The 144,179-nt window shown below is 39.9% G+C and overlaps 1 protein-coding gene and 1 non-coding gene across 12 annotated transcripts; both read right to left on the bottom strand.

The window, feature by feature from the left end:
* Positions 1-66,642: 66,642 nt before the first annotated feature.
* LOC132215077 (U1 spliceosomal RNA) lies at positions 66,643-66,806 on the bottom strand. The gene has a single exon (XR_009448432.1). It is a non-coding gene; the product is annotated as a U1 spliceosomal RNA (small nuclear RNA).
* Positions 66,807-71,028: 4,222 nt separating this feature from the next.
* KIF20B (kinesin family member 20B) lies at positions 71,029-133,186 on the bottom strand. 11 transcript variants are annotated; one of them, XM_059662797.1, is made up of 35 exons: positions 133,067-133,186; positions 131,483-131,532; positions 130,941-131,116; positions 124,720-124,806; positions 124,508-124,624; positions 123,649-123,787; positions 122,902-123,086; positions 120,570-120,606; positions 118,625-118,852; positions 117,118-117,229; positions 116,206-116,277; positions 115,455-115,601; positions 114,431-114,593; positions 113,592-113,879; positions 111,116-111,255; positions 110,690-110,828; positions 109,320-109,548; positions 107,731-107,783; positions 105,901-106,014; positions 102,064-102,214; positions 96,106-97,324; positions 95,626-95,764; positions 94,764-94,883; positions 92,761-92,821; positions 88,708-88,833; positions 87,958-88,085; positions 85,391-85,546; positions 84,156-84,335; positions 81,851-81,961; positions 79,644-79,841; positions 78,968-79,036; positions 76,640-76,738; positions 75,736-75,886; positions 72,723-72,865; positions 71,029-71,257 (listed from the first exon to the last, which is right to left on the bottom strand). In XM_059662797.1, the coding sequence occupies exons 3-35, from the start codon at positions 131,085-131,087 to the stop codon at positions 71,180-71,182; spliced, it is 5,526 nt and encodes a 1,841-aa protein (XP_059518780.1). In that variant the 5' UTR covers positions 131,088-131,116; positions 131,483-131,532; positions 133,067-133,186; the 3' UTR covers positions 71,029-71,179. The 11 variants fall into 11 exon arrangements, with proteins under 11 accessions (XP_059518780.1, XP_059518790.1, XP_059518784.1 ...); XM_059662807.1 differs by having other exon boundaries at positions 109,320-109,428; XM_059662801.1 differs by having other exon boundaries at positions 130,941-131,088.
* Positions 133,187-144,179: the final 10,993 nt, after the last annotated feature.

Below are 144,179 nucleotides of genomic sequence, written 5' to 3'. Positions count from 1 at the left end.
GGAGTCAGCACCTACAATTTAGAGCAGAGAAGGGGGAACGGAGGCATAAATCTGAGCGCAAAATGAGCAGCCTCTCTTGGAAAAAATCAGAGTTTGCACCACTGGCCTTGGGACTGTGCCAGCACCTGTGGACGTGAGCTCAGCAGTCACTGTGCTCCTCAGCCTGGGTGCATACTCCTCAGTCCTGCAGTTTGCAGCTGCCCCTCTTCTCCCATCACATTACCTTCCTGGACTACACAGCCACATGTCATGGAGACGGGAATCACAGAATCCTGGGGCAGGAGGAGACTGCATAGACCATCTAGTCCAACCTTATCATATCACAGAGGAGAAGAGTGAAGTCTAGAGGCAGCGGATTTACCTAATTTGCTACCTGGCAGAGCCAAGCTGCTTTGTCAGTTTGGTGTTCTTTCCTCTACACACACCTCTCTGTAGCAGAAGAGATTCTAAATTCTCCCTCTAATCACAGAGACAGTGCCCTGCGGAATGACTGTAGTGTAAGATGCAAAACAACCATCCAGACTTTTGAAGAACAAAACGGTTAGTTTAAATCAGGTGGAAAACCCATTTACAAAATGGGTTTAATAAAAAACAAAATCTCCGAACCTCATTTAAAGGGATTTTGCCTCTCTGCTTTTTTACTACATCTGAACAACATGTTCTCTTTCCTCTTAAATGACTTTAGAATGAGCACCTAATAATGAAGGCTATTACCATGAAGCTTTTTATGAATTAAAATGGCTGTTTCCTTGTCTCCGCCAGCTACACTGGTTCTCTCAGTATCTTATTCCATTAGGCGCTCTGGCTTTTATCAAACACATAAGAAAATGGGGTGCAGGAGTCTTTTTCTGGTCTCCATATTTAGTTGAGTCTTTTTCTATCGTTCACATATTTCACCACCTATAATTTGGAAAAGAAAATGGTTTGGACTAGCTCAGTAAGTTGAATTTTAATAACAAGAGCTCTGAAACTTTAGGTTTACCAAAGATGGGTGAACTGGCTTTAATTGACTCCTATTTGCTTAAGTAAGTTGAAGAGTTAACAGTTACCACAATTCTTCATCCACTGCTCTCAGCAGGGTTTCAAGCCTCTTCACTACATGGTCCCACTCATGCCTTTAAGTACAACTATTTGCCAGAGGAAATTTCTGGAAACTCAGCACCAGTGGCAATTCTGCTATGGCCCACTTTTGTAGGGGCCAGGTCACCTCACAGCTTCCTCTCTTTTCATTTTAACTGCAGATCTTTTATGTAGAAAAATCATGCTAGTAAGTATGATAATCACCACAAGTTTTATTAGTTTTGATTTGTCCTCTGTTTCAACAATAAAATATTAACAATCACTGGGGTTCATTAATTCTCCAAAGCGGGGTTTCTAAAATTTTTAACAACAAAATATTAACATGTCAGCAGAAATATAGCCCAGCTGTGCCCTAACTGGTTTGGTTCAGTGGATGGAGCATTGGCCTGTGGACTGAAGGGTCCCAGGTTCAGTTCCGGACAAGGGCACATGACCCGGTTGCAGACTAGATCCCCAGTAGGTGGCGTGCAGGAGGCAGCCAATCAATGATTCTCTCTCATCATTGATGTTTCTATCTCTCTTTCCCTCTCTCTTTCTCTCTGAAATCAATAAAAATATATATTTAAAAAAAGAAATATATATTTAAAAATATATATATTTTAAAAAAGAAAGAAAGAAATACAGCCCAGCTGTTGTGGCTCAGGTCACCTAGTGGATTGAGCATCGTTCCATGGACCAAGAGGTCTTGGATTCAATTCCCAGTCAGGGTACATGCCTGGGTTGCAGGCTCCATCCCCAGTAGGGGGCGTGCAGGAGGCAGCAATCCATTGTGGGTAAGAGCCTTTATTGTGATTTTCATGGAAGGAATGGGTGAGGCAAGGGAAGCAGACTTGGGATTGGCTACTTTGAATATTTTCAGCAGCTCTGGGTATAAGGACTGTCTCTGCATGTTTCGTACTTGGCCCTGGTATGATTAGGGCAGGTGGATAGTGACCCAAAGTGTAAGGCCTCAATAAAAGAGGCAGTTGCGAGATATAGGCTCTAGATTGGTTGCTTTGCATGTGTTTTCAGGCTAGTCACTTACTCTCTCTAGGAACTGGCCAGCCCTGGAAGGGACAGTCTCTCCAGGTCAGCAAGATCCCAAACGTCAAAGAAACAGAATAAAAAGACATGCGTAACGCAAGCAGTCTCAGCTCTTCTCCTCAGAATGTGATTCCATGCTCTCTCATTAGACAAGTGCTTGGCTGACCTCCCTGACTTGACTTGCACAATCCTTATTGGAATGCTGTTTCCTTTCCCCACTACCTTAATCCTACTGGCCCTCCCATTTTATTCTTTCATGAGATAGTCCATGGCCACTCTTGTCCTCACTGACCTCTCCACATCTGAATTCCTACACCCTTAAGTATACATTAAGAATGGCTATAGGTAAGGTAGTAACTTTGACTAGACTGTTTCTGAGAAAATAGAAGGAGGAAGAGGGGAACAGCAGATTGCTGACCAAACCTCTGGAGTGGAACCATTATTCAGCCCCTTCTTTTTCTGAAAGGCACCCCAATTTTGTTTGGAGGCAGCATTTGCCTCGTACTTGAGGATTAGTCCTGGTTGGCCATATCAACAATGGCAATCCTCTTCCTCATTTGCTCATCTTCCTTGCAATTAGACATGGACGAGTGCCACAATTCTGCTCTAGGAGACATATGTGGAAGTGGACTGATAAAGGATCATAGATATTCTGATCCTTCCTCTTTTTCCCTGATGGCTAGACCTATTGCAACCATTTTGCAACCATGACTCAACAAACAGGAGAATGAAAACCAGCTTGCTAAACATGACAGCACAGAAAGATAGAAATCTCTGGTCCCTGATGACATAGGTGAGAGGGTGAGCCTACTCTAGTAGCCACTTACCCCTGAAATATCAAATTGGTGGTGGGGGAAACTTCATAAACTCTATTGTTTTAAGCAACTAGTAACATTTCTGACTTCTATAACCTCATTTTCCCAGGAAAACACTAGAAACTTTGTGAATTTATTTTGCGTTCACTCTAATGTAAATTTTTAAAAAAGAAAACATCTTATTGTCCATCTTCTTAAACAAAACATACGGGATTGGGATTGTCATTAGTTTAACAAAGTTGTTAAAGTGTTTAATTTACTTTTGTGACAAAAAAAAAAATCTTGTAGCTGCAGCCAAACTGATTATCTGTAACATGACCTGTTATTTGGGTGACATTGTATTTTATTTTCCAATTACATTTTGTTTAATAAGTAAGATATCCATTTACAGAACTGCTGCTTAAAAAATGGCTTTATTAATAAAGATCTAGATCCCTTAATTTGTTCACACATAACCCATTATAGTGTATAAACTGGATGGGATGGGGTAAAAACGATGTCGTTTTTAATGTCAGAACAAAACAAATCAATAGATTACAGAAACAAATGTAATCTGTGGCCGTAATCTTAAACTCCAGATAACCTTGCTTTACCCACCTCAAACAAGTGAATCAAGAGTGATTAGAAGATGCCATGGCCAGTGTGGCTCAGTTGGTTGAGCGATGGTCCATGCACTAAGAGGTTGCTAGTTCAATTCCCAGTCAGGGTACATGCCAGGGTTGTAGGCTCAATCCCCAGTTGGGGGGTGGGAGTGTGCAGGAGGCAGGCAACCAATGTTTCTATTTCTCTCTCCCTCTCCTAAAATCAATAACAACACTTTTAAATTTTTTATTGTTGAAAGTATTGCAGATCCCCTCTTTTCCCCATTGACCCCTTCTAGCCTGCCCCAGACCTTCACCACACTATTGTCTGTGTCCATGGGTTATGCATATATGCATATAAATTCTTTGGTTAATCTCTTCCCACCCAAACATCCCTTCCTTCCCTCAATAAAAACATTTTTTAAAAAGATTGACTAAAAGCCCTAGCCGGTTTTGCTCAGTGGATAGAGCATCAGCCTGCGGACTGAATGGTCCCAGGTTCGATTCTTGTCAAGGGCACATGCCCAGGTTTCAGGCTTGATCCTCAGTGGGGGGTGTGCAGGAGGCAGCCGATCAATGATTCTCTCTTATCACTGATGTTTCTGTCTCTCTCTCCCTCTCCCTTCCTCTCTAAAATCAATAAAAAAATATATTTTAAAAAAATAAAAGATTAACTAGAAGATAATAAAGTCATTGTGTAATTCAAAGACTGAGTCAGTGCTACACAAAGTTAATGCCTCAAAATATATAATCCTGGCTACTCAGGGTACTAGTTTAAACTATTTGAAGTTTCAGTAAACAAGTTGAGTCCAAGCTAACTTCCCCATCTAAATATCCATACTTTATATTCCACTATATATAAATTCAGTTATCCAAAATAGACTAATGAACTCCAAAGGAATAATAAGCACTCTAAATGAACCAATCACAATAAAATTAACTAGTCAATACAAATATCCAGCTCCGTCTTTTTTTTTTTTTACATTGTAGTGACCAGTCACTAGACTAAAGTATCTCCCTTATAAAGTGTCTCCCATGCAGAATGACCTGGCAGGGGCTGTATAGACAGGCTACATAATGTACTGAGCAGAGCACTAACTTCAAAGATGGACCAGGGTGTATTCCATCTTTTGCCACTATTCACTGTGCATCCTTAAGCAAGTCATGCAACATGACTGAGCTTCAGTTTCCTCCAGTGTTGAATGCGGATAGCACCTACCTTTCAAGATTGCTATGAGGACTACTTTGTAAATAGAGTGGTGGTCCACTCAACTTATCAGTAAAGCACATTAAGAAAGAAGACGGGGGAAAACGGATCATGGCAGATGACAGTGGATTATTTGTGGTGCCTGCATTTGTAGCTGCCATGCTGGGTGAATTATCCTAATTGACACAGAGCAACATAGACGCTGGGCCTTAGTCTGAAGTGACTGATCTGGTGTATGTGTCTTCCGCTGTCCCCAGGGGTAAAGAGATCAAAACCAGTTTGTTTTTTGTGGGGGAGGACAGCACCCTACATTCACTGTCTTGCTCCAAAGCAAGTCGCCTCCTGCTTTCTGTCACAGTGGAGCCTTGATCATCTTTACTTTCTATAGAACATCATGCTGGCCCACTATAAAGGTGACATCCTGTTAATTGGCTTGGTGGCAGCTAAGTAATAGTCAAAAGAACTCTAACACTGAAGTCAGAACCATTGTCAAATGCTGTCCCCCACTACTACAGAGCTTTGAGACCTTAGGCAACGTTTTAATCTTATTAAGTTTCACCTTTTTTTTCTCTCAAACAGGGAGAATAGGATATATATTTTTTTTTAATTTATTATTATTTTTTTTAATTGCTTAAAGTATTACAAAGGGTATTACATATGTATCCATTTTATCCCCCCGCCCTAGACAGTCCCCTAGCCTCCCCTATCACCCAGTGTCTTATGTCCATTGGTTATGCTTATATGCATGCATACAAGTCCTTTAGTTGATCTCTTACCCCCCTACCTCCTGCCCCCCAACCCTCCCCTGCCTTCCCGCTGCAGTTTGACAATCTGTTTGAGGCAGCTCTGCCTCTGTATCTATTATTGTTCAAAAGTTTATAATGGTCTCTATTGTCCATGAATGAGTGAGATCATGTGGTATTTTTCCTTTATTGACTAGCTTATTTCACTTAGCATAATGCTCTCCAGTTCCATCCATGACGTTGCAAATGGTAAGAGTTCCTTCCTTTTTACAGCAGCATAGTATTCCATCGTGTAGATGTACCACAGTTTTCTAATCCATTCATCTACTGATGGGCACTTAGGCTGTTTCCAGATCTTAGCTATGGTGAATTGTGCTGCTATGAACATAGGGGTGCATAAGAGAATAGGATATATTTTAAAGAACTATTAAGATCATGAAATGAGATAATATATATGAATATACTTAGTTTAATACCTAGAACATAGTAGATACAAAAAATAAATAAATGAAAGCTATTTATACTGCATTAAAGAAATGAAAGCTACTTATACTGACATAAAAAATAGATAGGTCTTAGTCCATCTATTCTGTGTGTGTGTGTGTGTGTGTGTGTGTGTGTGTTTCCCTCCTACAATTTTTGTGTTTTCAATTAATATTTTCCTTGTAGGTTTTACTAAGTTAAAACCAGAATTTTAAGAAAAAAGCTCAAAACGATGACAAATGTGGCTCCCAATTGCAACCTTCAGGCATTGTTGAATAATAATCTCTAATCATTTTTATTGAAATTGAAATGTCTTTGAAAATCCAATCAAGTTACATCCACATAAGACAAACCAATTTTTTAAATAGCTTTTGAATGTCAGAAAGATTTCTCTGCCTAGGGCATCAGTTACATAAAATTAACAGACCCTCCTCTGACATGTTAAAGTCAAATAATTTTCAACCGTAAATGATTCCTTCACATAAAAAAAAGAAAGAAAGAAAGAATTTCTTCATGCACATGCAAAGCTTGCAGAATATCACAGGACATTCATTTTTTAGTTAAAAAATAAACTTTCACATTTAAAAACGAAAGATATGATCCTGTTGTCCAGAGCCAATACTTGCACATCACACTATTTCTGCAGAGAGAGACTCTAATCACCATTGTAAAGACCAGTGAGAGCAGGTTATTTACTCCCAGGCCCCAGCCTAAGTGGGCGGCAAGGCATGACACGAAATATACATAACTTATGTCAAATTAGCATATCTATATAAGGAACTATTCTAGGATTTCTTAAATCATTTTTATTTCCAGAAAAACAGGGGGGAGACAGAATAAAGTCAATATTTTAATAAAATTTTAAAGGCTTAAAGGGAAATTACACTGGGGTAGTTCTGGGGGCAGGAAATGGTAGTATTAAATTAAAGTTAATTATTTGCTTTTAACAGCTGGGCAGACTTCAGAAATGATTTCAGGGCATGGGGATATTTGAAAAGAACAATGTAAAGTTGAAAAATAATATTAAGTATGTTTAAGTGGAGCTTGACTTAAGAACCAGAAGGTCACAGTTCGATACCTGGCCAGGGCACATGCAAGGAGCAGAATCAATCCCTAGTAGGGGGCATGCGGGAGATGCTAGTTCAATCCCCATTTCATAGAAAAGGAGCCTAGAGGGTAAAAACATGCTCAAAGCCACCTGGCTGATAAAGGTAGGGCCAGGCTTCCACCCAGGTGTCTTTAATTCCAGTACCAGATCTCTGAATCACTAAGTCCCATGTCCCCTTCTAAATTCTCATCATCGTGATTTGATCACTGATTGTCTCAACTCCCCGATTTTCTTATGCTATGTAGACTCAGCCCAAATATGGTTAGGTTGGTGGTTTTTGTTTTGTTTTGTTTTCAATTTAACAGCTGCAAAACCTTAAACTGACTTCAGTTTGAAAATATCATTCTTTATTTCTTTAAGCAAGAAGAATTTGGTACATAATGCATTCACTCAGTTAGTAAATTCAGAGAGCAGCATGTGATAAAAGTTCCGAAATGCTCTGTAATTCTTGCCAAAACATCCTGGGTTCAGAGCTAGATTTACAGAAAAATTAAGTTTTTATGAGCATTATTTGTAGGAAAACATTGCCCTCAGCAGGTAATAAAATGTTATCAGTGTTCCTGATTTCTAATCATAATTTTCTTAAAAGGACTGAATCCATCAGAAGCTGAGCTGCTATGCTTGGCACAATACCAAATCAAAGCAGCTTTGGTTCAGAAGGGAGCTAGATGTAATTATTTCTAAGCTTTTTCTGATATCTACCAAGAAAGGGAACTACTCTGTGAGTAATGGCCAAAGTAGAGCTGTCTAGAGCCACCACTGAGCTAATTGGACATCACCTCCAGAAAACTTCTATATAAAATGGCACCCCGGATGGTACAGTCAAGAAGGCTTTGTTAAGACCTATATTTTTGCCAGGAATCTAGTGTGTTATGTGTTTTACTTAGACTCTTTTGTTGCAAGTAGCAGAAACCTACTCAAGCTAACCAGAAAAAAAAAAAAGGAGGGGGGATCTCTAAGAAGGATACAAGAGAATCTCATGGAATCCAACAGCAAAAAATATAGCTGGGTCTGAAGAAGCAACAGGAGGAACATTAGGACTCTCTTTCTACCTCTGATATATGCTCATCTCTGCACTGCCTTCCTTCCTCTCTCTGCCCACCATCTTTCTTTGCTTCCTAATCTCTATGGTAGGAAATATGTCCATACTACAGCTCCCAAGTTTACATGTGAAAGACCCAGCTACATGAATAGTCACAATCTTAAATTCCCAGTAGAAAAAGCCAACTATTTCTATATTAAGTTTCTATCCTTTGTCCAATCAACCAAGACCAGGAGACCTAGTGTTACCTAAGTAAAGTTTGTGTGCCTGACACCTCAAAAGGCCAAAACTTTAAATATCAGAGTTTGGAGTGAGAAAAGGTTTATTGATGGAGAAGGTGCCAACTGAGAAGATAGGAGACCTAGTGATGCCTCAAATCCATCTTGCTCACTAGACTGGGCTAAGGGATTTTTAAGAGGCCGGGGAAAACGGGTATGCGGAAGTGCTGGTAGGGCAAGTTTTAACTGGAGAACCTTGGAACCTGATCATTTATGGTGAAGGAGTGTTAACAGAGGATCTCCCTGGACAATGAACCCTTGGCTTCTGAAAGGAATCCACTGTTCAAGTTCTGGATATGTCTTGGTCCTTTGGTTGCTGAAGGGTTGGGGAAGGGGACAAGAGACTTTGATTCTGGGTGCAGCTAGAGTTCAAAGGTTCCTCGTCTGCATGTGCTTTGGTCGCCTAAGACCATCGGAAAACACATAGAGCATGCTCTCTGAACATCCCAGCATGCCATTTCCACAGGGGGCGCTCTCTCTTCCAAGGCATGATGCAGGGTCCTGGGGGCCCCCTAGCGGAGTCTTGGTTTTCCTTGACCTCAGCTTTGCAAGCAGGTTACTTCTAAAAATATCTTCTGATTGACAGAAACATTTTGCTGAAAAGTAAGACAATTAAGGTACACCCAGGAAACCAATTTAAGGCTGATTCTGCCAAATTAACCTTTCTGAGCAAATTGACAGGTCACTTCAGGAAAATCACCAATTAATTCTCAAAGATGGAATTGGCTGTCTCTCTCACTGAATTTCTTTTTTTTTGTTTCAATATCATATTGGCTCACTGTCAATAAGAGTGGAACAATTCTTTTCCATCTTAATTAGATTCAGCTTACGTTCCAGTGGTTAACATTCCTACTTTTTAAATATTTTAAGAGTTTAAATGGTTTATGTCATTTTGCTTGGGATTTTTGTTTTCTCTAGAACTGAAGGAGAAATGAATTGGTTTGATGAAGTAGATTAAGTATTTCTGGAATTTGCTCAGGTTTTCACATAGTACTTGGCAATTAATTTTGATGACCAAATAATGTAATTGTGAATATAAATATGTAAGTATATCTGCCTACACATATATGCAATAAACATTTCCCAAGAATTAAGTATATGGATATCCATTTATGCATTCACTCAAGGAACATTTCATTGACAATCAAATTTGTACCCAATGGCCCTGTGCTATTAATAAAAATAAAAATATGAACAACAGAAGCTTTATCCTCAAGTAGCTCACTGCCTAGAGCAGAAAGGACAGTCAAACAGATGCAGTAGGTAAGAAACAGAAGAACAATCTAAGTCACACTATGATGAAGCCTTTATTTTAGAGAGTAGGGAGATGAGGACACCCTTCATTCTAGATTGAAATGCTGGCTCATGTCAGACAATACTGGGGTTTTTCCAGAATGTGAAAAAATAATAATAATTTAGATAATATTTATAGTTAGTCCCATTTCAGTTTTTCCTTCCTCTCACTTGTAGCTTTGGCTATAAAATTATACCTCTGTTCCCATTTGGTCATGACTAGCAATAACAATAATGGCTAACACATACTACTGCCTGACAGGCACTGTATTATGTTCCTGACATATGGTTGTACATTACATCCTAATAGCTACTACTCGGTAGTGTCATTATCCTCATGTCATATAAAAGGAAACAAGAAAACAGAAAGACTAAATAATTCGCACTCAGAATTTGGCCCTAGGTAGTCTACGCCGAGCCAAACCTCTCCATTTCATCACTTCCAGAATCTGATGCACTACATCATCTGTCTGGCTGATAGCTAGTTTATGGTGTCCCCCTCCACTCCTCATACACCCAAAGGTTATTTTCATTCTAAAGAAGGCTTACACCATGGTGTTGGAGTGTCAGGCATTGTGGAATGATAAAAAAAAAATTAATAGCTTAAGAGAGAGGACCAGATCCTGACAATACCAAGTTATCATCTGATTTGTACGTTTAAGAAACAAAGAGCTGAACAAATTTAGTTTTAGATCAATATGGCTCACGTAACGATCAACAAGGAGATGCCAATGTCTGCTCCTGACTCGCTGGGTCCTCTCTTGAGAGCTGAGAGGTAGGCTCCAAACACTCCAGCTTAAGTCCAATAATCTCAGCAATTACTGTGCACACAGGAGTGGCATTAGTTGTGCTGGCTCATGCAAGATGAAAGATCTGAGGTAAGAAATGCATTTTTAAGGCACTTTATACTTTCAAGTAGGAATTTTTTATTTTTGTTAGTGGTTGTTTGGGGTATTGTTTTTTTTAATCTTCATTGCAATTCATCTCGGGTTAGAAGGGTATGTATTATAAGACCCATTGTAAAGATGAAGAAACTCAGACCAGCAGAGCCATACCCCATGTCATCTATCAAATAGCAGAGCCAGACTCTCAGTAGAAAGATCTCTCCCTGTAACTTGCTCTTCTTCACATGAACTGTTTTTTATCCTCCAAAGCCCAACTCGAATGCCACCTCCTCTGAGAAGACACTTCCAGGAAGAATGAGTCATCTCCTCCTTTGTGCTCCCAAGTCTCTCTGGTAACCTGGTGTGGTGGTTCTGGCTGGAAGGACCTCAAGTGCTTAGTGTAGGACAGGGGCCAGCAAACTACAGCATGCAGGCCAAATTCATCCTGCTGTTTTGGTACAACTATTAAGCTAAGAATAGTTCTTATATTTTTAAAGGGTTATAAACGAAGAATATGCAACAGAGTCTGTGCATGCCTTCAAAATCAAAAGTAGTTCTTATCTTGTCCTTTACAAAAAATGTTTGTTGAGCCCTGGATAGCAAGAGCACTATCATGGATCACTATAAGAAGTCATCAGGTTGCCCTGACCGGTTTGGCTCAGTGGATAGAGCGTCGGTCTGCAGACTGAAGGGTCCCAAGTTCAATTCTGGTCAAGGGCATGTACCTTGGTTGCAGGCACATCCCCAGTAGGGGGTGTGCAAGAGGCAGCTGATTGATGTTTCTCTCTCATCAATGTTTCTAACTCTCTATCCCTCTCCCTTCCTCTCTGTAAAAAAATCAATAAAATATATTTGTTTAAAATAGAAGTCATCAGGCCCCATCCTGCCTCTCTGGCCATCTTCTTACTAAACTGGATTCTCCAGGCAGACTGTGCCATATATTAACAGATTTTTTCACAACTCCATATGCTTCGGTCATGGTGAGCCCCTTTCTGCTGAGTGTGTGTGTACTGTTTGTGTGTGTGTGTGTGTTTGGCCTCACTTTATTAATTATCTTATTGTTGATATGACTCATTTTGTTTTGCTTTTATTATTCAGCCATGCAAAGAAATGCACTGATTTAAGTATATAGTTCGATAAAACCTTAAAAAGAAAAAAAAGTACATCCAATCAAGATACAGAACTTTTCCAACACCCCAGAAAGGTCCCTCTGTACCTTCCCAGTCAATCTCATTCTCTACTCCAAGCCAAGAGATAACCAACATTCTGAGTTTCTATCTTAATACATTAGCTTTGCCTGCTTTAGAGCTTCACATAAATGGAACCATACAGTACTTACTCTTTAGTGACTGGCTTTTCCACTCAGCACAGCAAATTCCAGTCCCCCAAGAGCACCAAACTCTGCTCCCTCCACTGAGACCACCTATCTGGGTGTGGATTCCCTTCCTGATGCAGAAGTTTGGAAAGTGCCTCCAGGCAAAAAGCTGAGGTGAATGGGACTTACTTCATGCATTTTTCTATTCTCAAATCTATCCCTGTAGTTGTAAACAGTTGATTCGTGTTATTTTTACAATATTATAGATTTTTATGACAAGAAGATAAATTTTATACCTGTTATTCTGTCATAACTAGAACAGGAAGTTTGGTGTCTTCTGACCTTTTGAGATTCAGCTCCCAATTTTTCCTGTCCCTAGTGCTCTGGTAGAACTCTTGTTTCCACACTCTAGATAGTACGTAATGCTTGGTAACTTCATTTATATACATTGCTGCTTCTACCTCTTAGGCTGTGAGCCCCCTGTGAGGAGGGCATTGACTAGAATGGTATGAAATAGAATAGGCATTCAATAAATGGGCTGTAATGATTTCTAAAATAAATTGAATAAAAGCTTTCACTTAAACTGTAGTATCTTTATTTACATAATTAACATATGTCCAACTTATATGACAAATCTTTGAACCAGCAAAGAAAAATGATGGAAAGAAATTGAAGACTGGAACATCAAGGTTTACACAAAGGTACACAGATAAGGGCCTCAGTCTGAGGGGTCATGCCCTGGTAACAGCAAACGCCCTCAAGCAAAAATGAGCTGAAGGAACCTAGGTTGTGTTCCCGGACTCTGGTACTGAATGGTTGAAGGCAGAGGACATTTGCTTTTAATTAAGGTAGAGGGAGTGCATTCAAAATTGCTCTGACCCAACTCCCAAAAACTTTTTCACACAGCTTATAAGAGATTAAAAACTAAAACAGCAAGTAAAGTGGTCACATAGGGTTCAGAGCTAAAGACTCATAAGATGAATTTTGCACAACTTCTAATATTAGCCTAGCACTGAGTATTTGCTAAGAAGGTTATTGTTGAATAACTAAGTGAGTCACTGAACAAATGAGGTGAGCACTGCTGCTCAAGCTGTTTGGGTGCTACTTCAGAGTCCACAAAGTATCACCTGTCAGTCCCCATCAAGGTATCACCAAGTGACCTGCCTTGGAACAATGGGAAACAACCTTTACTAAACTACTCTGTTCAATTCAGACTGAACAAATCTAGTGAACTCAAAGAGGAACCGTAAGAGAGCAATAAGAGGGTGGCTGTTAAGCAGATCATTTCAGCTGGAAGGACAGAAGGTGACTATAAGTTTTGAAGCAATGAAAGAGCATCATACGAGCAATGGTAGTTACCCATAAGCCTCTTCCACTGAAGACAGAGAAAGAGGCTGCTGACAGCTTGAAGATGCAGTTTTGCATTAAATCTAAGGGAGAAATCGGAGGAGTTATGGTTGAACTAACGAGAATACCCAGACATGTATTGATATAAGGAAGTCTGTGTTTTTATGACACATGTAATGAGAGAGATTCATTATTTTTTCAGTCAGAGAGTTGTTATTTTTTTCAAAATGTTTTTAATGTTACCGTGCTACTACCTAGAAACTTATTTTGTTGTTGTTGTTAATCCTCACCCAACGATATTTTTTCCATTGATTTATTTATTTATTTTTTTTTAGAGAAAGTGGAAGAGAGGGATAGAGACAGAGAGAGAGAGAAACATCAATGTGAGAGAGACACACTGATTAGTTGCCTCCTGCACTCGCCTGACCAGGGCTGGGGATGAAGCCTGCTACCGAGGTACGTTCTCTTGACCGGATTCGAACCCATATGACCTTTCAGTCCATGGGCCGATGCTCTAATCACTAAGCAAAATCAGCCTAGGCTAGAAACTTCTTTTTAATGTAAGGCCGTATTTGGGCATAAGACTTCCAAGGCCAAGATTGCCATATAATGAAGTTGGATTTTTTTTATTGTACCATCACCTGAGTTCCCTTGGGAGAGACTCACCTTATTCTGACTTCTATTTTATTATGAATAACAATACTCTGGAGATTTAAATGAGTTTCTACCATGAAATTTATGATCATCAGGCTAGTGAGCCTGTAGCTGTGTCTATATATTTGTTATGCTCTGAGAGGGATATCGTTATCTACCTTTGCACAAAAACATATTCGACTGAAAAGTGCCTCTAAAATAGTTGCTAAGATACAGATTTGGCTAGGGCAATGAAAGCAAGAATAAGTAATTTCTTGGCGAGGAAAACATCAAATTTCAATAAATTAAGTCCAGGAAAACGAAAAAATTTTCAGATGACGTTAGCCCTGGGCAGGCCAAACATTGCAAAGATTAGCTGAGTCTCTGACATTTTATCCAGATGTTCTAAAACCCAAAAATGTTGGCCAAGAGAAAATTTTAAAGCAGCCAAAAATGTAAGAAGTCTTGGAGACAAAATGCCTGCCAGGGTTTATTTATTATCAGGTGTAGAGAGTGCTGTGCGGATCTAGGTAAAGAAGCAACCACATTCCACAAGGCATGAGTGGTTAGAAGACTGTGCTGCAGGGGCAGCTCTGAGACGCTAATTGAAAAATGCTAGGATGATTTGGGAGCACTGACAACACTGGACATCTCCAAAGACTTACCTTGTGATGCAAGAACAATGCAAGCTTTAGTTGGGGACCAGAGAGGATTCCATTTGGCTGAACCTCATGGTACTTTTCATTGTTGGGAGCTACAGATAAATGGGAAGCAGATATGGGAAGCCCTGAATCACCTATCCGAGGCATATAAGAGAAACTGCCTTCACAGAGTGGTTGGTAAGTCTTAATCATATGTCACCCTGGGCAGAGAGCTTTCATCTTCAGTACCGGTTCCCATGAATTGATAGAGAAGGATCGGAATGGTATGCTGAGAAGGATGCTGAGGCCATGTCTCTGCACAGTGTGAAAACTACTGTTACCCATTAATGATGTCTCCCATGGTCACTAGAAGGTGTACTGGTGTAGAGTCCCCGGCATTTAGCTATGTCACCTCTATGGGCACTCTAGTGTTTCAAGATTGTAGATTCTAAAATTCTATGCATTCTGAAAAGCATGTGTTTTTGTGGAACATGTATTGCTCTGTTCTTAAGATTAGTTTCTATTTTTATGTTATGGAGAGTATAATAGCCACCCGGCTGATTTGGTCGTAAGTACTTTAACTCCTTGAAATTCCGTTAAAGAAATAAGAATGTAAAAGAGAAAAAAATTGGAAAAGGCCAACTTTTGTCGAATAAAATGTCTGAAAAAGAACTTTGGTTTTCCTTTTCTCTGAGCTTAATATATGTAGGCATTGCATTATCTTCAGCAAATTATCTAGGAAGAGAAAAAGGAATTGTTGCCCAGTGGCCACTCCATTTATTCTTCTTGTCACTGAAAGAGACCTGCTTCACACAGGCACCAGGACTCGCCCTTTTCTTATCAGAAGCTACTGGCCCAATTGGGGGAAAGGGGGGACATATGCAATACTTTCAACAATAAATAATTATTTAAAAGAAGAAGAAAAAAGAAGCTACTGGCCATTCAAATTCAAAATACCAAAACATAGGTTTTGTCCTCATGTTTCCTGTGGCAGTATTAAGTTCTTTCAGAATTGAAATGAGATTTTTTAAGTGTCTAGCTACCTAAAGTAAAAATAATAAAAGTATATCGAGGCATGCCAATGAAAAACCTCAGCTTCTCCCCTCCCCACACTCACTTTCTGCTTCAGAAAACAGAACAATGGCCAATACAAAATATTCATGGCAAAACCCAGTGGGTGTCATACACAAAAAGAATCTTATGTGAGTCCAGTTACCTGGATGCAGGAATCATGAATGCTCACCTTCCTTGGGGCTCATCTAAGCAGTGTGGGAGGAGATTTAACTGTCGGCTTAGAATGCTGCTTCCTCAGAATGGGAGAAGCCTGATGGAGGTGTGTGTGTGAGGGGGGGGAGGAGGGGAGAAGGGCTCCAATACTTACTTAGTGTGTGTGTCTTCCCATTGACTCAAAATCTTGTGTTCACTAAAAACATGTACTAAACCTGTACAATGTGCTTGACACTGTGCTGCAAAAATGAAACATGAGGTATGCTGAGCTCAGGGAGTCCTCAGTGCAATGGAGGAAATGGGAAAATGCCACTAAAATGGCCCAATGCTATGTGACAATGGTTGCCACTGTGCCCGGCACTTCTGCATGGTCCTGGCAAGCAGGGAAGGTCAGCTGTGGAAGGTATTTCGGAAGTGAATGCTCAGCCCCTTAACCAGTGATGGCAAACCTATGACACATGTGTCAGAGGTGACACGCGAACTCATTTTTTTGGTTGATTTTTCTTTGTTAAAAGACATTTAAATATATAAAATAAATATCAAAAATATAAGTCTTTGTTTTACTATGGTTGCAAATATCAAAAAATTTCTATATGTGACACAGCACCAGAGTTAAGTTAGGGTTTTTCAAAATGCTGACATGCCGTGCTCAAAGGTTCGCCATCACTGCCCTAAACTCAAAATTAGATTGGGAGGGCTCTTTAACAGTCACAGAAACAGCCTCAACATCCAGATTCAGTGACCAGCATTCCATCTACACGATTGAACATTGCAGTCTTTAAACATTTTAAGTTTACACACATATGTATATATGCTATGTGTATATATACATATATGTGTATATTTTATGTATATATACATATTTGTATGTTTAATGGACATGGGAAATGTTTAAAAATATCAAGTAAGAAATTACAACAGGTTAAAAAGCATACATATAATAACAATATTATTATATGGGTCATTTTCAGCCTATTGATAGTGATGCTATTGGCTGGAAATTCCTGGGAGCACGGACCTAGGCCTGTAATACTGATGGCAAGCCCTACAGACATTTCCTCTTGTGGTTCTTATTTTTATTGCAAGACACCCTCAATAATAACCATCAGGGAACCTTAAAAAAAAAATGAAGGCCTATTACTCACAATTCCTGGAGGGTACATGGCCCCGTGGCCACACAGTGAAGGAGAGAGAGAGAGAGAGAGAGAGAGAGAGAGACCCTTTGGGGTCATAAAAAAGAAGCAAGGAGACAAATGGTGAGTTATCGAGGTCAAGCGGCGATCTCTAATAAAAGGGGGAGCCCAGCCGGTATGGCTCAGTGGTTGAATGTGGATCCATGAACCAAGAGGTCATGGCACATGCCTGGTTTGGGGGCTCAATCTCAGGTAGGAGTTGTGCAGGAGACAACCGATGGATGATTCTCTCTCATCATTGATGTTTTTATATGTCTCTCCCTCTCCCTTTCTCTCTCTGAAATCAATTTTAAAAAATAATAATTAAAATTAAAAAATAAGGGGGAACTTCATGGTGGGGGTGGCCTGGCTCTATCTTTCTTTCTTTCTTTCTTTCTTTCTTTCTTTCTTTCTTTCTTTCTTTCTTTCTTTCTTTCTTTCTTTTTATTGCTTAAAGTATTACAAAAAGTATTACATATGTCTCCTTCCCCCCCCCCCCCCCCGCCCATGACAATCCCCTGGCCTCCCCTACCCCCCAGTGTCTTATGTCCATTGGTTATGCTTATATGCATGCATACAAGTCCTTTGGTTGATCTCTTACCCACCCCCCTCCTGCCCTCCCACCCTCCCCGGGCTTCCTGCTGTAGTTTGACAGTCTGTTCGAGGCAGCTCTGCCTCTGTATCTATTATTGTTCATAAGTTTATAATGGTCTTTATTTTTTTTTAAATATATTTTATTGATTTTTTACAGAGAGGAAGGGAGAGAGAGATAGAGAGTTAGAAACATTGATGAGAGAGAAACATCGATCAGCTGCCTCCTGCACATCTCCCACTGGGGATATGCCCGCAACCCAGGTACATGCCCTTGACCGGAATCGAACCCGGGACCCTTCAGTCCGCAAGCCAACGCTCCATCCACTGAGCCAAACCGGCTTCGGCTATAATGGTCTTTATTATCCAGAAATGAGTGACATCATGTGGTATTTTTCCTTCATTGACTGGCTTATTTCACTTAGCATAATGCTCTCCAGGTCCACCCATGCTGTTGCAAATGGTAAGAGTTCCTTCTTTTTTATAGCAGCATAGTATTCCATCGTGTAGATGTACCACAGTTTTCTAATCCATTCATCTACTGATGGGCACTTAGGCTGTTTCCAGATCTTAGCTATGGTGAATTGTGCTGTTATGAACATAGGGGTGCATATATCCTTTCTGATTGGTGTTTCTGGTTTCCTGGAATATATTCCTAGAAGTGGGATCACAGGGTCAAATGGGAGTTCCATTTTCAGTTTTTTGAGGAAACTCCATACTGTTTTCCATAGTGGCTGCACCAGTCTGCATTCCCACCAGCAGTGCACAAGTGTTCCTTTTTCTCCACATCCTCTCCAGCACTTGTCGTTTGTTGATTTGTTGATGATAGCCAGTCTGACAGGTGTGAGATGGTACCTCATTGTTGTTTTGATTTGCATCTCTCGGATGATTAGTGACTTTGAGCATGTTTTCATATGTCTCTTGGCTTTCTGAATGTCCTCTTTTGAAAGGTGTCTATTTAGGTCCTTTGCCCATTTTTTGATTGGATTGTTTATCTTCCTTTTGTTAAGTTGTATGAGTTCCCTATAAATTTTGGAGATTAGGCCCTTATCAGATATGACATTGGCAAATATGTTTTCCCACACAGTGGGTTTTCTTGTTGTTTTGTTGATGGTTTCTTTTGCTGTGCAGAAGCTTTTTATTTTGATGTAGTCCCATTTGTTTATTTTCTCTTTAGTTTCCAATGCCCTAGGAGCTGTATCGGTGAAGAAATTGCTTCGGCACATGTCTGAGATTTTGTTGCCTTTGGATTTTTCTAGTATTTGTATGGTTTCCCGTCGTATATTTAAGTCCTTTATCCATTTTGAGTTTATTTTTGTGTATGGTGTAAGTTGGTGGTCTAGTTTCATTTTCTTGCATGTATCTGTCCAATTTTCCCAACACCATTTATTGAAGAGACTATCTTGACTCCATTGTATGTTCTTGCCTCCTTTGTCAAATATTAATTGAGCGTATTGGTTGGGGTTGATTTCTGGGCTCTCTATTATATTCCATTGATCTATATGTCTGTTCTTGTGCCAGTACCAGGCAGTTTTGAGAACAATGGCTTTGTAATACAACTTGATATCTGGAATTGAGATCCCACCTACTTTGTTCTTTCTCAGGATCGCTGCAGCTATTCGGGGTCGTTTTTTATTCCAGATGAATTTTTGGAGAGTACGTTCTAGGTCTGTGAAATATGCCATTGGTATTTTAATGGGAAGTGCGTTGAATTTATAGATTGCTTTGGGCAGTATGGACATTTTAATGATGTTGATTCTACCAATCCAAGAACATGGTATGTTTTTCCATCTCTTTATGTCTTCCTCTATCTCTTTTTTCAACGTCCTGTAGTTTTCTGAGAAGAGGTCTTTTACCTCTTTAGTTAAGTTTATTCCTAGGTAGCTTAATTTTTTTGGTGCGATGGTAAATGGGATTGCTTTTTTAGTCTCTCTTTCTGCACATTCACTATTGGTGTATAGAAATGCCATAGATTTCTTTTTCTTTTTTTTTCCTTCTAGGAATGTTTAGTTTTAATTAAAACTTTATTGTTCAGATTATTACATTTGTTCCTCTTTTTCCCCCCTATAACTCCCCTCCTCCCAGTTCCCGCCCCACCCTCCGCCCTCACTCCCCACCCACTGTCCTCATCCATAGGTGCACGATTTTTGTCCAGTCTCTTCCCACATCTCCCACACCCCTTTCCCCCCCAAGAATAGTCAGTCCATTCCCTTTCTATGTCCCTGATTCTATTATAATCAACAGTTCATTCTGTTCATCAGATTATTTATTCACTTGATTCTTAGATTCACTTGTTGATAGATGCATATTTGTTGTTCATAATTTGTATCTTTACCTTTTTCTTCCTCTTCCTCTTCCTCTTCTTAAAGGATACCTTTCAGCATTTCATATAATCCTGGTTTGGTGGTGATGAACTCCTTTAGCTTTTCCTTATCTGTGAAGCTCTTTATCTGACCTTCAGTTCTGAATGATAGCTTTGCTGGATAAAGTAATCTTGGTTGTAGGTTCTTGGTATTCATCACTTTGAATATTTCTTGCCATTCCCTTCTGGCCTGCAAAGTTTCTGTTGAGAAATCAGCTAATAGTCGTATGGGTATTCCCTTGTAGGTAACTGAGTTTCTTTCTCTTGCTGCTTTTAAGATTCTCTCTTTGTCTTTTGCTCTTGGCATTTTAATTATGATGTGTCTTGGTGTGGTCCTCTTTGGATTCCTTTTGTTTGGGGTTCTCTGTGCTTCCTGGAGTTGTAAGTCTATTTCTTTCACCAGGTGGGGGAAGTTTTCTGTCATTATTCCTTCAAAGAGGTTTTCAATATCTTGCTCTCTCTCATCTTCTGGCACCCCTATAATTCTGATGTTGGTACGCTTGAAGCTGTCCCAGAGGCTCCTTACACTATCTTCGTATTTTCAGATTCTTTTTTCATTTTGCTTTTCCAGTTGGGTGTTTTTTGCTTCTTCGCATTTCAAATCTTTGCCTTGATTCTTGTGCTCCTCTGGTCTGCTGTTGGGAGTCTGTATAGTATTCGTTATTTCAGTCCGTGTATGCTTAATTTCTAGTTGGTTCTTTATCATAACATCGAGGGTCTCATTAGATTTCTTGAGGATCTCACTACATTTATCGGCGGCTTCTAGACAGTTCTTAAGAGACCTTAAAAGTGTGGTTCTGAACTCAATATCTTCCATTGACAGTTTTGTCCTGTTTCTTTGTCTCCGCATTTTTTATGCTTTCTTGGTCATAGATTTCTTGGCATTAATTTTGTATCCTGCTACATTGCCGAATTCTTTTATTAAGTCTAATAGTTTATTGATGGAGTCTTTAGGGTTTTTTAAGTATAATATCATGTCATCTGCAAATAAGGACAGTTTTACTTCTTCTTTTCCAATTTGGATGCCTTTTATTTCTTCTCCTTGTCTAATTGCAATGGCTAATACTTCCAGTACTATGTCGAACAGGAGTGGTGAGAGTGGGCATCCCTGTCTTGTTCCTGTTCTTAGGGGAAATGGTGTTAGTTTTTGTCCGTTGAGTATGATGTTGGCTGTGGGCCTGTCATATATGGCTTTTATAATGTTGAGGTATGATCCTTCTACTCCCACCTTGCTGAGAGTTTTTATCAAAAATCGGTGTTGAATTTTGTGAAACGCTTTTTCTGCATCAATTGATATGACTATGTGGTTTTTTTCTTTCAATTTGTTTATGTGATGTATCACGTTTATTGATTTGAGGATATTGTACCATCCTTGCATCCCTGGGATAAATCCTACTTGGTCGTGGTGTATGATCATTCTGATGTACTGCTGGATCCGATTTGCTAAGATTTTGTTAAGGATTTTGGCATCTATGTTCATGAGGGTTATTGGCCTGTAATTCTCTTTCATTGTGTTGTCTTTACCTGGTTTTGGTATTAGGGTGATGCTGGCTTCATAGAATGAGCTTGGAAGTGTTCCTTCCTCTTGGATTTTTTGTAGTAGTCTGAGGAGGATAGGTTTTAATTCTTCCTTGAATGTTTGGTAAAACTCCCCTGTGAAGCTGTCTGGTCCTGGGCTTTTGTTTGCTGGAAGCTTTTTGATGACTGCTTCAATTTCTTCCATAGTTATTGGCCTATTGAGATTTTTAGATTCTTCCTGATCAAGTTTTGGAATGTTGTATTTTTCTAGGAATATGTCCATTTCCTCCAGGTTGTCTAGTTTGTTGGAGTAGAGTTGTCCATAGTATTTATTAACAATCATTTGTATTTCTATAGGATCTGTTGTTATTTCACCTCTATCATTTCTGATTTTGTTTATTTGGGTCCTCTCTCTTTGCTTCTTGGTGAGTCTGGCTAGAGGTTTGTCAATCTTGTTTATCCTTTCAAAGAACCAGCTCTTGGTTTCATTGATTTTCTGTATTGTTTTTTTGGTCTCTATGTCATTTATTTCTGCCCTAATCTTTATTATCTCCTTCCTTCTGCTCACTCTGGGCTTTTCTTGTTGCTCTCTTTCTAATTCTTTGAGCTGTAGATTTCGATGATTTACTACCATTTTTTCTTGTTTGTTGAGATAGGCCTGTAGAGCTATAAACTTCCCTCTCAGGACTGCTTTCAATGTGTCCCAAAGGTTTTGGATTGTTGTGTTTTCATTGTCATTAGTTTCCAGGATGTTTTTAATTTCTTCTTTGATCTCATTGGTAACCCAATCAATATTTAATAACGTGCTATTCAGCTTCCAAGTGTTTGAGTATTTTGAGTTGTTTTTGTTGTAGTTTATTTCTAATATTATGGCCTTGTGGTCTGAGAAGATGCTTGGTATGATTTCAATCTTCTTGAATTTGGGGAGACTTTGTTTGTGACCCAATATGTGGTCTATTTTTGAAGATGTCCCATGAGCACTTGAGATGAACGTATATTTTGTGGCTTTGGGGTGAAGTGTTCTGAAGATATCAATTAAGTCCATCTGATCTAGTGAGTCATTTAGGATTGCTGTTTCTTTGCTGAGTTTTTGTCTAGCGGATTTATCCGGTGATGTCAGTGGTGTATTAAAGTCCCCTACTATGTCTGTATTGTTGTCGATCTCTCCCCTGATATCTTCCAGGAGTTTTCTTATGTATGTGGGTGCTCCTGCATTGGGTGCATATATGTTTATCAGGGTTATATCCTCTTGTTGTATTGATCCCTTTAGTATTATGAAGTGGCCTTTCTTATCTCTTGTTAAGGCCTTCACTTTGAGGTCTATTTTGTCTGATATAAGTATTGCTACCCCAGCTTTTTTTTCATTTCCATTTGCCTGAAAGATATTTTTTCATCCTTTCACTTTCAGTCTGTGTGAGTCCCTTCTAATGAGGTGGGTTTCTTGTAGACAGCAGATGTATGGGTCATGTTTTTTTATCCATTCAGCCATCGATGTCTTTTGATTGGACCATTTAGTCCATTTACGTTTAAAGTTATTATTGAAAGGTACTTATTTATAGCCATTTCTATTTTTATTTTTATTTTTTGTGGCTGTTTTCTTTCTGGGCTTTTTAGTTCTTCTTTTTACACCAGTTCCTTTAGCATTTCTTGCATTGCTGGCTTGGTGGTGATAAACTCCCTTAGTCTTTTTTTGTCTGTGAAGCTTCTTATTTCCCCTTCAATTTTGAATGATAGCCTTGCTGGATAGAGTATTCTTGGATTCAGTCCTTTGCTTTGCATCACTTTGTAAATTTCTGTCCATTCTTTTCTGGCCTGATGTGTTTCTGTTGAGAAATCATTTGATAATCTGATGGGGGAACCTTTGTAGGTAACTCTCTGTTTCTCTCTTGCAGCCTTTAAGATTCTGTCTTTGTCTTGTACATTTGCCATCATTATTATGACATGTCTTGGTGTGGGTCTTTTGGGGTTCATCTTGCCTGGGACTCTCTGTACTTGTGTAACTTTTTTCTACCCCATATCAGGGAAGTTTTCTGACATTATTTCTTAAAATAGATTTTCTAATCCTTGTTCCTCTTCTTGTCCTTCTTGCAGCCCTATTATGCATATGTTACTTCGTTTCATGTTGTCCCGAAGCTCCCTTACGCTCTCCTCCTGCTTTTTAATTCTTTTCTCCAGTTGCTGTTCAGATTGAGCTTGTTTCTCTGCCTTATCTTCTAATTCACTAATTCGGTCCTCTGCTTCTTCTAGTCTGCTGTTGAAACTTTCCATGGTGTTTTTGATTGTAGCTATATCACTTTTCATTTCTTCCTGATTCTTGCATAGGTTGTTGATTTTCTCATCCATCCGGTGAATGAACTGTACAACCGTTATTCTGAATTCTTTTTCTGTCATGTTGCATGCTTCAACTTCATTAATGTCCTTTCTTGGTGACTCCTCATTGTCTTTTCTCTGGGTGTTGTTTCGTCTCTTCATTCTGATTATCTCCCGATGGTTCAAATGTCGAGTTGCGTGGTCCTGGGCCATGTGCAGTGGGAGCCTCCCACCACCCTAGCGTCACTGAAGAGCTCTGACACTAAGATGTGTGGTTGTTGTGGGTTGGTGGGAACCAGGCTTGCTCAGAGTCAGCGTTGTCAGCGCTCAATGTGACCTCGTACGCACCCTTAGAATCAGGGACCCTGCCTGCACCGTGCTGAAACAGAGACCTCCCTGAAGCATGTTGAAAACCAGAGCCCCCTAGCGTGCGCCAGGAGTCAGAGTTCCCCAGAATCCAGTATCAGAGTCTCTGTTGCTTCGCGCGACCTTGCCTTGAGAATCAGGGTCCCTGTGTGCCCTTCCACCAGGAATTGGAGTCACTGGCTCTTAGTATGAATGCACAGGAAATCAGGATCTCAGGCGCAGGTGAAAAGAAACACAGTCAAGTCACTGGTGCTTGGTGCTGCCTCCTGCCCAGAGAATCGGGGTCCCTGGGCCTGTGATATGTGGGACAAATTCCCAGTGTTCGCGCGATTGCTCCCAGCCCAGGGCTCAGAAGCCGGCAGTGTGCCTAGGCTCAGTTCCTGGGGTTCGCGTGTTTACTTCCAGCCCAGGGCTCAGAAGCTGGCAGTGCACGTAGGATCAGTTCCAAGGTGCTCGTGCACTTCCAGGCTAAAGTTCCTGGAGCACTGAGGCCCCGGCAAGGGGTGGGTCTATCAGTTAGTTACTCTGGCGCTGCTGCAAGCCTGCGGGAAGCGGGGATGGGCTCTGTTACTCACGGATCTGCCGCAGGGATTTCTGAACTTTTGGTGTCCGCAGGTCTGTAGCTGTGGTCACAGGTCTCTGTCCCCGGTGGCTGCAGGGTCCTGGTATGCGTCTGAGATCAGACTGGGTGTTGCTGAGGTCAGGATCGTAGTCTCAAGCAGCTCTGTTTCCCAAGATGGCGTGGTCGCCGCGCCTGTGCTGGCCGCCGGCTCTTTATCTTTATCTTGTGTGTAGCTAGCAATGTGTTTACTACAGATGGATGTCTTGGAATTAGATGTCTCTACACCAAAAGCTTAATGTCAGACACATTATAATCAAAACCGTAATTGTCAGGTGTTTACACTACACATTTCATTCCAGTGATGAATTTCCAGCTCAACACTGATAACCTTGCTGTGTGTTTCCCTTCCCCCAATTTGTACATATAGCTGACTCACCCCTACACTCCACCACAGCCTGTGGAGGTCCAAAGGCCTGGCCCACATTTCTGCAGCTTTCTGTGGGCTTCAGTGCTCCAGGCCCTTGAGCTCCTGCTTCCCAGCTGCCATGCTTATGCTGTTTGTTTTGACCTAGACATGAAAGTAACACCTCCTCAAGCTTCCCCAAAATAACAAATGCCTCTTCATATCATCCATGTCGCCCCCATCTCTTACTTCCTTTTGTAAGGGGACACCCAGCCCAGACACTCCATCTCTCTCCTTTTCACACCAAGGGACAAGATGTTCTCCCACACTGAGCCCACGAAATGTATCCATTTACTTGTCACACAAAAAAGAGAGAAAGAAAAAAGACCTTCACCCCAAAGAGGAGTTCTGATGCCAGCTGTTACTTTTGTTAAAAAAAAAAAAAAAAATCCAGCTCATTACACAGTAAAATGGTCACAGAGGAAATCTAGAGTTAGCATTCAGGGACTGTGGGCAATTCTTCTTTCTTTGTGGTATTCTGTGTTTGCCAAATTTTCTGTATATTCCTTTTCAAGCAAGAAACGCAATGAAAATGGTGCTGTTTAAAGCACTCCTTTCTGAGAGCCAGTGTGAGGCCGGTTGGGGAAGATGGTGGGGCCCCCTCAGCCTGGCTCCCAGGAAGCTGGTGAGTGGACGGAGCATGCCCCCCAGTAAAGTGGCCTGCTGGCACCCTCTGCTCTCTGAAAGCTGCCCTTGCAAAGGTCACCTTGCCACTCTTTCAAAAGCAGCGAAGGACCTTTTCTCAGCCTTCCCTTCTCTTGTCAGGAAAGAGGAGAGCTGTGGCATTGTGGACGTACAAGACGCTGCCAGGAGGGGCCCTGGCGGCCAGAAGCGTGCAGAGCCCACTCCGAGCAGTCTGCTCTAGTCTAGGGCACTCCTGAACCTGAGCTGAGATGGGTACAACTACAGTGTTTGGCTGCCAATTATCGTCACAGTGGCTTCATCGCTTGAACAGAGCTGTTTGCTATTTGGGGCTACAAATCAAAAGGTCTTGTTTCAGTGCATGTGTTTCCTACGTTTTAAATTAATTTGCGGCATTAATCCTTCTCGGGACTCACTAGCGCTGTTTGTTAGAGAAAGTGGCACGGCCTCAGGCCTCCCACCTCTGGCTCAGCAGCCTAGGGCAGTCTCAGATTAATTGGGGAGAGAACTATACTCCAGTGGGGCTGGGAGAAATACTTCTGGTGAGTCCTGCTTTGGGAGATCTCCTACCCAGCCCCCCCACGCAGCCAACGCCACCCTCCCTGAGGCTTCTCTGTGTGCCCTTGGCCTTCATGGGTTCTTCTCCCTTCATCAGAATCTTATAAGACAGCTCTTTGCAATTGTACAGTTTGCATCAAACCTCTGCTCCAATTGGGAGGGGGTGGCATTTACCCACCGTTCCCAAAACTCCCCCTGAACTTCCTTGGCTCTCCCTAGGCCCCGCCCTCCCCTTGCAACCAGCCCCTGAAAACCCTCCTGCTCTCTCTCTGATCTATAAAACTCAAGTCACATTTCTTTAATAAAAGTTGCCTCCCATTGTTCCAAGGCCTGTCACTTGGCGATGTCCTGATGACACTTTCAAGGCCATCTCATGGCTCATCTGCAGGATGGCACCTTCTCTCAGCTTCCCCACCCCAGTGGCCTCTCCTCCCTAAATCCTCCCCCAAGGGATTGCTGTCCATCCTCAGGAGTCTGGCAGTTGTTGCTATTGGAACCACAATAGCACAATTTTTGAGAAATTTTTATGTGCTAATAGTCATGCTAATTGTAGAGGCTCTTGTCATCATCACAACAACCTAGGAGCAGTTACAGGCAGATGAAGGGCCCACACCCTTGTCCCCCACCTCAGAGGACCTGTGCTTTTCTAGGTCCCTCACCAGGGTCTGGTCCCTCGCCATGGCTGGGCTTGGCAGTCCCTTTACATACAGCTATGGTCAACCAGGTGCCAAGGAGCTCAAAAACCCACACCTATGGGGTCATCTCTGGGCCACTGGCCTGACCATGGCTATGGAAGGGTGGTATAGCAAGCAAATACTTTCCGCTGCCCAGAGTGGTGTTTCTTTTGCACAGCCCTTGGGTGGTTTTGCATCTGGGGCAAATGCAAGTATTGTTATGATTGCCATTTTCTATAGAAGGACACTGAAACTTCAAGAGGTTAACAAACCTTCCCCAAAGTCCCCTGCAGTAACTGAAATTTGAATATAATTGTCTGGGACTTCAGAGCCCAAGCTCTTAGCCATTCCATGACACTGGCTTTCTGATTTCTTCTTTGTTTTCTAATTCCAATGTGTGTTCTCTCTCCCAAGGTACTCCTAAGAGTGGAGGAGGGGGGGTGTTGGAGCCCCCAGATTTCCCCTCCCTGCCCAGCACAGTGCTTTGCACATGGGAGCTCAGCAACCACAGTACTTGATGGAAAAGGTGGAGCATTCCCCACAATTAAAGGTGATCCCGTAAGAGTCCCTGATCTCCAGGATTTTCAGTTGCTCTAGGAAGAGAGCAGCCGCTGGGTCCATGGAGGCCTGAGATGCAGCGATGCTCCCAAACACCAGAGCCTCCTAATAGGTCTGAAATGGGTGATAGAGACAGAGCGGCCCAGAGGGCCACAGAGACTCACATTTTCCTGAAGCTCCTGGGAGCAGGACCTTGACTCAAAGAACTAGAAAGGCCCCTGACCTGAGTGTAGCTCCAGCCCTGATGCATTGCACCTTCTGTCACTGACCTGGTCCAGGGAGCAGAGGAGGAGGGGGCAGAACCGAAGCTGCCTTCTCACTACAGATGAAGCTTCTGGCCCTATGAGCACAAGTTTATGATGGAAATAGAAGAAAGGTTATGATGTTCCTAATGGGTTCTAATCCTAGAGGTTTATTTTGTAACTTAAATTTATTACCCACATCTAGGCAAAGTCAATTATTTTTATTGATCAATTTCACTGAATTGCAACAGTTTTATAAGTTCTTTCATTGGCTTCTTAACATTAGCTAATTGCTTTCAATGAGCTCCAGCAATAACAGATTTTCAATAAATGTAACTGGTTTTATATCCCTTTGTCACCAGTATTTCCGGGTCATTCCAGTCTAGAGTCAAAACCAGGGTCACAGTAGAAACAGGAGAAACAAAACTCTGCTTCTCCAGCTCCATTTCTACACACAAGAGCAGAATCCAACCCTGCCCTAGCCCACCCCTGCCCCCAAATATGTCAGGGTCTCCTCCCTGCTCCATGTGCCATGGCCATCCACACACACACACACACACACACACACACACACCAGTGCATACACATATTGACTTTTCTCCCATTTAAAACATTTCTACCAAGAGAGAACCAAGATGGCAGTGTAGGCAAATGCCTCCCACAACCACATCAAAATTACAACTAAAATTCAGAACAGCCATCATCCAGTAGCGCCAGAAAGCTGGCTGAATGGAAGTCCTACAACTAGAGAAGTAAAGAAGAAAGCACCCTGAGACTGGTAGGAGGTGCAGAGGCATGGAAGGGGCTGGTCCAGCACCCATGTGTGATGCTTTTTTCATTGGGAGGGAGATCGTCTCTGCAGAGGCTACTGGAGGAGCAAGGCGTCCCAGCCCCACACCAGACGCCCAGCCCAGGGTCCCAGAGCTGGGAAAAAAGTCCCTACAGGAAGTAAGAACTATGGGCTATAAAGACCAGTGGGGATTGGGGTTCAATGACACACAGGCTGCTGGAGACCCAGCTGCTCCTCGTAAAAGGCCATCACCACGAACTGAACTTACAAGCTCCCACTTCCTTTGAGCTCCAGTGCCAGGCAAGGCTCTGGGGGACTCAGACACATACAAGGAGAAACTGGACTGTCTGGCATGAAGGCAGGAACTCGGGGGTGGCTTTCTTCCTGAAACAGGTGCTCACAGGGGCCATTGTTCCCATGCTGGGACCTCCCCAGTGCAGGGCTGACTGGCAGCCATTTCTGTTTGCTCCACCCTGGTGATTCCCTGAGAACCCACCCTACCCAATTTACAACCCCACCCAAGCTGTGTACAGCGGCTTTTGCATATGAATGGCCTGTCCTTGCTCAGGCTAAAAAAACTGTCAAACAAGCTACTGCTGGGTCAGGAAGCCCCAAACCTATCAATAAAAGGCCCAAGACTTGCTTCACAGCTGGGCCTGGACACTTCCAAACCCGATACAAATAGAGGAATCTGCAGATCTCTCTGTAGCTCCTGCTAGACGGCCTCAGGCAGTGGCTAATTTGCACCTCCCTGGAGACCCAAGAGCCAGTGTACCCAGTAGTCAGTGTGAAACCATACCAGATTACAACTCTTCACATCCATTAGTGACACACTCAAGGGGAAGACTCAGTGAGCACCAAAGCCCCACAGAAGCAAGTCCTGCTCCTAAGGGTATCTCCTGCACAGCAGCTCTCCCACTGTAGTCACAGCTCATCCCCACAGCTGATTGGCCTGGAGGTCAATTCCAGTGACACCAACAGCAATCAAGGCTCAATTACAATAAGACTGTGCACACAGCCCACAAAAAGGTGCACCTACAGTATCCACCTCAAGTGATTGGGGAGGCTGAGCCACTGGGTCCTATAGGACACCTACTACACAAGGCCACTCTATCAACTCAAGGAGACTTAGCAGCTACCCAATACATAAAAACAAACACATGGAAGCAACCAAAATGCAGAGACAAAGGAACATGTCACAAAGGAAAGAAATGGAAGGAAGCAAACTACTGGATATAGAGTTCAAAACCACAGTTATAAGGTTACTCAAGAATCTTCTAGAAACCTCCATGGGACTTCGTGAGACTTTCAAGAATCTTAGTAAGAATGCCAAACACATGGAAAAGGACCAGTCAGAAATTAAGCATACACTGACTGAAATAAAGAATAATATACAGGGATTCAATGACAGAGAGGATCCCGAGAATCAAATCAATGATTTGAAATATGAGGAAGGCAAAAGACACCCAACCAGAATAGCAAAACGAAAAAGGAATCCAAAAATATGAAGATAGTGTAAGGACCCTCTGGGACAACTTCAAGTGTACCAGCATTTGAATTATGGGGGTGCCAGAAGAAGAGAGAGAGCAAGATATTGAAGAAATAATGACAGAAAACTTCCCCTACCTGGTGAAAGAAATAGACTTACAAGTCCAGGATGCACAGAGAACCCCAACAAGAGGAATCCAAAGAGGACCACACCAAGACACATCATAAGTAAAATGCCAAGGGCAAAAGACAAAGAGAGAATCTTAAAAGAAGCAAGAGAAAAGCAGTTAGTTACCTATAAGAGAGTGCCCATATGACTGTCAGCTGATTTCTCAACAGAAACTATGCAGGCCAGAAAGGAGTGGCAAGAAATATTCAAAGTGATGAATAGCAAGGACCTACAACAAAGATTACCCAGCAAAGCTATCATTTAGAATTGCAGATCAGATAAAGAGCTTCACAGACAAGAAAAAGCTAAAGGAATTCATCACTACCAAACCAGTACTATATGAAATGCTGAAAGTATTCTTTAAGAAGAGGAAGAAGAAAAAGGTAAAGATAAAAAATATGAACAACAAAGTGGCAACAAATACAAATCAACAATTGAAACTAAAAATCAGACGAATAAAAAATCTGATGAACAGAATAAACTGGTGAATGGAATAGAATCAGGAGCATGGAAATGGAACAGACTGACGAATCTCAGAGGGAAGGGGCGTTGGGGCACAGGAAGAGATTAAACGAAGATCTTATATGCATGTGTGCATTATCTATAAACACAGACAATAGGGTGGCAAGGGCCTGGGGTGAGATGGGAACTGGGTGGAGGGGAACTATGGGGGGGGGGGAGAGGGACATCTGCAATAATCTCAACAATAAAGATTAATTTTCATTGAGTCCTCACAAGGCAGAAGGGGAGAGCTAGCTCTCTGAACCCTCTTTTTTAAGGGCACCAATCCCATTCATGAAGGCTTTGCCCTTACAACTTCATCATTTCCAACGACCTCATCTGCGCTCTCGCTCTCTCTCCTCTCTCCTCTCTCCTCTCTCCTCTCTCCTCATTCCTCTCTGACTCTGTCTCTTCATTCTTCACTCTCTCACTCCAGTATGCTTTGACTTCAACAAAAATGCTCACACTTTCTATCCTTCCTTCACTAAATTACTGCCCAAGCCGCCACCACCTCTGTGTTGACTGGCTTCCTCCAATTTTCCATTCCATATGGTAGAAAAGCATGGCTATTGTGAGTTCCTGAGTTTAAAGATACAAATACAACTAAGACAAAAGGGATTGAACTCTGCCTGGTCCAGTGTGGCTCAGGTGCCTTCCCTGGCTAGCCAGGGACCCACCCTAGGATGTTGTGAAGAGTGGTTGGGGAGGGGGAGCCATTTCCACAAACGGGTGGAAGGTGGTGGGAAGCAGAGTGAAAGACACAACATGTGTGTATGACCCTTGGCAAACTACTCACCTGGTTAATGGATCACACATATGCTACTCATTCCATTACTGTTAGCAACCTAAACAAACGTGGCTTCAGGCTGGAATATAGTAATTAGTATATATGACAAAATGTGTTAATTCCTCTTCTCAACGAAACATAGGGACAAAGGCATCTTAGAAACCATTGAAATAGGCAGAATAGGCCCAGCCGGTGTGGTCCAGTGGTTGAGCATCGATCTATGAACCAGGAGGTCATAGTTCGATTCCCAGTCAAGGCACATGCCTGGGTTACAGGCTTGATCTCCAGTGAATTTTTTTAAAATATATTTTTATTGATTTCAGACAGGATGGGAGAAGAGAAAGGTAGAAACATCAATGATGAGAATCATTGATTGGCTGCCTCCTGCACACCTGCTACTGGGGATTGAACCTGCAACCCGGGCATGTGTCCTTGACCAAAATTGAACCCGGAAATCGAATCTGGGTCCACAGGCCGACGCTCTATCCACTGAGCCAAACCAGCCAGGGCTCCAGTGAATTTTAAGTATGATAAGAAAATGGGGTAATAAAACTGAAATGATGGTAGATTTATTGTAACCCTCATATCTAGAGTCATGACAAATTTTAAACTTTTCCGTAGTTTTTAAAGTTGTTTTTCTTAATGTGTGTAGGTGGGCCACAAACACATTTAACAAAAAGAAGAGAAAGGACCTGCTGTATTTTGAAAAATTGATAAGTTCCAAGCAAGACATGTTCTGTTCATTCCTGGAAAGGAGGTTGTTTTGACATAGATTTAATATCAGTATGCGAAAGAAAGAATAGGTTTGAAATTTTAAGCTATTTATAATGTATGTGGAGAAAATGAGTAAGGAAGATTAAATTTGTGATTTAAATAAATATAGGAATAGAATAAAATTAAGCCTCAACTACACATCTAAGTCTAGCACTAATGCCCTCTTATCCTTAATACACACACACACACACACACACACACATACACACACACACACGCCAAAAAAGATAGCTATAACGATCCCAGAACACTAGTTTAAACTTCAATAGTGCATAAAAATGTGTATAAGAATGTTATGAGACTCTTCCCACTAATCATTTAAAAAAATAAGCATAAATGTTTACCTCCACTCTTTCCTATAACTCCACTAAAATAACAGTAAAGGGATTAGGTTAAAAGGTCAAACCACAAGGACAAATAAAAGTGGCAAGGAGAAAATAGCAAAATTTTGGAAGAATTCAGATGTAGGAATAGTAACTTTTTTAAATATATTTTTATTGATTTCAGAGAGGAAGGAGAGAGAGAGAGAGAGAGAGAGAGAGAGAGAGAGAGAGAGAGAGAGAAACATCAATGATAATAATCATTGATCTCAGCTGCCACCTGCACAGCCCCTAATGGGGATCGAGCCCACAACCTAAGCATGTGCCCTTGATTGGAATCAAACCCAGGACCCTTCAGTCTGCAGGCCCATGCTTTATCCACTGAGCCAAACCAGCTAGGGCAGAAGTAGTAACTTTTTAGCAAACATGAGGAAGCCAAAACCTCAGCCAGCAGGGGCAGAAGTGTAAGCAGCTCATTCCTGCTTCAGGTCCCTCAGAAGCTCCGAACTGGAGGTGACAAGGACCCTGTGGTGGGACAGATGGGTGAAAACTTGGGAGAGTCACTGAAAGTCTGAAGACAGATGACTGGGAACTCATATCCCCTCCCCACTGGTAGGAGACCGGAGGTTTATCCTCTGGAGATGGATTCAACAAAGCTTTGGACTTTGGGGCCCCAGGCTCCCCTCTAGACAGTAAGGCTGTGCTGAAAACATGGGAACAAGTGAGAGTCTGCACACCAAACAGTGAGACCTTCTGGCGCCCTTGTCTACTAGGCTCCCCCCAGATATTGGTGGTTAACTGACGGTGCAGCTTTCAGGCTACCTTTATTTTCTTCTTTCTGTTTATATTTACATGTTTCTAAATATTTTTTTTTACAATGAGCAAGTATTATGTATGTAACAAAATTTAGGAGGTAAATTATTTCCAACCTGTAATTCTATATCCAGCCATACTATCAACCAAGTATGAGGTACATTAAAGCATTGCTCTATGTATGTAACAAAATTTAGGAAGTAAATTATTTCCAACCTGTAATTCTATATCCAGCCACATTATCAACTAAGTATGAGGTACATTAAAGCATTGCTCTGACATGTAAATTTACCTCCCAGACACCACATATAAGGAGCCTTCTGAAAAATGCATTCCACCAAAATCCTGGGCTTATTGGTCTTAGCTGCAAGCTAAGAGATTTTTGAAATCTCAAAAAACTGAGGACCGATACTATCTTGTCGGAGAACCAAGATGGCGGCATAGGCTAACACCGAGGTTTGCTGCCTTGAACAACTACTTCAAAAGTTAAACTAAAACACGGAACGGACATCACCCAGAACCACAGGAACGCTGGCTGAGTGGAAGTCCTACAACTAGGAGGAAAGAGAAACGCATACGGACACTCAGAGGAGGCGCAGTGCTGAAGTCAAATTCTGAGGTGCGGAGTGCGCGGAGCGGGCTGGTGGCGGAGGGCGCGGTTGTTGTTTTCAATCGGGAGGGAGTCGCAGACTCTGAGCTCCAGATACAGGCGAGTCTTTAGGGACCCAGGCTCAAACGGGAGATGCGGACTGTCTGGCTTCGGTCAGAGCGAGTGCAGCTTTCTCTCCGAGCTTTGCAGCGGGTGCTGGGACTCAGAGAGGCAGAGCCCCTGGGGACAGGACTGAGAGCCACCATAACTGCTCTCTCCGGCCCACCCTGTTGATCCTGTGCAACCCGCCCCGCCCAAGCCCTGCACAGAGGCATTTGCCGGATAGCCTCAGGCAAAGGCTAGATTAGCACCTCCCTAGAGGACAGAAGTTCTCTCACTGCTGACACAGCTGATTCTCATAGCCTCTTGGCCTGGAGGTCAAACCCTCCCTGGAATTAGCTACAACAATCAAGATTTATCTATAAAACTGCGAACAAAGACCACTAGGGGGTGCACCAAGGAAGCATAACAAAATGCGGAGACAAAGAAACAGGACAAAATTGTCAATGGAAGATATAGAGTTCAGAACCACACTTTTAAGGTCTCTCAAGAACTGTTTAGAAGCTGCCGATAAACTTAATGAGATCTACACGAAAACTAATAAGACCCTCGATCTTATATTGGGGAACCAACTAGAAATTAAGCATACACGGACTGAAATAACGAATATTATACAGACGCCCGACAGCAGACCAGAGGAGCGCAAGAATCAAGTCAATGATTTGAAATGCGAGGAAGCAAAAAACATCCAACCGGAAAAGCAAAATGAAAAAAGAATCCAAAAATGCGAGGATAGTGTAAGGAGCCTCTGGGACAGCTTCAAGCGTACCAACATCAGAATTATAGGGGTGCCAGAAGATGAGAGAGAGCAAGATATTGAAAAACTATTTGAAGAAATAATGACAGAAAACTTCCCCCACCTGGTGAAAGAAATGGACTTACAGGTCCAAGAAGCGCGGAGAACCCCAAACAAAAGGAATCCAAAGAGGACCACACCAAGACACATCATCATTAAAATGCCAAGAGCAAAAGATAAAGAAAGAATCTTAAAAACAGCAAGAGAAAGAAACTCAGTTACCTACAAGGGAATACCCATACGACTGTCAGCTGATTTCTCAACAGAAACTTTGCAGGCCAGAAGGGAGTGGCAAGAAATATTCAAAGTGATGAATACCAAGAACCTACAACCAAGATTACTTTATCCAGCAAAGCTATCATTCAGAATTGAAGGTCAGATAAAGAGCTTCACAGATAAGGAAAAGCTAAAGGAGTTCATCACCACCAAACCAGGATTATATGAAATGCTGAAAGATATCCTTTAAGAAGAGGAAGAGGAAGAAAAAGGTAAAGATACAAATTATGAACAACAAATATGCATGTATCAACAAGTGAACCTAAGAATCAAGTGAATAAATAATCTGATGAACAGAATGAACTGGTGATTATAATAGAATCAGGGACATAGAAAGGGAATGGACTGACTATTCTTGGGGGGGAAAGGGGTGTGGGAGATGTGGGAAGAGACTGGACAAAAATTGTGCACCTATGGATGAGGACAGTGGGTGGGGAGTGAGGGTGGAGGGTGGGGCGGGAACTGGGAGGAGGGGAGTTATGGGGGGGGGAAAAAAGGAACAAATGTAATAATCTGAACAATAAAGATTTAATTAAAAAAAAAAAACTGAGGACCCAATATATGAGAGGAATGGGGAGTGAAATGGATGAATGTGGTCCAAAGGTATAAACTTCCAGTTGTAAAATAAGCAGATCCCGGGGATGTCATGTGCGGCACAATGACCACAGTTAATAATACTATGTTGTCTGTTTGAAAGTTGCTGAGAGAGATCTTAAAAGTTCTCATCACAAGGGGAAAATAGTGAATATGTATGGTGATGGATGGTAACTAGACTTGCTGTGGTGATCATTTTATAATATGTACATATATTTAACATAATATAATGTTATATGTCAATTATATTTCAGTAAAATAATAACAATCAAATAAATTTAATTTACAGGAAGAAATTTACTGTTAGGATAAAATAAACATAATAAATGAAACAAACAGGAAAATATTTGCAAAACATAACAGATAATCCCTTTAATAGAGCACCAATTCTTTAAGAAAATGATTAATAATCCAATAGTAAAAATGAAGACATTTTTAGAGAAGGAAAAGAACTGATTTTTAAACATGTGAAGTATTTTGTCTCACTCATAGTAAGAATAACAAAAATTGAAGCTAAATCAAGTACTGTTTTCTAAGTTGTAGTTTTGGCAAAGATCAGAAAGCTTAACACATTTGAGTTGTCAAGAGTATGGAAAAAGAGATACTCTGACATATTGCTGGTGGAGGTATAAATTGCTAAAACCTCTGTGAAGTGAAATTGGCAAATCAAAATTTTAAATGCATGTGCCTTTGAACCCAACAATTTCACTTAAAGGAATTTGTCCCATAATTATATTCAATCATGTGGTAATGACATATGTATAAGGGCAGGGTTTGCAGCATTTTATATAATCCTATATAATAAGAGAGGAATATGCTAATTAGCCATTACACCCTGAGGCGTAACGACCAAGTGCATCACGACCAGATCACGGATCAGCAGGAGGGTGGGGCAGCGAGGCACAAGCAGGCTGTGGAGAGCTACAGGAGGGGCAGGTCAGCAAGCTATTGGGGGGGGAGGGGGGAGGGGGACGGGGGAGCTACAGGAGGGTGGGGCAGTGGGCAGAGAGCTATAGGAGGGCAGCAGCGACCTACTGGCTACAAGCGGGCGGCAGAGAGCTACAGGACAGAGCAAGGCAGCAAGCAAGTGGGAGGCAGAGAGCTACAGGAGAGGGCACAGCAACAAGCTATGCGGGGAGGGGGGTGGGGCAGGGAGAGCTACAGGAGGGCGGGGCAGTGACCTACTGGCACACGAATTTGTGTGCAGGGCTACTAGTTTTTTTATGATAGGAAAAATCTAGAAACAATTTAGAGACTGGTTAAATTATGGCACAGCTATACAATGTAATATTCTATAATGATTAAAAATAGTAAGGCACCTCTTCACATTCTTATATGGAAACATCTTAAAAATATATTAAGGGGGAAATTCAAGGTATATATAAAATCAAGGTGTAGATGTCTGCCTTCCACACCATTCCATGCCCTCTATTTTACAACACTATCATTTTGTAAAATAATTTTACAAAAAAATTATTAGTGTGTGTGTGTGTGTGTGTGTGTCTCCTCTGGAAGGATATAACAAAACAAAAAAACCTGATAAATTGCTTCCCTGTAATGTTGAGGGTAGGGTAGATCAGCTCCAGCAATTAATTAATTCTTATCCTTTGCCTCAGATTTGCCCCTCCTTTCATTTCTTCATTTTTAAAAGGGTACTACTACCTATCCCATTAATTATCTCAAAAAGTGGAAGTCAGGGGTTTTTTTTTCCTTCTCCTCTTGCCCTGTCCCACCCCCCATTAAGTCAATCATCAAATCTTGCTCATTTTACCTCCAAAACATACCTCAACTTTGTCTATTTCTGTGGTAGATACTGGCTGTGCCCCGATGTTCATTATTCCCTTTGTTCTTAGCATTGAGACCCCAGGTCTTCAACTGGACCTGCGGTCCCTAAAATAACCAGTTTATTGCCTAACACGCCTTCAAACACATAGGGCCATGTGACAAAGTTCTGTCCAATGAGTTGTAGCTCAAAGTGTCATGTGTAATGTCTAGAAACGCCCTTCAAGGGGTGGGACATACTCTTTTCCTCCCCCCTCATTCATGTTGACTGTAATGAAAATGACAGGGGTGGAATTAAAGCAGCGATCTTAGACCAGGCGGTGGAAGCCACATGTTGAAAATCAAGAGTGAGGGATCCCATCCTTGGTGATTGTGAAGCCACCGATCTGACTCTAGGCCAGGGGTGGGCAAACGTTTTGACTCGAGGGCCACAATGGGTTCTTAAACTGGACCGGAGGGCCGGAACAAAAGCATGGATGGAGTGTTTGTGTGAACTAATATAAATTCAAAGTAAACATCATTACATAAAAGGGTACGGTCTTTTTTTTTTTTTTTTTTTTTTTTAGTTTTATTCATTTCAAAGGGGCCGGATCCGGCCCGCGGGCTGTGTTTGCCCACGGCTGCTCTAACTATGTGCAGACTTCAACTATGTGAGAGAAAAATAAATACTTACCTGCCCAAGATACTGTAATGTGGGGTTTTCAGGCACAGCTACGCCTAATCCTGAGTGATAAACTGTCTCTCCATGTCAACCTTCAACCCAAGCCCAGCCCGTCTCACCTGAACTACTGCAACAGCATCCCAACTGTCCCTGACATGTCCGTTCAATTCTACTCACACTCACCAGACTATTCCTGTAAAAACATACACACGATTAAGTCACTCCTTTGTTTACGATTGTTTAATGAATTCCCATCCAGTTTTAAATTCTCAAGATGACACCTGTTCAATCTCATATTTTTCTGGTCCCTAAAACTTCAGCTCATCCCTTGCTCTTTTCCTGTCTGACTCTCAGGCTGCAACTATATTAACACTTCAAATATCCTGTTCCCTCTACTGTTGCAATCAGCTTAAATCTTTTCTCCTCAATCCCGAGGGTCTAACAAACTCCTACTAGTTTTTCAGGTCACTGTTGAATTGTAGCTTCCAGTTTCTCCTGAATCACCAAGATTCAGCTCTGCTTGTGGCTGCTGCTGTCAGGAGCGATGGACAGCTGGGTCAAAAAAAGTTTGACCCAGTGACCCCACTTCTAGGAATATATCCCAAGAAAAAAGAAACACCAGTCAGAAAGGATTTATGCACCCCTATGTTCATAGCAGCACAATTTACAATAGCTTAGATTTGGAAACAGCTAAGTGCCCATCAGCAGGTGAGTGGATTAAAAAAACTGGTACATCTACACAATGGAATACTACACTGCGGTAAAAAAAAGAAGGAATTCTTACCATTTGCAACAGCATGGATGGAACTGGAGAGCATTATGCTAAGCAAAATAAGCCCGTCAGAGAAAGATAAATATCACATGATCTCACTCATTTGTGGAATATAAATGAACAACATAAACTGATGAATAAAAACAGATCAAGAGACAAAGAAGCATCGATCAGGCCATCAAACCTCAGAGGGAAGGGGGAGAAATCAACCAAAGGACTTGTATGCATGCATATAAGCATAACCAATGGACACAGACACCAGTGGGGAGAGGGCATGAGTTGGGGAGGAGGGCAAGGGGGGGGGGGAAAGGACACATATGTAATACTTAATCAGTAAAGAAAAAATATAAAAATATATATAAAAAAGAGTTGTGTCTTTCTACTTGAAAAAAAAAAGTGTGACTTCCTCAGGGATTATAGTGAGGAGCCACTTCCTCACGGTATCTTGCACTCTTCTTTCTAGTCCTTATCTCATTTCCACTAACACAATCATTTGTGCAATTATTCCTTTAATGTAGGGGCCTCAGATGGTGTGTTGATCCACCTAAAGTGACTACAGATGCATTCCACCAATTCATGTGATATCACCAACTTAGATAAAGGATTCTATCGGCCTTTGGATCTTCAGCCTGTTTAGCTGCTAAACTAGAAGCTCCAATAGGGTAAGACAGATGCCTGCCTTCCACACCGTTCCACGCCCTCTACCTTAACATACTTGCGACATATGAAGGTGCTGTAGAAATACTTGTCCACTGACTGAAAGCAATGAGTGAACTGACCTTGCCATCATTACCAATACTTGTTCTTCCTTTATTTCTTTTTAATATCAGATACTCTAGAGAGATAAATGTGGGGAAGCATCCACTCTGAAAAATTTAGCACACGATTCTCAACATTAACGCAAACCTTTTCTACTAATGGACTAAATAGAAAGTAAAATCATATCCTCATACTTGTGAAGGTTGTGAGAAGGATAAAAGACATTTCATCCAGGCCATTCTAGTTCTGCCGTCGAGGAGTTAGGCACCTCGATGTCAGTGACCCCAATTCCCCACTGGCTCACTCATTAACTCAATATGCCCTATAGTGTATTTTTCTATAGTCTGTCTTTACTAATGGCAACACAAAACATAAATCCAGATCACATTGCTAAAAATTCTTATCACATCAAACACAGTGCTTAGTACAAAACAGAAATGTTTGCTTATGTCAGTAATTTTAAAATGAAAATACAAAACAACATGTCCCTGGACTGTCCAGAGAGCTTATTTTTATGTTTTATATTTCCTTATCTCTTAAAATGGCAAAAGTTTGAGGATTTGTATTTATTTTCTTATTTTTGAGGATATGAAACCCAGATACTCTTCTAAAGTCCTGAGCTTTCTATATTTTGACAGAGCATTGGAGCTGAGTCACTTCTGAAAATTAAATTCTAGGTTCTCCACCCCTGCACAACATTAGACATTTTTATTGCTTTGAAAATTTCTTATTCTACCTTAACACACACACACTTATTTGAGTAGGGTTTCTTCACTTGGTAAAGACTGCATTCTTATTAATATCTCTAAGTACTTCAAAGTTATCTAAACTCTAGATAAAAATATTAGAATCCTATTTATAATGTTCCTCTGTAAGAAGAGAGAAAACGAGAGAGAATATTTAACGAAAGAGTATATTTAAACTAAAAATATACTGTTCAGCCCTGGCCCGTTTTGCTCAGCGGATAGAGCGTCAGCCTCCAGATTGAAGGGCCTGGGTTTCGATTCCAGTCAAGGGCACATGCCCGGGTTGAGGGCTGGATCCACAGTAGGAGACGTGCAGGAGGCGGCAGATGAATGATTCTCTCTCATCATTGATGTTTCTATCTCCCTTTCCCTCTCCCTTTCTCTCTGAAATCAATAAAAATATTTTTTTTAAATGATCTTTCAGAGAGGAAGGGAGATGGAGAAAAAGATAGAAACATCAATGATGAGAGACAATCACTGATCGGCTGCCTCCTGTAGACCCCCACTGTCACTAATATATGGGATATAAAACTGAAACTTATGAACACAAAAAGTGTGGTGGTTGCCAGAGGGAGAGGGTTGAGGGGAGAAGGGGATCCTAATATGAGGGGACAGGAGAAGATTTGACTTTGGGTAGTGGGCACATGGTGCTATATACAGATTTTGTAACTTAGAAATCCACACATGAAACCTATATATTCATGCTGACCAATGTCACCCCAATAAAATTTAATAAAAATAAATAAATAAATAAATAAATCTAAATGGGAAAGATTCCCATAACTAAAACAGTAAGAATATGTATTTTCTGCCATTAAACCAAAATAAATCCCGTGATGTAAATGAAAGTCAATCATAAGGTGGACAGAACTGATGTCATGACAGTTGTTTTTTCCCATCAGTATACTATCTCATCAAGTATGAAAACCAAAACATCAGACCATTAGTTTTGCTCTATGTTTATTTAAATAAAATAGCTAAATGGTTTGGTGCAACATTATATATTTTCCTATTTTTCATCCTCTCCCTTGTACTCATCATACTTTGTTGAATTGATTTGAAGACCAAAAGCAATCACTTTCTGTAACTTAAGCTCTCCGTTTTAAAATATCTCCACTGGCCCTTTCTCCAACTCATTGGAAAGACAAATCACATTGTCTAAAAGTTATGAGTTGTGTGCTGCTGTGGCTGTTTCTTTTTTCTGAGAGCAATCTGTCCAACAACTCTGTGCCCTTCAAAAATGAGTTTCCACAAAATTCCAAGTTCTCTAAATTACCCTCACCATGGTTTTCAGATGATAAGTTGTTCCATGTTTCATGAGTTGTCTCAAGAAATCCAAAACCATTTGACTCTGTCATTGATGCAATCACTGATAATAATAACAGCTAGTATTTATTGAGCACTTACTCTCCTCCAGGTGCCGTGTTAAGCATTTTATGTGTGCAATTTCATTTTATCTTCCCAATAACTCACTCTTAGTCAAGAATTTTTTTTGTTGCAAAAGGGCAAAAATCCAGCTCAAAAGTTTTTAAGTAAAAGAAAAAGAATAGGCTCAGGTCCCTGGAGGTCTTGGAACACAGTTGGCCCAGGACATGGGTGGATCCACAGCCTCAACAATGTCATGGTGACACTACTTTCCTCTCAGCTCCCCTTCCTATTGCGTTGCTATGTTCTCAGTTTATCTCTATGTTCTTATGAAATGAATGCCATTAGCTCCATGCTTACATTCTATCAACACAACAACCTGCAATGGACTGACTTGTGACCACCCCCAAATCCATACACCAAAGCCCTAATCTCCAATGTGACTGTATTTGGAGATAGAGCCGTTAGGAGGTAATTAAGATTAAGTGAGGGTGTAAGTGGGGTCCTGGCCTGATATAATTGGTGTCCTTACAAGAGGAGAAAAAGACACTAGGGAGCTCTCTCTCTTCACCAGGTAGGGACACAGAGAGGAGGAAGCCACTTACAAGCTAGGATGAGTCCTTACCAGAAACTGACTCTACCGGCACCTTGATCTTGGACGTCTCAGGAACTGTGAGGAATAAATTTCAAGTGTTTAAGCCACCCAGCTGGTAGCATTTTGTTATAGCAGCCCAACTGGCTAATACACAACCCAACAACCTCAGCAAAAGTCCCAGAATTGATTCTGATCAGCCTGTGTGAGGTCACATGCCCACCACTACACTAATCACTATGGAGGTTTCTCTGAGTCACCTGCTGACCCTTTGAGCTGGTATGTGAAATCAATTTTACTTGAATTCTTGGAATGAAGATAAGAAGAGGTTATTCCCTAAAGGAAAATTATTACCAAAGGAAAAAGAAAATGATGCAAAGGAAAACAAAAACAAAACGGGAGCAGGTAATTTCAGAAATACTGTAGAGAAGGTATTCCCATCTAATCTAATAAAAGAGAAACATGCAAATTGACCGTAGCTCCACTACACCCACAAGCCATGCCCACGAGCCAATCAGGAGCAAATACGCAAATTAACCCAACTAAGATGGCAACGGCCACAAAGCTGGAGCAAGCAGGAGGCTTAGGTTGCCCCCGGCAATGGAGGAAGCCAAGCTTCCCGCCTGCCCTGGCCGGCCCTGAGCTCCGCTCAAGGCTACAAAGTTTCAATTATAGAAGATAAATAAACCCCAGATACCTGCTTCCAGCCAGCATGGCCTCTGCTCAAGGAGGGGCTGGGAGCCTCTGTTGCCAGGGGCAACCCAGGCTTTCAGGACCTGGGCTCCGCTCAAGGCTACAAAGTTTCAATTATAGAAGTTAAATAAATCCCAGATACCTGCTTCCAGCCTGGGACCATGGCCAGCCTGAAAATGGCCATCAGCCCCTCACCCAGGCTGGCCAGGCACCCCAGTTGGGACCCCCACCCTCAAGGGGGTGTGACCAGCCTAAAAATGGCCCTCAGCCCCTCACCCAGGTTGGCCAAACCCCCATGGGGTGAGAGTCCCTGCTGGGGGGCTTAGCCAGCCTGCAAACAGCCATCAGCCCCTCACCCAGGCTGGCCAGGCACCCCAGTGGGGACCCCCACCCTGAAGGGGGTGTGGCCAGCCTGAAAACGGCCCTCAGCCCCTCACCCAGGCTGGCCAGGCACCCCAGTGGGAACCCACCCTGATCCGGGACAACCTTCAGGGCAAACCAGCCGGCTCCCACCCGTGCACCAGGCCTCTATCCTATATAATAAAAGGGTAATGTGTAAATTGACCCTAACAGCAGAACCACTGGGAATGATTGGTCACTATGACACACACTGACCACCAGGGGGCAGATGCTCAATGCAGGAGCTGCCCCCTGGTGATCAGTGTGATCCCACAGGGGGAGCTTTGCTCAGCCACAAGCCAGGCTGACGGCTGCCAGCACAGCGGTGATGGTGGGAGCCTCTCCCGCCTCCTCAGCAGTGCTAAGGATGTCCAACTGCAGCTTAGGCCTGCTCCCCACTGGCAAGTGGACATCCCCTGAGGGCTCCCAGGCTGACAGAGGGATGTTTGACTGCCAGCTTAGGCCCGATCCCCTGGGGAGCGGGCCTAAGCCAGCAGGTGGTCATCCCCCAAGGGGTCCCAGACTGCGAGAGGGCACAGGCCAGGCTGAGGGAACCCCCCAAGTGCATAAATTTTTGTTCACCGGGCCTCTAGTCTATATATATAAAAGCCTTAGCAACCGTTTGGCCATTTGACCTTTCGACCTTTTGACCAGTAGCTATGACATGCACTGACCACCAGGAGGCAGATGCTCTGACTGGTAGGTTAGCTTGCTGCTGGGGTCTGGCTGATTGGGACTTGGCAAGATGGCCCTGACACACCCTCCTGGAGCCCTCCTGCAGTCCTTCCCCAGCCCCGATTGTGCACAGGTGGGGTCCCTTGGCCTTGCCTGTGCCCTCCTGCAATCTGGGACCCCTCAGGGGATGTGGGAGAGCCGGTTTCAGCCCAATCCCTACAAGCCAAGCCGAGGGACCCCACCGGTGCACAAATCCACGCACTGGGCCTCTGGTTTTATATAAAAGGAAACAGGCTGGGCAAGTCTAAGAGACTCGCTGAAAAATTCCTACCTGTTACATGGCATAGCCTGGTGGGATTCAGACTCTCAAGTCTGAACTCTGAGCCATTGTGCTCTCCAGCCTTCTTAACGATGAAGACCTTAGTGAATGGTATATAACACTATTTGACCCCTCTTTGTGGCCAACCTACCCCACGTCCCTTTGTCATAGGGAAATTTAGCAGGATGTTGTATAAGTAACAATATGCCTCTTTCTCTGTAATTTTTATCAAAATAATAAAAAACAACGCCTTCCAGCCAAAACAAAAACAAGAAATGATAACTTTTCTGGATTGGATCAATGGTCCATTTAGCCCAACAGCATCTTCAACAATAGATTTGGAATGGAAGTTTCCCCTGGTTACAATCTTGACAGGAACAACATTTTCCAAGCATTTTATGGTTCTTTAATCATGGCTCTTTTATCTGTGAATATATCAAAACATTTTAAATCTCATATGTCCTTTGGCTTACTATCTACCACAAAAGGTAGAATCTCCTTTTATTTATCCTAAGCATAGCTCACTTAAGCTTCAAAGGAGGCTGCGCTCTCCTTTGTTCAGGATTATTTGGTGAAACAATCCCTTTTGGTATCCAGATCAGACCATTGACCCCATCGATTAGCCTGGAGTTTATCTCCCCTCTCATCTTTCCAGGCAAGATCTTGGTCAATTAGGTTTATCTTCATGAGGCATCACTCCCATGACATCTTTCCTGAAAAACTGCACTTGGTATTTAAGATGTGGCTCGTAATCATTTCAGGGAAAAGATGCTCCAAGACAAAGCTCCAATAGAGGTAAGGACTAAGCCATCTTAGTATCTCCAGTCCAGATCAATTAGGAACAAAAATCATTGAGGGATGGAGGAAATGATGGAGAAGCAGGAAGGGGGTTGGTAAGCTGTAGGCAGTTGAGAGGATCCTCATCCGTTGGGTTTATAACAAAGCTAGATGCCACAGAGATACTTGAATCTAGGGTATTCATGAAACCCTTCAGAGGCTTCCTTAGTTATAAGCATTGTCGAAGTTTATTACCATCTTGCTGCAAGGGGAAAAGCCTCTAGTAAGATGATCAAAATGCATTTTGATAGGAAAAATACAAAAAAAAAAGAATGCTTGTTAAAAGTCACTAGATTGTTGAGCCTCAGTCAGCAGGGTGGATAGGTGACTGGTTTCCCAGAATAAGACTTTGCTCCATTAATGTTTACCAGAAAATTACTTAAGCAATTTATCAGGAATGTTCATTTATTCCCAGAAAGGAGGTTGCAAATTTTATCATGTGAAAATATTCCTTCCTACATCAGCTTTGGGGCAACTTCTCTATTAAAGCAATCAGTGTTTAAAGATAATGGCCATGAGGAATTCACATGACAACCTTAGGAATCTGAAACAAACAAAAAAACAAAAAGAATTTGAAACAGTATAGCAGCAGAGTGTGAGCTTTGCAGCAGACAGACCTAAGTTTTCAACTTTATTAGTGTACTAGAGGCCCGGTGCACGGATTCATGCACTGGTGGGAGACATGGCCTGCGGGGTTCAGCCCACTGTGGGAGCACCGCTCATCCCGGTCAGCCAAGTGGTGCTCCCACTGTAGGAGCACACTGACCACCAGGGTGAAGCTCCTGCGTTGAGCATCTGCCCACTGGTGGTCAGTGAGCATCATAGCAACTGGTTGACTGGTTGTTCAGTCCATTCCGCTGTTTGACTGCTGGGCTTTTATATATATAGATTCATATAGATTCATGTGTAAAATGAGGAAATATTAAATACTATTTCATTCTTGTCATTTTCTCTGCATTTTTACAATTGATCACTTTCATAGTAATCACTTTTATAGTAATCATAATAATAAACAATGATTTTTATTATTATAAAACTAGAGGCCCAGTGCACAAAATTCGTGCATGGGGAGGATCCCTAGCGGCTGCCGGCTGCCTTCTGGGGCCTCCCTTCCCCGGCTGCCAGCCACCAGCTACCGGCCGGTGCCGGGGTCCAACCCCAGCAGGTCCAGGGGTTCCCAAAGGCGTAGACAGAGTCGGCAAAGAAGGAAGGACACGGAGACAGTGTTCAGTTGATCAGCAGCCTAGCCATGATCTCCAGCCAGGATCTCCAGCCAAGTTCTGGTCTGGATCTCCAGAGAGGTTCTGCTTAGGATCTCTAGCCAGGTTCAGTCACCAGGTTCTAGTCAGGTTCTCTTGCCAATTTCTGTAGTCAGGTTCAGTCCAGGATCTTTTGCCATGTTCTCTCCAGCGAAGTCCTTCTGTCTCTAGAGAACGTTCTGTGTAGGTTCTGTGCCTAGGTTCGGTCTCTCTTGGTCCTGTCTTCTAAGTCCTGTCTCCTAAGTTCTGTGTTCTAAGTTCTGTCTTGTTACATCTGTATTTATACCAGTTGATTCCAATCCTATCAATCTCTATTCCAAAGGTTAGGGCGTTTCTTATCTCCATTCCAGGGAGTAAAGATTATGTAGCTTAAGCATGATTGTTCATAGTTAAAGTGATTAATTACCCACCTGGCACTTAGTTGAGGGGTTTTATTCCCTCCCTAACTTCGGGGAAAAATCCCTACCTGGGGAAACAACCTTTCTCGGAGAGGTGACCTTGGTTAAAACACATAGTGCCAAGAAGGTGAGCAAACATATTAAGAACAGTATGCCATATATGCCAGGTCCCTTGAAACAGCAAGGATGGACCGGCTCCCAGCAGGCCGGGGCCTTGCTTTGTTCCGCACCACCCTTGTTGGTCAGCGCATGTAATAGCGAGCAATCACACTCCCAGTCAGTCAAACTCCCAAGGGGACACTTTGCATATTAGGCTTTAATATATATATAGCTTTTTATAGTAACCAGGATTTATGTTTTCAGGATCCTTTCAAGGCCCTGGTATAACTTTTAATATTTTATTTTATTTTTTAATATATTTTTATTGAATTCAGAGAGGAAGGGAGAAATATCAATGATTAGAGAGAATATCAATGATTAGAGAGAATCAATGATTAGAGAGAATCATTGCTTGGCTGCCTCCTGCATGCCCTCCACTGGGAATTGAAACGTGACCTCCTGATTCATAGGTCGACGCTCAACCACTGAGCCACGCCTGCTGGCAATATTCTAGAAAATAATTAGGCACCAGACTCTTAGAAAATATTGAAACATTTCATTCCACACACTATGGGAGTCAGGCAGTCCTAGATCAAATCCAGTTCTGAGTGAAGTTTTCAGACACAAAAATATTTGTAAGTAGAATTGATTGTCTCCTCCCAAGACCTTGCCATGGCAATCCACCAAATAAAATGGTACCAAAGGAAATATCTCTAATGCTTTCTTGTTATGAAGCCTTGGTTCGTGTCCTGACTGGTTTGGCTCAGTGGATAGAGCGTCAGCCTGTGGACTCGAGGGTCCCGGGTTTGATTCTGGTCAAGGGCACGTACCTTGGTTGCGGGCACATCCCTAGTGGAGGGTGTGCAGGAGGCAGCTGATCGATGTTTCTCTCTCATCGATGTTTCTAACTCTATCCCTCTCCCTTCCTCTCTGTGAAAAATCAATAAAATATATATTTTTTTTTAAAAAAAGAAGCCTTGGTTCAAGGGTCTTCATGTCTTTCAAATGAATCATTAACAATTTCCTGGTGCTTTTGTCCAAAAACCCAGGCCAACTCAGGTTTATGCATCACATGAGAAAACCCACCTTAATCTCCTCCACCTTCAAACTTGTGTCTGGGGACTGTGGCAGAGCTGAGATTTGATGGACTGCTTGTGAAGTCCACCCCAGCATCAAGGAACAAAGGCAATGCATCCAGCCGTTATGTACCCATTCTGGGAGGCCCAAGAACAGGCAGGACAGGGGGGTGGCCAGAACTCTTTCAACTATTTCTTCTCAACAATAACAGTGTCCAGATGTTAAGATGTAAGTTAAAGAAGCAATTAATAGGAATGCAAACACTGCATTGTTCAATGCCGGGTTAAATCCTTTTCTTTGTAACAATCATTCACTTCACCTATCTCAACACTCATCAAACTTTATCATAAATCCTTGTTTAATCATCTGATGCTCCTAGAATGAGAATTGGAAGTGCCTAAGGGAACCAGGTCTGCCTTGCTTAGTGCTCCACATCTGGAGCCCAGCACAGTGCCTGATGAGCAAATGCACAGAGCATAGGTGATCCAGTAAATATTTGATTGTAATGGATTACTTCAAATTATGAAAGACAAAATGTAAAATGTACCAGACAACTAAAGAGATGATTTGTTTTAGGTTACTGTAATAGGGAAGAGGTTCATTTTATCAAAAGGAAAGGGGTCTGAGTACACAAGAATGTCATCCTCAGGTTTTATGGGAGTCACGAGGAAAGATGGAGACGGCCCTGTCTTGGCATTTGAGAGGGCAGGTGATCCCTTACACTCAACCATTTCCCAGAACACAAAAGAGCGGGGAAATTTCTCAATGTCAAAATAAAGTATGTAAAGCATTTAGCACAGAGACTAAGAGCTCGGAGTAGGCACTTCTAAGTGACAACAATTGTTGTCTAGAATAAACAGAAGAGTAAAAGCAAAACTTTAAAGGGCCCCATCACTAGAGGTCTCCTCATCCACAGCTGTTCCCAGTAATGCCTGAGGTCCTTGGCTGTTTCTCACTCCAGGCTGCCCGCCAGGCTCCTGGCAACCTAAAGGGCCCTCATTGGTCTTCTCCCATCACTCCCGCTGCCTACTTATCAAAGACCTGCCCCTATCCAGCGCACTGCCCAACATGACTCACACAGTTGGTGCTCCATAAACACATAAATTAAATGAATGCCCCCAAGTGTTAGAAAATCAAATGCCATGCTGATTATAATAACTGTCCCTGTTTGCCCTCCTGATAATGCACATATTTGGCTGCAGAATCATGTGGGCTCCTGTCATTAGGCAAGAATTTACGGTGACTCAAGAGTCTTTTTCTTGTGTCATATTTTTAGAACCATCCTTTTGAGATATTTTGAACTTTTTTGGCCTAAATGCATTACATTGTCCATGCGCACACTTCAGCTCACTGACCATTTTCCTACCCATTCACACAACCTCCTAAGATTTCCAGGCAGTTGGTCCTCGCAGCTTGGCTTTTCCTTGTTCAGAATAGTTCAGCTTTGGCTGCAGATTTGGAGATTTCACTGTGCAAACCCTTCTGTGGACCATTTATAAAGGTATTAAATAAGACTGGCCCAGACCAACCCTTGAGAAGCCCTGCTATCTCCCTTTCCCTTTTTCTTTCCAAAAAAATGTGCATTTCTACCTATTCATTTTGTCTCCTGTTTCTAAGCCAGTACTGAATCTGAGACAAAATACCCTTAGCATTCCATGACAAAAACAGTTCCCATTAAATTGTACTTTGGGGTCTCACAAAGCACAAAATGCCACTGGAGAGACAGAGGCAATTTTTAATGTGCTGATATGACATTATCCCCCTCACTGTGCCACTTAAGAACCATTTAACCCGGAGGTGAAATGCTGTCCCCATAGAAATTGAGGCACGACAGATGGCCAGCAGATTTACACGTATTCGCACATAGTGCAGCCAAATATGTGTACTATCTGCTGCGGTGCAATAGAACATTTAAAGCCCAAATTTCATCAAGAGCATTTATCTAGTCCATGAGGTTTCAGAATTATAACAACTTCAGCATGAAATGCGTGCCTTCAGGAATGTGGCATCCTCAGGAGTGAGGCTTTGTGCAATGTTTTATGGAAACTTTGGAGGGCGCTATGTGAACATAAGACTCTAAATACACATGATCCAAACTTATTCTCTTTGGCTCAGTTTGCGCCTGTGCTCAATTTGGCTTTTGCTAACTCTTCAGGATTCACCAAGGAGTCCTCGAGAGATACTCCTGTTCATGGCCGTTAGGGTGGGGATCACATTGTATTCGCCTCTATATCACAGGAACCTAGCACATAGTAGGTACCTACCACATATTTGATGAATGAGTGAAAGAATGAATAGAACAAACAACCCAGCACTTCTCATCCCCAGCATAAACACTTCACTAGGAACGGGAGCAAGGTTCATTAAGGAAATACTCAAGGACTCAGCGTGCTTCTCTCCTGCAGAGTGGAGAGAGCACAGACCTAGGCAAACATCCAAATTAGCACCTAAGTTCCCAACCCCATTTTCCTGCCCAAGTCACTTCCCTTTTGCCCTGATGGTGCTGCCCAAGATAGGAGCGAGGGGTCTCGTGCCAAATGCCACCCATCGGCTGTCATAACAGATCGCCACAGATTGGGTGACTTAAAAAACAATAGAAAATTATTTCTCACAGTTTTGGAGGCCAGAAATTCAAGATCAGGGTGTTGCCAAGTTCGTTTCTCCTGAGGCCTCTCTTCTTGGCTTGCAGACGGCCACCCTCTCGCTGTGTCCTCACGTGGCCTTTTCTCTATGTGTACACATCCCTGGTGTCTCTTTCTCTACTAAAGACACCAAGTGATATCCAAATAAAGACACAAAGCAGGTGAAGCATAAGCCAAGGAGACGTCTTAGGTGCACCTCTCCCCTCAGACGTTTACTGGACATCTCAGACACAACATGTCCAAAGCCGAACTTCTGACTTTACCTCCGGCTCCTCACATTCACTCCTCTCCCCAAGAAAAGGAAATACTGTTCCTCCACAGACTTCTCCATTTTTGAAGTTTTCCTCAACTCCTCTTTTTCTTTTCAATCTTTATTGTTAAAGTGTTACATACACCCCCTTCCCTACCGTCCCCCCACCCCCACTCCCACCCCCACCCCCACCCCCCCACCCCCGGCACATTGACCCCTTCTAACACGCCCCTGCCACCCGCCCCAGGCCTTCACCGCCCTATTGTCTGTGTCCTCGGGTGATGCATATATGCCTACAACTTCTTTGGTTGATCTCTTCCCTCCCACCCACCCTCCTTTGCCTTCCCTTTGAGATTCCACAGTCTGTTCCACGCTTCTATGTCTCTGGATCTATTTTGTTCAACAGTTTATTTTGTTTATTAGATTCCACATATGAGTGAGTCCTCTCTTTTTCATATACTTCACATCCAATCCTTAGGAAATTCTGGTGGCTCAGTCTGTAGGATGTATCCAGAACCTGATCGCTTCCTATCATCTCACTGTTGCCAAGCCTCCATGACCTCCATGACCTCCACGACCTCTTGCACAGCCCACTAACTTCTCTCTGTGCTTCTTCCTCAGCCCATCACTCATACCTCCTTAAAGTTTTCTGAACAGAGTAGCAAGAGTGACCTTTTCTCCACCAACTTTACTGAGATATATGACATTGTACAAGTTTAAGATGTACAATGTGATGATTTGATGCAGATGATTTATCCTAGAGAATGTTCCATGTGCACTTGAGAAGAATGTATATTCTGCAGCTATAGGGCAGGCTGTTCTGTGTATGTCTGGTAGGTTTAGTTGCTCTAAAAGCAATTCCAATTGAAAAGCCCAAGTTAAAAGGCAGCCATTTTTTTTTCTTTCTGTCCTTAGTTATCTTGACCCTTATCTATATAGCATAGGGCTGTAGTTGGCAAACTGCGACTGCCGAGCCACACGCGGCTTTTTGGCCCCTTGAGTGTGGCTCTTCCACAAAATACCACGTGCGGGCGCACGTACGGTGCAATTGAAACTTCGTGGCCCATGCGCAGAAGTCGGTTCCTGGGCGAGTCTATTTTGAAGAAGTGCTGTTGATATTTGGCTCTGTTGACTAATGAGTTTGCCGACCACTGGCTAGGGCTATGCCTTAGCCGCTAGGGTCTCTCAATCCTTAACCCTTAGCTCCACCTTGAGGATTTCAAAAAATCTCAAAGAGAGTGCCCTCGGCGGTCTCAGATCTGTCTCTTGCTTCAACTGTGCTTGGACAGAACAGACCCTGGGACGCCCCTCCTTCCAGCCTCCGACCACCTTCCAGTGTCTTATCCAGTCACCACCTTCAGAGCCATCTGCGGGACCAGCCACACACCGGGTGTTTTCCTACCTTAACTCCTTCTTACCAAACAACCATGAGCTCCCAAACCCGTCAGAATTATTCCACCGAGGGGGAGGCTGCCGTCAACCGCCTGGCCTGCATCTGCAGGCTCCCACCTACCTCTCTCTGGGCTTCTTGTTCCAACACGAGGATGTGGCTCTCCAGGGCGCGGGCCATTTCCTCCGCGAGTTGGCGGAGAAGAAGCGCGAGGGCGCTGAGCGGCTCTTAAAGTTGCGAAACCAGCGCGGTGGCCGCGTTCTCCCCAGGATGTGCTGGGCCTCCCCAAGATGAGTGGGTGAAACTCAGGGCCATGGAAGCCGCCATGGAAGGCGCCCTGGCCTTGGAGAGGAACCTGGCCAGGCCCTGTGGGAGCTGCAGGCCCTGGTTCTACCCACAGCCCCTCAGCTCTGTGACTTCCGGGAGAACCACTTCCTGGGTGAGGAGGTGAAGCTCATCAAGAAGATGGGCGACACCTGGCTCCCCTCCGCAGGCTGCCGGCCCCCAGGCTGGGCTGGGCCAGTATCCTTGGAAAGGCTCACCCTCCAGCACGACTAGGAGCCTTTGGAGCCCAGAGGCCTTTGAGGGGCCCACTATGCATTTCCTGGTGTCTGGCTTTTACCTGAGCCTCTCCCCGAAACTGCTAGCCATTCTTTTAACCACCCTGAAGCCCTCTCCATGCATTGGACCAAATGAAACAATAAAGCAAAAAAAAAAAATCAAAGAAAGTCAGCCTGAATTTAATTCCAGACACCAAGGAAGAGAAAGGGGAGAAAAGAACATCCTTCCAGCCATTGGAACTAGTAACCGGAAGGGCCCTGTGCTCCAGGGTGCATGGACGTTGTCCTACAGTCGGCGGTGTGCCTAGTGCAAACCTCCACTGTCCATGGCCAACTCACACATGAACCTGAAGTCTGAGTAAATTACATAAGGAGGGATGAATATTCACACTCTCTCCCCTCCAAGGATTCTGAAATCGGCATGCATTCTTCCCTAAATCCCCAGCACCTCCCATTTCTGTGCTTTGTTATGCAGATAGAAGAGTGCTGATGAATCGGCAGGACAGCCTAGATTACCTCAAGTAAGGAAAGAATAATTATGAGAGAAAAGAAAAGAGGGGAGAAAGAGAGAGAGAAGGGTTTGGAAGAATATTCAGAATTGGGACTTGAGAGAAAATGAGTTTCTTGGAGCTTTCTGTCCATGAGGAATATGAGGGGTAATGATTGGAACAAATGTTTTAAGTTTTGCTGTTCTGTACATTAGCAATGTTCTTTGCCACCTCATTAGACTGAGTAAAGTTTTTTAAATTACTCCTTCGTTATTGATATGTTTTCTCCTTAAAGTCATCCCTATGCACAACCAGTGCACTGCACGAGAAAGAAACACAAGACTGCCCTGTTTCACTCAGGTTATAGTTATAGATTTTATTTCCATTCTGAGAACCACTCTCCTGCGAGTCTGTAATTTACATTGCATTTTTGGCATTGATTGCCTGCTGTCCAAGTTACACTCCTGGTGTGGCCCATTGTCCTATGGAAACACCAACCCACCGGTTGTAGTTAGTGTTTGAAAGACTGTGACAGGAAGCCGTTCTCAGAGGTGGCTCCTACAGCAGTCCCGGCTGTCTGTACAACAGCTCCAGGCAGTGATAATGAACTCGGGCTTTTCTCTAGTGTGATGCTCTTCAAACGATGTGGCTAAATGTATTTTAAAGGTTCTTGCTGCTCTTACACAAGTAGGGTAGACACATCTGGCAAGTGCAGTCGTCTGAATCCTTTGAAATATATCCCAGGCTCAATTCTGGACAGAACATCTGCTGATTCCAGACCTAATTGAACTATTGGGATTCTTACGATTGGCATTCAACTTTAAAGTTAGCCGCATCTATCTTCCAGAATAGTGCCACACTTCCTTCTCATGGAGGGATGGTGACAAAGATTCTCTTCTTGACCAAGCTCTAATCAGACGCCTCTGAGTTCTTTTTCAACTAGGCCTCATCCTTGGGCGCATCCTAAGGAGCCCAAAAATTTCACCAAGAATTCTAAATCAGATTAGCCAGAATCCCCCATCCTCCACATTTCGCTGTCTTGTCAAGCTCTTCATCCTCCCTGATCATCCAGGGGTTATCTGGTCATCCTACCCTGCCTTCAGCAAGAATCCTATAAGGTCATTTTAGACACAATGCCTCCCTTACCCTTGATGTTTCCTCTTAATAGTTTTCCATCTACCAATTCCCCACCATAATGCCCTTCCCCACACACTCTTTTGTGGCTGTAAATTCCAACTATTCCTTGTATTAGGAGTTGGGCCCAATTTCTCCCCCTTACAGCAAAACCCCATCGCACTGCTTCCTATCCTGACCTTGAGAGTCCTGAAGAAAGCCTGCCTTCCTATGTTAACAAGTGTCATAAACAATTCTTTTCCTGTAACAATGGTCGGAAGACCTCGAAGATCAGATCTGATCATGTGGAGGCCTCCTTGCTACTCAATGGAGCCTTTGTGGCAGGATTTGGCTTAAAACTTGCTTTTGCCATAATCTAGTAGAAAGTTGTGGTAGGAGCATAGAACCCTCAGCAGCTCCTAATTATTCAGAACAACATACTTTCATGTGCCCAAAAGAACCGCATTTGTTCCCTGAGCAAGTTAGTTTACGGCACCTACCTCAGCGATGATGCAGCCTGAAGGTTGGGAACTCGGAGATTTCCCCAGCTGCAACCTTCCACAATTTTACAATTTATCCGGAATGTGCGGAGCATCTGCTCCCCAGGCCGGGCAGCAGTTATATAACCACGCAATCTTCGTTTTGGTGTTGATCTTTCCCATCAATTGCAGATACTAGTAAAGAAGCTGAGGAGGTTTTTCCAAAGCCAGCAACCCCTGTTTTCAAAGGGGTGATTAAGTAGTGATGGCATAATTGATGTTAGCAATCACTGGGACTCAACAATAAGGGCCCCCAAGAGAGGGAAGTGGGTTTGTTCTCTGGCCTCCTTGTCCAAGGAGGCTTCCCCCTGAGTCATGCCACCTACGGGAAGGGATTGTTTGTGGAATGAAGCTGCTCCACTGCCTTCCTCCTTACTTGTCTGGATTGAAAGCCTCTTGCCGGTGTCCCCTGCTGCTCTTTCAATGGCGGGTCCTTTCTCCTGCTGCTGGAGTTCTGCCACTTCAAGAGAAACCCAGCTGGAGACCAGGAAATGGGATTTTAAATTCTCTTTGGGCACCTGGCACTGACAGGTAGAGGTGCCTACATGAACTACTGGTTATGTTTCCATGGAAACATGAAGCAGTTTGGACATACAAAGTTAGCATTAACCAGCACTGTTCCACGGACAAGCTATCTCTCCCTTTTAAAGGGTCGTCCCCAATTCAACTCAAACTTGTATTTTATTGAATACCTACTATTTGCCAAACCTGGTGTTGCTGCGAGAGTAAAGGTGAATGAAATAGATCAGTGGTTCTCAACTTTCTGGCCCTTTATTTTATTTTTTTAATATATTTTATTGATTTTTTACAGAGAGGAAAGGAGAGGGATAGAGAGTTAGAAACATCGATGAGAGAGAAACATCGATCAGCCGCCTCCTGCACATTCCCCACTGGGGATGTGCCCGCAACCAAGGTACATGCCCTTGACCGGAATTGAACCTGGGACCCTTGAGTCCGCAGGCCGATGCTCTATCCACTGAGCCAAACCGGTTAGGGCCCTTCTGGCCCTTTAAATACAGTTCCTCATGTTGTGACCCAACCATAAAATTATTTTCGTTGCTACTTCATAACTGTAATGTTGCTACTGTTATGAATCGTAATGTAAATACCTGATATGCAGGATGGTCTTAGGCGACCCCTGTGAAAGGGTCCTTCGACCGCCAAAGGGGTCGCGACCCACAGGTTGAGAACCGCTGAAATAGATAGTCCTTTGCCCTTATGAAACTCAAGGCCAGCAGACTGGTGCATTCTGAAAAGAAAGATCCCAGGCACATCAAGAACATAAACCAAGCCGATTTAGCCATTCCTCAAGAGGTAAGACTTAAGAGATGAGTAGGAGTGATAGAGAGAGAGTGTGTGAGAACTTGAGAAATAAATGCATATTTTACTTTTTTTCTTTCACTACTAAGGGTGAGTGGTCAAAAAAGTTAGAACATCACTACCCCAGAGCAAATGATCCCCAAACCTCATATCACATTAGAATCCCCCCAGGTACTTATTAAAATAACAGATTCCCAGGTTTTACTCCTAATAATTATGTTTGGTAAATGTGGGGCAAAGTCCAGGAAACTGTTTAATAAACACTCTGTGTGATTTTGGTGACTCCTGTTCCGCAAACAAGTTCCCTGGAAAGCTTATTCCTTTTCTCTGCCCTCACACCAGCTTTTTAATAGATCAGATGTCCCCTGTGCCTCTTTCCCTGAAACCTGAGGCAGAATGCAAATGGCATTTCCAGGAGGAGCCCTGAGTACCTGGTTATTGCCCCCAGGTCAAGCAGCCCCTGAGTTGGGGTATGTTTTTCCAAGCCACTTCTGTGTAGGACAGTGGTTCCCAACCTCCCTAATGCCGCGACCCTTTAATACAGTTCCTCATGTTGTGGTGACCCCCAATTTCATTGTTACAAACTGAACATAATTAAAGCATAGTGATTAATCACAAAAACAATATGTAATTATATATGTGTTTTCCGATGGTCTTAGGCGACTCCTGTGAAAGGGTCCTTTAACCCCCCAAAGGGATCACGACCCACAGGTTGAGAACCGCTGATGTAGAATTACCAGATAAAACACCTGACATGCATTAAATTGGAATATCAGGTTAAAAACAGCAAAATTAATATAAGTATGTTTCAAATACAGCTTGTCCAGCAGTCCAAGTACCAAGACCCATAAATGCTCCATCTTAGAAGTCACTGCAGCATGTGGAGGCTAAAACATTACTACTTTTCCTCTCGCCTTCAAAGTTCTTCTAGCTGGCTTAATAATTAAGTTATTAACAGACAAATTTACAGCAGAAAATAAAATTTGTAGTACCTGCGCATGGGGAGTTCACACAACCATGAAAATTCCAAACACAGTGAGGCAACATTGGGTATATTTGTCCTTTTGGACAAAGGAGAAAAGGGAGGCAACAGGGTCTTACGTTTCAGAAGTGAGAATGAGAAATGTACAGGTGCTTGAGGAAGCTGGGACGCACATGGCAGGCAAGTTCTTTCTAGGCAACTCAGAAACAATAGGACGCAGGGCTATCTCACTAACAGACCACTGCTTGAACCCCTCCTATTTACCATACTTAATTCAAGTTAGGCTAAGTGGAGCATCCTAAAATTTCCTTCCTGGAGCAGATTTTCTGTCTGAATCTCTTGGGTAGGAAAGGGGGGAGGGTCAAAGGTATTTTCTTTATTTTTTTAATTTATTGATTAAGGTATTACATATGTGTCCTTACCCCCCCCCCCCCATTGCCCCCAGGACTCCCACTTATGCCCTCACCCCCAGGTGTCTGTGTCCATTGGTTAGGCTTATATGCATGCATATATATAAGCCTTTGGTTGATCTCTCCCAAAGGCATTTTCTTTACATGAATATCTCTAAAAATCAATGGAAAAAAATATCCTCAGGTGAAGATTAAAAAGTAGAAAATAAATAAGTAAATTTTAAAAACCATAAATCATTAATTGCTTCTGTGTCTTAGGCTTCAAGTTACATTTCTTCCCACGTAAACTAATATCTCTCACTTCGGTTCCATTTTCTAATGAGCTCCATTACAATTTGCCTTTGCCAAGAATACTGCTGGACACAGAAATGGGTAAAGTGAGGCCCCCTCTTCGATGTGCCCATATTCTGGAAAGGGAGGCAAATGTGAAATATGCAAATAGAATAGAGTATGCTGAGTGCTGTAATGAGGGTAAATAAGCATGAACCACTAAAAACACAGGAGGGTCAGGTGAGACAGAAGCAAATTAATAGTTAGACCAAGATGAGAGGTCAAGAAAGCATGATCAAAGGTTCAGAGGCATGAAATGCCATCATGTGCTCAAGGGACTATGACTAGTATGGTACCACTGTAATTAGCTACTTATTAATAATAGAAAAGGAGCAAAGGGAAGGCCTGACATTATAAGCATGGCCATCTGGGCAGCTTCACCAGGAAGTTGCAACTTTGGACTCCCCAGGGAACCACTGCCCATTGACCACATGCTCCTGTCTCCCATTTCCCTCTGGCATACGCAGTGAAGTTGGGGTGGTACCAGGAAAGGTGTCTGTCAGGCACACCTGGGAACAGAGATTATTGGCCAGAATGGGTGTGGCCACTGCAAGCACACAATCATTTGGGAATACATAATCCCCTGAACAAAGGAGTTTGTTCTCTTGGCTCCCGGGGCTCTTTTGCCTGTGTTTCCTCCACAGCCACGTGCCCTGCGGACACCACATGCAGTGAACTGATGGGCTGCACAGGGGCAGGAACTCAGCTAGCCTAATGCTGTATTGGGTCGCTCCACGTGGAAAGGGCACTGGCTCTGATCTTAGCCCTGCTAAAGGCAACGTGGGACTTCTCCCTTGGGAGTACTGAGGGAAATTAAATCTTGGAAACTCAGGGATGTGACTCTATGGAAATAAAGCTTCCGACTATAGCTCATCCTCCCATGGGGGCCTGCGGAAATGCTATTCCAGTGGGACCCCAAGAACCCCACTTCCACCACCAACAGTACAGTGTTGCTCAAGTAAAAACTCAGGGGAATAAAAAAATGACAATGAGGTTAAAAATCTAACTTTACAACATAAAATGAAAAACTACCAGAAAAGCTTTAGGCAAGAAAGTGACATGGTCAGATGCAGGTTTTGGATGAAGCTCTCTGGAGGCAGTATGGGAAGGGATGCAGGGTGGAGTGAAGGGCAAGGGGGGAAGTATAAAAATCCTGGCATCAAAGAGTTACACATGGTCCCCATAGAAGAAGAAGATGATCTCAGCTGGGCTAATGAGGAAGGGAAAGAGGAGATGAGCCTGAGAAATACTGAGGATGTCAAATAGGCAAGATGTGGTGGTTGGTTGTATATTAATTTTTTAACACTTTTCCTCCTATCTTGTAAGTTTTTCTAGCTGGGCTAATAAATTAACAGAGATTAACAGGAGAAAATCGAATTTTAATACATGCACATGGGGAACTCACATAGGCATGAACATTCCAGTGGCAGGGCTGTGATGCAACATTGGTTATACAAGACATTTTGGACAAAGGAGAAAAGGTGGGGAATGGTGTCTTAGATTTCAGAAGTGAGAATGAGCGATTTACAGGTAGTTGAGGAACAGGGGGACACACATGGCAGGCAAATACTTTTTGTCTTTTTGTTGGTGGGTTTTTTTCCCCGTTTTTTGTTTTTATTTTTGTTTGGGGCGGGCAAATTCTGGCTGGATGACTCAGGAACAGTGGGGCAGTGAGGGTATCCTCTTGCTTACCATACTGATAACTAGGCTAAGAGGGGCCTCCTAGGAGTCCCTTCCTGGAGCAGGCCTTTCCATCGGAATCTCTTACGTAGGAAGGGGGAGGGTCAGAGGTTCTTTCTGAGCCTTGTTTCTTTTCTTTTTTATTTTTTTAATCCTCACCCAAGGATATTTTTCCATTGATTTTTAGAAAGAATGGAAGAAAGGGGGAAAGACAGAGAGAAATATCACTGTGAAAGAAATACATCGATTGGTTGTCTCCTGCACACACCCCAACCGGGGCCTGGGCCTGCAACCTAGGTCCGTGCCCTTGATCAGAATCGAACCCGGGACCCTTTGGTCCGCAGTCCAACGACCTATCCACTGAGCAAAACCGGCTAGAGCTGAGTCTTGTTCTTAATAAACAACTTAAAATCAATATCCCAAAAGGCAGCTTCAGAGTGGCAAAACTTTGGTTCCCTTCAATGGTACGAAAGGAAAAGGGGACATTGGTTTTCCTAGGTTGGCTGACCAGGGGGTAACACTCTGCCTGCTTAGGCATGAAAGCGTCCCTGCTGACCCTCAGCCCGTGTCCATCCTGCATCCTCGCAGGCTGAAGTATGTCATCACTGATGCGCTTGCCTGTTTAGGGCACCCACCCCTCGTCTGGGTTGGCACATCCTCTCACCTGCACCAGCGCCAGCACAGGGGGCAGCATAGAGTCAGCATCAAGAAACAGTTGTCAGAGGGAAGGACAAATACCAAATACTGCAAACAGAACTCCTAGGAAGAAAGTGAGAATAGAAAAGTGGTTGCCGGGTGCTGGGGGTGAGAGAAATAGGGAGATGGGGAGAAGTTAGGAAAAGTGCATGAACCTTAGGTTACATGACAAACGAGGTCTGCGGATCTAATGTATAACGTGGTGACTGGAGTTGATAATACTGAAAATTGCTAAGAAAATAGAACTTAAATGTTCTCACCAAAAAAAAAAAAAAAAAAAAAAAAAAGGGTAAATATGCGAGGTGATGACGTTTTAATTAACCTGACGGGGGGAATCCTTTTATAATGTGCATGTATATCAAATCACCAACACTGTACACTTCAAATATCTTACCATTTTATTTGTCAATTAGACCTTAATAAAGCTGAGTAAGTACGGGCATAGTTGCCCAAATGTGCAGAATGACAAAGGCAGTATACAGGAAGGAAAGACACTTTAAAGAGTTGCTTCTTGGACGCGGTGAGTTTGCAATGACTGTGAAAACATCCAAGTGTGGATACGCAGGAGGCAGCGGGCAGGGAGTCTGAAACTCGGGGGATATGAGGTTGGGAGATAAAGGCTGGAGAGCTACCAGCATTGCGAACAGCAGCAATGTGAGGAGAGCATCAGGAGCAGCCCCAGGGGAATTTGACAATGAAGGGGACATCCTCCCTCCCACCTCTGCCTCTAGAAGCCCACCCTCGCCGTCCGGGCTGCTCATAGCTGGTGCACAGCACACGCCCGCGACACCTGTCTGGCTGTGCTCAAGGGAGGGCCCACTAGGCCTTCGTGACCTTTCCCAGGAGACACCCTACACCGATCATATCTTTCCCCACATTTTGCCAGCTCAGTTCTCCTGAGTTCTTTGAGCAGCCCCTGAATTCTGTGAAATCCTCTCCCATGAAGTCCTCCCTCGCGGGGCTGGACGCTAGACCAGCAATGATCCTGAGTACCCGAGCCTTTGCATCCCAAATCACCTCTGTGCTCATCAGAATGTAGGAATCTTGCTCTTTCCCATCTTTCTGCAATCAGATACCTTTGCGTGCCATCTGCCCTCGAGATCAAACGCGGCCTGTGTTGCTATAATACTGTTGTCCATGCTATTTGGTGTGTTGTTCCTATTCTGTTATCTGGGTGCCCGGCCCTGGCAGGGTCTGTGTGCTCTGACCTGGTGTGTGCACTGGGGAATCACAGGCTGTGTCAGGAGGGTGACGGGAGGGCCTGGCTTTTCTAGCTCCGTTCTGTTGAAAATAGTCACCAGGTAACCAGGCGATATGTCAGACGACGCTTTTTGGTTTGGAAAATGTGGTTAGGGCAGGAATCTTTGGTAGATGGCCTGGCATTTACAAACCGGCAAAGTTGAGCTTCTAAACTCCTAGTTTTGTCTAAAGCCCACAGGACTTCTTTAACTAGAAAGGTTAAAAAAAACTAACTAGAAATAAAATAAAAATAATAACTAGGAAAGATAAGGTCTAGGTCAATACAAGAAATATATTTATGTCTGTGTGCCAGCATAACACGTTTTTAGTGATGCCTCAATTAGGAATAATTGTACCTGCCAATCACAGGGAGCCTCGCCCTCACCCCCATAGCAAGTTAAGATACAGGCAATCCTCGACTGGCACAGTAGCTGCCCTGCAGGACCCATCAAGACCCAGGCTCCCCCTGCTTATCCTCTCTGCCATCCTTAATTATACTGGCTTTGTCCTCATGCTGGTCACCTCCTGGACAATGATGGTTGCTCCACTTGCAAGTCTTATGTTCCCAAGAAGATGGGAAAAGAGGGCTGAGGGAAAGGAAAGAATGTTTTGTCATTTTATTCTGGAAGGAAAGCCATCCCCGCTGGTGTTTACCTCCATCTCACTGGCCATCTCCAGCTACAAGGGGACAGAGATCAAGCCTGTAGCTTTCACGGTGTCTGTGAGAGAGCTTGGCAAAGATGGGAGCAATGAATGTTGGAAGCTGCCAATCAAGTAGTTCAGACTTAAAAATAAGTCTAAGTTACTTTATCACATCTGCATATTTCCTAAAATATCTGTGAGCATAGCTTAAGCTGATTTATTCATGCTGATGTTGATTTCTATTTGCACAATACTTGAGGCAATCTTATGTCAAAATCTTCCACTCTACATAAACAGTAATACCATCCTCTTTTATATGCCCTATTTTATCAAAGTGAGGTAGGAAAAGAATTGAAAATATTTCTAGATGCTAGTTCAGTTAATTGGGTGAATAAGACATCTTTTTCTCCACATATTTTTTAAATATATTTTATTGATTTTTTTACAGAGAGGAAGGGAGAGGGATAGAGAGTCAGAAACATCGATGAGAGAGAAACATCGATCAGCTGCCTCCTGCACACCTCCCACTGGGGATGTGCCCGCAACCAAGGTACATGCCCTTGACTTGACTCGAACCTGGGACCTTTCAGTCCGCAGGCCGACCCTCTATCCACTGAGCCAAACCGGTCAGGGCTATTCACATACTTTTAAAGTTAGTTCCTGGAAGTCTCCCCAGTTTTGAAAAGAATATCTTTGGTAGCCTGGCCAGAGTGGCTCAGTGGTTGAGCATTGTCCCGTGCACCGAAAAGTTGCTGGTTCGACTTCCAGTCAGGGCACATGCCTGGGTTTCAGGTTTGATCCCTATGTGGGAGTATCACAAGGATCCGTTTCTCTCTTACATCAATGTTTCTCTCGCTCTCTCTTTCTCTCACTCTCTCTCTCTCTTCCTTTCTCTAAGTATGTCCTCGGATGAGGATTTTAAAATGTAATAATATCTTTGATTGGCAAGCAACAGTACCAAAGATAATTTTCCATCTTGCCCTGCTTGGTGTAAACTGGAGTGGCTGCAGCTGTGAAGTCACAGAATGGGTTTGATGTGGAGCCTTTTCAGGGAGAAGTGCTTTGTCTCCATCTGGTGGACAACCTTATCTTTGCACCACCAGCAGTGGTGCCCACACCTGGCTGCACTTGAGAATCACCTGTGGTGTTTGCAAATCTCAATATCCAGGCCCCTCTCCAGGCTAATTCAGCCAGGTCTGGGAGAGAACCAGGAATCAGTATTTTAAAAAGATCTTTAGGTAATTTTAATGTGCAATTAGGGTTAAGGACCACTGAATTAGAAGAAACTCTAAGTTGGTGAGACATACTGGACAAGCATTCCTCCAAAACTGCCAAAAGGAAAAAGAGCTAAATGGGAAAGTTCTGAAATCTGACAGAGGCTCTTTTTTCCAGAGGGGAAAATGTCAAGGAGCTGCTAAGAATATAACAAATCTACATCTAAATGACTTCCTGTGTGACTCTCCCTATGATGAGGCAGAATGTGCGGAGAAAACACACAATCTGACCCGTCCCTGGGCAAAACTGTTAAGTAGTTTCAATATGATTTGGGTACATTATGGGCAACTTTGTTACACATTTTCCCATTTAATTCTCTCAAGAACGTATGATGGTGGGTGTTCCTTCTTCCCATGAGTGTCAACCTAAGTAAGATCCCTAGGGTACCTTAGGTGCCCACACAGACCCTGCTTTAGACTTGGCTGAATGACACCATATTGTATAACTGAAATTTGCCAAATTTTCTCTCTCACACACAAAAGGATATGTGAAGTGACGTGTTAGTTAACGATGGGGTGTGGGGAATCTTTCACATTGATCAAATGATCACTTTGTACACTTCTTTTTTTAATATATTTTTATTGATTTCAGAAAGGAAGGGAGAGGGAGAGAGAGAGAGAAACATCAGTGATGAGATAGAATCATTGATTGGCTGCCTCTTGCACACCCCCCACTGGAGACCGAACCTGCAACCCAGGCATGTGCCCTGACCAGGAATGGAATCTATGACCCTTCAGTCCACAAGCCAACACTCTATCCTCTGAGTCAAACCAGCCAGGGCACTTTGTACACTGTAAATATCATGTAATTTTGTCAAGCCTCAATAAAGCCATAAAAAGAATATGAGAAGCAGGGTAAAGACTATATGAGTATTCTATGTAATATCCTTATTCTTGCAAATTTTCTGTAATCTTGAAGTTATTTACAAATTAAAAGGTAGTTTTTTGTGTTTTTCTTAATATATTTCATTGACTTTTTACAGAGAAGAAGGGAGAGAGAAAGAGAGTCAGAAACATCGATGAGAGAGAAACATCGATCAGCCGCCTCCTGCACATCTCCCACTGGGGATGTGCCCGCAACCCAGGCACATGCCCTTGACTGGAATCGAACCTGGGACCCTTCAGTCCGCAGGCCGACACTCTATCCACTGAGCCAAACCGGCTTCGGCAAAAAAGGTAGTTTTTAAAAATATTTTTTAAAACTTTGCCAAGATCTGCTTCTTTCTCAGCTTGCTATTTTTTTTCCAACTGATTAGGCTTATTTAATATACATTTGTCAAACACAGTTGATAATCTTGAGAGCAAAATGCATCCAAAGTACATATACAGTTATACAAGCTTTGATTATACATGTAGCATGGGAGATACATTCATTACTTTTTACATATCCTAGAGGACATTCAAATGAAGATAAATAGGTTCAGGCTGGTAACTGCCTTTTCAAAAAGCTTCTCAAACTAATTCCTACTGATCACAGCTCAGTTTCCATCATGATACATAATTATTGGTATAAAATTTTGTATTAAAAAGACTAGTCCAGCCCAGCCGGCATCAACCTATGAACCAGGAGGTCATGGTTCAATTCCCAGTCAGGGCACAAGCCTGAGTTGCGGGTTGGATCCCCAATAGGGGGTGTGCAGGAGGCAGATGTTTCTATCTCTCTCCCCCTCTCCCTTCCTCTCTGAAATCAATAAAAATATATATTTCTTAAAAAACAGTCCTGCTGGCGTATCTATGTTGGATTGTCTATTACAAGAGCTGACAAGCGTTTTCCTTTATAGGGCCAGATGGTTAATATTTTAGGCTTTGCAACAACTCTGTTGTTATAGCACGAATGCAACTTCAGATAATTCGTAACTAAAGGGCATGACTATGGTCTAATAAACAGACCCGGTCTACTGCATCAATGATAATGTATCGTGTCTTAAAATTTCGACATAATGTGTTATTTGAGAACACATTTTGTCTCATTTGTTTTCTATTAAAAATTAGTCCTGGCCAGTGAGCTCAGTGATTAGAACATCAGCCCATACACTGAAGGATCTTTGGTTCAGTTCCTGGTCTAGGGCACATACCTGGGCTGTGGATTTGCTCCCCAGTCCCTGGTTGGTTGGGTAGCATGCGGGAAGCAACCAATTGATGTCTCTCTCTTACATTAATGTTTCTTTCTCCCCCCACCCCCCCAATCCTTCCCCTCTCTAAAAAGCAATGGAAAAACCATTCTCCAGTGAGGAGTAACAAAAAAAATTTTTTTTCCCCCAAAATTAGTTTTAACTTTGACCAATAATCCATGTATATATTTTATCTCAATGGCTTTTGATGTTGTAAACGGTTTTTTTGGTGATTTATTGCCAAATAAGTTTTAGAATGGCCATCTAAGGATAAGGAGAGTGCCAAAAGAAATGACACATGGAGTGACACCACAGGGGAGCTAAGTGTTAGTATATAAATTGTGTTCTGAACCACATGCTCGCTATATCACTGGCCTAACTACACTAGTTTCTCAGGACTAGCAGCCATCGCTCATCATATTGCTAAGTTGGTGTCCACACTGCACAAAAATTATGTATCTAAGTTTAAATTGTATATAGAACCTAGCCATACCAAGTCCATACCATGAGGCCTGTTTGCTATTGTGTGTGTGTGTGTATAATAAAGGCAAATATACAAAGTGTCCCCTTGGGAATTCGATTGGGAGTTCGATTGCTTGCTATGACATGCGCTAACCACCAGGGGGCAGCACAGACCATGGCAGGCAACCAATGGTGGTGGTGGGGCACTGAGGGAGTGAGGGAAAGAGGGGGTGGGGAGGCAGAGAACGTGATAGGGCCTGATCGCTGGCCAGGCCTAGAGACCCTACCCGTGCAAATTTCATGCACTGGGCCTCCAGTGGATCTATAATTTTTTTATTTTTATTTTTAGGGGAGAGCGTGAACGCAGTCCCCCACTACCACAAATTATGCAGTCGAGTTTCCCACATTTGGGGAAATCGCAGGGGTCAGCACATCCGGAGTGCAATGGATAAGCCTCGCCCTGGGAAAACCACCTTCGTGATCATGGTATCTCCCCTGCCAGGTAAGTATGGATCTATAATTTTGATACACATGAAAGGTATTAACTGGAGAAAATAAAAACTAAACTGACCAAACTTTTACTAATTAGGCCAAAAAGAAATAATTTTGACTCTGGCCAATGTGACTCAGTTGGTTAGGACATCATCTCATGCACTGAACAGTCACGGGTTCAAATCCCAGTCGGGCAGGTACCCAGGTTTCAGGTTCAATCCCCAGTCAGGGCTTGTACAGGAGGCACATTGCTATTTTTCTCTAGAATAAATTAAAGCAGACAAACAAAATAGGTCCTTGGGTGAGAATTTTTAAAATTCTCTAAAAAAAATTAATTTTTGGAGAATCAAGATGGCAGCATAGACTGGGATTTTTGTTGTTGTTTACCATGTAACTCATTTGGCTGTTTCTTTCCATATGTACTGATTTTTTACTTCATGTCACACATTATAAAACAAATGTTATAGAGAATTTGTATTGTATCTTCCTCTGTAGAGTGTTTTATTCCAGTGGGCAATTTGAATACTACCTTCAATTTAGGTATGCTTTGTTAGTATAAATCTGTGGAAAGCCCAAGGTGTTCCTAACGCCCTTCTATTTGGCAAACGGTCTCTTGCAGATCTTGTTGAGGTGTGATTTCAGCCTATATGCAGGGATGTGGACATCTGTTCAGTCTGAGAGCTGAAACAAAAAGCAGTTGTTCACCTTGTTCAACCTTAGCTGAGAACATGCATGTTGGGCAACTCAAATGTTTTGCCACATGCATGTCTAAGAATGACTACAATAGTGCCTAGAGTGCTGACTTGGGGATTACAAATAAATTTAACAAGTAAGAAGGTTATAAATATGGACTCTCTGAATAATGAGAATTGACTATGCATAGATTTTCAGTATAATAAAACCAGGTAGCATAATACAAATATTTCAGTGCTGCCCTAGCTGGTTTGGCTCAGTGGATAGAGCATTGGCCTGCGGACTGAAGGGTCCCAGGCTGATTCCAGTCAAAGGCACATGCCTGGATTCCACAACCCTGTAGGGGGCATGCAAGAGGCAGCTGATCAATGATTCTCTCTCATCATTGATGTTTCTATTCTCTCTCTCTCCCTCTCCTTTCTTCTCTGAAATCAATAAAAATATGGTTTAAAAAATATTTCAGTGCTTAAAGAGATCATGTAATTAACTATTTTGATGGATCTTTTCCCTAAACATAGTATTATCCCCTACACAAGACACCAAAGATAATTTTTCTTCCTGACTTAGGTTCATCATTTAATAAATAATGTTAAAATCCAATGAAGCTTTTAAGGTTTTAGACATATAAATGTTTGCTCTTAGATTAGAAAGCTGTATTTGGCAACAATTCTTGAGGCCTTTTTGCTTTTTGTCTCTTATTGGTTATTTTCTTTCTAAAGCCAAAGCTCAATTTATGTTAGCTGTATAATCTAGAGGAAATAAATTGTACAGGTCTGTTTTCTCATCTATGAAATGAAGGCAATGCATTCCTAAGGTCCCTGCAGGTCTAAAATTCTCTTTTCTAGCTATCAATGTTTTTTGGCCTCCAGATGCTATCTCCTTTTTTAGCTTCCTGCTTTTGATCTCCTATGCCTTGGAAAAATAGGAAAGACAATTCTATTATATTATAAAAGACTAGAGGCCTGGTGCATGGATTCGTGCACCGGTGGGTTCCCTCAGCCTGGCCTGCAGGGATCAGGCCAAAACCAGCTCTCCCACATCCCCCGAGGGATCCCAGGTTGCAAGAGGGTGGTTCTCGGGTGACACACCCCAGAATCAGGATCCTCCTTCTCTGGTTTCAAGTACATCACCCGAGAACTGCAGCTGCCAAGTCACCACAGCTTGGTAGCTCCTGCATTGAGCATCTGCTCTCTGGTGGTCAGTGTGCATCATAGCTACTGGTTGGACAGTTGGACGGTCACTTAGGCTTTTATATATATAAATAGGGTATTCTAATTAAAGACTTGGGATTTTTTTCTAAATTATGTATATACTGTAGTTCCCCTTGTCTGCAGAGAATATGATCTAAGACCCCAGTTGATGCGTGAAACCAGGGAGAGTACCAAACCCAATATATACTGTGTTTTCCTCTACTTACATACTTACGATAAACTTTAATTGATAAACTAAGCACAGTAATAGACTAGTAACAAACTAGAACAATTACAACAATGTACTGTAATGAAAGTTATGTGACTGTGGTCATTATTTCAGGAGATGCCTTGCTGAAGTCCTCGTATAGGCTCAGTGCTTTCAGGTGCAAAGGCTGCTGTCAATCGGAACACATTTTCTGTTCATGTCTTCCACCCACAAACTTTATGCCTTTTCCATATTAACTATGCACTTATCACACACTGTGGCCAAAACTTCTGCAGTTTGAGGTATGACAGCAAAATTAGCAATTTCTTTTTCCTTCTTCATTGTAGGGAGCAGCTCTAGGGTCAAGCCTTGGGCTGACCTGTGGCAGAGCCACAAACAAGTCCCAGCCTGGAGGGCAGAGCTCTCCTAGCATAATTAAGCCTGACCTTGTAGCCCTCCCTAATTTCTTCCTCAGTAGCTAATGGGCTGTAGGAGGTGCAGCAAGTGTTGCCAAAACAAGAACATTTGTATACATGTTAATCTACCCTTGTTTTAATCAACTATAAAATAAAGCATTGGCTTGCAGGCTGGGTCTTTGTGTCCTCATCCAGGCATGGGAGATCCACCGAGCCCCAGCTGTATTCTCTTCAATCCTTCACCACCCCTCCTCAGGTCCACCCTTGGCCGTGTTGGCGCGGCACACTTCATAACTTCAGTAATAGATTCATTCTTACTGTAGATCTTAGCTACCTCAGCATACAGTTTTCTTCTTCTTTTATTAAGTTGCAAGTTTCACCTTTTTACTTAAAAAAAAAGCACTTTACAGCTTCTCTTTGGCATATCTCAATTGCCAGCATCATTACTCTTGCACTTTGGGGCCATTATTAAGTAAAAGAAGGGCTACTGAACACAAGCACTGTGATACCAAGAGTCAATCTGATAACCAAGATGGCTACTAAGTGACTGATGGGAGGAGGGTATACAGCGTGAATACGCTGGACAAAGGGATGAGTCACATCCACGTGGGATGAAATGGGATGGTGTGATTTCATGACAATATCAGAATGGTACACAATTTTAAAACTTAGGAATTGCTTATTTCTGAAACTTTCCATTTAATATTTTTCAACCACAATTGACCCAGGTAACTGAAACCAAGAAAAGCAAAACTATGGATAAGGAGGGTGGACAATATACATATTTTGGTAACAGGAGATCTGTACACACTTACTCCCTGGATCTTAGGTATAATCCAAACAGATATGTAAAATCAGTTGTATTTCCTAACAGAGTAAAAAGACACTGTTAACTATTAATAAACCAAATACCTGACCTGTGGCATCTATGGCTAAAAAAAAAAACTATCTTTCCTATGATCCTCACTGATCCCATCCATGCCTGCGAAAATAATACATACAGTTGAAATGAAGCTATTATAAAAAAGCATTAGACAATGGGGGAGGGGAAAGGAGGGTGAGCATTTGTAATACTTTCAACAATAAATTTAAAAATTTAAATAAATAAATAAAAATAAACCAAGGTAGGGGCGAGTGGGCTAGACGGGGTCAATGGGGAAAAAAGGGGGACATCTGTACTACCTTCAACAATAAGGATAATTTTTTATGCCCTAACCAGTTTGGCTCAGTGGATAGAGCATCAGCCTGCGGACTCAAGGGTCCCAGGTTCAATTCCGGTCAAGGGCATGTACCTTGGTTGCGTGCACATCCCCAGTAGGGAGTGTGCAGGAGGCAGCTGATCAATGTTTCTGACTCTATCCCTCTCCCTTCCTCTCTGTAAAAAAAAAATCAATAAAATACATTAAAAAAAATAATAATAAATGTAGCACATTTAAAAAAAAAAAAAACAATAAGGATAATTTTTTAAAAAGTTTTAAAAAGCCTTAGCCAGTTTGGCTCAGTGGATAGAGTGTTGGTCTGCAGACTGAAGGGTCCCAAGTTCGATTCCGGTCAAGAGCACATGTCTGGGTTGTGGGCTCGATCCCCAGTGGGGGGCATGCAGAAGGCAGCTGGTCAATGATTCTCTCTCATCATTGATATTTCTATCTCTCTCTCCCTCTCCCTCCCTCTCTGAAATCAATAAAAATATATTAAAATTTAAAAAAAACAAACAGAAAAAAGCCTTGACTTATTTTATTGAATTAAAATTACACTATATATAAAATAGTGATGTATATACAGAAGGATTTAATGTCATAATATATACAACTATCTTTAAAGTCAGGATGCAAGTTACAATGATTATGAATATAAAATTTATATTAAAACCTTCTCCATAGTGGTTTATTTGGCTGTTTTAGTTCGAAGTCGTCGTTTGAGAATCTGATGATCACTTTCCTTCACTTTATGATCCATCAAAATCTGAAATGAACAATTACACAATTTTAAATAAAAATAAAAGCTTATTTTAACTAGTAAAATATGTTCATGTGCTTATTAGACATAATAGGTACATTATATTTTTTGTCTTCTTGGATTTACAGGAATACTATCTTCTACAAAACAGCATGCCTATAGTAACAGATTTTGTAAAAGATTATTTCAACACTTCATAATTCTAGAATTAAAATAATCTACATTCTGTATTCAGGTATACACAGCTTGAAATAATTACTAAAATGTTTGGAGACATGTAACTCAAATAAATTTTTAAAAATATATTTTTATTGATTTCAGAGAGAGGAAAGGAGAGGGAGAGAGAGAGATAGAAGCATCAATGGTGATAGAGAATCACTGATCGGCTACCTCCTCCACACCCCCTAATGGGGGATCAAGCCCAAAATCCAGGCATGTGCCCCGACCATGAATTGAATCATGACCTCCTGGTTCATGGGTTCCAGCTCAATCACTGAGCCACACCAGCCAGGCTCAAATAACTTTTCTTCTTCTTTTTTTAATATAGAGCCTGCAACCTGGGCATATGCCCTGACCGGGAATTGAACCGTGATCTCCTGGTTCATAGTTCGACGCTCCACACCAGCTAGGCTCAAATAACTTTTAAGAAATTATCTTTCTCAGTAACAACTATATAACTTAGAAAGTTGAAAGAGCATTGTATTGCAAGTAAAGAAATAATAATTTCAGCCAAGGGAGGAAATTATGTACTAATCAGACAGATGGTGAAAAGTGATGAAGAGAATAGTACTTCTGACAGCATGTCTTAACTGACGCCAATTCTATGCCACTTGCTTTTTAAGTGTCTATCTCATATCTGATAGCTGCTGTTGCAAAAAGACTCTCTCCCCTGATTTTTCTTGGCCATTTCCTGCTGAAGGCTTTTCCTTTAATTACTTTTCTATTTTCACTTTCATCCACTAGGCAAATGTAAGCATGATAAAAAATCAGAACTTTTCCTGTAACAGCACAGCCTGTTCTGAATGAGGAGAATGAGTCATAGAGTCATGGTGACAAACTGCAGTCTTTTCTCAATAGAACCTGGGAGGCTCAGAGGGAAGGTGGGAGGAAATGACTGAATGTCAACTCCAGATTCTTACCAGGCACACTGAGGCCCAGATTTGTACAACAGTGATAAAGATAACAAAAATAGATGCTAGAAGAAAATAAATTACTAAACGGTGATAATTCTGATGGAATTAAAATTCCTCCAATTAGTTCATAAATGTATGCATTAATGCCGCATTTATATTTAATTACTACAAGTTTAACACATTTGATATCTAAAGCATAATATTTAAAGCATGTTGTAGAAATATGATCTAAAGAATAAAAATTCAAACTCTTGTAAAATTCAAATTGTTATGAATACTTCAGAATTTAAAATAGCACAAACAGGTTTACTTTTAAGAAAAGTGAAGTAGTAGCTTACCACTTGGCCGGATATATCAATAGGAGATGAAATTTCATTTGTGTATAATTTCCGTTTGGCCCGTTTTGGTCGAGATACATTTTCTTTACTTACTTCTACATTCGAGAGCTTTGAAGAGCTCATCGTTTCAATTAATTTCTTTGCTATGAAAAATTATAGATTAGTTAAATCCTGAAACAAAAAATTTTCTAACTGCAAAGGTTTAAAATTCTTGATAAAGAAAAAAACATACCAAGTAAAAAAGAAAACCACTGTAATTTACAAATGGTGAAAGGACATGATAGACAATTAACAAAAAAAAAAAAGAAATGCCTAATAAACACATGAAATAATGATTAAGAGCAAAAATAAGTAAGTAAAATATCATTTGACTAGTAAATTATAGTACCACCAGTAAAATGCAGGAGTCGTTAATGATTTGAGAGAGGTTTATGCTATGCAAAGCAAAGAAACAGGATGCATACATAGTGGACCATGCAGCATTAAAAGTAAGGACGCAGATCTATTTCAGTAGTCACATGTAAAGATGTCCACAGGAATATTAAGTAAAGGTAGTTTATTATTGTGAGACCTTTACTTATAGTTAACACATGCACTCACATATACATACACACACATACACAGCGTAAGAGAAAGTAAATTGTTAACAATTAATTGCTTCTGGGAAGAGAAAAAGGAATTTTTAAATGTCTTACTTTGCACATTTGTTTTATTTTTTAAAAGACAAATGTTGGTTTTAATAGTATTTTTCCATTTGGGGAAACTCCTGGATAAAATAAATCCATATACACAGGATAAACTACTTATTTTTAAAAACAGTAAAACATTTAAGGAAATATGCTAAAATGAGGGTGCACTTATAAAGGGCTGAGCTGAGCTTGAGAAAGCTGGGCTGCCAGATGTCAGAGTACACAATTAAGATAAGCCAAATGAAAGTAACACTCGAGCCTTTCCAGTGGTTCTCAACCTGTGGGTCGCGACCCCTGAAAATACATCCTGCATATCAGATATTTACATTACGATTCATAACAGTAGCAAAATTACAGTTATCAAGTAGCAACAAAAATAATTTTATGGTTGGGGGTCACCACAACATGAGGAACTGTATTAAAGGGTCGCGGCATTAGGAAGGTTGAGAACAGAGTAAGAAGCTAAACCTAAGAAATCACAGCTCCCGCCCACTCCTTTTCCATATTTTCCCATAGAACAGTGTGTGGTCTAGGTCAGAAGTATCAGCATAAAACTGAGGGCCATCTCATTACCAAGGGAACCCAGAACAAAAGACTCATGCACTTGCAGTTTTATAGGCCTTGTGGCTGGAGTCCAGGCCCAGGGGCTAGGTGTGAGAGTTTGAGGGGAGAAAGGTGTCTTCAAGGTTGCCTCCCCATCCCTGTCATAAGGTATTCAGCAGAGGCACCTGAGGAAATTCTCTGCTGAAGGCCCCAAACAAAGAGGCTCCCAATGAAGGCACTTAGGCTAGGAATCCAGTTTCGTACACACATGGCTGGACCGGACCTGAGTCCTTGACTGTAACTCCCTTCAGAGACTGCAATGCACTGTGTGTGCACTAAGTTTGGTGTGGGGAGGGCAGCTCTCCCAATGAGGCCTAACAAGTAAAGCCTCTGTAATTGCTCATGGTCAGCCTTAAAAACAAAACCACACACAGGATTTTGGCCTGGAGGCACCAGACTGCTACTACTAAGCCCCAGCCACTGTACTAAGAGCTGGGGATGTGAGCCTGACAGACATTTTGCACTTGTGGCACTTTTATTCTAGTGCAAAAGAAAACAAAGAATTATAGCTTAATTCAATTTGCACTTGGAAAAGAACACTGTCTGCCGGGTGTTGAATGGATAGGAGACAGGCAAGAAGTAAAAGTTAGAAGACCAGTGATACCAAATAAGGAATTAACAGTGGTTATCAGAGCAGCAGAATTTTAAGAATTAATCTCAATTTTCTTCTTTTTTCTCTATATTTCCAACTGATCAACAACAGATATGTATTGTGATTATAGCTGAATGTTCAGTGGTTGTTTGGCCTTAAGTACTAAATGGAGGTATTTCTTTGAGTGCAGATGCACAATAAAAAATCACTGAGTTATTGAAGGCACTATGAACCAAGAAACGTTTGGGAACCTCTGTGTAAGTTTTTACAGAACAGTACTTTTACACAATCTATCTGAATCAATTCAACTGTCCCCTGCCTTCATAGTCCCTATCCGTCCCTATTCTCCTCACCTCTACTCTCCAATTTATCCTATTGCTACCACTCAGGTAATCTCATGAAAACCCACTCCTCTACCTGCCCTCTCCCCCCAATAATCTCCCCACATTCTACATGCCAGACGAATATTACAACCTGGAATAGCCTGCATGTTCCCTATACTTTCCTGGTACTCTACCTATGTCGAAACTGTTCCTCTGGTAGGTGTGTATCTGTGTGTGTACGCATATGTTTTTGTTTATGTATACATGTACATAAAGTGTACATCTGAGCATATATTAATACACAGGTATTAATGTGGCTAAGAAAAAAGCATTCAGCAACTAAACTCAATGGACATTATAGAAGTATATGTTTTTTTATATATATGAATAGGTAATGTTTATCTGTACATAGAAAAAAACACTAGAAGAATATATACAATTATACTAACAGTGTTTATCTCTAGCAAATGTAATTCTGCCAACATTTCATTACTAGGCTAAATTCTTCTGTAAAATCTTCCCATAGTCCCTAATTAGAACAGCTCATTTCCCTTCAATACTACCACAGCACCCTACTTGTATCTCTGTAACTACAGAGCAGCCTGCTCTGGATCAATTACTTAAATATAGGTCTTTCTTCACCACTTAGTGAGCTCCTAGGCCTTTTCATGTTTCCTCCCACAGTACCTAACATAGGACAGTGAATACTTGAAATATAATAATCACTGTGAGGAGTTTATATACCAATCAGATATTAGGAAATACTCTAATACCTAACATTGAAGGGCATTTAATTTTCTGCAAACCTTTTGATTGAAGAATTGTTGGAGAACGTTGTATGAAGTCTCCAAATTTCTGTAGTGTTCCTTCTTTTTTCTTAGCGGTCAAGTTTACATTAACTGCAGATGCCTGACTCCGTAAAGAGTATGTTTTATGAGATGATGACCGTGAGGAAACCTAATAAACAAACATTTTTTGTTATTGTTGATGAGGACTGTTAGAAGGAAATACTATAGCCACCGTTGAATTAAAGAGGCCAGACACAGGTTATGAATTCTCAGACAGGGAATTATCAATTAAGAATATAAGGAGAGCTCTGGCCGGGTGGCTAAGTTAGTTGGAGCACTGTCCTATGCTCCAACAGGTTGCGGGTTTGATTCCTGATCAGGGTGTATGGGGAAGGAAGCTGATCAATGTCTCTCCCACCCACCCCCCACTTCCTCTCTCTCTCTCTCTCTCTCTCTCTCTCTCTCTAAAATCAATGGACATATCCTCAGGTGAGGATTAAAATATATATACATCCTTCATATATATAGAGAGAGACACACACACACACACACATATGTATATATGTATACATATACATATATACACATATATGTATATATGTATATGTATACATATACGTGTGTGTGTGTGTGTGTGTGTGTGTGTGTAAATATATATATATATGAAGGTTGTATGGACCGGAGAATGGCAAACTGAGTGTGATAGGCAGAGTGGTAAGTGAGAAGTGAACAAGAAGTGCCTGCTACTGGCCAAATGCTAAAGCTTACATTCTAAGCTAAATCAGATGAATAGAAATAAAAGATAAATGAGTTATAATTAGACAAAACTGAAAAATTACTAATCAAATGTGACATCTTTATTTTTGCCTTCCACTTTATAAAGAATTGAAATGGTCAATTTTGGACAAATTAAAAGACAAACCTTTTGTTCCTTTTTGACGGGAGAATTTTTATGCTCAGAAATAGGGGACTTCAAATTAGTTCTGGGTGTAGTATTCTTATTTTCACATTTCACCAACTCCTAAAAAATAATATATTTAAGCACTGGTTAATTTCTTGACAATATTTTCTTTCTCTGGAGTTGAGAGAGAGAGAGAGAGAGGAGGGGAGGAGAGGGGAGGGGAGGGGAGGGGAGGGGAGGAGAGGGGAGGGGAGGGGAGGGGAGGGGAGGGGAGGGGAGGGGAGGGGAGGGGAGGGGAGGGGAGGGGAGGGGAGGGGAGGGGAGGGGAGGGGAGGGGAGGGGAGGGGAGGGAAGGGGAGGGGAGGGAAGGGAAGGGAAGGGAAGGGAAGGGAAGGGAAGGGAAGGGAAGGGAAGGGAAGGGAAGGGAAGGGAAGGGAAGGGAAGGGAAGGGAAGGGAAGGGAAGGGAAGGGAAGGGAAGGGAAGGGAAGGGAAGGGAAGGGAAGGGAAGGGAAGGGAAGGGAAGGGAAGGGAAGGGAAGAGAAGAGAAGAGAAGAGAAGAGAAGAGAAGAGAAGAGAAGAGAAGAGAAGAGAAGGAGGAAGAGGAAGAGGAACAAAAGAAAAGAAGAGAAGAGAAGAGAAGAGAAGAGAAGAGAAGAGAAGAGAAGAGAAGAGAAGAGAAGAGAAGAGAAGAGAAGAGAAGAGAAGAGAAGAGAAAAGAAGAGAAAAGAAAAGAAAAGAAAAGAAAAGAAAAGAAAAAAAAGGAAAGAAAAAAAAGGAAAGAAAAGAAAGAAAAGGAGATAACAGTTCTTAACCAGGGGTGATTTTTGACCCTGGGGAACATTGCCAATGTCTGGAGATACATTTAGCTGTGATTGCTGGGGAAAATGGAATTTTATTGGCATCCAGTGGATAGAGACCATAATGCCGCTTAACACCCCTATGATGCTCAGGACAACTTTCCTAAAGAAAGAGATATCTTGTCCCAAATGTCAATAGTGCTGAAGTTGAGAAACCCTGATCAAAAGTATAAATTTTTCCCAATTTTATTGAAATATTAACATATAACATAAGAAGTTTAAGGTGTACAATATGATGATTTAATACATTTGCAAAATGATTAAAGGTATGCATTTTCCACACACCATATATAATGAAATTATGAGCTAAATGAAAAAGATTAGAAGGGAGAACATCTTTCATTTGAACCCACACAGTACAACAATATACCTTCCCTTTCCTCAACTCCCAAATACTGCAAAGCATCTATGTCTACGACCTCTAACTGAAATTTGACAGCACTGAAAACAAAATAAAATAAAAATCTTCAGTACAAACACAAGTAAAATGTGAAAACATATTCTGTCTTCCCTTCTAAATAGACATGACATCTTAGGAAAAGCTTTTTTAGTATTGTTAACTGAACTGAACTGGCACAAATCCTAGTTATACCAAAGATTATAAGCATAAAAGTGTGTGTGTGGCGGGGGGGCGGGGGGCAGAACAGAAACAGATAAAGGATCATGACTGAACCTCAGAATTCAAGTGACCAAGTGAAAGCCATTAAGGGTCAAAAGAAGCAGACTTTCTTTTTTTCCCCCCTTTTTTAAAATATATATTTTATTGATTTTTTACAGAGAGGAAGGGAGAGGGATAAAGAGTGAGAAACATCGATGAGAGAGAAACATCAATCGGCTGCCTCCTGCACACCCCCTATTGGGGATGTGCCCGCAACCAAGGTACATGCCCTTGGCCGGAATCGATCCTGGGACATTTCAGTCCGCAGGCCGACGCTCTATCCACTGAGCCAACCCGGTTAGGGCAGAAGCAGACTTTCTTAAAGGGGAAGGCAGGTGGCATCATGGGAAGCAAGCAAACAGGACAGATTTTAACTCCATCACACTTGTAGTGTTCAATAAAGAGCACTTTGGAGTCTTCACTGGAATAGAATATAACACTGTATATATGATTTTCATGAGAACCTCAGTTTATTATAGCAGTTAAGAGCTAGTAAAATCAATTAAAACTTTTAAGTTTTACATGATTTGCCTACAACAATCTGTATATCTATTCTGAAATACACTTGGAGCTAAAGGAGATTACAGACCAATAGTAAAACGAATAATTGTATTTTAATACTGCATACACAACAAATTTTCCTTTTCCCTTGAAAAAATAAATCAAGGAAATAAACATAGATGATAAAATACTTAGTATTTTAATGGTATCTAAAATGTATTAGATATAAATATAAAATAAAAGTTAACAAAGGCTATAGAAAACAACCTCTAAAGGTGTTTTAGGTGTAGAAGGAAATAGTCTAAATAATATTTATTTAGTAAATTTATTACCTGACGGAGAGCCTCAGGAGTATAGTTAGTACTACTTCTGCTCTTCCACCAGCTTGAAAATATAGTACTCTTTAAAAGAGTAAAAAAAAAAAAAAAAATTTGTTGAAGATAGTTATTGTGCTGAAGAGCTTATAATTATTTTTAAACTTAAAACAAATTACTTACCTATCTATGACATGTGGAATACAAACTAAGCATTTTAAACATACTACATCTACTCTTTTATTCCCAAAAGGAGGAAACAGGGGGGTCAGAAAGTTTGTGTGACATGATAGAGGATTGGATAACCCTACAATGAAAAAGCTGCAGTAGAAAAAGAAAAAGCTGCAATAAGAATAAATAAACAGATTTTTTTTAGCCTTCCACTAAATAGAGGTCCAAATTTTAATATACTGGCTGTTAGAAAAAGAATTTCTCTTCTAAAAGAGACCATAGAGTTATGACAATAGAGACCTAAGATACGGATAAACTATAATCTTAATATCTATAAGCGTTTTGTTTGATGACTATTTAACTACGGTGATATTCTAGAATATGCCATAATTCATGATTTTGGTCTCTAACAGGAGTGCTTATGAATCGGAGGGAAGTGTAGCAGAGTTTAAGTATATATTGTAAATGAGCTCAACAACAATAATGCTTGCTTGTTAAATTTACTCATCAGTTAAGTATTTACCTGTTCCATTTCATTGCTCTTCCTCTTCCGAGCCTTGGAAATCTTAACCGTTACTGGTGAGGCACAACCAGGGTGTTTCACTGCCATTTTGTTTGGCTGTAAAGGTGTAAACTGAATCTCTAACTCAGGTTTTGGAAATCGAGTAGTTTGATTATTTTCTGTTGACACTTCACAAGAGTCAAGAACTACAAATTCATCCTATAACAGGATTAAAAATGAAAACAAACCTTATTTGAAGAATATAAATTTATAAATCACAAAGAATTAACTCTCGAATACCTACCAAAGACAAAGGAGTTAGAAAAGATAAAAATTGTGCTGGGGTCAAATTCAATAGAGCAAGGACAGAGATTGAATTATCATCTACCCTCTTCAAGCTTACACTAGGTATGTTAACATCGAGGGAAACTTAGAAATTAGTATTTCCCAGTATGATTCTAAGAATTACCTAGAGAATTTGTTTAAAAGATTCGTGGAACCATACCACAAACCTACTAAATCAGAACTCTCCAAGGAGAGCCTAGAATGTTTAATAAGCACCCAGTTTACAGTAGATTAAGGTTTGCTGCAAATTCTTTGCTCCGCTGCTACTCTTCCCACTGAGATGGAGTTTCATTCTCTTTCCTAGAATCTGGGCTGGCCCTAGTGACTCCCATGACCAACAGGATGTTCTTCTGAGGCTCAATCATAAGAAACCTTCTAACTTCCACTCTGCATTGTCAGAACATAACCTGCAGGACACACCCCTCTCCTCAAAATGCCCCACTTCAGAATCTAGCTATAAGAAGCCCAAGCCATAGGGAGAGGTTCTATATATGTCCATCTGACTTCCCAAATCAGCTCTATGAATGAATCATTTTGGAATTTTAGCCCAGTTGAGCATATTAATTTCATAAAGGCAGGAAAAGTATGCAAAACAGCTTAACAATACCATTCTCCAAAACTGTCAAGTACACAATAACTGCTGGAGTTCTTAGTAGGAAGTTGGAATCAGGAGGTTTAGGAGAACATACACAAATTTATAGAGAAAGAAATCTTGCTTGTGGATCAACTTCAATCTTTCTTTTATTAAATATATTTTATTGATTTTTTTACAGAGAGGAAGGGAGAGGGATAGAGAGTTAGAAACATCAATCAGCTGCCTCCTGCACACCTCCTACTAGGAATGTGCCCGCAACCAAGGTACATGCCCTTGACTGGAATCGAACCTGGGATTTTTCAGTCCGCAGGCCGACGCTCTATCCACTGAGCCAAACTGGTTAGGGCTCAACTTCAATCTTTTATACGAACGTTATGATCTATAGTAGTCTCTAAGGTCAATACTAATAAGCTGAAAGGGAATGGCTCAGAGTATTTCCCTTAAATGCCCTTCTCTTCCTGTTCTGTGCTTGGTAAAATTCTAGTCAACCCTGGATGATGTTATGATGTTATTTACCTTCGCTAATCCACATCCTCAACCACTGAGGCAAAATTCATCATAACCTTCTCAGTCAGTGTTTCTTAGTACTCTGTTCATACATTACACTTAGCCCAAAAGGTAAGGTCAAACAAGGTGGTCATTTATGTATCTGTCTTACCAGATTTTTTCCTCCTCGAGGGTGGCAATCATAGCTTATCTATGTTTGTATTCTCAGTATTTCACAAGGTTCCCAACACTAAATGCTCCCAATAAATGTGTTAAAAAAATTTTTTTAAGTAATTTTATCTTCAAACTTTAAGTGCACAGAAGTTTTATCTATTTCATATATAATCTGAGAATCTGTATTATCCAAAGTGATTCATAGAATCCTAAACTCACTACAAATTATGAAATTTCATTGTAAGATTGTTGATCAAGTTATTAAATGGGTATGATTTCAAAATGCTAATTAAAGGGTCTCTTAGAAGGGCCAATAAGCATCCATACTCTATCTTTTGTGGGATTTCCTATTTCTGGTCAACAAATTTGTTTATATTAACAGATCTGTTATTTGAGATCAATATCACTTTGAGAGGGTATTATTTGGAGATCTAATCTCTCAAAAGAATTTCACGTCTCCTCAAAAACCTTTACCTTTTTTCCCCACAGCGGGGAGCATATATAGCTAATTATACAGCATGATAACTACAATGGTTGATTAAATTATACTTGCATGTGTTATTTGGTTATTAACGGTCACTGGTAAGTAAAGAAGGTAAAAAAGTGGACTGTGTTACCAAATGCCCACCTCTACTTCATTGCTGGAAATTTCAAAACCTGTAGACTGAGGTTCGGTTTCAACTCCACCAAGATCTGTTGAACTCATATGTATGGGCTTGATATCCACGGTTTCTTTTTCCTAAAGTAAATATTAAAGCAACAAGCCATTGTAACCAAAAATAAATTAAAACACTTCAACTAAAGAATGTAAAATCAAGACTTGGGCAGATAAAATAAGGGAAGCAATCAAAGACTTCTTCAATGAGCACATAACTCTCCTTTCTCCTCTCTTTCATCCTCAGGAAAGGCTGGACAATATTCCAACCTCTTCTGAGTTTGATATAAAGAGAATTTGAAAGATTACTTCCAACTTCCACGGTGTTTTACATATATTATCTCATTTTACTTTCATTGTAACTCTTGAATTAATTTGTCAAGAATCATTCCACATCCAGTGATTACAAAGGGGTTTAGGGACCAGAGGCTTTAAGAGGAAAAGATTGGGTTTGATAGAGTTAGTGATAAAAGGAATTAGAAGTGAAAGAGGAGGCTGGACAGAAAGTGGGATTTACACATTTGATATTGTAGAGATTCTCTTTCTGGTCAAGGGTTTGTCCTTGGTTAAGAATTAGTTGAAATGGACTGGAGATAACAGTAACTTTAAGGCTAGGATGTCAGATGATGCCCTGTGGTGCATATTGTAGCTATCTAGAATGAGGTGGGAGGAAGAGAGCTAAGAAGGTGCCAGAGTCCACTATGAATTCTAGTCCATTATAATTTCTAGAAATAATAGTGGTAAATATGAGGAATGTGTAGTATAGCTCAGTGTGTCTCAACTTTTTTCATGTCATGGCATTCACAGACGTATTTCCTTGGGGCCTAGAAGGTATATGGAGAAGGTTGCTTGTGGTCAGAGGCCACTGGCCCAGAGGTGACAGCTGTCCTAGAACCTTCCTAGCTTCCCTAAGGGTTGAGGGAACAATATCTTGGTGTCTATAAGCTATTTATATTGCACTGGCTGAGGAACTCTGGTGTAGGTGAATGAACTACACCAAAGTAAAGTGCATTAAAAATGGAAAGTAGCCTGGCCAGTGTTGCCCAGTGGTTGAGTATAATCCTATGAACCAGGAGGTCACGGTTCAATTCCCTGCCCGGTTACCGGCTGGATCCCCAGTGTCAGGTGTGCAGGAGGCAGGAGGCAGCCAATCAATGATTCTCTCTCATCATTGATGTTTCTCTTTCTTTCTCTTTCTTTCTTTCTCTCTCTCTCTCTCTCTCTCTCTCTCTCTCTCTCTCTCTCTCTCTCTCTCCTCTCTCTCTCTCTCTCGCCTTCCCTCTCTCTCTGAAATCAATAAAAATATTTTTTTAAAAAATAAAAAGTGAAAAAAATTAAAAAAAGAAAAAAAAGAATCATTCCTACTTTTCAGATGAGGAAATAGAATATGATATGGCCAAGGTCTGTACTAAGTTAGGTCTGAACTTTGATAACACAATTTTTAAAAACTAGAGTTTTGGAAATGAAACTATAGCATTACAGTAGAAAAGACCATATTGATAACTAAACCTTTTCTTGTTGCACACTGTTCATCCCACTTTCTGAGTCATAGGTTATGTTCTATTCCTAAATCTACTTAAGGATCTACAAAGAAGTATTAGATTACACTTTTAAACTTAATAAATTTCGACCTGGGCCTTCTCATCACTACCATCAAACTCAAGTCAGCCCTGGCCAGTTTTTCTCAGTGGTTAGAGTGGTGACCTGCAGACCAAAAGGTCTCATGTTCCATTCCCAGTCAAGGGCACATATCTCAGTTACAGGTTCCCCAGCCCAAGTAGGGGTGCAGGCAGAAGGCAACCAATCAATGTGTCTCTATCTCAAGCTGATCTTTCTCTCTTTCTCTCTCTCTCTCCCTCCCACTCTCTATTTATTAATGGAAAAAATAGCCTTGGGTGAGTATTAAAGAAATAGAACATTTAAAGAAAATCAAAAGTCAAATACATCTCCATGTCAACTACCCATAACTGTTAAATAAGATTCTGTTGAATAAAATGTGGGGATAATAGCATGTACTTTCACTGAGGTAAAAAATGAACTGTGCTAATTGTCTTTTACAAATGCTCTCAAGTTTCACAACTCTATTAAGACAATATTATCTCTGAACTAAAAACTCAAAATTCATGAAAAATATCCAAAGAATTTTTCAAACTCTGATTCCCCTCTGATCTATTGGAAACTTACTTTTTTAACCATTAAGGATTTAAACAATTTTGAAATTTTTCTTTGTTTAATATTTTTTTAAATAATTTTTTAGAAAGGACAAGATTTTACTGACTGTTTTAGAAGCCTCTGATGTGATCCTTTTTTTCAATTGTTCAATTTCATTATCTTTTTGAGAGTTACTGGATATTAGTGCTTTCAGCTGCTTTTCTAAAGCTGCAACCAGTTGATCCCGTTCTTCTCGCCACTTTTGAAGCTTGCCATCTTTCTCTGCCAGCTGTGCTGTCAGTGTTTCCTAACCAGAAATGAGAGAAAATGTTAAAGTATATATTGATAAAAGATGTATATGACATAAAACATACACACCATGCTAGTAGAATGTACAGTTCAAAATGCAAAACAAGTTTCACAATACGGTAGGGATAGCCCTGTGGCAGTCAAAAGGAAGAAAATTTTAAGTTCTATACCGAGACAGAAATGTAATTAGGTATTTTCCAAATTGCTAAATAAACTGGAAAGAAAAAAAAAAGAACATATGTGAACCTCAAGATAAAATGGGACAGAAGAGTCATCTTACTGTCATCCAAACCTATAGAAAAGTTTTGTAAGGATTTATCTAAGCCAGACTGTTGAGGGCATGCCCAGAAGCAAGATCTCAATGGATTGAGAAAATGCTAAGAATGGCAGTTTTGCAGTTCCTTTTATGCATTAGCCAAAGGAGAAAACATAAGGAAGGTTACATGAAATCCATTGTGGCCAATTAAGGAAGCAGGAGAAAGCAAAGCAGGGACATTTCTAGGATTAAATAAAAGGCAAAATGGGGAAACACCTCTTTTACAGTGGTAGGTACAGGAGTGTTAATAGTTAACATTTACAGAGATAGCAGGCAGGGAACATGATAACAATGAGGGGTTCTGTGGTCTCTTGCTATCGTGGTCTTGTGCTCTGGTGCCTGCAGTTGTACCTTCAAGGGTCTAGAAAAAGATGCATAAGAACAATGGACAGAACTCACTTAGAGATTGACTTTTGCTAAGGAAGCTCTGGGCCTGTGACTCGACTACCTACCATGTCCTGTCCAATTAGGAATTTGTGATCAGAGCATACTGTGTGGTCACTCTTAGACACTGAGCTTGTCAGGCCTGCCATGTGCTCCTCCATCCCCTACCCCAACTTGTCAGGTTTATTCTACAGCCCTTATTTTTATTCACAATAAAAATAGAAAAGGTGCCTTTAAAAACAAGAAAGAAAACAACAAACCATGCACAGACAGAGAAGAATCCCAGAGATAAACTTAACAAGCCCAAGAAAGCAGGTGAAATACACCAAAGAGAAAGTATAATTGCTACCAACCACTTCGTTTTGTTGCTTTAAACCACGCTCTCTGTCTTCAGCGTATTTTTTCATCTCTTTGTTTCGTAGATTCTCAGATTCTTTAGCTTGAGTGATTAGTATCATTTTCTCATCTAACCATTTCTTTCTATCAGAATTATATTTCTGTTCAGATTTCTATATATAAAAACAGTACAAATAACTATCAGATGCTTAAGTAGTCAAAAAATCTATTTTTATACCATTTTCATAAAACTCATCACTTTTTAAAACCTTAAACGTGCTTGTCTTTCAACAATGACAAGATCAGTTTATTTCAGATTATAAAATAAACATTGCTGGTTTGCTTTCCTAAACACTATTTCCCTTATAAACTTTACTTTGCTATGAAGTTCATTATTTAAAGACTTAAGTCAGTGAGCATAAGAAGAAATAAACAATTTAAATTCCTGAAAAAGTTAGACACACATCTTCCTAAATGACAGGGGGGGAAAAAAAAGACTATTGTTGAGAGTATTACAGATGGCCCCATTTCCCCCCTTGCCCTCCCTCTACCCAATCCTAGGCCTTCACCTGTGTATTGTCTGTGTCCATGGGCTATGACTAATTTGTGCTTCTAAATCCCTTCACCTTTTTTAGCCATCCCTCCAACCTGCCTCCCAACTGGCAACCTTCAAAATGTTCTTTGTATCTATGAGTATGGTTCTGTTCTGCTTGTTCACTCATTATATTTCATGTAATACTGTTTAGTGGTGATGAAGTCCTTTAGCTTTTTCTTGTCTGGGCAGCTCTTTATCTGACCTTCCATTCTTAATGATAGCTTTGTGCCTTGGCTGGCGTGCTCAGTGGTTAGTGTCAGCCCACAAACCGGCGGGTCTCGGGTTCAATTCCTGGTCAAGGGCATGTACCTTGGTTGCAAGTTCTTTCCCCAGCCCCGGTTGGGGCAGGTGTGAGAGACAACCAATCACTGTTTCTCTCTCACATCTATGTTTTTGTTTCTGTTTGTTTCTCTCTCTCTCTCTCTTTCCACCCTCTCACTCTGAAAAAATCAATGGTAAAAAATATTCTCATCCCGGGTTTCAGCACTAATAAAAATAAAAATAAAAAAATTCTCAGGTGAGAATTAACAAAAAAAAATTAAAATAAATGGAAGCTTTGCTAGGTAGAGTAATTTTGGTTATAGGTCCTGGCTTTACATGTGATGGTCATTTCTAATTGTATGGGTCTAAAAATAAAATATTCCTGGGTATATAAGATGCCAAATAAAAAATAACATGTGCAATAGGACAAACATTTATCCGTTTAAGGATCATTGAGAACGTATGGACCAAGAATACAAATGACCAGGGTTCAAAGGCATCTAATTTATACATTCAAAACCCAAGTAAACAAGAACAATAACACCACTTTAAAATATATATCCCACTGTTTTTAGAACTATGGTAGTCCATTCCAGGATTATAAAGCTTGTAATCTAAGATATGTGATTACATCACTTGAGAGCAATGCAAACATACCAGTACTCCTAAATATAAACATTCTCAATATAGTTCATGCATTTTTTTTTCATAATTAATAGTATATTTACTTGGGGTTTTCACAATAAAGGGTAAATTCTAGAATATATAATTAACCCTTACAAAAGAAAGTAGCAATTTTTTTGTATTTGTTCAGTACCCAATTACATACAGCCTGCACTTAAGAAAATAATTTAGATTTTGTCAACTTTTCAAAATCATTATGTTTTCTTTAATCTTGAATCTAGTTATGAATGCAGCTCCTAATTTACAAAATTTTAAGCAGTGTTTGGTAAATCCCATTAAGAACATATTTCCCCTATATGTTATATTCCATACACAGTATGTTTGAGTTGAACATGGAAAAAAATATAAACATCAAACAAAATATCTTCTATATTCCCAGTGTCCAGATATTTAACACTGTTCTTTTCCAATTCAATAATTACATATGTAAATAATTACATATTTATAATAATCAAAATAATTTTCCTAAAAGTCACCTTTCCCATAGCAGTATTTGATGAGTAAGAAATTCAAGAGTAGAAAAATAGGTAAGATATGGTGACTTAAGTATTAAATATGTAGAATATAAAACTGAAGACCCAACCACTGTATTTTCATTTGCAATTAGTTTGTATCTTAGGAATTTCCTCCCCGTGTCATTTCAATGTATACTGAAAAAACTATATCAATATATTAGTTACTCCTAGGAATTATTTTATCCGTACATGAAGCAACCATAAAATATTTACTGAATTCTCCTCTCATCAGAAATATAATGAACACATAAATATATATATTATTGTACTGATGGGTGGTCATGATAATCTGGCCACTTAGTGTATATATATTCACTGAGTATATATTCACTCAGTGTATATATATTCAGTACAATGAAGTGAATTAGTTATGCAAACAATAATAAAACCTTGAGAGTATTTGCTTAGGAAGTTTTTAATATTCAGTATTTTTGGAAGTGTCAAAGAAGTACTGATGGGGTGGTCATAATAATCTGGCCGGTCATAATAATCTGGCCCCTCAGTGTGTGTGTGATAAATAAAATCCTACCTGTAACTCATCTTGAAGTTTATTGAGCTTTTTACTAAGCACATCTGTGTTACCCTCAAGTTCTTCATTTGTACTTTGATTACTTTTGGTTTCCAAATCTTTGCATTTTTCTTTCAATTTTTCCAATTCTGTTTGAAAACATAAAATTATTTTTAAAAGCATGCAGAAGTGATACCATTTAGAGATACATGTGGCGTGGGATACAAATAAGAAAAAAGAACACAGATCAAGACAGAACTAGAACTATACTAAGAGCCTCACTTTTAAGAGTTCTTACCAAATTCTTAGAGAAGAGGAACTACAGGGACCTCATGGGCACCCACTGAATAGTGTTCAAATTTATACGATATAAATTAAATGCATGTCAGTCTTAATTATATAGGAAACTTCAGGTAATTCTCGAAAATTAAACTGTGATGGTATTCTCAGGGATGAAATCAGAGTATTTATACAAAGATAATACTAAGAGCTAGAAAAAGGTAAAACTTAATTGAAAGTTTATTCTTAACATCTGGGGAACATTTGCAAGAGCATGTCCTTAGTCCTTCTTTACTATACACAATTTTACTTAGATAAAATAATTTTCATCACATTGGAAAATGGCAGGTGACAGGACATTCCAAAGACACATCAAATACATTTTCATTATGAATTATTATAAGTACTATAATACTTTAAAGGGAAAGAAATCTAGGGAAATAAAGAAAATGCAAGAGTATGTCTTGAGATATTTAAGCAATATTGCTTTACCTGTAGCAAGCCTTTCAGCTTCCTCCAATTTAGCTTCAAGCACTTGATCTTGTTCTACCTGAGTTTGTTCTTGTTCTTCTAGTGTCATTCGCATGTCTTCAATTATTTTTTCTTTAACACTTAGATCTAAAAATAGTGAGTGAACATTTTAGAAATTACTAACATCTCCATCTAGATATCCAATTTTTCTTGAGTTCTTCTAAAAACTAAAATACACTTTTATTAACTATAATAGAAAATGAGTTCCATATAAACAGAAACTGTCTTGTTCTCTGCTATACCCTATATGTCTAGAACAGCACTGGCATATATGAAGCACCAAATAAATATCTAATGTGCAGATGGATGCTTGGATGATTGCAAGAATGAATGGATAGATGGCAAGAATGAGAAGTAGAGGCAAACAGAGTGAGTGGAAAGGGAAAAGTAAAACTATCTCTATATGCAGAAGACATGATCTTACATATAGAAAATCTTAAGGAATCCCCAAAAAGGAAGAAAAATAAAGAAAACTTTATTAGAGCTCATAAACTAGTTCAGCAAAATTACAGGATACAAAATCAATATAATCAAATTGATTTTCTTTTTATACACTAGCAATAAACAATCCAAAAATGGCATTAAGAAAATAATTCCATCTTCAAAGGCATTATAAAGAATAATATACATAGAAATAAATTAACAAAAATGTGCAAAACTTATACACTGAAAACTAAAAAACGTCATTGAAAGGAATTCCAGAAGGTCTAACTAAATGAAATGATATCCCACATTCATGACTAATACTGTTAGATTGGCAATTTCCCCAAATAGACCTTCAGATTTGACAAAATCACCATCAAAATTCTAACTGGCTCTTTTGCAGAAAATGACAAGGTGATACTAAAATTCAGGTACAAATCCAAGGAAGCCAAGCCAAAACAATCTTGCAAAAGAACAAAAGTGAGAGCATTCACACTTCCCATTTCAAAACTAACATACAGTAACAATACAGTGTGATACCAGCGTAAGAACAGACATACAGATCAATAAAACAAAATTGAGAGTACAAAAATAAACCCTTATATTCATAGTCAACTGATTTAAAGACAATGCAACGAAGGAAAGAACAGTCTTTGCCACAAATACTGCTTGGACAGTTAGAGCTCCATAAGCAAAAGATACTTATCTCAAACAATACACAAAGTTATGCTCAAATGGATGAGCTTAAAATGGATCAAAGACCTAAAAATAAAAGAGCTAAAACTATAACTCTTAGAAAACCTACATAACTTTGAATGGGCAACAGTTTCTTAGACATAACAAGTTATCAAAACAAAATAGGTAAACTGAACTTCCACCAAAATGAAAAACTTGTATGCATCAAAGGACACTATCAAGTAATTGAAGAACAGCCCAAAGAATTAGAGAAAACATTTGCAAATCATTTATCTGATAAGGGCCTAGTATCCAGAATATATAAAGAATTCTTACAATTCCATAATAAGACAAGTAACCCAATTTTAAAATGGGCAAAGGACTTAACAAAAAATTGTCCAAATAAGCTATACAAATGGCCAACAGCTGAAAACAAGATTCTCAGTATTTAGTCATTAGGGAAATATAAATCAATAACAATGGCATACTACTTGACACTCATCAGAATGTTAGGTTAAATAGTGTTCCCAAAATATTCATGTCCACCCACTATGAATATAACCTTATTTGGAAATAGGGAATTTGCAGATGTAATCAAATTAAGAATAAAAGTCATTCTGGATTAGGATGGGCCCAAAACCTAGTATGACCAGTGTACTTATATGAAGAGGGAAATCTGTACAACACTAATAAGAAGACACCGATACAGACATACCATGTTAAAACAAAGGCAGACTGGAGTTAAAATGACACAAACCAAGAAATACAAAGGATTGCCATTACCCACCAGAAACTAAAAAAGATTCTTTCCTAGAACCTTCAGAAGAAACATTTCAATATCTTTATTTTGAATTTCTAGTTCTCAGGACTGTAGGAGAATAAGTTTTTTGTTATTTTAAGCTACCCAGTTTGTGATACTTTGTTACAACAGTCCTAGGGAACTAAGAAAGATAGCTATAACTTTAAAAATGAAAAATAACTAGTATTAGCAACATCATAAAGAAACTGGAGCCCTCATCCACTACTGGTAGGAACACAGAATAATACAGTCAAAAAAAAAAAAAAATACAGTCACTGTGGTTAATTTTGACAGTTCCTCAAAGAGTTAATCATACAGTTACCATAATCCAGTAGTTCCACTCCTGGATATATATTCCTAAGAGAATTGAAAATATATATTCACCCAAACATTTGTACACAAATATTCATAAAAGCCAAGAAGTGGAAACAATCCAAATGCCAACTGATACATAAATAAAATGTAATATTAGTTGGCCATAAACAAGAAGGAAGTACTGGTACATACTACAATATGAATAAAACTTAAGAACATGCTAAGTGAAAGAAGTCATACCCAAAAGGCCACACCTTATATGACTCAATTTACAAGAATTCATATAAGTGACTGTCCACAGCAGGCAAGTCCAATAAAGACAGAAAGTAGATTAGTGATTGACAGGGACTGGCTAAGGAAGGGTTTCTTTTGGGGGGTGATAAAAATATTATGGAGAGTGGCAGTGATTGTACAACCTTGTGAATATACTAAACCCACAAAAATGTTCACTTTTTAAAAAAATATATTTTATTGATTTTTTACAGAGAGGAATAGAGAGTTAGAAGCATCGATGAGAGAGAAAGATTGATCAGCCGCCTCCCGCACACCTACCAGTGGGGATGTGCCCACAACCAAGGTACATGCCCTTGACCTGAGACCCTTGAGTCCGCAGGCCAATGCTCTATCCACCGAGCCAAACCAGTCAGGGCCAAATGTTCACTTTTAAAGGGTAAATTTTATGGTATACTATATATTATATCTCAAAAAAATTTTAAACAAATTTATTAAGATAGCTAAGTGAATAGCATTCGGTATTTAAATAAAAATGTAGAAGTCAGGAAAAGCCTCAAGAACTGAAAATGCAAAATTTTTTTTTAATTTTGTTGATTTCAGAGGAAGGAAGAAGGAGAGAGAGATAGAAGCATTAATGACCAGAAGAGAGTCACTGATCGGCTGCCTCCTGCATACCCCCTATTGGAGATTGAGCTCACAACCTGAGCATGTGCCCTGACCAGGAATCAAACCATGACCTCCTGGTTCACAGGTTGACGCTCAACCACTGACCAGGCTGAAAATGCAATTTTTTATTAAGAGATGAGTAAGTGATGGGGAAGAAAGGAATCTGCATAATTTTACATACAGAAATTAAGAGAGGGACAAAAGTGGGTAAGAACTCTGTGCCAAAATGTGCATGAATACAGCAAGTAGACTACAAAAAATGTGTAAATAATGAAGTCCAGCTATTTGAACACATAAGAGACTGTACCTAAGTGCACTGTGCCCTGTGACATTCTTTTGAGTGAATAAAACTATTATAATAATCATACCCTGCATGTCTTTCCCCATACGAACATGTAAACCTACTGTATATAATTATCAACAAAGAAATTTTTAAAACATTCTAAATAAAAAAAATCAATACAATTTGAGTTTGAAAAAAGCAAAATTCAGCACATACAATTTGAACCTAAAATTGTAAATGTTCCTTTTAAACTTTATAAAATTTTTTTTAATTTTAAAGCTATTTTACTTGAAGTATATTGTTTACATGATTTTGTCTAGAAATCTATTCCATTCATTGTGACCTATGAAACTTTATTTTTCACAAAATGTTGGCCATTTCCTAGAGATCAATGTGCCTTTGACTGAATATTTCTTAATGTTTTAATTTTCAAGAATAAACTTTATACTGATTAAGTTACTCATTAGAATCAATCAATGCTTTCTTTTGACAGGGTTACAGCCTATGTTGGTTGCCCTTAGTTTACTTTAGAATTTTCAAAGGAAAATGTTTAAACAAACTGGTATTGCAACTATTTTGTCAATCATTTTAGTATTAGAAGTAGAGGTTTGTTCCTGACCTTTGCACACTCTCTCATACTGCTGTATAGTTTCTTCCACTTTCTGGTTACTTAACTGCTCCTGCAAAATGAAAGAATATGGATGAAATGGAAATATAATAAACACACAAAAATATTTAATAGTGGGGCCTGAAAACAAGGTTCAATATTAGGTTTGAAATCTGTCTCCTATAAAGCTGACTACTAGTCTTGAGCTTCCAAGTTTCTTACACCTTGGAGGAAAGGGCAGAGTGAGAGTGAAAAAGAAAAAAATAGTAGTAAAAATTTTTATACCTTTAATCTACCTCAAAGTTACTGCCCAGTCATTTTACTTAACATTTTACGTTATTGTGTTTTCTTATGCACCACAAAAAGCAAAAACAGGGAAATGGAGGTTTACTATGTAGTTAACAAAGGAGGAATAAGAAAAACCATTAAAAAGTTCCATATCAGTAAATTCAAAATGCAGAAAAATAGGACCCTCCAACCAACCCCCTCTATGTAGAAAGTAGATGGAAGGTTTGAATAACCAAAGCCTTAAAGGGCAAAGATTAAATTATTAGCACTAAAAATCCTCCAATTCCAGTTTTGTTTTAATATTTTTTTAATTGATAAAAATAAGAGGGAGAGAGATGGAAACATCAATGATGAGAGAAAATAATTGAGTGGCTGCCTCCTGTACGCCCCACACTGGGGATCCAGCCCACAACCCAGGCATGTGCCCTGACGGGGAATTGAGCTGTAACCACCCGATTCATAGGTCAATGCTCAACCACTGAGCCACCGCAGCCGGGCCAATTCCAGTTTTAACTTGTTAAGTAATCCAACCTATTTCTTATCTAACTTCAGCACTACCTTCTTAGGTTATAAGTCTTAGAATAAATCATTACAGAACCTAAAGATCTCTGAATTGTATTATGAAAGTATAGATTGCTTTATTAAAATGGTATTCAGTTAAAAGTTTAAATCACATGTTTATATATGAATATTCATTAGTTTGCTTCATTTAAAAGGAAATGTGTAAAGACTACAATAACCTTTCTTTATTGCTGCTTTATCCAATTAATTGATGTCAAGTAAAATATAACCATTTAGGAAACAGGAGAATAAAAAGAGAACCCAACTATGCTGATCAACTGAAAAATATATATATATATATAACCATTTATAAATGCGTAAGTGTCCTCTTAAAACATTTTTTTTTACAGGTCCTGAGCTTTTTCTTTTCACTTTTGGTTTTGAAATAACTTTAGATTTTATAAAAGAATTGCAAAGATACCAGAAATTTCCTGTATAACCTCCACTTAGCTTCCCCTAATTTCAACATCTTCTATTACCATGGTATATTATTTTAAAATCAAGAAATTAACTAACATTGGGCACAAACAAATGAAAAGTTTAGACTCGAAAATGGAAACAATTATTTTTGTATGGGGAAAAAAATTAGCATTGGTATAATACTATCAACACTGAAGACTTTATTTGGATTTCATGTTTCTCCAACAATGTTCTAAAATCCAATCATGAGGTAATGCCACATTTAGTCATCATGTCTCGCTAGTATCCCATCTGTGATAAGTGTCTCAATAATACTTTAATGACTTTGCCACTTTTTACTGGTCCGGTATTTAGTAGAACATCCTCAGTTTGGACTTGTCTGATGTCTTCTCACAATTAGACTAAGATAAAGGATTTGGAGGAAGAATACGACAGAAAAGATGTGCCCTTTTGGTCACATCAAATCAGGAAATACATGTTACCAATATGGCTTACCACTGGTGATTATATTCTTAAACATTTGGTTAAAGTTAAGGTGTTGTCTGCCAGGTTTCCTTACTGTAAAATTACTATTTTTTCCTTCCCATACTCTAGTTATTAGAAGCAAATTACTATGACCTTATTTGATTTTAACCAATTTTTCAATTACAGAAAAGGCTAAAAAAGAATTTGGTATAAAAAACTGATTTTTTTAGACACTAAAATATGTGGACTCTACTTAAACCACCCTTTTAAAAAACTGATACCTTAAGTTGCTGAATGGTTCGCTGTTTCATATCCATTTCCTGAGAACACTCGTTTTTCTTTTTCTCCAATTCATTCATTTTAATCCTCAGTAATTTTTCCTCATCACGCATTAGAGATACCTACAAAGTAATGATTATAAAACAAATTTTTTAAAAAATGCTTTTTGTTTAAAATTAATGGCCACTGATTCAAAGATTCATGTCCTTAAAAACTCATTAAAGGGGCCACTGGGGGGAAAGAGGGAATTATCTGTAATACTTTCAACAATAAAGATCAATTTCTTTAAAAAATATATTTTACTGATTTTTTAAAAAATATATCTTATTGATTTTTTACAGAGAGGAAGGGAGAGGGATAGAGAGTTAGAAACATCGATCAGCTGCCTCCTGCACACTCCCCACAGGGTATTGCCTGCAACCAAGGTAAATGCCCTTGACCGAAATCAAACTTGGGACCCTTGAGTCCGCAGGCCGATGCTTTATCCACTGAGCCAAACCGGTTAGGGTGATAAAGATAAATTTTTAAAAACATTAACAAATTAGATTCTAACATAGTATAAGATATGGCTTCAAATTATCAAGATATTTCCTAATACTCTAAAGGAGAATGCATATGAAGAAATAATCTTCTTACATTTTAAGAATTTCAAACACTTGTTTGAAATAGCATCTGGCATGCAACAGCAAAATCAAAAAAGAATCAAAATAGCATCTGGCATGCAACAGCAAAATCATTATCATGGAAAAGTCAACAAAGACATTCCAGGGAGAAATTAATGGCTCACATTTCCAAGGTTTATTGATATATAAGGAAAACCATCTTTACCATTTAAATTGAATGCACAGCTTTCAAAGAGCCTACCTCTTTCTGTACTTGCTTAATCTGTTTTTTGGCATCAGTCAGTTTCTCTTTCAGCTCAGCATTATCTTCTTCCTTCCTCTGAAGATCTGCTTTCAGATTCTGGATAAGGGCAGAGCTTGCAGAGAGCTCCTCCTTCAATCTATAAAACACAAACCACTTTCCTATAGTGACACACCATTCATCATTTTGTATCATATTTGTGAGACAGTAACAATCTACAAAATTACATCTTTTCACAAATTTAGAATGTCCAAACCATGAATGAGTCCTTTAGAGAAAATTTCAGATTCTATAAAAAGATCTTTGCACATAACTTGGCTCCAACGATTTATATAAACAAAGCCCAAGTCTTCACTCATCTCAAATGCTATACTGCACCAGATTAAGTTATGCCCACCTAAATTACTTAAAAGCTACATAACAAAATCAGTACAATGAATGCTTTGCATATTATAAATATTTGAATAACATTTAGCTTACTTTTCTATCTCTTGCCAATTGGTTTCTTTTTCTTCTTCCTTTAATTGAAGGGAATGCTTTGCATCTTCCCAATTATTTGTTAACCGTGTGATTTCTTCTTTCAACTTGACTTCCCTTTCATTTAAATCTTTGATGTTTTTGATACAATCCTGATGATCTGCTTGAAATTCCTTTAGATTTTTTTCTAGTTCCAAGATGATAGATGCTTTTTCCAAAATTTCTTGTTCTAACTTGGTTGAATGACTACATTCAACTTTCTGAGTTCCTAACATGGCTTCAAGTTCATTTATTTTCACTTTATAGCAGGCAACCTCTTGCGTGAGTTCTGAAAGTGCTCTTTTTCCCTCAACTACTTGCTGTACTTGAACATTGAGACTAACATTTTTTTCTTGCAATTCTTCCTTCAGCTGCTGTATAAGACTTTCTTTTCCTTTTAGTAGGTCATCTTGATTTTTATTTTCTGTTTTTAGTCTCTTGTTATCATCCTCATAGCATTTCAATTCTGCTTGTAATTTTTCAATTTGTTGCTCCAGTTCCTGGATCTGATGACTTTTTTTGGAGGAGGCCTTTACAATCTCCTTACATTCTTCCCAAATGGCATCAATACTAGAGTGGAAAGAACTTTCCCTATTAGGTTTAACCTGCTTACTTACCAAGTAATCATTATCCAAAGGGTGTAACTTTGTATTTGGCAAATCATCCTCCTGAGAACCACGTGAGAGATCCTGGAGATTGAGTAAATCTATGTTTGAGATTTGAGAAAATGAATCAAGGGTTCGTAGTTCATCTATTTTTGCTTGCATTAATTTTATTTGTGAAACATTATGAGTGATGGTTCTTCTAGTGACTTCTATCTCCTCTGACAACTTCATGATCTTTTCCTCCTGTTCTTGATTTATACCTCTCTGCATCTGTAATTCAGAAATTGCATTGTCATAAGCTGACTGAATTTGTTGGACATCTATACTTAAAGAAAAGCTCTCCTTCTTAGAAAAAGAAAGCTCCTGCTGCAAAGCAACAATCTGTTTACTTAATTCTGCTTTTTCTTCCTTTTCATTTCTAAGTTCATTCTCAACAGTGAGTAATCTTGCTTTCAGCTCTTCATTATCATTATTTTCTTGTACAACGTGAATGTTTTCCTCATTTTCTGAAATGCTCTCTTGCATTTCTTCACTTTTCTTTTGGTCTTCAGTGACAGTTGGACTAATGTGTACAGGTCCTTTAAAAATAGGAAAATTGCTATTAATCTGTCAAACCTTAAACTAAAAAGTAAACAGATAAGCCAATATTCAAACATAGAAACATGAAAGCAAACTTTTAATGAAAAACACAAACTACTGAGTGAAAAAACTAAGCCCATTTACGTAAAAACTACAGTTCTGTAAGATAATGGAAAGAGTTAGCATATTTTATAACTTCCAGTATTATTTAAATTTCCCACCACAAATCTTTTTTTTTAATATATTTTTTATTAATTTCAGAGAGGAAAGGAGAGGGAGAGATAGATAGAAACATCAATGATGAGAGAGAATCACTGATCGGTTGCCTCTTGCACATCCCCTACTGGGGATCAAACCCACAACCGGGCATGTGCCCTTAACTGGAATTGAACCTGGGACCCTTCAGTCCGCAGGCCGACGTTCTATCCACTGAGTCAAACCAAACTGATTAGGGCTAAAAGTTACTTTTAATGTTCATTTTGACAAGTTAATTCACCTCATTCATACAACTGTCAAGTAAAAATTACGTTCAAGTTTTTCTCATAGATTGTAAAATTAAATCTTGAAACATAATTCTCAGTCCTCTAGATAACATAAATTTATATATATATATCCAATATTTATTTATTTATTTATTTATTCCTTCATTTATTTTAATCCTCACCCAAGGCCATTTTCTCTTTTTTCTTCCCCTGAGACCATTTTCATTGATTTTTAGAGAGAGGAGGAGGAAGGGAGGGAAAGCAAGAAAGAGAAAGAGAGAGAGAGAGAGAGAGAGAGAGAGAGAGAGAGAGAGAGAGGGAGAGAGAGAGAGAGAGAGATGTGAAATAAAAACATCGATAGGTTACCTCCCATACATGCCCCAACTGAGGATCAAATCTGCAACCTACGCATGTGCCCTCACGGGTAATCAGACCTGCAACCTTTTGGTGTACGGGACATTGCTCCACCAACTGATCCACCCAGCCAGGGCAACAAATTTATCTTTATATGTTTTCATACAACTTCCATTACTATAATCAGGGTCTGGTGGTTATCTCAAATCCTAGGAAATTACTTCAAAACATGTAAGAATCTGACTCTGTGGTTCCAATTTTATTTTTTCCTTTTCTGTTTGACTTCATGGTTTGATGTTTAAACTTTCTACACATTGCTCTGATATATTCAACTACATATGTCCTTTTGACCTTTATTCACTGTTGATTTCACCTGTTTTTATTTAATGTCCTCACTAAGCATGTAAGATTCATATTCTTCAGGCTTAAAGGTCCCAGATATAATATGAAATACAAGCAATACTATTCCAAAAGAGCAAGACAGTTTTTGGGGGGTGGGGGGTTGGCTTGAAATCCTACTCATTAAAAAACCTATTACTTTCAGTGCAATGAATAAAAAAAGTATATTTTAGCCCTGGCTGGTGTTTTTACTTTACAAATACAATCCATATTCTTTTCCTTCACCAACTGTCTAAATGCTTTTGGGCAGCTGTAATTGTGTGATCTCATTTATGGGATCCCAAGATCTCTTTTCTTAAATGCAGGCTGATTGTAAAAGTTCATTGGACAGCCATAACCAGTCTGGCTCAGTGGATAGAGCGTCGGCCTGTGGACTGAGGGGTCCCGGGTTCGATTCCAGTCAAGGGCATGTACCTTGGTTGTGGGCACATCCCCAGTGGGAGGTGTTCAGGAGGCAGCTGATCGATGTTTCTCTCCCATTGATGTTTCTAACTCTCTATCTCTCTCCCTTCCTCTCTAAAAAAAAATCAATAAAATGTATTTTTTTTTAAAAAGTTCATTGGACAAAATTTTATTATCAATAATTTACATCGCTGTCTCCTGCCTCAGCAGAAACATGGAATTACCCCTGTTGTATAGCCTCACTTCCTTGGATTCTTGGTTTATCCTAAGAATTCCAGCTACTCTGAAATCTTCAAGATTTGCCCTTATTTACTTTTACAACAAAGCTGCCCACTAAATCTAATAGATTTTAGTAATAATCTTGAACCAATGTATCATTTTTCATTAGATCTCCCAGCATCTTATAAAGCTGTGGCAAGTCATCCCAAAGTGAAATAACCTGGTCTTCTCCACTGGTTCACTCCTGTTCTACTTTCCATGCAACCTAATTCTCTATTTGATAATATTTTCATTCCTATGAATTCATCAATGGAATAACTAATTGAGAAAACCAAATGATGATGTTAAGAGTCCTGGATCATTTTTTTTTCTCATAATAGACATGTTTTTTAAAAAAATCCTCTTACCCTTTAAAAAGACAAGATATAAAAATGTCTGAACTCTTATTAGGAATGGAGATGGGATCTAAGCAACTTTAAAATGACAACAAACAGAAGTCCCGAGCTCACAAATACATCCCGACTATCCTGAGGGAACAGATTTGAGTCATGCATACTATATACATGTAGTCCCTACACCCTGAAGTGAATACAGAAAGCTCCTGTTATCAAGTAATATTGTTCCTATAATTTCACTATATTTCAAGAACCAGGATACATCGTGTGATCACTTCCTAAGTTATATAAATGTCCAACCACTATGTTGTACACCTGAAATTAATACAATAATTATATGTCAACTGAAATGGGGAAAAAAATTAATTAAAAAAGAACCAAAATATAATACAAAATACAAGGTAAATCAAACCAAAATATTTTTATCTGATTTTTTTTTAGATATTTGTACTATTTTTTCAAAAAATTTAAAAAGTTTTACTAGTATGTCAAAAGATTTATAAAACATATTCAGGACAGCCTTGTGAGGTAGAAATTAAAATCAATCCAGCAATAAAGATAGGAAAAACTCTACAGTATCTAGTTTACTTTTAAAAAGTAAACAAAAAGAAAGGAATACAGTTAACACTTTAATTCAATATTTACACTACATGCAACCTATATTCACACAGATTACTTCTTTTCGTTGTAAAAAGTTAGTTTTGATTGAAAAATCCTAAATAGACTGTATCATATCTCTGGTTTGTCTCCTTTACCACTATCTGAAAATTATTTTTTGGACTGTTTGGTTACCAGTTTCCCCCAAGTATGGAAACAGTGATCTCAAAAAGTAAATTCACTTTCATAGAGAAAAGGCTTTGTATTCCCTTTAAAAAACAAACACTTATTTCTTAAATTAATTGGGGTGACATTGGTCAACATAAACATATAACTTTCAGGTGTGGGTTACTATGTTATTGCACATCACCCAAAGTCAAATCTTCTCTGCATTTCCTTTTAAGAACAGAAAACTTGCTTCCCATGGAACTATCAACCTCCTTCTATCCTAGTAGTTATAAGAGTCACATATTTTGTTCTGGATATCTTTTAGTAGCAGGTGGAGAAGAAAGAGGGTGGTTATATCTATAGTTTTTATATGATCCCTTATGTAATCCCTATACTTTTTTTTTTTTTAGTATGTGGCCTTAACTATTTGCTGTTTGGCTCTTTTTTTTTTTTTATTGTTTTATTGCTTAAAGTGTTACAAAGAATATTACATATGTCTCCTTTTTTATACTTTTTGATAAGTAATGGAGAAATAGCCAAAGTGGTTGTGATTTTAAGAAGTAATAAAAATTTGTTATGTTAGCTAGACTTACTCAAATCTACTCACATCCAAATTATTTAGCTATAGTTCTTAAATAATCTTCTTCATGAATGGGTGATCTTTAGGACTGATCATCTGTCTATAACACTGGCTCCTGGACAATTCCTAGTTATCTACATTCTCAACTAGTCTATGACACTGACAAAGATGAATGAAAGAGAGGAAGAATGCAATGGAAATCACAGCAAGGTTATCCTCCCAGTAGCAAAGCACACCTCCTTCAATGGATGACAGAAGGCATATGCATATTTGTCTCAATCTATTAGCTCACACAAGCATAATATATCCTACAAAACATTTACCTAATGCTGTATTATCCTTAAGGCACCTACTTTTGAAAACATTCATTTTACTGAAGTTCTGTGAGGTGTTTAGTATGTTGGTGTATTACCCACCTGTTTTCATCCTTGACAACCTCAGGAGGCAAGTACTGTATATTTTATTTAACTAATGTCCAAAGTTAAGACTTAACTCACCCATTTTTCTCAAGGTGAAGCAGCTAGCCAGGTTTCTAAAGCTAATGCACTTTCTCTGAGAAAGCCCTACCCCCCTGTATCATACTACAAAAGTTTTCCAAAAGAAATAATGAACAGTTTAGAAAGAATGTAAATGCTAGTATGTTCTTCCACATATACAGGTAGAGAGTAAGCATGTACCCACTTTTTTTTTAAATAAATTCTATAGTAACAGAATTCATTCTCGAGCACATTTGTCTTTAGTAGTATTTAGTTCAAAGTCTTCCTGTCAGATTTCCTTTTCTCCAAATGAATAAAAAAATGAAAAGGTAGAAAGCAATGTGGAAATATTTGGGTGAAAAAAAGGTACCATCATTATGAAAATGAAAGTGAAATGTTTTAACTACTATAAGCAGAGAAGTAAAAGAATTACAGGCATGCAAAAGTGATAAAAGCACAATATCTAAAAATATATTTATTATAATAAAAGAGCTTTAAATACACCATCCTCAGGTTCATAACATGTTAGCATAAATATTAGTGACATTTAGATTTCTTCAGGGTTTTTCCCCTAGACAAGTAAATTTCCTCCATTTGCATCTGTTCTGCTTACTGGTTTAGGAATTAGCTTTCTTAAAGGCCTCTTGTTGGCAAATGAAGCAGTACCTTTCTTAGCTGGTGGCTCATCTTGCTGAAATTCATTTTCATTTAATCTTTTTCTTCCTAAATAAGTTTTACTTTTGTTGTCCTTAGGCATTTCAACTGGTTCATTATAAGCCAATTTATTGTTTATTATTACAGATGTACCAGCCTTGTCCTAAAATAAAATAAATTCAGATTAGTTCACATATAGAAAGCTACAATAAATGTAAAAACTATATAAACTGTTTGACAGTGCATCATAAAAGTTTTATTTTCAAATTTGTTGAAACACTTTTCTAAGTTATTTCTTATATCTCACCCTAAGATAACTGAGGACTCTGCAAATGAATAATATTAAATAATGTGTACACTCACTAAGGACAAGAAAACGTTGTCTTAAAATCAGTTAAGCATGTAGTTTCACCTGATATGTAAAAACTAATTCATCTTTAGATTATCTAAGGTGATCGGGTACATTATAGACTTGTTTTGGGATAACTATAGAACCCTAAACCACCTACCCCTTAGTCACATTTTTAATGTGGTTTGAAAAGAAAAATACGAAAACACTATGATAAAATTGTTTCTTTATACTTTTACTTAAAATCTTCAGGCCCCACTCTAGAAATTCAATAGTTATGTTTTGTAACCAAAGCTGCTCAAAGATAAGCAGTACTGTCTCACTTTTAGAACTCCCAGAAAAAGTTTTGACCTTAGTCTCTAGCCTTGTATAGTAAAAGATATAGACTTTAAATCTGAGTTGTTAGTTTATCTAAATGATAAAAATCTTTGAGATTTTTATTTTTTTAAGGCAGATACTATGCCTCCCTAAAAGGATAGCAGAAAGGAGGTATAATACAGGCTATCCAGAAAGAGGAAGGGTAAAACTCAGCAGTTAAGTGCAAGTCTATAGTAATCAAAGGTATGGTAAAAGCAAGGATTTTTTTTTTTTTTTAAATGTACAAATTACGCCCTGACCGGTTTGGCTCAGTGGATAGAGCGTCGGCCTGAGGACTGAGAGGTCCCAGGTTCGATTCCGGTCAAGGGCATGTATCTTGGTTGCTGGCACATCCCCATTGGGGAGTGTGCAGGAGGCAGCTGATTGATGTTTCTCTCTCATCGATGTTTCTAACTCTCTATCCCTCTCCCTTCCTCTCTGTAAAAAATCAATAAAATATATTTTAAAAAAAATAAAAAATAAATGTACAAATTACTTAAATCCCTATATACTGGTAGCAATCAGTTTTGAAAAAACTTTATGGAGAAAAAATTTCATCCTATATAATAGAAGGCTAATATGCAAATACACCTAACGGCGGAACAACCAAAACAACCAAACAACCAGTCAGTATGATGTGCACTGGCCACCAGGGGGCGTGCGCAGAACATGGCAGGTGTCGGCCGCAGTGGGATGGTGGAGCAAGTGAGCAGGGGTGCCAGACCAAGGCTCACTATCATCGCAGCGAGCTTCTGGTGGTTACTGAAAATTCTTTGCTCCCACACGCCATGGTCCCACCCGGCACTTGCACTTGCTGCCAGCGCCAGCCCCACTCGCACCTGCAGCCGGCCCTGGAGCCGGGGCTGGAGCCACCACTCGCACCTGCTGCCAGGGACCAGTCCCGATCACTCGGTGCGAGCGGCAGCTGCCGGCCCTGATCGCCCCCAAGGGCTTCTCCACCTCCCCCTGCTCCTGAGGGGTGATCAGGGCAGCACCCACCACTCGCACCCACTGACGGTGCCGGCCCCAATCACTCCGTGCTGTCAGCGGGTGCAAGCGGGGCCGGCGCTGTCAATGTGTGGGAGCAGAGGCAGCAGGAGTGGGGCTGCCAGCAGACAGAGGACCAGGGACCATGGCGGGAGGGGCCGGACGGGGGCGCAGAGGATGGGCCGAGACCCGCCCCTGTGCCTACCGCAGGCTCGCGGACCACAGTTCCTTTCAAGGTGCATGAATTCATGCACTGGGACCTTGTTTACATTATAAAATCAGCAAATAGCCCTAGGGCCGTGGTCAGTAAACTGCGGCTTGCTAGCCACATGCAACTTTTTGGCCCCTTGAGTGTGGCTCTTCCTAAGCCTTAGGAGTACCCTAATTAAGTTAATAACAATGTACCTATCTATATAGTTTAAGTTTAAAAAATTTGGCTCTCAAATGAAATTTCAATCATTGTATTGTTGATATTTGGCTCTGTTGACTAATGAGTTTACCTACCACTGCCCTAGGGGTTTGACTCAGTGGATAGAGTGTCGGCCTGTGCACCGAAGGGTCTTGGGTTCGGGTCCAGTCAAGGGCACATGCCTGGGTTGCAGGCTCAATCCCTAGTAGGAGGCATGTAGGAGGCAGCCAATCAATTCTCTCTCATCATTGATGTTTCTATCTCTCTCTCCCTCTCACTTCCTCTCTGAAATAAAAATATATTTTAAAAAATAAATAGCCAAAACCGGTTTGGCTCAGTGGATAGAGCGTTGGCCTGCGGACTGAAAGGTCCCAGGTTCGATTCCAGTCAGGGGCATGTACCTTGGTTGCGGGCACATCCCCAGTGGGAGATGTGCAGGAGGCAGCTGATCGATGTTTCTCTCTCATCGATGTTTCTAACTCTCTATCTCTCTCCCTTCCTCTCTGTAAAAAATCAATAAAAAATATAAATAAAAATAAATAAATAAATAAATAAATAAATAAAATTAGCAAACACTATTCTTAAGAGATATAAATAAAATGACTTTTAAGTCATAAAGTGATGGATTATTGAAAAAAATAAAAGCAACATTTTTTGAGCTATCCTTAAACAAAGAATATCATGAAGAACAACCTCCATACTTTCTCACAATTAGCATCTTGGCATCACTGACAAATGACAAAGCCCTGGGATAGATGATCATAGCTCTGACAGAGCTAGAGAGTTTTGACTACATGACAGGGTCAGTTGTCTCCTTCCCCCACTCAGAGACCTATTACAATGGCCTGATTTTTCCCCCCCTTCAAATTATTCAATCATCACCCTCCCCCCCCCCCCCAAAAAATCTAACCTCCACAGCTCAGTTATTTGAAGGAGTGTCCTCTTCCAATATCTAGAGCAATGATGGCGAACCTATGACACGCGTGTCAGAGGTGACACGCAAACTCATTTTTTTGGTTGCTTTTTCTTTGTTAAATGGCATTAAAATGTATAAAATAAATATCAAAAATATAAATCTTTGTTTTACTATGGTTGCAGATATCAAAAAATTTCTATATGTGACACGGCAACAGAGTTAAGTTAGGGTTTTTCAAAATGCTGACACGCCAAGCTCAAAAGGTTCGCCATCATTGCCCTAGATAAACAGTTAATGAGCACACAGCCAGGTTACTTCGCACTTGTTTATTTACGTATTTATGTGAGCAATTTAGCACCGTTATAAGTTAATAGATAACAGGATCTAGAGCAGTGATGGCGAACCTTTTGAGCTCGGCGTGTCAGCATTTTGAAAAACCCTAACTTAACTCTGGTGCCGTGTCACATATAGAAATTTTTTGATATCTACAACCATAGTAAAACAAAGATTTATATTTTTGATATTTATTTTATACACTTAAATGCCATTTAACAAAGAAAAATCAACCAAAAAAATGAGTTCGCGTGTCACCTCTGACACGCGTGTGATAGATTCGCCATCACTGATCTAGAGCAGAGGCCAAATGCCCTCTTTGAAGTACTCAAAAAATTAAGATTTCCACAATAGTAAATTGAATTCAAAACCAGAATAAACAATTAAACATTCTTAGAAAATTAGCTTATTTAAGCTATTTTAAATTATTTTAGTCTCAACCAAAACATACTTTTTTAATGTAATCTATAATGCAGAAGAATAAAGTAAAATTCTTACACTGCTTTTAAATGTGTCTTCCACATGAAATTTTAGGTTCAAGTTAATAGTATCCTCTTTTTGATTAACTAAATCTTGCAACTCTTGAATTCTTTGATTCTGAATAATTATTTTCTTTGAAAAGAAGAAAAATAGCAATGGTTAGTAAATATATTTTAGGATAAAATACAGTTTTAGAATTCCTTCAAATTTAAAGACTGAGCAAAAATACCAAGGACCACACACTATGTACAGCATGACCTTATTTTTGTTTCAAACATAATATGGTTAGCTTTGGCCCATATGGCTCAGTTAGTTGGAGGTTCATTCCATGCACCAGTCATAGATTCGATTCTCAGTCAGAGCACATATCTAGGATGTAGGTTCAATCCCAAGCTGTGTGTATGGGAGGCAACCAATTGATATATCTCTCTCATATCGATGTTTCTTTCTCTCCCTTCCTCCCTCTCTAAAGATAAATAAATAAATGAAAATAAAGTGTTTATAAAAACAAAGGAAAGAATATAACCTACAAGGTAAGAGGAATCTGTAATCAGACTCTCTGGGTTTGTATTCTAGTTTCTCTACCTTCTAGTGGGGGGGACCCTGGGTAAGTTATTTAATGTCTCTGTAAAAATAAAAAATAATAGTATCTATACCATAAAGTTCTTTTGAGATTTAAATGAATATATGTAAAGCACAAGTCTAAAAGAGATACCAACCAACTTATTGGTATTCTCTCTTTTTTGTAATTTAGGAGAAAGATTACAGGGGACCTTTTTTATTTTCTATCTTGCATAGTTTAATATAACTAAATTTTTACAACTAGCATCTATTATTTTTATAGCTAGAAAAATAAAAGTTCAGGAGTTGTCTAAACAGTAGCTATAATGTCTTCTGCTACATTATTGTGGTTACTTCTTTAAATATAGATATTAGATACAAAGACCCTGAGTATATCTATATCTAGTCATATCCTAAAATATTTAGTTCTTCAATAGGATGAATATAAGTTAAAATAAGACTCATGCCAGAGAAGGTCAGGAAACATAGTAACTTTAGAGCTCTAAATTAACTTCACCTCCATGTATACTTGTAATTTCATATTTAGATCTATCAATGTCAAAAATATACACAACCATTTGGAATGGTTATCTGATCTAAAGGTCCCAGAGATCTTCAGAATTCCAATGCTGCACACTGCTCAGGCCATATCCCATAGTTGGTGTTTTTTTAAAATATACTTTTATTGATTTCAGAGAGGAAGGAAGAGGAAGAAAGCAATAGAAACATCAATGATTAGAAAGAAGCATTGATCGGCTACCTCCTGCATGCCCCAAACTGGGGATCGAGCCCACAACCCAGGCATGTTCCCTGACTGGGAATTGAACTGAGACCTCCTGATTCACAGGTTGCTCAACCACTGAGCCACACCACCTGCGCCATATCCCATAATTTAAAACACTCAGTAATTTCAGACAAAATAAACACAGTTTAAATCACCACCATGCACCTAGCTTAAAAAAACAAAAAATGACGTAGATCTGTCCAAGACAACTTTTAAGGGAAGACACGGAACGACAATCTCTTTAGTATAAACTTTTTAACAGGTGTATGTACGTGTGTATGTGTTCTATATAGATAAGTAAATATTTTCTGGAAGGCCTGAAGAAGCTTCCCAGTGGCCACTGCTGAAAAGGGGTATGAGGGTGAAGACACATATTTTTCAATTTCTTCAATCAATTAATTTATTATTTTATGTTTAAAATAAATGTACCTTGTTATAATTCATGTCCCTTCAATTACTTATCAAGTTTCTTATCAAGATAAAAATAAAGCTTAAAGTATTACCTCATTAGATTTCTCAAGCTCTTGAACCAATGAATTTAAGTTAATTTCTGATTCTGTAAAAAATAAAATTATTGAACAAACAATTAAGCACCTAAAAAAAATTATCACTGAATAATCACAAAACAGAAGCTGCTACAGTAGACACTTCAACTAGTGTTATATTTAGAAAAAAGGATTTTGAAAGCACCAGAAGCACAGCATTCAGCTACTAATTCTATCACCAGAGGATAATGTTTCTGAAAAAGCTACTTTAAACACTCAGAATAAAAATGAATGACATGTGCTAAATAGTAAAAAATTTCTGGCATAACTTCAGAGAAGACAAGAAGCTAGTACCTTTCTGGACTGCTTTATAATGTAGAAGGCACAACTTACCTGCTATTTCCATTCTTTCATTTTTTTAAAAAATATATTTTTATTGATTTCAGAGAGAAGAAGGAAAAGGGAGAGACAGAAACATATATGAGAGAAAAACATGGATCAGCTGCTTCAAGCCCAAAACCGGGGAATATGCCCTGACCGGGAATCAAACCCACAACTTCATGGTTCATGGGACAGCACTCAACCAAGCCACACTGGCCAGGCTTACCTGCTATTTTCTACAATCTTGTTTCAGAGGAAAGGGCAGAGTATTTTATCTAACTAATGCTCTTAAAACCCAGATATGATCATCAGAACTAGAATGAAGCATCACATAGACTTCTTAAGACCATTCAGAGTCGTCACTCTATCCCAAACTTGCAAGCCAAGAGTAGAATCTACTACTGTATGAGTTCATTAAGAATACAGAAGAGTTGCCCTGGCTCGTTTTGCTCAGTGGATAGAGTGTCAACCTATGTACAGAAGGGTCCCAGGTTCGATTCCGGTCAGGGGCACATGCCAGGTTGCAGGCTCAGTCCCCAACGTGGGGCATGTAGGAGGTAGCTGATCAATGATTCTCTCTCATCATTGATATTTCTATCACTCTCTCCCTCTCCGTTCCTCTCTGAAATCAATAAAAAAAATAAAAATACAGAAGAGTTCATAAAGAATAAAGAACAAATTTACAACTTTACAACTTGCCATGAGATTTCTTAATCTGCTGATGAAGCTAATACTTAGTTCTTTTATTTTAAGAAGTCTATTTTCTAATATTAGTCTAAAAGCAAATAAAAACAAAAATAAATTTAATAGTAAATTATTATAAAGCCATTAAAAAGTTAAAACATTAACTATGTTACCCACATCACATAATTTTTCTGGTCACAATGGTAAATAAGTTTCCTAAATCTCTTATACTGTCCCGGCTGGGTGGCTTGGTTGGTTGAAACGTCATCCTGCACACCAAAAAGGCTGTGGGTTCAGTTTCTGGTCCAGGCAATACCTAGACTTCAAGTTCGATCCTGGCTGGGGCGCATATGGAAGGCAACTGATCAATGTTTCTCTCTCACATTGATGTTTTTGTTTCTCTCTCTTTCTCTTCCTCTCTCTCTAAAATCAATAAACATGTCATCCGGTAAGGATTTAAAAACAAAAAAATCTCTTATATTAACCAGTTGTCTTTTTATGCATTTATATCATCCAGATAAGAGTAAAATACATCTACTTACCATTTTCTCTCTTTTTTAACTCTTCCTGGGTTTTGATTAATTCTTCTTTAGTTTTAGCTAATTCAGCTTTAACTTGATTATACTTTATTTCTAAACAAGCAATAGCTTCCTGGGGGTCAGCAAGAGATGCAATATATAAGTGAGCAATTTCAGCCTGTTTCTTAATATCAGTGACATCATCTTGAAGAGAATCAATAATATCTTCAATTCCTACGTAATTATGTGCTTCCTAAAAATAGCAAAAACCACATGCCTATGTTAACAGTGGCTTTCACTCTTACAGTGAGATACCATCTGATTTATTAGACAGTTTAAAAAATATAACAAAAGAATTAACAACTTGAAATTTTTTAAAATAAATTATATCAAGTACCTCCAATTATGAAAAAGTTGTATTCTATTATTCATTTTCTGTCTTATGGAATATGAGACACAGGTCCCCAAACAATGTTGCAAACTGTGGTAAGTCATTACAGAACAATTATGATTATCTAGTTCAGGTGTACTTTCAGTTACACAATAAGTCTTAAAGGTTTTGTGGGACAACTGAGAACACAAAGCTCCATTTTCCCAGCTTAGACCAAGACCCAAACCAGCCAACCATTCCCTACTATTTGAAGAAAACATTATTCTTTTCTGCTTTTTCCACTGAAGCTGAAATTGATCACATCCCTTTGGGGGTTTTTTGTTGTTGTTGTTATTTTATTTTTTATTGATGATTTTAGAGACAGGAAGCAGGAGAGAGAAAAACATCCATCTGAGAGAGAAACATTGATCGGCTGCCTCATGCGCCTGAGCTGAAATTGAACCCACCATCTTTTGGTGTACAGGACGATGTTCCAACTGAGCCACCCAGCCAGGGCTTGTTTTATTTAATTACTCAATCTGGGGGCTTGTGTTCATGATGTCCAGGCTTTTGCTGTCAAAGCAGCATTATGTCTCCCTGACATAATGTTTTCTTCAAAAGTAGGGAATGGTTGGCTGGCTAGCAAGAGCAATCCTCTTTACACATAAATGTTTTTGTTTTAATCAGAGCAGTAAGTAAATGAACCATTAGGCTCTGTATAACTTTAAAATTCTTTCAGTTTAAGACAAATCTGAGGGGTACCCCATAATCAGACAAAAAGGAACCTACCTACCTATAAGCAACACCAAAATGAGATATAAATATAACAGATATACAAATTTTTCAACTCCAACAGCTATAGTTAAACGATATGTCCTTATATTTCTAACAAAGAATATTTAATTTTAAAAAGCTATACAGTAAGTTTTTAATTCTAAACTATACTAATGTTTCACATCATTGATGTGGTACACTAAATCCTGGTACCAAAATCCTCAATACTTTAATATTTCAGTTAACATACTTTAGTTTCAACTTTCATGGCACAATCTTGATTTACTGGTTCTTCTTGAGTGTCAGTTTTACCAACCAAATCCTTGAAGATAGCCAAACGACATTCGGCATTTTCTTCTGATATCTCTCGTTCCTGAAGGAGTGTTTCCCTGCATAACACAAATGAATTCCAATGAAAAACCAAAAAGCCCTACTTTGTGTTTTTGTTTTAAATTTCTAAGATTAAAGACATTATAAATTAAAAGCAGATTTAAGTAATTATTCATGTGTAATTCAGAATCATCATGGAGTTTAGTAACAGCTATTTTTCAAAACTATAAAGGTGAGAATTCAGAAGCCACCTAATATAAAATTAGTAAAAATAAAATAAAAATAAAAAATAAAACAAGTGAATAAAATTCTCAATTTTTACCAGGACATAGAAGAAATAACTTACTTAAAGTCAGCTTCCCGTTGAGCCAAATATTGAGTAAACTCCTGTGTAACTTCTTCACGAATTCTAAATTCCAATGTTAATTTTTCTTTCTTTTCATTTATTAGCTTTATTTTCAAGTCTTCTATTAAGTCCAACAGTTTCTAAAACATATAAATATTAAAATTCTAATAAAATATATCCCAAGAGAAATATTGTCCAAGTGTTTAAAATAAAACTCTTTTCATGTAGTCAATTATGATTATGCATCCTTTTAGCAGTAATCATATTCACACTGGAAATTATTTCTTTGCAGATTTAGTACTTGAAAAATCAAGTGGGATGCTTCAAATATTAGGAACATGCGTGGGTTGCAGGCTCAATCCCCAATAGAGGGCATGCAGGAGGAGGCCAATCAATGATTCTCATCATTGATGTTTCTATCTCTTCTCTCCTTTCTCTCTCTGAAAATAATAATAATAATAATAATAATAATAATAATAATAATAATAAATTACTACAAACTAAAATAAGACTATTAATGGCTTCTTTTATCACAGGGAAATACTACATTACAGAAACTCAAGACAAGTGAGGTCCAATCATATAGTGACCAGAAAAACTGGAACCAGTAGCATCTGCAGTCTTCATTCTCAATTCCAAAATAGGTGCAAGGATGACTTTCAAGGACACTGAAGTAAATTATTAAAATGAGTATTTAACACATTATATTGTCCATCTACTTGGACTTCTACAGCCCAAAAAAGTGCTATGATGTGAGATGTGTTAACACCATTAAAGCACACCCATGAACACAGGTTACTGCATTTGGACAGAGGCTATTAAACCTAAAACCTTATTTACCAAAAATATAAGAGAATCAAGTAATTCAGGTTTTTGAATAGAATATTTGATACTAGGTAGACATTTTGAGCATCTGTACTTAAGACTGCAAAGTAGAAGTTGGAAGGAGTACGCTAAAATCATTGCGTAAAAAGATACTGGGGAACAAGATATGCACTCGGTCTCAAAGTGTGTATGTCACAGATGACATGCTTCTACAATGAAGAGATCTGAAACACGGTACCTTAACCAAGTGAGCAAAACTTAGTATCATGCCCTAGGTCAGTGATGGCGAACCTTTTGAGCTCGGCGTGTCAGCATTTTGAAAAACCCTAACTTAACTCTGGTGCCGTGTCACATATAGAAATTTTTTGATATTCGCAACCATAGTAAAATAAAGACTTACATTTTTTATTTATTTTATATATTTAAATGCCATTTAACAAAGAAAAATCAACCAAAAAAATGAATTCGCATGTGACTTCTGACACGCGTGCCATAGGTTCGCCATCACTGCCCTAGGTGGTTTGGTTCAGTGCCTCGTGTCAGCCTGCTGACTGAAGGGTCCCAGGTTCGATTCTGGTCAAGGACACATGCCAGGGATGTGGGTTCGATCCCAAATAGGGGACGTGCAGTAGGCAGCTGATCAATGATTCTCCCTCATCATTGATGTTTCTCTCTCTTTCTCCCTCTCCCTTCCTCTCTGAAATGAAATAAAATGTACTAAAAAAATTAGCATCACCAAGAATGGGGAAATCAAACATCACATGTCTCCTGATGCGCTGCAATGGAAATTTCACAACTTCACCTATATAATAGATTTGCCCAAAGTATCAAACCGGATCATGAGGAAATAATCAGACAAATCCAGATTGGGGGTACTCTAAATTGAGCTCAACTTTTTAAAAATATCTATGCTATATTATATTAGAATAATTAAAAATACAAAGTGGCTATAAAAGACATATTGGAACCGCTGGAGAAATCTCAATGTGGACAATATTATAGATTGATTATACTATTATAGCAGTATTAAATTGCTTAGGCATGAAAATGGTCTCTCATCATAAGAAAAATATCCATGTTCTTAAGAAATATATGCTGAAGTACATATAAGGCATCATTATGTCTGAATCTTGCTTTCAAATGCTACAGAGGAGCCGAAACCGGTTTGGCTCAGTGGATAGAGCGTCGGCCTGCGGACTGAAAGGTCCCGGGTTCGATTCCAGTCAAGGGCATGTACCAGGGTTGCGGGCACATCCCCAGTGGGAGATGTGCAGGAGGCGGCTGATCGATGTTTCTCTCCCATCGATGTTTCTAACTCTCTGTCTCTCTCCCTTCCTCTCTGTAAAAAATCAATAAAATATATTTTTTTAAAAAATGCTACAGAGGAAAAAAATGTGCATTCAAATACTCTTAGAAAAAGAATTAAAGTAAATATAGTAAAATGTTAACAAATGGCAAATCCAGGTGAAGTGTAAATGGATAGTCATTGTACTAGTCTTCTTGTAGTTTTGAAATTTTCCAAAATATAAAGTTGAGATACAAAAATTTAGTGTGCTACTGGAAAAAATTAGGAGGAAGCCTTAAATATTATTGACTCTAACTTCAGAATAATAATAAGCCAAGCTTAGAAGTTTAAGTTCTTAATACATACTCTCTTCTCCTCATGGCTAATGGAAGCCTTGTCTTCCTCTAATGTTTTATCTAGCTCTTCATCAGTAAGTTCAGTCTCCACATTTCTGTTTCCTTCAGCTACTTCTAGATCCTCAACCAAATCTTCATCTTCCACCAGATCTTCCAGACTACTTTCCCAAGAAATCGTAGATCTTTTTACATTTAATATTTTATTATCTGAATTATTGTCTGATGGCATATCTTGAGAAGATTTGAGAGGTCCAAGTGATTTCTCCTGAGAGGAATTTAAAGTGTCTGGAACACAAACCTGTTAAAATATCCAATGTGACATTTAAAACAGAAAAGGCAAGAACCGACCACTAAAAAATAATTTTATAAATATTAAGTAAAATGACAACTAGAGTGTTTAAAATAAGACCTACACAAACAAATATTCAAGAAGGAATTCACATCCTTAAATGAACATTCTGATAACAAAAAAGCTAATTATACATGTACGCTATAAGTAAGTTTACTAGGTTGTTAGTACTATTCCTAGCAGGAAGCTACCCAATTAGTCACTAAATGAAACAGAATGGAAAAGCAGACAATTCATTCCAAGAATAGTACTCATATTTTGTAAAAGGTGCCTATGATTAAGTTAACACTTACTATTGAGGTCATTTTAATCCTAGCAGGAGTTACTTTTTTATTTTCACCCACATCCTCCTACTTGGTCAAACATTTACATTTTCAATTTTCAATTATTTCTTAGGTTTACAGTTATAAGTGCAAAATAATTATCTAGCCTAAGAAAAAAAATCATTAATATTCTAATAAGAGGTTTAATAGATTCTATAGAAGTATGAATATATTTACTTTTTGTGCAATGGCTGAGAACTTCAACACATTGAGTGTTTCATCATAGGCAAAACAACACTGGCTGATGTTGACAATCATACATATTTTCCCTTTACCATGAAAAAAACTTTGAAAATAGTGGGTCAGTTTACTTTCCCGGAAAGGCACATGCTGCTGAAACCTACGGAAAAAATTCAAATAATTTTAAGTTAAAGCAAATCCCATTAAATCAGGATGTTGATAAATTTTACAGAGAAATAGATAACCTAACTATAATGGACTTAATTCTAGGCTAGTGATTAGTTTTATGTGTAACATTTTCTGTTTATGTTGTTTTCTTTAAATTACTATTAATAATACTACTACTTGTAAAAACAACCCATTAGAGTAAAATGTTAAAATACAAAACAAAAAACCACACAACAGCATTGTGTTCTTTAATATAGAGCAATTATAAATATATGCCATGAAACACCTTGATTAGACCAAAATAATGAAGGCTGATTTAGAAGTTACTCAGCCTAAAAGGTTAATACAGAAACCTATCACATCTAGAATAATACAATGCACTAGTAAGAATAAAGTGATTTTAGAAAAGCGTACTGTACAAAATGTCTATTGATACATATTTAGTATGAAAAAAAATTGTGGTTACTTGAAGAGTCACTGGCATGAATTGATGCTTTTTTATTTCTATAATATTTTTAGCCCAAGATCTCCAAGTATTTTATTTTTTATATTAGAGAGGAGGAGAGAAATGATGTGAGAGAGAAACATTGGTCAGCCATCTCCCGCAGACACCTCAACCAGCTATCCAACCCATAATCTGGGCATATGCCGGGACAGCGATCCGACCCACCACCCTTTAGTGCACAGAACAATGCTCCCACCAATGGAGCCACACAGGCCAGGGCAATCTCTGAGTATTTTAATCATAATCTATATGTAGTCATACAGGTTAAGAACAACTTTCTAAAACTAGTGAAGTTGAAAGTTTAAATATAACACTTAATATGCTAATAACACTTTCAGCAACACTTACTTTGACTTTTCACTGTTCTTCAAAACATTAATACATTTTCCCAGAGTCAATAAAGACGTGTTGATGTTCCCAGTCTCTCTCAACCTTTCACCTTCATTCTGGGTCTTCATACTTCGTTCTGAACCAGCAAGATCACATAAAGACAATCTGAATAAACACAAATAAAACAAACTTTAAAAGTTCTTTAAAACAATTAAAAATAATTACAGTCCTAGCTGATTTGGCTCAGTGGATAGAGTGTCAGCCTTTGGACTGAAGGGTTCCAAGTTCGATTCTGGTGAAGGGCACATGCTGGTGTTGTGGGCTCGATCCTTAGTGGGGCCATGCAGAAGGCAGCCAATCAATGATTCTCATCATTGATGTTTCTACCTCTTTCTCCCTCTCCCTTCCTCTATGAAATCAATAAAAAAATACCTTAAATATATATATAAATATATATATGTATATACATCTATAGCATAAAAGGCCTGTGGTAGTGACGCCATAACAACCAAATAAGTGGTCACCAGGAGGTGCTGGAGCTCCTCTCCTCCCCCTGGGGCACCGGCAGCATCAGCGGGGCATCAGGGTGTGCCAGCAGCATCCCCAGAGCATAGTGGAGCACCAGCAGCATCTGCAGAGCGTGTGAGGCAGGCGGCGGACATGGCCCTGATGGCAGGCTAGGCCTAGGGGACCCTACACGCGCACTATTTAATCGTGTGCTGGGCCTCTAGTATATATATAATTACAATTTCAAAAATGCTCAACTTACTCACTGACTCGCAATACACGAGGCGTTTCAGAATCTTCAATCTGCAATATTCTAATAGTGAATATGCTGTGACTAAAAGAAATATACAAAGATCAAGTGTTATATTCCATTTTAATTTCTGCATTCTGAATATGAGAAACAAGCATCTAAATCAACATCTACGTATACCCTAATACTAGCCATACCTCTAGCATTGCATTTCCCAACTAGCTTGCAGGTATTTTAATTCAGTGTTCTGCTGCCACTTATATGCCACTTATATACCTGTGTGTCTAAAACCAAATATCTTACCTTCCATTTAGCTCCAAATCCCTTGAACCTGCTCCTCTTAACATTCCAACTTCTACTAACATAAATCATTTATAATAAAGTCTCAATTTGCTTACAAAGATCATATTAGTTAAAGCAGTATTATGTACAGCTAATCTTCTTTAAGTATATACCTAAAGCAAAGCATATATTTAGCCAAAATAAGGGCTTATCTGAGGGGTCAAGGCTCTTTTACACTTAAGACATGTTTTAAATGTCATTACTTAAAAGTATTTCCTTTTGTCTCTCACCCTCCAATTCCTCCCATCAAAATATCATATTTTTAATGCCTTGATATTCTCTCTTAACAGTGTGTTTGTGTTCATGGGTTAACTGGAAAAGACACAAAGTCCTCCATTATAGACAGCTCTTCACATATTAAGCCTAATCATATAAAGAAAGAGTAAAAATATAGTAAATTCTTTGTCAAAATAAGAAATAGTCCTGATAATCTTATGTGTTTAGCACTCTTTACAGTTTTTATGCCTATGAACTCATTTAACATATCAGAAAACCTACTGCCCACTTTAAACTTAAGTTAGTTGCATTTACATTAGCATAACCTGGGTGCCTCAGGCTTACACCATAGGATTTACTCCTTACCTCCTACTAGAAGCATTGTTCATTTTTGTGAAGGCAACACTCTGGTGCTTTATTCCTAGTTTTAAAAGTCTATATGCTTCTTTGGAATCAGAGACTTGAATCCATTGTAGATCTTTAAAAAATAAATAGGACACATATCTATATCTATATATGTAAAAGCCTAATATCCAAATTGTCCCCCTGGGAGTTCGACTAGGAGACCGATTGCTCGCTATGACATGTGCTGACCACCAGGGGGCGGCGTGGAATGAAGGAAGGCCCTGGCCGGCAGCCAGCAGCCAGCAGCTGGAAGGCCCTGATCGGCCGTGATCGCTGGCCAGGCCTAGGGACCCTACCCATGTATGAGTTTCGTGCACTGGGCCTCTAGTCAATTAATAAAAACCCAGTATTTGTTGTACAATGTAATCTCATTGAGGATTTGTAATCTCTTTTCCCAAAGACATATAATGAAATCTTTCTTTTAATAACATGCCCTAGGTGGAGTCAACTCAACTATTCCATATTCCATTAGAAAAGAGGTATATAAAGAAAGGACATTTAAATAACTTTCCAGTATTTAAGTTATACAGACACGCAAAGTAAATGTTATTTTACAAAGTCACCCAAAGGGAAAATTAAAATTGAGTAAGAGCCAGGCCAGCCTGGCTCAGTGGTTGAGCGTTGACCTAGAAATCAGGAGGTCACAGTTTGATTCCCAGTCAGGGCACATGCCCCAGTTGCTAGCTTGATCCCCAGTGCAGGGCATGCAGGAGGCAGTCAATCAATGATTCTCTCTCATCGTGTATTTCTATTTCTCTCTCCCTTCTCCCTTCCTCTCTGAAATCAATAAAAATATATATAAAAAATAAAAAGTAAAAAATAAATAAAACGGGTAAGATTCCTTAGAATTAGACATCCAGAAAAGAAAAAAGAAAAACAAAACACAGTACATATTAAACCTACAAGACTACCTAGCTGTGTTAGAACTCACTAATGAATCATAAAATCAAATTTATTTATATTCATAAACAGCATTTTATAAAAATGGAAGTAGGATACAGAAAACACCAAAGTGCATTCCTTGTAGTAAGGGTAAGTATAATAAAACTTCTGAGTTGTAAATATATTGTATACATATATTATCAATATGTATGCATCTCCTACTGTGAGTAGTGGTTTAAAAGGTTGGAAAGATATCACTGTAGAAGAACAAAAACATTTCCGAATCCCCAAAGTTTGGACACTATTACAAAGCAACAGAATAATGTGAATATCAATAGCTTTTCCCATTTTTCAAAATTCCATCAATGATACTCAAATAAACACAATACTTATTAAAATAAACCCCTTTGTATTCAGGTTTAATTAGCATACCAAAACATATTTGCAGAGCATAAACTTCCCTTATTATCTTGATGTTAATAACTGGTAATAAATTTTTCAATTTCCAGTTTGCTTTCATATAGCTAATAACAAACCCTAAAAAGCTACTTCAGAACAATAAAATAATAAGTACCCATTAGTATACCTTTTATAAAAGAATAGCCCTTTACATCTTGGGAAAGGCGTAGCATCTTTCTCTTCTGAAACTTGGATGACACAGGAACAAACAAGTCATAAATATACTCATTATAAATCTCAAAGAAAGAAACCCACAGAGAAAATTTTATGTTATTATCCATATTGAAGCTAGCTTGTTCACAATCTTTCATAGATTCTTCAAACTCAGGAATATTCAAAGAGTTTGTTAAACTTCCTACAAAAAATAAAAAAGAATAATCACAAAATTAAACAATTGACTGAAAAATGAGACAACAGAATAGATCAAGAATCCTACTAAGAAAACTAAGTACTTTAAATCTTTTGACCAGCAATGTTAAATAAGTTTTGGATCAAAGCAGATGTAACTAATATTTGTATTAACCGAAGTTTGGCTTCCCCTTTTCTTTTTGAAAATATACCAATGTCTAAACTGAAAGTAAATGTAAAGGACATTTAAATTCAACATGAAAGTCACAACCAAAAAAAGACCACGAGGGGGTGCACCAAGAAAGCATAACAAAATGCGGAGACAAAGAAACAGGACAAAATTGTCAATGGAAGATATAGAGTTCAGAATCACACTTTTAAGGTCTCTCAAGAACTGTTTAGAAGCCGCCGATAAACTTAATGAGATCTACCAGAAAACTAATGAGACCCTTGATGTTATGTTGGGGAACCAACTAGAAATTAAGCATACACAGACTGAAATAACGAATATTATACAGACTCCCGACAGCAGACCAGAGGAGCGCAAGAATCAAGTCAATGATTTGAAATGCAAGGAAGCAAAAAACACCCAACCGGAGGGGTGGAATGAAAAAAGAATCCAAAAATGCGAGGATAGTGTAAGGAGCCTCTGGGACAGCTTCAAGCGTACCAACATCAGAATTATAGGGGTGCCAGAAGATGAGAGAGAGCAAGATATTGAAAACCTAAGACATAATGACAGAAAACTTCCCCCACCTGGTGAAAGAAATGGACTTACAGGTCCAAGAAGCGTGGAGAACCCCAAACAAAAGGAATCCAAAGAGGACCACACCAAGACACATCATAATTAAAATGCCAAGAGCAAAAGACAAAGAGAGAATCTTAAAAACAGCAAGAGAAAGAAACTCAGTTACCTACAAGGGAATACCCATACGACTGTCAGCTGATTTCTCAACAGAAACTTTGCAGGCCAGAAGGGAGTGGCAAGAAATATTCAAAGTGATGAATACCAAGAACCTACAACCAAGATTACTTTATCCAGCAAAGCTATCATTCAGAATTGAAGGTCAGATAAAGAGCTTCACAGATAAGGAAAAGCTAAAGGAGTTCATCACCACCAAACCAGGATTATATGAAATGCTGAAAGGTATCCTTTAAGAAGAGGAAGAGGAAGAAAAAGGTAAAGATACAAATTATGAACAACAAATACACATCTATCAACAAGTGAATCTAAAAATCAAGTGAATAAATAATCTGATGAACAGAATGAACTGGTGATTATAATAGAATCAGGGACATAGAAAGGGAATGGACTGACTATTCTTGGGGGGGAAAGGGGTGTGGGAGATGCGGGAAGAGACTGGACAAAAATCGTGCACCTATGGATGAGGACAGTGGGTGGGGAGTGAGGGCGGAGGGTGGGGCGGGAACTGGGAGGAGGGGAGTTATGGGGGGGAAAAAAGAGGAACAAATGTAATAATCTGAACAATAAAGATTTAATAAAAAAAAATAAAAATAAATAAAAAAAGAGAAAGAAAGTCACAACCAGTGAAATGGGTATCTGTGATATTAAATCAAAATAAACTTTATAGTAAATGACAGTTCATATAGCTATGTACCATTTTCCAAGTATTATTATGTCACTGAAGAATTAAATAACAAGCTTTTCAAAAATTAAAAGCTTTGCAATATAATCATTTTAAAGGTGACAAAAGAAACCTTACCAGAAAGAGTATCATAACTGTCATTTTGCATAACAACCTAAAAAAGAAAGATATTTTTATAAGTTAAAAAACATTTTTAGCTAAGATTAAATAACCAATATATTAATTACCTATCCAAATAAGTCAACAACCAAACACCTTTCATCTACTCAATGACCTCTGTCTATTAATATTTTTTTTTTTTGATTTGAGAGAAAGAGAAATTTATGCATTCATTGGTTGCTTCTTGAATGTACCTTAAGCAGAGATCACACCTGAAACCTTGGCATATCAGGACAACACTCCAACCGCCTATTAACTTTTTTCCTAGTTTTTTCGGTTTTTTAAAATATATTTTTATTGACTTCAGAGAAGAAGGGAGAGGGAGAGAGACAAACATTAATGACGAGAGAGAATCACTGATCAGCTCCCTCCTGCACGCCCCACACTGAGGATTGAGCCCACAACCCATGTGTCCTGACCAGGAATTGAACCGTGACCTTCTGGTTCAAAGGTCAACACTCAACCACTGAGCCATGATGGCCAGGTACTTTTTTCCTAGTTAAATAATACATTCTCACAAAAGAAATCTGGGAAACTATATACGAGTATTAAAAAAGAAGTCATCATATATAATCCCTGCCACTCAGAGGCAATTATTCTTAATATTTCAATATATTCCCATCTATTCTTTTCTCCACACTTATTACATTGTAAGTTTTTTTTAATCTCTATAATTAAATTTATTTGTAAACATTTGGTGGCCGCATAACTGAATGTTTTATGACTTAATTATTCTATTATTGAACATTTAGACTACTCACAAAGCTTTGTCATTAAAAGTAACAAGACATCTTAATTTTTTTTCTTCTTTATGCTAATCATTTCCTTAGGTATATACCTAAGTCTTAATTGGTAGAAGTAATAAAAAAAATTTAAGTTCTCACTCTTAACAGTATTGCCAAATTGCTTTCTAGAAACACACTTTATAATCAGTATATGAAAATAACTCATTTTTCAACATTTTTAATTTTATAGGCAAAAACCTATTTTGTTTTAAATAGAAATGACTTAGGAAATTTTTTTCACTATGAATGACTAATTTTCTCTATTATCTATGAAATTTTCTAACCATCACTATGATTTCTGTTAATATTCTATTTTACTTTCACAGACCATCATCATGAACTCTGTGAACTCCACTAATCAACAACTTTTTACAACCTTGACACCCTGATTTCTAAATATCTTAAAAAAGAAAATCCCCACCATATTTTGATAATATTTATAAACGCTGTCAGTAATTTTTAATAATTGTAATAAGATAAATTTCTGAAAACATAAAATTCAGAAGGCAGAGGTGAAAGAGACAAAAAATAAGAGATCAAAACATAACCTAATTGGTAAGAGACACATGAATTAAGATAGTAAGAGACTTAAAATGTATTAAATGAGCAAGTTATAGAAAGTATGTATAGTAAAATCTCATTTTTGTTTACACAAGACTATATCCTACCTGTAAAGATATATGCAACCATATATATGACATTTTTGTGTATGTGTGTGTGTGTGTGTGTGTGTATATATATATATATATATATATATATATACACACACACATATATACACACACACACATATATATGTGCATATACTATACGTGTGTGTGTGTGTGTGTATATATATATATATATATATACACATACATACATACATATATGGGCAAAGTAAGTTTAACACTGTAATACAAATAAATAATAAAATAATTAATACAAGAATAAACTCTGTTTCGCATACTCCCAACAGTAAACCTACTTTTGCCCATCCCTGTATAGAAAGCTGTTTATAGATTTTTGTAATAGAGAGAAAAAGATCATAAAGGATATTTTCCAATCTGTTAATGGTCGTTTTTTTCTTCAAAAATGAAATTATAAGAAATTCACACTTTTTTTCATACTCCTTTTAGATTTTGTGTGTGTATATGTGTGTGTGTATATATATATTAAAAATATACTATTAAAATATATTAAAAATATATTAAAAATATATAGATATTAAATAAAACATTTTTACAAATAAAACATTTTTAAAATCATTGCATAGTAAGTACAATGTGTTTCTACAACAACCAAGAAAGATTTCAGAACCATTTACACTTGTTTTGCTTAAACATTTCTGCTGTATGTACAAAACAGAAAAAGAAGAGATATCTTCAAACAAGCTTTTAGTACTTTTCTCAAAAAGACAAGACAACTACCACCACCATAAATATTCCAATATAGGCTGAAACAAACTAAAGAGCTTATAGTAGGTCATGGTTTTGATATATTTACATACTAAAATACTTCCATACCTCTTTCACTTGCCGAAGCAATGCACTTTTACTAGCAATTTCTTTTTTCTCTTGGTCTGGTGATAACCGTAAATATTCTCTGGATCTATGTGGTTTAAGGTTCATTTTTGTATATAGTCTTCCCTGAAGACTATCAAATAATACGCTCAAAGCTCGAGGCAGAATGCCAGTATTTTCTTCTGTGCCTGTGAAAAGAATTTTTGTTTTATACTCCCTCAGAGTTAAGAAAGCAAGGACGTCCCTGGACTACCAATGCTCCTTTTATGCCACCACAGACAAAAGTAAACAGCTAAGACAAATGTGAGAGAAAGTGAAGAATTACTCAGTTTATCACTGTGGTTCACTGTATAATAGACATTTTATCAACTACTGTTTTGATGCAAAACCTGAAATTTCACATTCAGATTATGCCATAGATTTGCAATCACCCATAATCACAAAGTATACTAGTAAAATGAAACAAAGTTGTTGCCTGGTTATCCATGCTCAATTCACTATGTCACATCAATCGTTTTTTCTGAATTTTTATCATCTAATTCTCTATCATATGGGTAAAGTAGTTCCATAAATGACTTAACTCAATGTGAATTAAAAGCCATCAGCAGTACACATTCAATTATTCATTACTATTAAAAATGGGGCAAATGTACTAGGTAATGGAAACATAATTACATGCAAGTATTATATGAGTGGATATTAGTACTTCATTTTTTCTAACAACAACAAAAAAGCAACAAAGCAATTTACCTTGAAATGTATATGTTTTTCCTGAATTAGTTAGCCCATAAGTAAAAATCAGCCGACTTTGTCCTTTCAAAAAGTCTTTTACTGGCTCCATAATGCAACCCTGGAAGAATTCCTTCTGTGTAGTTTCTGGACCAAAAACCTAAATAAGCATTTTAAAACAAATCTTTTTAGAAAATTCAAGTTAATATTCACAGTGAGTTCTACCCTACCTCTGTGTATATGAAAATCCTGAAGAGGAGAAATAGAACCCCCCAAAAAAGACAGAGATAAATGTTTAAATTTATTTCTTTTTGTAAATGAATCTCTCATGTTTAAAAATGTTAAATCATTTTATGATTCATCCTTAAAATAGTTGCCATATCCCTAACTCTCACAAGTAAACTTGATAGTTTACCTACTCTGATAAAGTTTTCAAGATAGAATTCTGACCCAACTGAACAAGTTTTCATCTGAATTTGGGGGGGGGGGGGGGGAATTTTTTTAGGAAAAATTTATTATAAGAACTAAACTGTGATTTATTCACATATAAATTTATAGACCTGGAATTTGAGTCCTACCCTTGAGAAAAAAATACTAGTGCCTAAGATCTAAGTTCCATAAGCAGAAGATAAATATAGCTAATTATATACAAATATGTAGCAATTTAACCTAAGTATCTTTGTCTTCAGCCCTAGCCGGTTTGGCTCAGTGGATAGAGCATCGGCCTGCAGACCTGAAGGGTCCCAGGTTTGATTCCCGGGCAGCCAATTCATGATTCTCTCTCATCATTGATGTTTCTATCTCTCTCCCCCTCTCTGAAATCAATAAAAATATTTTTAAAAAGAAAAAGAAAAATCTTCAGATTCATATGAGTATTTACCTTAGAAAAACTGAATTTCTGTGCCACCTGCCCAGAGCTTTTCTCACTTAACCGAGCAAGGATACTTTGAGGATCTTTCAGCAGAACAGTCTGTGAGTCCAGCATATACACACAGCCCTAGAACAAACAAATAAAAAATAATCCCACAATAAAAACAATAATAAAAACAATTATATTTTGCCCATTTAATGAAGATATAATGCAACACAAACCTCAGACTCATGTTCTTTTTCTGTCTGTGTGAATGGTCTTATTCGAAGACAAACCTGAAGATAATCTTTGGATTCCAAACTATTTGCCTATAAATAAAGAACAAAATAATTGTATTTAAAAAATACAAAACGTGACTCTTCAGAGATTATCCTTCTTTAAAGTGGCTGTTATATAACAATCAATCTGAGATTATACAAAATCTCTAAGCGGACAATGATTCTCATTTTTGACCATTTTATATATACAAAAACCAAATCTTAAAAAAAAATATTGCAAAACTTCCTCTACCTTCTATATTTACACTTGAAGTTTACAATAAGCCATTTTTTCCATAAAATCCTAACCTTTCTTACTAGTAACAGAGTCTAAAGCACTAAAACACAGAACTCTGGAATAAATCACAAATAACCAGAATCCCCTATCAAACCAAATGCTCAATTCCATCATGAATTTAGAATATTTCTGCTATATAGCATCCTCTTTACTGTTTCCTTCATGGAAGAAATGAGCCTACCTCATTTTTAAAATGCAATTATTATGTCCATACAAAGGTTTCGATACAAAAGTACACGGGAGCTTTGTTCATAACAGCCAAACAACGTAAACAGCAAGTGAATGGATAAACAAATTGTGGAATATCCATACCATGGACACTTTCTTTTACACACAATATGCATGAAACTCAAAATAATTATTCTAAGAGAATGAAACCAGAACCCAACCAAAAAATGAAAGAGCACATAACTTTGATTCCATTTATATAAAATTCTAGAAAGCACAAACTAATATGTAGACCAGTGGTTCTCAACCTTCCTAATGCTGTGACCCTTTAATACAGTTCCTCATGTTGTGGTGACCCCCCAACCATAAAATTATTTCCGTTGCTACATCATAACTGTAATTTTGCTACTGTTATGAATCATAATGTAAATATCTGATATGCAGGATGTATTTTCATTGTTACAAATTGAACATAATTAAAGCACAGTGATTAATCACAAAAACAATATTAATTATTTATGTGTTTTCCGATGGTCTTAGGCGAGCCCTGTGAAAGGGTCATTCAACCCCCAAAGGGGTCGCGACCCACAGGTTGAGAACCGCTGATGTAGACAGAACACTAATCAGTAGTAACTTAGATGTGTGGTATGAGGAAGGAATTTTAAGGTAGTGCAAGAAAACTTTTAGGGGTAATAGAGATATTCACTACTTGATTGTAGTGATGGTCTTATGAATATATGCAGATGTCAAAAATGCCCTAGATCAGCGGTTCTCAACCTGTGGGTCGCGACCCCTTTGGCGGTCGAACGACCCTTTCACAGGGGTCGCTTAAGGCCATCCTGCATATCAGATATTTACATTACGATTCATAACAGTAGCAACATTACAGTTATGAAGTAGCAATGAAAATAATTTTATGGTTGGGTCACAACATGAGGAACTGTATTTAAAGGGCCAGAAGGTTGAGAACCACTGCTCTAGATGGTTTTTCTCAGTGGTTAGAGCCTCAGCCTGTGGACTAAAAAGTCCCTGGTTCAATTCTGGTCAGAAGCACATGCCCTGGTTGCAGGCTCGATCACCAGTGGGGGTCATGAGGGAGGCAGCAGATCAGTGATTCTCTCTCATCATTGATGTTTCTATCTCTCTCTCCCTCTCCCTTTCTCTCTAAAATCAATAAAAAAATAAAATAAAATAAAAAAAACTTGCCCTGGATGGTTTTCTCAGTGGTTAGAGCCTCGGCTTATAGACCATAGGGTTGTGGATTCAATTCCTGGTCAAGGGCACACACCTCAGTTGCAGGTTCAATCCCAACATAACCAGTTGACGTTTTTCTCTCTCTCTCTCTTTCCTATCGCTCTCTCTCTCCCTCTCCCTGAATCCACTCCCTGTCACTCTCTAAAAATCAATGGAAAAAATATCCTCACTCCTCGGGTAAGGATTAAAAAAAAAGAATTATTATAAAACTACAAAAATAGATAGTGAAGTATAGCTGTAAGGATAGATAAATAGGTCAATTGAAGAGAATAATCCAGAAATAGTCATTTGATTGTCAATAAAGGCACTTACAACAAATTAACAGGAAAAAATAATGCTGAAATAATTAAATGAATGGAAGTTAAAATAAATAAATAATCCAGCCTGAACCTCTATATCAACTATACACAAAAACTAGTTCAAGCCCTAGCTGGTTTGGCTCAATGGATAGAGCGTAGGCCTGAAAACTGAAGGGTCCTGGATTCAATTCCGGTCAAGGGCCTATACCCCAGTTGCAGGCTTGATCACCGTCCCTGGTTGGGGAACATGCAGGGGGCAACCAATTTATGTGTCTCTCTCACATCAATGTTTCTCTTTCTCTCTCTCTCTCTCTCTCTCTCTCTCTCTCTCTCTCTCTCTGGCTTTCTCTCTTTCTCTCTCTCTGTCTCTTCATCCTCCTTTCCACTCTCTAAATATCAATGGAAAGGTGTCCTCAGGTGAGGATTAACAAAAAAATAAAATAAAAAGTGCTATCATAAAAAAAAATTAGATAACAAAATATAACAATTAAAACAAAATTTAGAACCATTACCAGATGAAAATAAACCTCTGCTAATGAAGACACCATTAATCTGACAAAGGATATGTATACACAATCCTATCTAATAATAGAGAAACATGGTAATTAACCATAACTTCGCTACCCTTCCCATTGGCTAATCAGCAGGATATGCAAATTAACTGCCAACCAAGATGGCAGCCAGCACCCAGGCACCTGAAGCGAACAGGAGGCTTGCTTGCTCCAGTGATGGAGAAAGCCAAGGTTCCCTGCCTGCCGCTGCTGGCCTCTGAGCTGCAGTCTAAGAAACATTGTTGCAATTATAGAAGCTAAACAATCCCTGCTTTCAGCCAGCCGGGCCTCAGAGCTGGAGTTGCAACAGTGTTACAATTATAGAAGCTAAACAAAGCCCAGATACCTACTTTCAGCAGCCGAGGTCTCAGAGCTGGAGCCGAGCCTCAGAGCTAAAGCCGGGTCTCAGCTCCAGGGACAGCCATAGTAGGTAAGTAAACCCCAGAATAAAAAAAAAAAAAGAAAAAAAAGGAGAGGTTGGGAGCTTCAGTCACCCGCCAACCTGAAAACGGCCCTCAGCCCCTCACCCAGACTGGCCAGGCACCCCAGTGGGGACGCCCACCCTGAAGGGGGTGTGACCAGCTGCCAACAGCCATCATCCCCTCATCCAGGCTGGCCAGGCACCCCAGCGGGACCCCAGCCCTGATCAGGGACACCTTTCAGGACAAACCAGCCGGCCCCCACCCGTGCACCAGGCCTCTATCCTATATAGTAACAGGATAATATGCAAACTGACCCTAACAGCAGAAAGACTGGGAATGACTGGTCACTATGACACACACTGACCACCAGGGGGCAGACTCTCAGTGCAGGAGCTGCCCTCTGGTGGTCAGGTCACTCTCACATGGGAGGAGCTCTGCTCAGCCACAAGCCAGGCTGACAGCTGCCAGTACAGTGGTGGTGGTGGTGGGAGCCTCTCCTGCCTCCTCAGCAGTGCTAAGGATGTCCGACTGCAGTTTAGGCCTGCTCCCCGCTGGCAAGTGGACATCCCCGAGGGCTGCCGGGCTGCCAGAGGGATGTCTGATTGCCATCTCAGGCCCAATCCCCTGGGGAGCAGGCCTAAGCCAGCAGGAGGTCTTCCCCTGAGGGGTCCCGGACTGCGAGAGGGCACAGGCTAGGCCCCACCCCCCGAGTGCACAAATTTTTGTGCACCAGGCCTCTAGTATATATATAAAATTCTCTCAGATATAAGACAAACAACCTAATTTTTAAATGTGGAAATGACTTGAAGAAACATTTTGCAAAAGAAGGTACAGAGATGACCAACAATTACTTGAAAAGTGCTCATTAGGGAAATGCAAAATAGAACCATAAAAAGTACTATTACACACTCACAAAATTACCAAGCGTTGCCCTGCTGGTGTGGCTCAGTGGTTGAGCATCGATCTATGAACCAGGAGTTCACAGTTCAATTCCTGATCGGGTCACATGCCCAGGTTGCAGGCTCCATCCCCAATAGGGGGTTTGCAGGAGGCAACCAATCTATGGTTCTCATTATTGATGTTTATATCTCTCTCCCTCTCTGAAATCAATAAAAAAAAATGTTTTTTTTTTTTAAATTACCAAGCAATGGCAAAGAAGTTGGAGAAGCTGAGACCTGCACTGCTGCTACTGGTAGAGCCACTTTGGAAAACAATTTAGCACTTTCTTATGAAGTTAAATATGTACTTATATTCCTAAGTATTTAACCAAAAGAAAAGAAAGCATAAGTTCACAGAAAGGCTTCCACATGAATGTTCACAGCAGCATTATTTGTAAGGGCCCCAACTGGAAACCATCCAAAGTGCATCAAATTGTAAATGGAAAGATATGTGGCATATCTGCACAATGGACTACTACTTAGCAATAAAAACTAACAAGTTACTGTTACATGATGCATGATGAGTCTCAAACACACCATGCTAAGTGAGGGGTCAGCAGATTTTTTTCTGTAATGAGCCAGACAGTTAATATTTTAGGCTCTACAGGCCCTATTATGATGGCCACAACTACTTGACTCTGCTACTATAGCGCAAAACAGACCTAGAAAATAAATAAATAAATATGGCTATTTATTTATAGATAGTGAAGTTTAAATTTCACATCAGAAAACATTCTTTTTGTGATTTTTCTTCAACCATTTAAAAGTGTAAAAACCATCCTTAGCTTATGAGTACTACAAATACAGGCAATACACACACAAGAAAAGGCTATTATTTATTGACCCTTGTTTTAAGTAAAAGGCCACACAAAAGACTACATAATGTATGATTTCATTATAAACCAAGAAACACGTGTCCCTTCTTACCTTTTCTCCTTTCTTTCTTTATGATTTAAACTAGACGGTGCACGAAATTCAGGCACTGGGGAGAGGGGGGGTCTCTCAGCCTGGCCTGCGCCCTCTCCAAGTCCGGGAGCCCTCAGGGGATGTTGGGCCTAAGCTGGCAGTCAGACATCCTTCTGGCTGAGCGGGGCTCCCCCTGTGGGAGCTCACTGACCACCAGGGGGCAGCTCCTGCATTGAGCGTCTGCCCCTTGGTGGTCAGTGTGCGTCATAGCAACCAGTCATTCTGTCCTTCGGTCAATTTGCACATTAGCCTTTTATTATATAGGATGAGTCAAAGTGAAAGACCCTGACACATGATAGTATTAAATAAGCATTGTTCTTTTATCTATGTTCCTATATGCCCCTTTCCCTTCCATCATTCCTGATAGTCTATACCCATGCCACCCAGAATGGGTTAGTACATCTCTCTAAAGCATCGAAATTAACAGTCTGAAAGGTAACAAAGAGAATATAAATGGACTGACTCAAAAAGTCTACAAAGACACAAACCAAACATTACAGTGGTAGTAAGTAGGACTTTTATTTTTTAAACACTACTGAATTATTTTAACTTTTAAAAACCTGTAATTTTTTTTAAAGTAAGGCCTGCAATTCCTAGGGGCATAGGGACCTATTACTTGAAAAGTAACTGTTCTATATTTAAGGCATTGTGAAAAAATTACTGAGATAAGAAGTGTGAGGGCTAAAAAAAAAATAATTTTCTTCCCACCTAGCTGGGCTAAAAATCAAATTAACAGAGACAGACTGACAGGTGAAACTGTCCAAAGCCTATTATACATATATACATTTGAAGGTCCATAATAATATGAAAACCCCAAAGAGGCACTGGGCAATTCAAGCTTATATGCCATCATGGAAAAAGAAGAAAGGGGTGGGGGGCAGGGATTTTGAAGGGGAATCAAGCAAACAAATACCTGCAAAGTAACTCAGAAACATGGAAGGGGTCTAGCTTGGATCTTTCCTATCCACCATACTTAATTCAAATTAGGCTAAGGTGAAAATCCTTAAGGTAAACTTGCTAAGATTCCCTTCCTGAAGCAGGCCTTTCCATCCAAATTACCTTAGGCAGGAAAGTGGGAGGTTCAAGATTCTTTCTGAGTCATTGTTTTTTAATAACCAACTTAAAATCAATATTCCAAAAGGCTCATCTTAAGATGGCAAAACTTTGGTCCTCTTTAAAAGGTTGCCCTAAACCACAACGTCTGCTCTAGTCGTACCTGTTTGCAAGTTTGTGTGCACCACATATATTTCCACTCAGTTATGAAAACATAATATTTTTCTTGTACTTACCTCAGTGCTTGAAGCAGCTAAGGAAAATTCACGAGAGAGATCCAGCTTAATGCTTTCAACATTTATTTCCGAAGGCCTTGCAATTGGGTCAGCACTAAAAACATAAGATGGTCTAGGCACCCCATCCTTATTTACATTAGATTCCATTCTGCAAGAATAACAACTTCTTTAGGCATCTGTAATAAAGCACCATTTAAGACTATGGAGTTTAAAAAGTCTGAGTCCAGCCATACTTCCCCCATATAACTACATTTCCAGAGAAGGAAAACATTAAACGCTTCATCTATAACAGGGGTGGGGATCGTCCAGCCTGCAGGCCATACAAGGCCCCTGAAATCATTTGGTCTGCTCTGCCAAGGTACTAGGGGTGAGTTAATTAAGTGTTTGACCAAATATAGCAGGCTTATTTTTAAGCTGATAATTTTGGATGGCCCTCCAATGATGTTGTAAATATCCAAATGGCCTTTGGCAGAAAAAAGGTTTCCCACCCCTGCTCTATAACATGAAGACCCATGGGAAAGACAAAAGACCAAATTACTTACAGATTCTGAATCAAATACAACAGCCTTCAACTATTATTCATATGATCCACCTATGGGCAAATTCATCCAAGGAGATTTCATTAGTAAAGGTCAGACAATATAAAACATTTCTATTTCTGCCTGAAATCCTCTCAGAAATCAAATAGTAAGGGTGGCGTAAATTAGAACCTTGAGTTATTTTAGTTATTTAGTGTCTTCTAAAGAACGTTACTTACAGACTTTGTAACGATTTGGCATTTAGGCGTTCAACTTAGTTACCTGGACAATTCGTTTCAACTGAATTCTTCCAAATAATGCAAACGAAAATGGAAATAAAGTATGTGGAAATAAAGGATGTGGACATATTCAAAACAGTACCGGACACATCAGTCAATGCATCATTCCATGCGTCAGTAAACTATTACAACTAAATGAAACATCAAGTCACTAATATAATCGGGGATAACCTTAACTGAAAAAAAGTATTAACATTCAAGCATTTACCAAGAATCTACTGGGTGCATAATACCAGAGTAAAAAGAGAGCTCCCTGCTGTTCTTTTGACAACATTATGAAATATCCAGGTCAGGGACTCCCAAACTGTGGTTCCGGCTCAGGAAAACAGTCCTGGGCACCCAGAGATGATATATCAATCAATCAAATATGGTCCCTGCCCACTGATCCATATAGCAGGCCAGGCACGTTAGTGCAAAAACCCAATGAGGTGCCAAACTCAAAATTTCTACCCAGACCCGGAATCCAACTGCGACCTCCAGGCTCACAGGTCGACGCTCAACCACGCCACCGGGGCGCTGCCTCGTTTTATAAACAAAAACAAACCTGAATGGGATCACCTTTAGCAAGGGTAACTTCAGGCCAGGAACTCCGTTAACTAGTCCTTCGGCAAGGAACATTATTAGAGAATTACGACAGGCAGGAATCTCGGGGCCAGGAGGTGGAATGGGATGGGGGAAACCGAAACTTTCTAGCCTGGCGGATGACAGGTAGCAATCACTGCAACTCGTCGTACACACCCCCTTCCGCTCGGCACCGCAAAGCCCGAAAGGACAAGCCCCAGGCACCCACAACGGCCTGAAAACAAATGCCGAGAGGACCGCGACAGGGCCCCCCCGCCAAAGAGGGCACGTCCGATGCCACGCGAAGTGCTCACCTCGCTGATCCAGGAAAAAGGGTTTGGCAACAGAGGCCCACGCCTCGACAACAGCGGCAACAATGAAAATATTAATGCCTGCAAACACTTAGTGCCTACTGTATACCGGCCCTGTTTCTAACTTCACCTATGTCGTTTTACCTTCACAAGAACCTGAAGGGCGGGTACTATTATTATTACCCCCACTTAACAATAAGGAGACGGAGGCCCAGAAAGATTAAATACGTTCCCCTGCGTCATTCAGCTAACAAGAGGGGGGGGACGAAATTTAAACCCTGATACTCAGGCGCAACCCTCCATCGCGCACCCAGTTCCCGAGCGTCCGCTCAGGGGCACACCGAGCCTCCTAAGCGGGTGCTCAGACCGCCAGAGCCGTTCCTCCGCCTCGGGCCTGGCGTGTGCGCAGGCGCCCCCCTCCTTCTTCGCACCCTCACCTGGGCCAGCGCCTCACCGGCGAGGAAGCGCAGCCTGGCCCCCTCGACCTGGGAGCGCCACGGCGAAACGTGTTTTCAAATTCAAACGATGGCGGCCAGGGCACCGCACTGAATGCTGGGAGTGAGCGGGGCTCTTAATGACGCCGGGACGCGCCGCAGTCTCGCGGAGTAGGCTTCCCACCCGCCCCCGGAAGACGCTTCCAAATCTGGGGGCGGGCCTCCGAACGCCGGGCGGCCAATGGGCGGAGGAGCTGGTGGGGGGCCGGCCAGCGGAGGGCGGAGCTTCCCGCGGGGCTGGGCGCGACGTGCGGGCGCCGGTCTGGGATACGGTCCTGGAGACACTGAAGACCTGGCCGGGGCCGGAGGTGAGGCCGCTACCACCAGGCAGCCCCGCGACTCCCCTAGGACGGGCCCAGGAATGGCGGGGTCCCCGTGCAGCAGAACGGGACCCGCGTCTCGAGAGGCGCTTATGAGGAGCGCCGCCCGCACCCCGAGGGTCACTTCTCTCGGTGCAGGATCCTACCTGTCGTCTAGAGCGGCCCTAACGAACGAAATAAAATTTTCCCAGAAAAGATGTCTAAAAGCATTTTCTCTTCACTTTCTATTTAAAATATAAAGAGCCACCGCTGTGAGGCGCTGTACGGTGACAATCTGAGTTCCATGCACAGGCAAGGTCTTGCGGAGCCCAGAATTAAGTGCCAGGACATCCTTCTCTGCTTCCTTTAAAGGGATCCTCTTCTTGCGAGTGTGGTGTTACTACAGCCATATGACAAGGATTTACTACTTAGGTCGTCTCCCCCTGCTTGCTGCACTTCATTTCAAAGAAAAACAGCTGCTAACGTTAACTGAACGTTCATTTACCTTGTGCCAGTCATGGCGCTAGGCTTATAAAACGCATTGTCTTACTAATCCTGAGAACAACCCTTTGAGGTAGGTACTGACAGGTTCAGAGGAAACTGAGGTCCTATGGTTAAGTAATGTGCTCAAAGGTATAAGAGTATTATGGGTGGAGCTGGGATTTAAAATCAGCTGATTTGACTTTAAGACCCACTCTCCTACATGTGGTCTTGTTTTCAATTATTTTACTTGGTTAGTGGCATTTTTAGAATAGGTAGCTTAATGAACTTACTGTCTTCCTTTCCTTGTCATTCTACTGGTGACCTGGTGCATGGATTAGTGCACGTTGAAAGGAAATTAATTAGAAGATGGCCCGTGGGGCAGAAGTGGGCGAGAGGGGACGAAGCCAACCTCCCCCTCTCCCCATCCCTCCCCGGCCCAGCCAGACGCACCTGGGGTGACACCATGACTCAAAGAGCATCTGTGGGGTGAGTGGGGTCCCTCTGGCAGGTGGGGTCCTTCGGCCTGGCCTGTGGGGATTGGGCTGAAACTGGCTTTCCGACATCCCCCAAGGGGGTCCCGGAGTGCGAGAGGGCACTCTGCAAAGTGGCTGTCATACAGGGTGTGGAATGCAAATGCAAGTGTACAGTAAACCAGATTCGGGCCAGCAACAACATATCCCACAGCCAAAGGTGGAATCACGGGGGCCCTGCAAGGAATTGGGCTCCCTCCTCTCAGGTTTCGGAGTGGGTCACCTGAGAACCACTGCTGCCAGGTCACTGCATCTCGGCAGCTCCTGCATTGAGCATCTGCTCCCTGGTGGTCAGTGTGTGTCATAGCGACTGATCAGATGGTGGGAAGGACACTTAGCATATTAGCCTTTTATATATACAGTAGGTCCTTGGATTACGTCGGAAATCCGTTCCTTTGGCGTGATGTAACGCAATTTTCGCTGTAAGTCGGAACCCACCTACATAAGCACCTACGGCACTCACATGGAGCACATACACAGCAGTTATGAAATGAAATAGTAAAAAAAAAATGTTAAAAAAAGACAACAATTCCTGACCTTTACTTATGGTAAAAAAATAATGAAAAAACATAAACCACGTATGTACATACGTCGAAATGATGGAACTTTTTTTTATAAATAAATGGGAGATGGTGACATAACCACGAAATGACGTGTGTCAAGTCCGACATAACCCAAGGACTGCCTGTATAGATATTTATATCTCCCATAATCTACCTCTCTCTCCCCTCACTAACTTACTATTGTCTCCTCACTCAGCTTGCCTTCTTCCCCCACAAAATAATTATATTTGAGTTGAACCAGTTTGGAGTAAAGAAGAGGATGCAGGGCCAGGAGTAAAAATGAACAAAAGAAAGTAGCTGTAAAAGGGAAGAAAGCAGGAAATAGGAAAACTTGGCCCGAATCTTGTTTACTGCACACTTGTATTTGCATTCCACACCTTGTATGACAGCAACTTTGCAGAGTGCCCTCTCGCACTCTGGGACCCCTCGGGGGATGTCTGAGAGCCAGTTTCAGCCCAATCCCCGCAGGTCAGGCTGAAGGACCCCACCTGCCAGAGGGACCCCCCACCCCCCTCACTCCCTTTTCCTATTTAGGCTGGAACTCAAGTCTTCAGTGGGCTCAATGTCAGTCTCCATTGCTCCTCAGGCAAATCTACCCTTAAATCCACACTTCCTTTCATACCTCATATAATGCCTTTATTGCTTTTACTAGCTGTTAACTAATTCCCAGATCTCTAACCCTCCAGATCCTGCATTTATTTATCATTTGAAATATTTATTGAAAACCTCCTATAAAACACGAGGGTAGGAGTTAGGGAAACAGTGAAGGAGAGTGAAAAAAAACAGACACTACCCTCAAGGAGCTTATATTCTAACTAGAGGCCCGGTGCACAAAAATTTGTGCACTCGGGGGGAAGGGGGGGTCCCTCAGCCCGGCCTGTGCCCTCTCGCAGTCTGGGACCCCTCGGGAGATAACGACCTGCTGGCTTAGGCCTGCTCCCAGGTGGCAGAGGGCAGGCCCAATCCCTAGGTGCAGCCCCTGGTCGGGCTCAGAGCAGGGCCGATTGGGGAGTTGGGGCGCCGCCCCAGTCATGCACAGAGCAGGGTGGATCAGGAGGTTGCGATGCCACCCTCATTCACGCTCAGGGTAGGGCTGATTGGGGGGTTGGGGCACCGCCCCCTGTCACACTAAAGGCAGGGTTGATGGGGAGGTTGCGGCGCCAACCTCTGTCATGCACAGAGCAGGGCCAATCAGGGGGTTGGGGTGCTGCCCCCTGTCACTCACAGAGCAGGGCCCATCAGGGGCTTTGGGGCTCCATACCCTGTCATGCACAGAGCAGGGTCAATCAGGGGGTTGGGGAGCTCCCCCCGTCACACACAGAGCAGGGCCCATCAGGGGGTTGGGGAGCTCCCCCTGTCATGCACAGAGCAGGGCCGATCAGGGGGTTGGGGCGCTGCCCCCTGTCATGCTGATCCCGGTGCCAGGAGGCCTCATGGCTCCGCTGATCCCTGTGCTGGGAGGCATGTTACCCTTTTACTATATAGGATAGAGGCCTGGTGCAAGGCTGGCTGGTTTGCCCTGAAGGGTGTCCTGGATCAGGGTGGGGGTCCCCACTGGGGTGCCTGGCCAGCCTGGGTGAGGGGATGATGGCTGTTTGCAGCTGGTCACACCCCCTTCAGGGTGGGGGTCCCCACTGGGGTGCCTGGCCAGTCTGGGTGAGGGGCTCAGGGCCGTTTTCAGGCTGGCGGGTGACTGAAGCTCCCAACCGCTCCTTTTTTTCTTTTTTTTTTTTTATTCTGGGCCAGCTTTAGCTCTGAGGCCCCAGCTCTTAGGCCTCCACTGCTGAAAGCAGGTTTCTGGCCTTTGTTTACCTTCTGTATTTGAAACAATGTTGAGATCCTGCTGGCTGAAGCCCGGCGACTAAAGCAGGTTTCTGGGGTTTTGTTTAGCTTCTATATTTGTAACATAGTTGCTTAGAGTTGCAGCTCAGAGGCCAGCAGCGGCAGGCGGGGAACGTTGGAGTCCTCCCTCACTGAAGCAAGCAAGCCTCATGTTAGCTTCCAGCTGCCTGGCTGCTGGCCGCCATCTTGCCTGGCAGTTAATTTGCATATCGCTCTGATTAGCCAATGGGAAGGGTAGTGGATGTACGGCTAATTACCATGTTTCTCTTTTATTAGATAGGATGGGAGAGGTAAGCAAGTTAAAAAAAAAATACAAATAATTGCCCATCTGGTGTTGCTAGTGGTTGAGCATCAACCTATGAACCAGGAGATCACAGTTCAATTCCAGTCAGGGCACAGGCCCGGGTTTCAGGCACAACCCCCAGTGTGAAGTGTGCAGGAGGCAGCCGATCAATAACTCTCTAATCATTGATGTTTCTATGTCTTCCTCTCTTTTCCTCTCTGAAATTAATAAAAAGTATTTTTTAAGTGCATTGCATTTTTTTTTAAATTAAATCTTTATTGTTCAGATTATTACATTTGTTCCTCTTTTTTTTTCCCCCCCATAACTCCCCTCCTCCCAGTTCCCGCCCCACCCTCCGCCCTCACTCCCCACCCACTGTCCTCATCCATAGGTGCACGATTTTTGTCCAGTCTCTTCCCACATCTCCCACACCCCTTTCCCCCCCAAGAATAGTCAGTCCATTCCCTTTCTATGTCCCTGATTCTATTATAATCAACAGTTCATTCTGTTCATCAGATTATTTATTCACTTGATTCTTAGATTCACTTGTTGATAGATGCATATTTGTTGTTCATAATTTGTATCTTTACCTTTTTCTTCCTCTTCCTCTTCTTAAAGGATACCTTTCAGCATTTCATCTAATCCTGGTTTGGTGGTGATGAACTCCTTTAGCTTTTCCTTATCTGTGAAGCTCTTTATCTGACCTTCAATTCTGAATGATAGCTTTGCTGGATAAAGTAATCTTGGTTGTAGGTTCTTGGTATTCATCACTTTGAATATTTCTTGCCACTCCCTTCTGGCCTGCAAAGTTTCTGTTGAGAAATCAGCTGACAGTCGTATGGGTATTCCCTTGTAGGTAACTGAGTTTCTTTCTCTTGCTGTTTTTAAGATTCTCTCTTTATCTTTTGCTCTTGGCATTTTAATTATGATGTGTCTTGGTGTGGTCCTCTTTGGATTCCTTTTGTTTGGGGTTCTCCGTGCTTCTTGGACCTGTAAGTCCATTTCTTTCACCAGGTGGGGGAAGTTTTCTGTCATTATTTCTTCAAATAGGTTTTCAATATCTTGGTCTCTCTCATCTTCTGGCACCCCTATAATTCTGATGTTGGTACGCTTGAAGCTGTCCCAGAGGCTCCTTACACTATCCTCGCATTTTTGGATTCTTTTTTCATTTTGCTTTTCCGGTTGGATGTTTTTTGCTTCCTCGCAATTCAAATCATTGACTTGATTCTTGCGCTCCTCTGGTCTGCTGTCGGGCGTCTGTTTAATATTCGTTATTTCAGACCGTGTGTGCTTAATTTCTAGTTGGTTCCCCAATATAAGATCGAGGGTCTTATTAGTTTTCGTGTAGATCTCATTAAGTCTATCGGCAGCTTCTAAACAGTTCTTGAGAGACCTTAAAAGTGTGGTTCTGAACTCTATTTCTTCCATGGACAATTTTGTCCTGTTTCTTTGTCTCCGCATTTTGTTATGCTTCCTTGGTGCACCCCCTAGTGGTCTTTGTTTGCAGTCTTATAGATAAATCTTGATTGTTGTAGCTAATTCCAGGGAGGGTTTGACCTCCAGGCCAAGTGGCTATGAGAATCAGCTGTGTCAGCAGTGAGAGAACTTCTGTCCTCTAGGGAGGTGCTAATCTAGCCTTTGCCTGAGGCTATCCGGTAAATGCCTCTGTGCAGGGCTTGGGCAGGGCGGGTCGAACAGGATCAACAGGGTGGGCCGGAGAGAGCAGTTATGGCGGCTCTCAGTCCTGTCCCCAGGGGCTCTGCCTCTCTGAGTCCCAGCACCCGCTGCAAGGCTCGGAGAGAAAGCTGCACTCGCTCTGACCGAAGCCAGACAGTCCGCTTCTCCGGTTTGAGCCTGGGTCCCTAAAGACTCGCCTGTATCTGGAGCTCAGAGTCTGCGACTCCCTCCCGATTGAAAACAACAACCACGCCCTCTGCCGCCAGCCCGCTCCGTGCACTCCGCACCTCAGAATTTGACTTCAGCACTGCGCCTCCTCTGAGTGTGGTATGCGTTTCTCTTTCCTCCTAGTTGTAGGACTTCCACTCAGCCAGCGTTCCTGTGGTTCTGGGTGATGTCCCTTCCGTGTTTTAGTTTCACTTTTGAAGTAGTTGTTCAAAGCAGCAAACTCTGGCGTTAACCTATGCCGCCATCTTGGTTCTCTGCATTGCATTTTTTGATAGTTGTCTAATGAAGGTAGAGGCATGGTCACCCCCATTGCCCATTCTAATTTAATTCAGAATATCACAACACTGGCCAAAATACCCTGGTTCTAAAGCAACACCTTACCATTAATAGAAATATGTATAAGAAAAAACAAGTGTTAGGCAGGTTTTTAAGTGCTTTGACTAATTATTCAAGGGGGCTTCCCCAAAACCAATCATTTGAATTGTTCCTTTGACGGTCAGTCAGGAGATTTCACTCCTTGGGACAGTGCACCATAGAAGATTCCAGATAAGTGAGGGTATGCCTTTCTTTTAGAAAGTAAGCGAATGGATATAATGAAGGGAGAGGTGGGAGCACAGAATGTCTGCTCAAGGCAAAGGAAAACATATGTTGAAGTAACGGGGGTGGCGGAATAAGTAAGGCTACATAGACAAATGGACGGGTGGATTCCTGGTCTGACACTTTAGAAGTTTAGGACATTGGGTAAGGTCAATGGACCTTTCTGAACCTGATGCTTCCGAAATGCCAGTTCTTCTTAGGTACAGATGATACCCAACAAATGCTAGTTACTATTACAATGTAACATGCGAGTCCAATGTAGAAAAATAATATAAGCCCTGACCGATTTGGCTCAGTGGATAGAGCGTCAGCCTGGGGACTCAAGGGTCCCAGGTTCAATTCCAGTGAAGGGCATGTACCTTGGTTGTGGGCACATCCCCAGTGGGAGGTGTGCATGAGGTGGCTGATCGATGTTTCTCTCTCATTGATGTTTCTAACTCTCTATCCCTCTCCCTTCCTCTCTGGAAAAAAAAAAAATCAACAAAATATATTTTAAAAAGAAAAGAAAAATAATATGCGAGTGACCTAGCCCCCACCTAACAAATATAATCTCTTCTCTCTTAAGGGAGAGAATCCTCACTGGATTTTATAAACATGTTGTATTTATTTGTTAGATTTTAAGCCCTTTTGGAATTATAAGAAGTGTGCTTTACTCATTTTTGTAAATCCCTCAGCCCAAAGAGACTTGGGACCGAGTCAACAGTCCTCAGTCTTTTACAATAGTTCATGTTAGATGTTTGATTAAGGTATAAACAAATGTGGGGATGATGAGGATGAAAAGGAAAAGCTGGCTCTCCAAAAATAGGGCCCAAACCACAGAAGCTTAAAAGTCATTCAAAATTCTAATGAATTCTTTCTAAGTTGAAGGAAATATTTTAGTACGATTCCTGAAATACATTTTAATTCTGAGTCACAGTTGTGATGTGCAATTTGTGGAACAGCTATAAAAACAAATAGAAAACCTTTCAAATGAGTGGATATTTTGGGGAAGTTTGTGGGAGTGTGTGACATATTTGAAATAAACTGTTTTCTTTCTCTTTTTTTCCTGATTGCTCATTGTGGGGCAATACGTGACAGATTAGTACCAAACAGATAATTTGGTACAAAAAGAAACATCTATAGTCAATGACTATAAATCTAGCATCTCCAGCCTTTTGCCAAGGCATCTTCATGTTATCCAGCATGGGGCTCAGCTACCGACTGTGTCAGTCAAACAGCCAAGAGTATCAGGTTCTGTTGCTAGAAATAGTCCAACTCAAATCATCTTGGCAGACAATACCCTCCCCTAAATTTCTTCATTTAGTAAAGTAAATTTTAGGAGACTGAATTGAAGCAGAAAACACAAGTAATAGCCACAATCTCTACTGCGCAATTCCAAAATAAGATAAAAATAAATGAATAAATAAACAAAAACCCTCTGAAACCAAAAGTGTTCTTTATAAGTTTGGTACCAGGACTATTTGGCAGCAAAACCTGCTGTGGAAAAACACGTCTCAGTGCTCATATCCGTGAGCAAAAGTCATGCACCTTTTGCTACTTGCCGACATTTTGTGACTTGGGGATTAACAATTGCACTGTGAAAATACCCACAAGAGCAAAAGACATGTCTCTGGGTAACAGTGAGAATAAGACAAGAAAGCATCTGTCTATCTATAACCCAGAGTGTAGTTATTGCAGAAGTTAGGTGGTGGAAAGTCTGAGATATCTTACCAAAGAATATAGTATGGAAGCTACTACCATGTATGATTTAAAGAAACATAAAGACAAGTTGTTGAAATTTTACAGTGACAGTGATAACCAAGAACTAATGAAAAATAGAAAAAAATTGCATAGGACCAAAAATGATCTTGACCATGTTGATTGAATGGGTTCAACAACAATGAAGTAAAGATATTCCACGGACAGGTTTGTTGGTCATGGAACAAGCTAGACTATGCCAGGAAGAACTGAACATTAAAGGTAAGTGTGAATATTCTGGGGGCTAGCTGCAGAAATTTAAAAAGCGTCACGGGATCGAGTATCTTAAAATCTGTGGTGAAAAGGCTGTTGACAACGCTGAAAATTACATTGATAAATTTGCTAAGATAGTATCTCCAACTTCTTCTTGCCCTAAACAAATTTACAATGTTGATGAAACAGCTCTGTACAGCTTCTAGATTCCTAGAAAGAGTTTAACAATGGCTGAGGGAAAGTACCAACAGGTTTCAAGGATGATAAGCAAAGTTTGACTGTTCTTGGTAGTCCAAATGCCACAGGCACACTCAAGATAAAATTGCCAGTGACTGGGAAAAGCCTATATCTAAGATGGTTAAAAGGTGTTTGCAATTTACCTGTGCAATTACTATACAAACAAGAAAGCACCCATTACAAGAGAAATCTTTTCGGATTGGTTCAATAAGCCCTTTGTGCCAGCAGCACAAGCTCATTGTAAGCAAGCTAGACTAGAAGACAATTGCAAGATTTTATTGTTCTCCGACAACTGGTCTGCACATCCCCCTCCTCAGCTGACAAAAACACATTTAAAAAAAAAAAACCAGGGATGGAGGAGGTGGCCTGAGTCCTCTGAACAGCCTAAATAAGGGATTATACCAATTTAGGTCTTCTTAAGTAAGACCTTTGGACCCACCTGTGTTTACCCCAGCTCACTTTTTCCTTACTATTTTAGACATTCATATACATCATGAAAAACAGTCCAAGAAAATTGAGAGTACAAAGAAAAACTCTCCTGCCCTAGCTGGTTTGGCTCAGTGGATAGAATGTCGGCCTGCGGACCAAAGGGTCCCAGGTTTGATTCTGGTCAAGGGCACATGCCCAGGTTGCAGGCTCGATCCCCAGTAGGGGGCGTGCAGGAGGCAGCCAATCCATGATTCCCTCTCATCATTGATGTTTCTATCTCCCTCTCCCTTCCTCTCTGAAATCTATATATATATATATATATATATATATATATATATATATATATATATATACTCTCCTGATAATCCACCACCCAAAGAAGACCACTGTTAACATGTTAGCATCTTTTTCTTCTTTTTGGGAGGGTGGTTCATATACATGTTTAAAATGTCAGCTATTATTACTATTGCCTGTTTCTTTTATAGTCAGAGTCAACTTTGCATTCCCTTTTTTCTTTTTTACTTATTATTATAAAATAAGCATTTTCACCATTTTTTTAAAAATGCTCTATATGAGCCATTTTCATGGCTGTCTAATAGTGTGTAATTTGGCCACATTATAATTCACTTAACTATTCCCTATTATTAGACACAGAGGGATTGTCTTCCAGGAAATTCTGTCCTCTGGGTTCCATACTTGGCCTCTCATGCTGGCATTGGTGTACGTGGCCAAGTGACAGGTGTTTCCATATTCACAGGATAAATATCTTCTTAGAGTCACCAACTTTTCACAAAATTGAAAGAGGAGATTTGTTCTAAAATAAACCCAACCCATGCATATTATGAAATAGAACTACAAATGTACATGAATTTTTAAAATAAAGCAAGAAAAGGATTTTTTAAATTAAATGAAATGTGGTTGCAGAGAAATTATTTTGTTGACATATTTGTGAATTACAGATGCAGCCTACATTAGTAGAACTATGTGATGGTCTTTTATAATACTTAATTTTACATCTTCGGGTTGTATATATAAGAAAGGAGTGCTGCCTCGTTGGGCGTGGCTCAGTGGTTGAGTGTGGACCTTATGAACCAGGAGGTCACCGTTCAATTCCCGGTCAGGGCACATGCCTGGGTTGTGTGCGGGCTCCATCCCCAGTGGGGAGCGTGCAGATGGCAGCTGAGCAATGATTCTCTCTCATCATTGATGTTTCTATCTCTCTCTCCCTCTCCCTTCCTCTATGAAGTCAATAAAAATATATATTTTAAAAATCACCAAAACCCTCAAATCACTTCTCATATATCCTTTGCCTAGCTTCCCAAAAGTTCACAACTTATATAATGATACTACAATTATGAAAATCAGGAAATTGACTTTGATATTATACTATTAATTAATATACAGATCTTACTCAAATTTCACAGTCACACTAATGTTTTTTATGGTCCTGGATCCAATTCAGGATCACACATTGCATTTAGTTCTCATGATTTTTTAGTCTCCTTCAATCTCAGATAGTTCTTCAATGTTTTTTTGCCCTTTATGACATTGACACTTTTGGAGAGTACTGGCCAGTTATTTTATTGAATGTTCAAGTTGGGTGTGTCTGATGTCCTCATGATTGAAGTTATGTTATGCATTTTTGGCAAGAATAGACGGAAGTGAGATTGTGGCCTCCTCAGTGCATTTCAGGAGTCATGTGATTGTTTAACATTTTTATTGAGGTGACCTTGGTTAATAAAGTTATGCAGGTTTTGCCCTGGCCAGTTTTCTCTGTTGGTTAGAGTGTTGTCTTGATTTGATCCCTGGCTAGGGCACATACAAGAATCAACCAATGAGTGCATAAATAAGTGAAACAACCAATTGATATTTCACTCTTTCTCTCTCTCTCTCAATTTCTCTCTATCTCTATCTCTCTCTTCCTTCCCCCCTCTCTCT

This window comes from Myotis daubentonii, chromosome 13 (assembly GCF_963259705.1).
Source record: "Myotis daubentonii chromosome 13, mMyoDau2.1, whole genome shotgun sequence".
Lineage (NCBI taxonomy): Eukaryota > Metazoa > Chordata > Mammalia > Chiroptera > Vespertilionidae > Myotis > Myotis daubentonii.
Note: the sequence above shows the minus strand (reverse complement) of the source record. Positions and strands in the feature narration are given on the sequence as shown.

What these genes read in the sequence shown, in the direction of transcription:
- KIF20B (XM_059662797.1), bottom strand. Translation starts at nt 131,087, where the DNA reads ATGGAATCTAATGTAAATAAGGATGGGGTGCCTAGACCATCTTATGTT. An exon ending in TTAGCCATGAGGAGAAGAGA is followed by an intron (nt 111,256 to 113,591) that starts GTATGTATTAAG and finishes TATATGTTTTAG; the next exon opens with AAACTGTTGGACTTAATAGA. An exon ending in AATTGGCAAGAGATAGAAAA is followed by an intron (nt 95,765 to 96,105) that starts GTAAGCTAAATG and finishes TGTGTTTTATAG; the next exon opens with ATTGAAGGAGGAGCTCTCTG.